Source organism: Oryx dammah, unplaced genomic scaffold (assembly GCF_014754425.2).
Source record: "Oryx dammah isolate SB20612 unplaced genomic scaffold, SCBI_Odam_1.1 HiC_scaffold_2, whole genome shotgun sequence".
Lineage (NCBI taxonomy): Eukaryota > Metazoa > Chordata > Mammalia > Artiodactyla > Bovidae > Oryx > Oryx dammah.
Window position 1 is genome coordinate 121283259 of NW_024070186.1, and position 144179 is coordinate 121427437.

At 38.2% G+C, this 144179-nt stretch overlaps 1 protein-coding gene and 1 long non-coding RNA gene across 4 annotated transcripts; one reads left to right on the top strand and one right to left on the bottom strand.

Moving 5' to 3' along the window:
* Nucleotides 1-40261: 40261 nt before the first annotated feature.
* On the bottom strand, nt 40262-43919 carry LOC120853214. Its single transcript, XR_005718735.1, has 3 exons — nt 43601-43919; nt 43056-43186; nt 40262-40898 (listed from the first exon to the last, which is right to left on the bottom strand). It is a non-coding gene; the product is annotated as an uncharacterized LOC120853214 (long non-coding RNA).
* A 29-nt stretch (nt 43920-43948) lies between these two features.
* VGLL3 (vestigial like family member 3) lies at nt 43949-102533 on the top strand. 3 transcript variants are annotated; one of them, XM_040226951.1, is made up of 4 exons: nt 43949-44529; nt 56730-57015; nt 67453-67986; nt 94436-102533. In XM_040226951.1, the coding sequence occupies exons 1-4, from the start codon at nt 44404-44406 to the stop codon at nt 94477-94479; spliced, it is 990 nt and encodes a 329-aa protein (XP_040082885.1). In that variant the 5' UTR covers nt 43949-44403; the 3' UTR covers nt 94480-102533. The 3 variants fall into 3 exon arrangements, with proteins under 3 accessions (XP_040082885.1, XP_040082892.1, XP_040082900.1); XM_040226958.1 differs by having other exon boundaries at nt 56733-57015; XM_040226966.1 differs by having other exon boundaries at nt 56898-57015.
* Nucleotides 102534-144179: the final 41646 nt, after the last annotated feature.

A 144179-nucleotide genomic window follows, 5' to 3' on the forward strand; every position in this document is an offset into this window, starting at 1 on the left:
ATCTGAAACCTGCTCTGATATCAGCTAGAGTGTTACTCTTCACCAGCGTTGTGAATGGCTCTTCCTTCGTACAGTGCTGCGTGTATACTAGTTCCCTGGAAGAACATTCCGAAGGTCCTCAGGACCATGTTGTTGCTTGTCCACTTGAGAATAAGTACCTGGCATCACAAAATTCAGAGTATCAAATTCTCCATTATTTTTAAAGTGAAAAGTTTGAATTGGGTCTAAAGTTGTTGGCGAACTGCTTGTTGAGAGACTGAATAAACATGAATTAATCCTGAAACCCTATTTAATCAGTAGTTTACTAGAGAAAGTTTTCTGTCAGTGATTTACTCCACACAGACTGATTAAGCAGCTGTCCCACAGCAGACAGATTAGCGGACAGAGGAGAAACACTGATGGCCCCAAACAAAGAGATCCTCTCAATTATTATTATTAATTAAAATATTATATTAACATGTTTTGAAACGAGCCTTGTGAAGAATTTTAGCAAACATGAGGTCTGTAACATCTCTTCTGCTTGAGCAGTCAGATTCCAGACACTTTCCCCATCCCAAAGACATAGTTTATTACTTTTGGGCCAAGAAACCAAGAACAATAAACCTGGCAATAATTTAGAAGTATGGATCTGTTAAAACAATTTATAAGCTTGTCCCTAAAGAAATCCTGGACTAGAATAAACTGAAATCTTTTATTCTTCTTCCCTGCATTTCTCCAGTGTGTGGCTATGCTGTTTTGCTAGTTTATTTACATAAAATAAATATATTTCTTCCCATGATTTGTAAAAGCCCTTTTATAGGACTATTTTCAAGGGAGCTGTTGCGCCACAGCCGGGACTTAGCTCTGTTTTAAAAGGAAATGAGAGTTTGCTGTGTGCAGTAGTAAAACATAGACACCTAGGTGCTGCCACCCTGGCAGATACTCCTGGAATAGCATAAAATGATGAAATAATAACATACAAGTGTGGAATATTTGAGGAGATATTTGTGGCAACAACAAAGGCACACATTGTCTGGTTTCTTAACCTTTCCTCTGATATTTTTAAGCATAGTTTCTCTCATCATTTGGGGTTTAGTAGGGATTTAACCATAGACGCAGGCTTCAGGATTTGTCTTGTGGCCCAGAGTGTTGCCTTTGCTCTGCTATCCTCATTTAACAAGCCAGCAGGGATTTTAAAGGGCTGCTCGTTACTTTTTTGTCTCATCATGGAACTTCAGAGGGAATAGCAACACTCCTGAGCCAAGGAGCCCAGCCTGTACAAAAAGTCAACCTCAACACATCCAGGAGGGGTGTGATGCCCACTGTTTCAGTCTTTATAGTCCACAAGTGAATTGGCCAACACTCTGAAGCAAGGAACAAGTATGGCTGTACGCTGAAGCTTTTTCCATTGTGTGATCTTGTCAAATAATTCCCTAGTCTCTCCTTTTAAGAGGGTAGAGAGAGAGTAAGAGAGACTCTCTGTGTCATTGTGTGGTAAGTGTTCGGTGAAGCATTTGGGGAGCATTTAGTAAAGTGCTAAGAGTATGACTAAAGAAATGACATCTGGAGAGTACATGTCTTCATACAACTTAAGCAAAATGAATTCTGTCAGTCCTTATATTTTCATTGAAATCATTTGAATGAATGTATCTTAAGTGAATTAATCTGAAAAATCAAGATAATTTACCATCTCTGTGGACTGATAGAATACTGAATAGAATGAATGGCTTTTAATGAATGCTGTATAAGGATTTTCTTTCTGTTAGTCCAGGATCTTGGGCTATAGCAGTTTATCACCATTAGGAAATTTGATCAAAACATTTTTTAAAAGAATCAAATTACAAAATATTAGGTGAGTTTAAAGGTAAAAATAGGTAGGGTATCATTAAATAAAAATGTTAGAAATATTGATAATTATTGTTAATTAACTGAAGTTTCAGTTTTAAGTTTAATATTGATAATTATACTTTATATGACAATATATTATATAAATTCTTTACCTAATCATTGACCCATTTTATTTATTAAATTTTTATCCAATCATTGGCCCAATAAATATTAAACAAGTCCCTTCTGTGTAAAGCAGGGTGGGCACTGGAACTGCAGAAAGAACAAAACAGCAAAATGCTTTCATGGAACTTGTAGTTCTAGAATTAAATGTCACATCCATTTTTCTCTCATGGTGAATGTATGAGGAGATAATTATCAGTGCCCACATTTGTAAACAAGGAACTGGAAATTTCAAAAGATAAGTAATTCTCTGAGGATACCCAGCTGTTTAGCTGACTAGCAGGAGTTTGAACTGTTTGTTGAATGACAACACTATTCTTAGGATCTCAGGGCTCCTTAAGTAGTCTGTGAAAAACCAGTGTGCCTCAGATTTAAGATGAAAATAAGATTGCTTTATCACTGGTTAACATGAACAAAAGTGGAAATATGAAGTGTTTTGAAGTATTGACAATCAGGAAATAATAGTAATTTCATTCTCTGACTATGAAGAGTCTTGTCACAAAAAGCAAGTTTTACAGTAAATGATAAGAGAGGACATGACTGACAGATAAAATACTAAAGAATTTTCTTCTTGAAGAAAAAAAAATGCATTTTCAAATAAAATGTAAACTGCAAGTTAATTTGATGTCATAAATTTCATGCATAAAATTGAAAGATATCAGCCATCTTTTGATTGTCAGTCTATTCAATGACTGGTCTCTAAAATTAGAAACATATGGATGCCTGAATATTTAAAATATTTATTTGGATTATTTTGACATTGGTCTAAATTTCTGGTGAAAGCTTTAAAGTTGGAAAAATATATCTGAAAAAATTTTCTAATATCAAAAAAACATTACCATATAACTTATGAAACTGTGAGAATGTATCATAGCAGAAATGGGAAAAAAAATGGCCATTTTCATGGAAAGAGGAATGACTTGGAAAATAATATATACAAACACTGCATTTTTAGTAAAATTAAGTCCATGTGCAATGCTGTTTTCCAAAATATAGAAACTAAACCATCTTTTCTGAATATAAATTAAATGCAGAAGAAGAAAATAGTTCCCATTCTATCCCACTTCTCTTTATGGTTTGTATAAAACCAATTTTGAAGTCTTTTTATTTTATTGTAGTTGCTTACTGACATTAAATACAAGCACATTTTAATGCTTCAAGTGTTGCTGATAGTTTTAAAATAATCTTTATACAGTACATATTAACATAATAGAATTTTTGAAACCAGAACTTTTATGGCCTGACATTAGACTTGTAATCAAAGTTTGTATATTTTCTTAAATGAGCTAGAATCGTGAAAGATAAGGGTTGAACTCAGTCAGGAAAGGGTATGCTATACTGTGGTTGTTGTTTTTGCTAACAGCTCCCAAATCTAAGAGACAGCAACAGTTTTTCACTCATGCTATCTGTCCAACAGAGGCCATCATGGTGCATGGTTCCATTTCAACTTCCAGTCATTACAAGTGAAGAAGAGAGAAGTACAAATCATGCATTGCAGTATCTTAAATTGGCAAGGAGCATATGTCTCTTCCTGAAGAAGGGAAAGGCAACCCACTCCAACATTCTTGCCTGGAGAATCCCATGGACAGAGGAGCCTGGTGGGCTACAACCACGGGGTTGCAGAGTGGGACACTACAGATAGACTAACACATACTTAAACACATATGTCTTTTCCACTAAAGTCAGTTGATCATGCCGCTTCAGCCTGAAATGGGCCGGCTAAGGGGGAGAGGTTATAACAGACCTAATGACTATAATGAAAGCTCTATAGAGAGAATATTTGAGATCATCTAGTTTTTACCCATTTTACAGATACAGAAAGTTATTTCTAGCAAAAGAAAGATAGCTCAAAACCACAAACTAATTAATTCAGATACTGGTTATAAGCAAGGGCTTGTTTTATTCTTCTAAAGACATATTTAAAGATACATTTAAAGATACATCTTGTACAGAAACATTTCATGCAAAAATTGGGCACAATAAAGGACAGAAACAGCAAGGACCTAACAGAAGCTGAAGAGATTAACAGCTGGTAAGAATACACAGAACTATACAAAAAAGGTCTTAACGGACCTTGGATAGCCATGATGGTCACGCAGCTAGAACCAGATACCCTGGAGTGAGAAGTCAAGTGGGCCTTAGGAAGCATTACTGCAAACAAAGCTAGTGGAAGTGATGGAATTCCAGTTGAGCTATTTCAGAACCTAAAAGATGATGCTGTTAAAGTGCTGCATTCAGTATGCCAGCAAATTTGGGAAAGTCAGCAATGGCCACAGAACTGGAAAAGGTCAGTCTTCAGTCCAGTTCTAAAGAAGGGCAATGCCAAAGAATGTTCAAACTACTGTACAACTATGCCCATTTCACATGCTGGCAAGGTAATGCTCAAAATCCTTCAAGCTAGGCTTCAACATACATGAATTGAGAACTTCCAGATGTACAAGCTGTATTTGGAAAAGGCAGGGAAACTAGCGATCAAATTGCCAACATCCGCTGGATCATAGAAAAAGCAAGAGGATGTCAGTAAAACATCTATTTCCATTTCACTGACTACACTAAAGTCTTTGACTTTGTGAATCACAACAAACTGTGGAAAATTCTTAAAGAGATAGGCATACCATCACTTTAAGAATTACTTGTCTCCTGAGAAACTATACAGCTCAAGAAGCAACAATTAGAACTGGACATGGAACAACAGACTGGTTCAAAATTGGGAAAGGAGTCAGAGTATATCATGCGAAATTCTGGGCTTCATGAAGCTCAAGCTGGAATCAAGATTGCCGGGGGAAATATCAGCAACCTCAGATATGCAGACAATACCACTCCAATGGCAAAAAGTGAAGAGGAATTAAAGAGGCTTTGGATGTGGGTGAAAGAGAAGAGTGAAAAAGCTAGCTTAAAACTCAGCTTTCAGAAAACTAAGGTCATGGTATCTGATCCCATCACTTCATGGCAAACAGATGGGCAAAAAGTAGAAACAGTGACAGATTTTATTCTCTTGAGCTCTGAAATCACTGCAGAAGGTGACTGCAGCCATGAAATTAAAAGACACTTGCTACTTGGAAGGAAAGCTATGACAAACTTAAAGAGCATATTAAAAAGCACAGACACTCTGCTGACAATGGTCCACATAGTCAAAGCTCTGTGTTTTCCTGTAGCCATGTATGGATGTGAGAGTTGGACCATAAATAAAGCTGAGTACTGAGGAGTAGATGCTTTGAAATTATGGTCCTAGAGAAAATCAACCCTGAATATTCATTGGAAAGAATGATGCTGAAGCTCCAATTCTTTGGCTACCTGATGTGAAGAACTGACTCATTGGAAAAGACCCTGATGCTGGGAAAGACTGAGGATAGGAGGAGAAGGGGATGACAGAGCATGAGATTGTTGTATGGCATCACTGACTCAACGGACATGAGTTTGAGCAAACCCTTGGAGGTAGTGAAGGATAGGGAAGCCTGGCGTACTGCAGATCATGGGTCACAAAGAGTCGGACATGACTTAACAACTGGACGACAATAGCAACAAAGATATGTATGTACTGAATAGCTTCTTTGTGCCAGTTTTGGGTTAGGTAGGATCTTGAAATTAAAAGAAATAAAGATAAGTTATTGAAATAATTTTCACAAGAGAGGGATTTCAGAGTAACATCTTAGATTAAAAGTAAAGATTCATAAAAACAGGAGAGAAAAAAAAACCTTTAGGTGGACAGAAGAGAATTAGAAGAGAGGCATGAAATATTAATATGATAGCACTGTGTTTTCATTGAGCCACAAATAAGTTAGTTTGGCTAGGTAATAAGGTACAAATGAGGGTGTGGTCAACCACAAATTAAAAAGGGAGCTGATACGAGGGAAATATAAAGGAGTTTGAATGTTTTCCATGATCTACTATAAGGGAGGGGATCTTCTGACTTCCAATCCAACATTATTTCAAAACTCTGTTTTATTGCAAAATATAGCATATGAATTCATTACTCAGTTCTTTCCAAGGGAGAGGAGATTTCAGGGGCTGTATTCAGGGGTCATTTGCATGTGTTTGAGACAAGTGTGGCTGAATCCCCATCTTTTATGACTAGATTTTCTGGTGTTTCACAGCCTGGGAGAACTAATAAGTGATTCAGAAGGTCAACAAGGATAGGTTCCAGATTCCCAGTCTCCAGACAGGATTCAGCAGAAAGAGAGTGGATACCCCTGAGATTATCCTACTGCCCTTGCAGGCTCTGCTGTATCCCAGAGCCAGAGGGACCAGACATGCACTTTTATGTGCTTACGAGGCTTCTCTCTCCCAACAGTCAGTGGTTGATGACAAAAGGGGAGTTGGGCTTTCAATTTCCTCAGCAGGGTCTGAGCTCTGCTGGGTTAAAGACTCTCCTCATTCCACCTTGTATTCCACCCAACCCCATGCCTGGGAAGATATCGTCGATTTTCTTGACAAATGTGGGAAATAACTACACAGAAAAATGTTAAAATTCAGAGAAATAAGAAACTTGTTTCAAGGACAGTGTTAGTGAATCTGAGTCTCTACACAGATCAATATTCAAAAAAGTGTGGCTCTTTTCTTTCTTTTTTACAGACTTGTGTTAACTTTCCTTATGGTAGGCAATTCTATGTATGTGATGAAAAACCATGAATAAGCATGGCTGAAAATGTAAAACAAAACAGACAAACAAAAAACAAGTCCAAAATGAAACACTTCTTCAGCAACCAAAATGCTTAGACTACAACAAACTTTAACTCTGACCACATGCAAAGCACGTTGCTTAGAAACCCAGAGCAGTGGGTTTGCCCAGCAACTTCAGATCCCACCAGTTGCTCCTGGGAAGAAACTGACATGGTGACAACAGCATTAAAGAAATACAGAAATGCAAGTCATCTGTGAAGGACGAGGAAAGGGACGTAAGTGGACCTAAACATTTTAGTTGCTATTTGATGTTTAAGAAACTGTGCAAAAGATGAAGCCCTGACTCTCATTGTTTGGGTCAAAGATTCATATTGTTTATGAGGGTTATATCCCATGTGTTATGTCCTCCACCCTCTCTGGGCAAAAACTGTTCAAACATGATGTTAGCTTTTAGTAGTCAAAATGGTATTAGGCTTAAATATGCTCTATTGGCCTATATGTTTTATTGATCTCACAACCCTATATGTATTAAACTTCCCTTTGATTTCTCATTAGGAATAACTAGAAGTGAAGTGAAGTCGTTCAGTCATGTCCAACTCTTTGCGACCCCATAGACTGTAGCCTATCAGGCTCCTCCATCCATGGGATTTTCCAGGCAAGAGTGCTGGAGTGGATTGCCATTTCCTCCTCCAGGGAATCTTCCCGACCCAGGAATCGAACCCGGGTCTCCCGCATTGCAGGCAGACGCTTTAATAAACAGGTGTAATAATTCCAGATTATAGAATGGATAGAGTGAGATCACCTCTTAGCTGGGTTATTGCCATCTTGTACATCTGTTTCAGTGTGGTCTGTCCAATCCTCAGATTATAGTTTATACTAATAGACAAAAACTTTCTAAAAAGTAGATCTGGTCTTGTCACTCTGCTACTTAAATGTCCTGATGGTTCACCCCTAAAATCATATTAAAATCTAAATTAGTATGGTATCCAAAGTGCCACTATTGCTTTCCAGTAATTTGTTATATTTCCTCTGTATTCTGAACATGCAAAGCCCTTTTAAACTTCCACGAGTTTGTTCCAGCTCTTCCACAGCCCTGGAATAGTCATTCATCTCCTCTCAATCTGATAAGCATCCATGCTGTGCTGTGTTGTGCTTAGTTGCTCAGTTGTGTCCAACTCTTTGCATCACCATGGACTGTAGACCACCAGACTTCTCTGTCCATGGGGGTTCTGTAGGCAAGAATACTGAAGTGGGTTGCAGTGTACTCCTCCATGGGATCTTCCCCACCCAGTGATCCAACCCAGTTCTCCTGCATTGCAGGAAGATTCTTTACCAGCTGAGCTACCAGGAAGCCTGATAAGCATCTACTCACACTTAAAAATCCAGCAATAATATTTGAGGAAAGCCCTCCTGATTTCTTCCAAACTAAAGTAACTACTCTATTACAAATGCAATGTTCTAGATCTGGCCAAAGGAGGAGTTTAATAAATTTTGTTAACTTAATGAACTAGAGTCCTTTTCCAGGACATACTTGAATCTCTGATATAAGTAATCTTCTGGTTATAATTTTAACTTCATTACATGTGAGTTATAGTCCTAAAGTTCAGTTCAGTTCAGTTCAGTTCAGTCGCTCTGTCGTGTCCGACTCTTTGCGACCCCATGAATTGCAGCACACCAGGCCTCCCTGTCCATCACCAACTCCCGGAGTTCATTTAAACTCACGTCCATCGAGTTGGTGATGCCATCCAGCCATCTCATCTTCTGTCATCCCCTTCTCCTCCTGCCCCCAATCCCTCCCAGCATCAGAGTCTTTTCTAATGATTCAACTCTTCGCATGAGGTGGCCAAAGTACTGGAGTTTCAGCTTTACCATCATTCCTTCCAAAGAACACCGAGGGCTGATCTCCTTTAGAATGGACTGGTTGGATCTCCTTGCAGTCCAAGGGACTCTCAAGAGTCTTCTCCAACACCAGTTCAAAAGCATCAATTCTTTGGTGCTCAGCTTCCTTCACAGTCCAACTCTCACATCCATACATGACTACTGGAAAAACCTTGACTAGACAGACTTTTGTTGGCAAAGTAATGTCTCTACTTTTCAATATGCTATCTAGGTTGGTCATAACTTTCCTTCCAAGGAGTAAGCGTCTTTTAATTTCATGGCTGCAGTCACCATCTGCAGTGATTTTGGAGCCCCCAAAAATAAAGTCTGACACTGTTTCTAATGTTTCCCCATCTATTTCCCACGAAGTGATGGGAACCAGATGTCATGATCTTAGTTTTCTGAATGTTGAGCTTTAAGCTAACTTCTTCACTCTCCTCTTTCACTTTCATCAAGAGGCTTTTCAGTTCCTCTTCACTTTCTGCCATAAGGGTGGTGTCATCTGCATATCTGAGGTTATTGATATTTCTCCCGGCAGTCTTGATTCCACAGTCCTAAATTACGGGTAGTCAAAGAAATTTGCCATTTTATCATTATATGAAATCATATCTATTTGTTAACTTACATTTAAGTTTTGGAACCGTCTTCTTCTTAAAGAATTTATGTCCTATCCCCAAACTGTTTCATGAAAACAGATTTCAGAATACAAATTTTTCCTTTAATGAGGATTCTGGTTTAATCCAGGTATAATAGAGAAAACCCAATTTTTCATAATTACATTAATATATGGATAGGTTATTTTAATAAACAACATATGAGGAATCCATTTTAGTTAAAAAGAATAACAGACCATGTGATTATCTGGCCATTTTTATTTTATTTGTATTCTAGGTCTTCATATTTCTCTGATTCACTCCCATTCCCCATCCATTCTAATAGACACTGTTTTGAGTCAACTAAGACTTCTTCCTTGAATTGTACAAATGGAGATTAGTTATTAACTTGTGTGTCTTCTTTAGAATGCAAACTACATGAAAGTAGGGACCTAGATATGGCAACTTGCCTAAAACTCTATCTCAGGGCTTTCCTCAAAGTTTGAAATGTAGTAATCTCTTTTAAAAATATTCATTTAAGAAACAAATGCAAATATTGAATGTGCAATAAACATATTGGGCTTCCCTGGTGTCTTAGCAGTAAAGAATCTGCCTTCAAGGCAGGAAACAGAGGAGACACAGGTTCAATAACTTGGTGGGGAAGATCCCTTGGAGAAAGGCATGGCATCCCACTCCAGTATTCTTGCCAGCAAAATCCCATGGACAGAAGAGCCTGGCAGACTATAGTCCATGAGGTCGCAAAGAGTCAGATACAACTGAAGGGACTGAGCAGGCACACAATATACATATTAATTTTTCCATTTAAAAAAATAGTCAACACAAAATTTTTCCATAATGGGTTTGTGGAGACTTAATTTAATAAAAACACATAAAAGTAACCAGTGTTAACCTCTCAAACATTCTTTTAAATTTTCCTACAGAAGGATGTATTGAGTACTTATTATTTGTTAAGAACAATGTTTATAGTAAAGACTGGGCCAAACTGTAGATATTTCTGCAATCAACATAAGCAGATACTTGTGGATCTATAATCAGTTTTGCAGAACATGAAGATTTCCAAAGTTTATTTTGTGGCAAAATATCTGCTACTCCAAGTACTGACACAGTTTTTAAAATGCAGACACATGAAACTCTACCTAATGAGTATGCAAATGTGGGTGCTTACAAATCTCCTTTGTGTAGGACACATGGATATCTGGCATAAAATAAGATAAAACATTTATACCCACAACATTGCCAGGAAGGGAAGATTAGGTTCTTGTGTGCTAAGAGAAGGGTTTTTTTTTTTTTTTTTTTTTTGTAGACAATGAGGTCTGAAGACAGAGAGAGAACCAGAAAAGAGAGAAAGAAGGAGAGAGACAGAAAGAAACTGTTTTGATCTCAGTAATTAATTATCTCCTAGATCAATGGAATTTCTATTGAAATATTGGTGAATAGGCAATATTCCCATCAGGTTAAAAAAAAAGATGGTAGGATGGTGAAGTGGCATTCAACACGAAGAAAGAGCATTATATTTGTCATTGAAGAGCACTGAGGTTCTACTCACTTTTCAAAACCCAGTGATAATGCTTTTAACAAAATAAGAAATACCTGCTTCAATTCTGTCACCTAAATCAGGGAAGAATTTTATTCTGGAAAAGCAAACTTTTGATAATGTCTGCAAATGAATTTTTTTTTTTTCTGTTTGGAGGCTGTGTTCAAGTGCAAACCTAGTCTAGTGATTGATAAACAAGTACTGATGTGGGGAATGAGTTTCTTTTTTTTTTTTAAGTCGCTAAGACAAGTTTGACTATTTGTGACCCCATGCACTGTAGCCCATCCAGGGAACAGCTAAGAGCAAGAAAAAACAGAGCAACAGAGCAACAGCAATATATGTTGCTCTGTTGTTTTTCACTGATATTATCAAACCTCATAGCTTTTCTCTGGTGCATTTTGAAATCTAAAAAAAGTACCTACATTAGAGGCAGCTTATTAATAGGAAATTGAGTGGGGAGGTTAGGGTGTAGTTCAACAAGAGAGTGAAAATGGTGACTATTTTTTCCTTGTTTACAAAGGCATGCTGTTCACATTTTTCTGATATGAAATAATAATGATGACAGTTGGTTAACATTTTGACTGCTTACTCTCTACGTATGACCCTTTTGCATTATCTGTTTAATATTCATAGTAACCCTAAGAAGTTGGTTATATTATACTTGTGATTTTTTGAGTGAAAACATTGAGGGAGAGAATGGTTAAATACTCAATCTCTGGTCACACAGCTAATAAACAGTCCTCAGATTTGAACTCTAGTCCGACTGACTCAAGAGCCTCTGTTGTTGGCTTTGTTATTGCCACCACATCAGAGAAGGAGGGTAGCTTATCCCTGGGTGTGCTGAGTGACAAGATCTCAGGGAAGTGGTGTGAAGAGGGTGAGAAAGAGTTGAGGGAGCTAAGCAAAGTGACCCAGGGAGAGATGTGTATGGGCTCAGCGTGAGATCTAAAACCTATTATTTGGTGAAAGTATTCTAATGATGAAGAAGCAGAGTTTACTTACATGAAATCTTGAGTCCCATTTTCCTAAAAGAAGGTTATAAAGGGATAATTGAATGCACCATACATGAAGGTCCAGCCTACTTGACATGTGATACACCTGAACATTTCTTCCTTAACATCTTTGAAGCTGATATTTAAACTCTGCACTAAAATCACTTAATCCATCACTGTATCCTATCCATGCTACATTATGGATGGAACTCAGAAATTATTTTATGTCACTTAACAATTCAACTTAAAGAGAGAGAAATTAAAATTAACACTTACAAAAGAGATTCAAAAGTAATAACATACTCCTCTCCAAATGGACCTATTTACATTGTATTCACACAAATATAGTGGAAGTCCTGGGTAGTTTCTTAATATTTAAAGTGACCACTGAAATTAAAGCATAAATTTAGTGCAAGTCTTTATAAATTTTTAAAGAAAATTTAGTCTTGGAGAAATTTTTGTTACCAGTGGAGGCATCCATTACATTAATCTAAAGACATGAAAACTATATCTAGATTTTTCTCTATGTCATGAAAAGTTATTAGTTAACTCATGGGAATTCTCTGGCAGTCCAGTGGTTAGGATTCTGTGCTTTCACTACTGAGGACCTGGGTTCCATCACTGGTTGGGGAAACTAAGTTTCCACATGCCACAGTGTGACCAAAATAATAATAATAGTAATAACAAAATAGTTAACTCGTGTAATAGAAGTAGACCCAAGATTATAACTTAAACACATGGTGATACTGTAGCAAATTTATGTAAATTCAGAATCCATGAAATTCCTTAGGAGTTATCGGAAATTAATTTGCTGTTTCACAGATCTGATGCATTAGGATTTCAGATTTACCACATGTTGTCTCTGTAGTTGTCTGGTATACGTTCAATAGCTTGAAAGGGAAAGTGAAGTCGCTCAGTCGTGTCTGACTCTTTGTGACCCCATAGGCTGTATCCCGCCAGGCTCCTCTGTCCATGGAATTCTCCAGGCAAGAATACTGGAGTGTATTTCCTTCTCCACGGGATCCTCCCGACCTAGGGATCGAACCCGGGTCTCCCGCATTGCAGGCACCAGGAAAGCCCTGATTCAATAGCTTAGATAGTGTTAGATGAGGTGGTATATTATGGTGGCTGGAAGTGAAGACTCTGAGTTCTTACATACGTTGAAACACACATGACTTACTTCTTGTTAGCTATGTGACTCTGAGAAAGTTCTTTATTCTGTACCACAGTTCCTCCGTATGTTCAAAGTGAATGGTTATAGGACCCAATTATTTGGTTGTAATGATAAAATGAAATAATCAGCAGTCACACTTGATGCTGAATGTAACTAACTGCATTGAACTTGAGCAATAATCATCATTCAAGGAGTATCATGGCTAACATTGCCAGAATAAGCAAATAAAAATAAAGGATCCAATTTCAAATAAAAAATATGCAGATAAATTTAGTGTAATTCTGCCCTATGTGATATTGGAAACATAACACTAAAATGTTATTTATGGTTGAAACTTTTATCTGGCAATCCTAATCATAATGCTAATGATTTAATTCAAACAGTTTTGTTTGAATATATAAATAAAATTATTGATTGGAAATTTTAAAGTGACTAATATTCATGCATTTAAATACATTAATTTTGCTACATAGGCTAACCTTCAATCTACGTAAGAGTGTGCTAAGTTGCTTCAGTTGTGTCTGACTCTTTGAGACCCTATAGACTGTAGCCCACCAGGCTCCTCTCTCCATAGGGATTCTTCAGATGAGAATATTGGAATGGGTTGTCATGCCTTCCTCCAGGGGATCTTCCTGACACAGGGATCAAACCTGCATCTCTTATGTATCCTGCACTGGCAAGAGGGTTCTTTACCACTATCACCACCTGGGAAGCCCAACCTTTAGTTTAAATGTATTCTTATTAACAGTAGCTAGAGATCATTTATTCAACAGCTAGTATAGAAGCCACTAGGTTACTTCCATTTGTTGGTAAATGAGACATTAAACAAGAAGAAATGACTGCACAGAGTGATAGTGATCCAAATTCAAATCAGAAAAGGCTTTTACTCAGTATGGTACGGATACAGAGAGACCATTGGCTAGAGGTCTTTGAGAAACATCCTGCAAATAATGTTCCAGATATTATTGCTCCATGGGTAGGATAAGTCCACAATGTTGAAAACCAGACAGAAAGATGATGTGATAATAACACAGATAAATATAAAATTTCAACTGTGGTAAGTATGCTAAAGGAGGTATTGATATGTGGTGCTGTAAAAGAACAAATGAAGAAGTTTGGATGTGCCCAGAAAAGTCAGGGAAGGCTTCTCTGGGAAGCAATAATAGAATTGAGATCTAAAGGATAAGAAGGAGTTAAGTAGGAAAGAGAGATACAAGAATATTATTTTAGGTAAAGAGAATAGCAAGCACAAAGATCCCAAAGGGGGAAAGAGCATGATGTTCAAAGAAACAAAAAGAGGACCACTGCGGTCAGAATGTTAGAGAGGAATGTCAAGAGTATGAAAGGTAAATAGGGGCCAACCCATTGGATGGCATCACAGACTCAATGGACATGAGTTTGAGTAAACTCTGGGAGTTGGTGATGGACAGGGAGGCCTGGCATGCTGGAGTCCATGGGGTTGCAGAGTCCTACATGACTGAGCAACTGAACTGAAATTTGGGCTTCAAGTTGTTAGTATTTATCCTAAGTGCCAGTGAAATAATTTGAGTAGAGTGAAGGGATGATGAATATGTGTTTTTAAAGTATGTTCAGGCCGCTTTGTGGAGAGTGGCTTGCAGGAGACAATGGGAACTCTGAATGGAATCAGTAGAAAGTTTTTCCTAAAAAAAATATAATTTAAGATAAGTCTTAGAGGATTTAGAATGAAGACAAAAAATAAGGTGCAAAGGAAAAAGAAATATCTGCTTCAAATTCTGGATCCAGGAGTACACTTGTGTGATTGGAAGAGGGTCCATTCAGTGATGGAAGAGAGTGTCCATTTAATGGAACATGTTTGTTCCATTAAATATTTGTATTGGTGGAAGTGGAGTAGGAGGAAATTCAAAAGCCAGTAGAAGTACCTTGTGAATAAAGGTAAATTGTTTATAGTAACCCTATAAGTAGTGAGTAGTTACTGAAACTTTTTAGTAGAAACATAATTATGAGGAGTGCATTGATTTTTTTTAAGTTCATACCGTATCAGGAATACATAATTTAGGCTAGGAAATATAAGTTGGAAACTGTGGGACTAGTTGGGCTTCCCTGATGACTCAGATGGTAAAGAATCTGCCTGCAATGCGGGAGACCTGGGTTCAATCTCTGGGTTGGGAAGATCCCCTGGAGAAGGGCTTGGCAACCCACTCCAGTATTCTTGCCTGGAGAAACCCCAAGAGTAGAGGACCCTGGTGGGCTACAGTCCATGGGGTCTCAAAGAGTTGGACGTGGCTGAGCGACTGAGCTTTTAGTTACACATCTGCTGCTGATGCTGCTGTTTTCTCGCTAAGCTGGGTTGACTCTTTGTGACCCCATGGACTGTAGCCCACCAGGCTCTACTGTCCATGAGATTTCCCAGGCAAGAGTACTAGAGTGGATTGCCATTTCCTTCTCCAGGGGATCTTCCTGACCCAGGGACTGAACTCATGTCTCCTGCATTGGCAGGTGGGTTCTCTACTGCTGGGCCACCTGGGAAGCCCCTACACATCTACAGTAGTGCGATTACTGGGAAGAGGAATCAAGTGTGATTTAAAGACTTGGTTTGGAGAGAATGGAAGCAGAAAGATAAAAATAATGATGAAGAAGCAAAGAAGAGGTTGGGAATTAAATGCAGTCATTTATCAAGCCCAAGGGAGTAAAGAAAGAAATTCAAGGAAGTGAATTTCAAATGTAACCTGAATTTAAGTAGTTTCCAAGGTTTCTCAATTGGTTTTGCTATTATCATTTATGCTGAGGTCACAAACTCAAAGCCTTCATTGTATACAACAGCACATGTTCATTTCTTAGGCTATATGCAGACTGTGGAGTGACTGTGACTGTGTGCCAGGCATCTTCTTCCCTAGATTCTGGCAGAAGGAGCAGCCCTATTAAGGACATCTGGTTCTCCTGGTAGAGGAGAAAGTGTGAGGAAGTCATGAATTGTTCCTTAGAGCTTCTACTCAGAAGCTTCACAGGTGCTTTTATTGACTAAAGAAGTCATACAGAGAATCCTGATATCAAAGGGCAAAGAGTATCATCTACTTATAGGGAGGGGCCATAAAAAATGTTTAAATGAAATTAAACAGTCATTAGCATTCTGACTCAGCAATCCACTTCTAGTTACTTACCCAAGGGAAATGCAGACATAAAGCCACACAAATCTGTATGCTAATGTTTGTAGAGGCTTTATTCCTGATCATCAAGAATGGAAACAATCCTAATAGTTATCGGCTAGTGAATGGAGAAATATATGGTGCATCCATACAACAGAGTAATATTCAGCAATAAAAAATCAGCAAACTACTAATGATACATGTAACACCATGGATGGATGTCAAAGACATTATGCTAAGTGAAAGAAGCCAGATTTAAATGGTTACATACCATATCTCTTCATGTATATGACACTCTGAAAAGGATAAAACTGTGGGAAAAGAAAACAGAGCAGTGGTTGGAAGAGACTGGTAGGGGTGGGGGGGAGGCCACTGACTACAAGTGGAAACAAGGACATTTTTGGAAGGATGATGGGAGTATTCTATATTTTAACTGTGATGGCAGTTAGATGACTGTATGTTCATCAGAACTCATAAAACTATACTCCTAAAGGGAGAAATTTTATTGTATGCAAATTATGCCTCTATACTGAGTAACATGTATTTGTTAGTAGGAAATCACTTTTACTTCCATGAGTTTCTTCATACATAATTAAAAAATGAATAGATGCCTAAAAATAAGTAATTGATTAACAGAGACAAAGCAAACAAATGAGTATGCAAATGCTCTTTTATCTACAGATTTTTTAGAGGGGGACAGTAATTCACAAATTTTGATATAGTTTCCTAAATTGCAACTTAATCACTAAATTTTACAATTAAGAAATTTCCCTTTTAAGGAAATAACCCTCAGCATGTAATGTATATCATGGAGTTTATGGCCTGTGAGTTTTACAAGAGAAGTGGGCCTCAGTAAATAATTATAAAATGCTTTTGAGTCATTTCAATTCCCAAAGAAATACTGCTTAATCTAAATAAGGAATGCTGCATTTTAATGGACATAATATTTTAATTTGGTAGTTACACAAAACTGTGTTCTGGCAGTTTATAAATTGTATGAACATGTGCAAATTCAACTGACATGCATTATTCAAGAATGAATAATTGTCCAGGAAGATGAGCAGAGAGAGAAGAATGAAATATAATTTGTTTGCCTCTCTCTCACTCTCACTCTCTTTCTCATTTCAAGATAGCACAGCAAATAAAGAAAAAGAGGGAAGGATTACTTGGTTACTTTTACTAGTGATCCAGTAGACAGTAAAAAATAAACTATAATAGTATTGGAGAAAAATAGTTCAAATCATTGTTTCTGTCCAAAATAGTCTTATATAATTTAAGTAATTCAGTCAAATAACTGGTGAACTAAGATAAATATCAGATTAATTTTTCAACTAAGTGTTTCAAAACAAAACAAAATCAAATCACGTTGATTGCTTATGGATATTTTCAGGGAGGGAAGAGGGAGGTTAAATTTATCAGTACTGATGTATTAGACACTTGTACTACAATGTACTGAACACTTCCACGTGGTCAGATCGTGCAAGATCATTTTACAAAAAGAGATTATTGCTGATTACAATTCATGAACTCTTTTTGTGAACCCCAAGATAGCAAAGTAATGCTACAGTTCAGCATCTTTTGATCGATATGGACCAGAGACAATCAGAGGGTATGCTTTCATTTCTATCTTGATTCTAGAATCCTGTGTAGAATTTTGATGGGAAGAGTGTTTTTTCTGCTTGAAATTAAAATCTAAATTAGGTTCCCTGTTGGGGCAGCATTATGACCCATCCTGTCTAACCATTCAACATTCCCTAGGCATCTTTAATAAGGAGCACTACCGACTATTGCATGCCTAATGGTGTGTGCATTACAAAGGCACTGTTGCTTTTTGTTCCCCTCACTGTTACTTCTTTAATCACAAACCCTTTGAGAACCAAAGTGGTTGATTAGGAAGATATTTACAGTAATCAAAAATCTACTTTTATCCAAGTATTCAGCTATCCTCTCAGAAAAATTGATAACAAAACACAAGATCAATTGTTTATATTCTTTTTCATATTCTTTCCAATTATAGCTTATTATAAGATTGGTGACTCAGATGGTAAAGCGTCTGATTGCAATGTGGGAGACCCAGGTTCAATCCCTGGGTCAGGAAGATCCCCTGGAGAAGAAAATGGCAACCCATTCCAGAACTGTTGCCTGGAAAAGTTGAATGGACAGAGGAGCCTGGTGGACTACAGTCCATGGGGTTGCAAAGAGTCGGACATGGCTGAGCGACTTCACTTTCACTTTTTCAGAAGATATTGAGTATAGTTCTCTGTGCTATACAGTTTTTTATTTGTTTTCTATACGATAGTTTATTTATGTTAATCCCAAACTGCTAATTTACCCCCCTCTCCCTCTGCTATTTATTTTGGTAACTATAAATTTGCTTTCTGTATTTCTGAGTCTTTCTATTTTGTAAATATAAGTTCATTTGTATCATTTTAAAATTTTGCATATAAGTGATATCATATGATATTTATCTTTCTCTGATTTACTTCACTTAGTATGGTAATCTCTAGGTCCATCTATATTCTGCAAATGGAGTTACTTCATTCGTTTTTATGGCTGAGTAATATTCCGTTCTATAGATGCATTATATACCACATCTTCATTTTCTATTTGTCTGTTCATGGACACTTAGTTGTGTGCATGTGTGCTAAGTTGCTTCAGTCATGTCCAACTCTTTGTCACCCTATGGACAGCAGCCCAGGAGGCTCCTCTGTCCATGGGATTCTCCTGGTGAGAATGCTGGAGTGGGTTGCCATGCCTTCCTCCAGGGGATTTTCCTGACCCGGGGATTGAACCCATATCACTTATGCCTGCTCATTGGTGGGTGGGTTCTCAGCTTATGCCACCTGGGAAGGCTTTAGTTGCTTCTATGTCTTGGCTATTCTACATAATGCTGCTGTGAACACTGCAGTGCCTTTAAGAAAGATCACATTTAACAAAAAGCGGGCAGAGTTATATATTTAGATATCTCCACTCCTGTTTAGCATATCTTGTATATATATGTTTCATCCTGCTCCCAATGATAGAGTCACAATTCTTCCCAATAATAAGTGATTTGATATCCATCAGTAGGCAAATATTCGGGGTATTGTGGGCAATCAACGTCATGGAGCAACCAGAAAATGTTCCCTGGGAAGGTTAGAATGATGTGTGCAGGTCATTACTTCCAGTCTCCCCAAAGTCAGCAGCAGATAAGGAAGAGATTTCCATTATGTAAAGACTAGGCAATTGGCTGAAATTGAGTTTCTTACCCAGCACAGCTCCTGGGCATTAGAATTGTGGTTCTCATAAGATCTTTGTTCCCACATTCTTGCCCTAAGAGTTTCTAAAAGCAGATGCACAGTAAGACCATGTTTAGAGACATTTGGCTTTTGGCTTCTTCAGGGCTCTAACTTTTCCCAACTTCCCCAAGAATTTTTACCCACACCCTTTCGTTCTCTCATAAATAAATACAATTTTTTTTTTTTTGCCTTCTTTTCCCTTATAATAGGACTATCAGACTCTTGGAGAGGAGCACAGTCATCTGTTAGAACAGACCCTTAAATCCATTAGCAATTTAAAAAATTATTTAGCCTTCCTTAAGGAGAGAAAGAACTTTGTTTTAAGAAACACAGTGTTCTAGCCTAGCTCAAATTACAACAGGGAAAAGAAGAGGCTTCATTTTGTCCTGGGAAGGAAGACCCCTAAGGAAGAAATTGAATGGCTTCTTCTAGTGTAATGCAAAGGAAACTTGGATTTTCATATCAAAAACATGAGTTGAATGTATATATATATTTTAAAATAAAAGAAGAAAATCTTAATTCACTCAATTTCCTTTAAAATTGTTGTTTCATTCTCCTATTTTCTTTTTTTCCTGTTCCACATTTATATAAAGTTTGCTCCATAAAGCAGTTCAGAAAAATTATTAGGATCCTAGGTCAAAGAGAAAAAAATGAAATTAAAGAAAGCATCTACTGATTTCCTCTTTCCTCCAGAAAGATGAAAGACTTTTAGTTTTTCAAAGGCTGCTATAAAATATCCAAATACTCACCAAGGCACAAAGGCAGTAAACTATAGCTGAAAGAATATCTGAATGGAAATACACTATTTTAATGACTTGGTCAAGTTTTTCAACTTTTTTTAAAATTTCTCAGCTTCTTTATCTGGAAATGAACGAACTCTGCTAGATCCTATAATTATAGAAGTCTATGAATCTTCCCCATCCCCAGCTTTTTATTACCCTTAAGCATTAAAACAGTTTGATAATGGGATATATACAATCACTCCTATTTACTGACTTCAGACAACTAAAATGTTCTACTAATGAGATTCAAATCTGCCCCCTTTACCCAGTTATCTACACATATGCTTGCACTTGGACAGAATTCTTTAATGTCAGATAATCTCATACCAGGTATTTCACAATAATAATAAAACAATGAATAATACACACACACACACACACACACACACGGTACAGTGGTTGCCACTGGCCTCCTTTCCTCTCTTTCCTCTATCAAATCTGCTCTTTGCTTAGTTGTTCCTATCAAGATGTATATGATTATAGATCAAGATGTATGATGTTAAGTATTTCAGTGGTATGTGCATTTTAAAAGAGAACAAAGATGGAACTCTAACCTCAATATTTCAGTTACGGATGAAGGAGAGGGCAGGAGCATCACTCTTTGGCACCCCTGAAATCATTCAGTGATGATTCTGCTGGCAAAAAATTCAGTGTGTTAAATGAGATTTTTGGACACAACAAGAAGAAAATGTGTCCAAAAGTGGCACAAGACCTTGGGAAATATAAACTGAAAGAATTTTTGTATGAAATATAGAGGAAAAACCAATCTGTCAAGATGTTCATTATGGGGTTATTTGCCAAATAACCAAGTCATGAAAACAACAATATAACAACCATAGAAGGTAATTTAAATCATAAGTTATTCAGGTAAGAGAATTCATAGTTCTTAAAAATGATGGTTTATAAAAACCAGAGAGTAACATAAGAAATGTTTACATATTGCTTGGGGCTGGTGCACTGGGATGACCCCGAGAGATGGTATGGGGAGGGAGGTGGAAGGGGGTTCAGGATTGGGAACTCATGTACACCTGTGGCGGATTCGTGTTGATGTATGGCAAAACCAGTACAGTATTGCAAAGTAAAATAAAGTAAAATATTTTTTTAAAAAGTAATTTTAAAAATTTGATATATACCACCCAAAAAGGTACAGCAGGAATATTTATCTACTTCATTTTGTGTAACCCTATATCCCAGACTCTATGAATCACTCCATGAAGGACTCACAAGACCTTCTAGAACTAACATGAGAAAAACATGTTCTTTTCCTCATAGGGGAGGACTGGAATGCAAAAGTAGGAAGTCAAGAGAAACCTGGAGTAACAGACAAGTTTGGCCTTGGAGTACAAGATGAAGCAAGGCAAAGGCTAATAGAGTTTTGCCGAGAACTGAATGGTCATAGCATACAACAACAACAGAAGAGACAACTCCAACAATACAAGAGACAACTCTACACATGGACATCATTAGATGGTCAATACTGAAATCACTGATTATATTCTTTGCAGCCAAAGAGAGAAGCTCTATACAGTTGGCAAAAACAAGACTGTGAGCTGACAGTGGCTCAGATCATGAACTTCTTACTGCAAAATTCAGACTTAAATCGAAGGAAGTAGGAAAAACCACTAGACTGTTCAGGTATGACCTAAATCCAATTCCTTATGATTATACAGTGGAAGTGACAAACAGATTCAAGGGATTAGATCTGATAGACAGAGTGCCTGAAGAACTATGGACAGAGATTTGTAACACTGTACAGTAGGCCATAATCAAAACCATCCACAAGAAAAAGAAATGCAAAAAGGCTAAATGGTTGTATGAGGAGGGCTTAGAAATAGCTGAAAAGAAGAGAAGTGAAAGGCAAGGAGAAAAGGAAAGATATAACCATTTGAATGCAGAGTTCCAAAAAATAGCAAGGAAAGATAAGAAAGCCCTCCTCAGTGATCACACAAAGAAATAGAGGAGAACAACAGAATGGGAAAGACTAGAGATCTCTTCAAGAAAATCAGAGATACAAGGGAATATTTTATGCAAAGATGGGCACAATAAAGGACAGAAATCATATGGACCTAACAGAAGCAAAAGGTATTAAGAAGTGGTGGCAAGAATACACCAGAAGAACTATACAAAAAAGATCTTCATGGCTCAGATAACCACAATGGTGTGATTCCTCACTTAGAGTCAGACATCCTGGAGTGAGAAGTCAGTGGACCTTAGGAAGCATCACTATGAACAAAGCTAGTGGAGGTGATAGAATTCCAGTTGAGCTATTTCAAACTGTAAAAGATGATGCTGAGAAAGTGCTGCACTCAATATGCCAGCAAATTTGGAAAACCTGGCAGTGCCACAGGGCTGGAAAAGGTCAGTTTTCAGTCCAATCCTAAAGAAAGGCAATGCAGAAGAATGTTCAAACTACCACACAATTGCACTCATCTCACACACTAGCAAAGTAATGCTCAAAATTCTCCAAGCTAGGCTTCAACAGTACATGAACTGAGAACTTCCAGATATTCAAGCTGGATTTAGAAAAGACAAAGGAACCAGAGATAACATTGCCAACATCCTTTGGATCATAGAAAAAAAAACAAGAGAATTCCAGAAAAACATCTGCTTCATTGATACACTAAAACCTTTGACTGTGTAGATGACAACAAACTGTGAAAAATTCTCAAGAGATAGGAATACCAGACCACCTGACCTGCCTCCTGAGAAATCTGTATGCAGGTCAAGAAGCAACAGTTAGAATTGGACATGGACTGGTTCCAAATTGGGAAAGGAGTACATCAAGGCTGTATGTCACACTGTTTATTTAGAGTACATCAGGAAAAATTCCTGGCTGGATGAAGCACAAGCTGTAATCAAGACTGCTTAGAGAATTATAAACAACCTCAGATAGGCAGATGACCCCACCCTTATGGCAGAAAGTGAAGAGGAACTAAAGAGCCTCTTGATGAAAGTGAAAGAGGAGAGTAAAAAAGCTGGCTTAAAAGTCAACATTCAAAAAACCAAGATCATGGCATAGGGTCTTATCACATCATGGCATAGGGTCCCATCACTTCATGGCAAATAGATGGGGAAACAATGGAAACAGTGAGAGACTTTATTTTCTTGGGCTCCAAAATAACTGCAGATGGTGACTGCAGCCATGAAATTAAAAGATGCTTGCTCCTTGGAAGAAAAGCTATGACAAACCTAGACAGCATATTAAAAAGCAGAGACATTGCTTTACCAACCAAGGTATGTATAGTCAAAGCTATGGTTTTTCCAGTAGTCGTGTATGGATGTGAGAGTTGGAGTATAAAGAAAGCTGAGCACCAAAGAACTGATGCTTTTGAACTGTGGTGTTGGAGAAGACTCTTGAGAGTCCTTTGGACTGCAAGGAGGTCATATCAGTCAATCATAAAGGAAACTAGTCTTGAATATTCATTGTAAGGGTTGATGCTGAAGCTTCAATACTTTGGCCTTGTGATTCAAAGAACTAGCTCATTGGAAAAGACCCTGATGCTGGGAAGGATTGAAGGCAGATAGAGAAAGGGACAACAGAGGGTGAGATGGTTGGATGGCATCACTGACTCAATGGACATGAGTCTGAGCAAGCTCTGGGATTTGGTGATGGACAGGGATGCCTGGCTTTCTGCAATTCATGGGGTGGCGAAGAGTCAGACATGACTGAGTGACTGAACTGAATTGATATCCTAGGCATCTTAAATAGTATCTGGCACATAGTAGGTGTTCAATAAATATGTGTTGCATGATTTTATTGATGAGTCATTTAAAGTAAATATTGAACGGTAGTATACAAATAAATGCAATGATAGACCTACGTTAGGGTGTGAAATTATGGTACATATTTTTTCCTGATTTTTCCTAATTTCTTCCTTTTTTCTCCCACCTTGGTGTCCACATATATCCTGTTGATATGCAGTTGCGCATATGTTTCAGTCTCCCTCTACCTCAGTACATGTCTGTTTATGTTTGCAATCTGAGCATAAATGATAATTCAATGAAGTGGGAAATTAGGAATTTTTAAAAAGATGATATTTCTTTGAAAAACAAAAATCAAGATATAATGTGATATGTACTTTTTGTAGCTACAGTCCTGTCTACAGCCAGGGACAACTACATAGCACAGAAATGACTTCTCTCTGTTTCAGTCATGAGCTAGTTTTTCCATTGTACATTTATTCCACAGTTAATAAAACAGAGCAATTCTACTTGTTTTTAATGTTCTGCCAATGAACATACTGCTAAGAACAATAAGTATGAAATAAATTCTTGTGTTTTTTTCAGAGAGAATTAGTTTCTTACCATGAAGTTTAGCCAAGTCAGGGAAATTAAACCTAAACAATAGAGCTTCAATTAGACATGTTATAGAGCAGACTTATGCGTAGAGTTTCTGAGCAGATTGTAGTTATGGAAATCAACAGATATGTAACAATACACATTAACCTCTGATTTTAGTTATATTTTAGTAGCATATGAAGTCTGGGACAAACTGCATTATTTTCAAACTCAAAATTGCAACCTATAATTGCATCCACAGCTTGATGCACATCATTGTGGATGGTTCCTTTCTGTTTCAACATTATTTTTCCATCCATGCACTGTTTGCTTCTTCAGGAAATTCACTTGCCAGCTGTATAATCTTAGGTGAGCTGGTGAATAATTTTGGCTTCAGTTTCCTCCTAAAAGGCAGGCAGTGTTTGTCATTGTCTTATACTAGTTGCTGGGGTTGAGTAACACATGCAGCATTTTGAAAGTCCTGGCATATCTCAAAAGTGTTAGCTCCTTTCACTGTGCCCCAGGCACTCTGCTAGGAATTGCAGGTATGGTGATGAAAATGATGGGCTTAGTTGTGGTTCATGGCAGCTTGTATCAAAGTGGGTATCTTCATCAAAAAACAGTTCTCTATGGCCCTCTCGCACAGAGTCGGACACGACTGAAGTGACTTAGCAGCAGCAGCAGCAGCAGCAGCAGCATGGCCCTCTGGAGTTTCTGCATGGCTTATGAGCAGAAGCACTGACAGCCTTTTGTCCTGATTATCTTTTCAGGGATGTTTATATGGAGAACAACCTTGGAAGACAGAGATAGTGTCTTCCCCCAGAAAAGAGAGCTGTTGGCTTGTTTTCCACCATTAAAAAAAAAAAAAAAATGCCTCTCTTTCTGGGACAAAATGTGGGCAGATTTGCTTGAAGCCAGTTCTGAAAGACTGACACTTCCTAAATTTGAGATTCCTTTACTGCAATCCATTTTATGTACACATGTCATCTAGATCCTGTCGTTCCTCTGTGTAATAACTGGGGTCTCAGGCAATCAGGGCAAATGTTAATATTTAGATATAGCCATTAATGTGAATAATCTTTTATTTCTGATCCAGGACCTGTTTGCCTTCTCCTAGCATCCCAGTTAACTTGTTAACTTGCAAGTTGGATAAAATTTCAGATTTTTCACAATTGCTGACAATCATTAGGTAAATTATTAGAAGTATAAAACATGTCTGAATAAACCCAAAAATGTACATACACATACATTTTTGTGAGTGTAGAAATATTAAGGATAGCTAAATGTTATAGGAATGTTGCACAGTAGGATTAAGTTGGTATTGATCTATTAATTTATTGAATTGACACTAAAAACCTTAGAAACATGAGAATTATCCAATCAAAATTACTAGCTAATGTCAGGAGTTTATGCCAGTCTTGCCTACTACTTTTTCTTCAATGCATATTAGAATAACTGGCATATAGTATAGTATATTGAATATATTGTTACTAAATAAATATGTAACTTATGAATATATTTATTAATAAATGTGTTCATTTTACTTCTTTCCAATTTCCATAATAGGATAGGTGCTTTTGCATGGGAAATCCAGTCCTTTGTTGAATGTCATTTTTGGAAGTTCTTCCTTACTGTAATAGTCAAGCTTCCTTACTGTATTACATTGTGATAATATAAAAAGCACAACATAGTATTGAATGGCATTGCATAATAAAAAGTTTATTTCTCTTCTAATACCATCATTCAATATAAATTAGGAAGCTCACCTTCCTAGAGGCTTTCTCTTTCATGAGATAAATCAGAAATTTGGGCTCTTCTGTAATGTTGTTCCAACCAGGGATAAAATGAAAATGACCATGTTGTCTCCAGTGTACTTAATTTGAACTCAACTTTCATTTCTTAAACTTAACTCATTGATTCCAGTTTCTTCCTTGGAACAAAACAGAACAACAACAGCAATGAAAATTTATTCTTTTCACACGATATGACAGATTTTATATTTATTTCCTTTGGTCTCTACTTTTTCTAGCCTCAATTTTTGCAGTTTCCATAATCAGGCCTTACGTGAAATCATTCTCAACTACTTTACCATTTTGATTATTTTCCTATGGCCATCTATTAGGTTGTCCAAAGCATTCAAAGAATATCATTGAGAATGGAATACATCTGAATATATTCAGATTTTGTCAGAGAGATTAGAAAGGCCAGTGCCTCTGGCCTCAGTCTTTTCTATTATCTTATGAGAGTTAGGGGACACCAGGAGGGATAATATTTTTCAGTATTAGCAGGTGCTGGCCTATCTTATTTCATTTTATCTGGTTACCTCTCCTCCCTTTAAGTCACTAGACTTCAGGTGGGCATTGCCTCAAGGAGGAGTGGTAGCTATGGAAACTGGACAACAAATATATCAAATTCTTAACTTCTAAATTTTGATAAGAACCATGCAAGAATACTTGATGATCAAGTTTTTCCTGACTTTGATGAGATAAGAACTCTCCAGGCTAGAAGAAATAGGGAAATGTTGTAGAAGAAGCTAGAACATTAGATACTGGTGAAGGCATAGGAGAGCAGGTTTCAGGCGGCCTGTCCACTCCCCTCCACCCTCATCCTTAAAAGTCAGTTCTAGCAAAGGGAGGAGGAAAAACAGAAGTCAGTCATAAGTGAAATTGGAAAAGACAGAATTTCCCAGGCCTCTGCCCCATCTCTGGCATGCTGAGAGAGGCAGCCTCCTTCAGGTGGCTAGGTGGGGTGTCAGGCTTGAGAACTCCAGGCAACTGTGGGCTCCCGTGCATGGCCTAGGGCCACAGACACATTGCTGTCCTGCCCCTGCCACGCTCTACCTTCAATAGCCTAATATTTCAGGCAGAAGTAGACAGGGACGATCTGAAATGTCTAGTTTAACCTGAAATCATTGAATACATCCAGAAAAAGTTGAAAAATTTCTGAAGCAACTTGAGTTCACTTATACCTAAGCGAACTTATACCTGGGATTAACTTGTCTACCTTTAGGAAGACTCAGTTATAACAGGAAACATGTCATATCTTAGAAGGATAGGCCAACTCTTTTGCATTTCTAAGGACACAACTTAAAATATTTTGACAACCATAGATGGTTTGTTGTGAATGGACAGGTACTGGATTTGGCTTTAGAAGATCTAGGTTGAAGTCACCTTCTCTATGTATTTGGCCCCATGAGAATTTCTCTCTTAGCAACAGTTTATCATAAAAAAAATGTATGTATTATGACTTTTTCATGGGCAGAATGAGAGTATGAAATGAGGTAAGTGCCTAGAATATGATTTTATAGTGTATAAACTGTCATGAGTTTATCACCATTAGCATATTTCTACCAGGTGACTGTGGTCTTAAAATTAGGCTAAATTTGACATATGCGATTTGATGTTACACTTTGATATTGGATATAGAAAAACACTCCAGTTTAGCGCTTCTTGAATTTAACATGCATAGAAACCACCTGGAAGATCTCATCACAGTACAGTTTCAGATTCAGCAAGTTTGGGATGCAGCCTAAGGTTTTCTACTTCTAACAAGCTTTCAGATGATAATGAACCTGTTGAACTATAGACCACACTTGGAGGAGCAATGCTGAAGTTAATGACGAGGTTTTGCATAGTTCTTGAGCTGAAAGTAACAATTAATATTCAATATTGTGTCTCACATTGCCCTAGAACAGCTTTATCTCTCCCATCTGTTCATATCAAGCTCCTCATATTTGTAGCCTATCTGAAGCTGATTATGTCGTGACCTGATTATCAAATGCTCTGAAATTACTTTTAGATTTTTTAAAATATTTATTATCCATAAAGAACATGGTGTACTTCCAGGGAAAGTATAAACAAATAGTTCAGTCCTTGAGAATTTCTGAGTTTTAATCCTACAAAGTTGGCAGCTGATATGCTCTTATTTCAGCTATCCACTTTTAAGAAAGAATAAAATTTATATTTGGATACTATAAGTAAAAAATAAACTGGACCAGTATTAAGGCAGCAGAGGTACTATTTTATTTAGATGGTTTGTGTGCATCCATATCCCCTCAAGATTCCAGGAAGGTGGTATACACAGAGCACAGCTTATCGTTCATTCTTTTGTCCCTCTGGTGAATAATACCACTATTGTCCAGAACACAGAACATCACTGCAGACATCCGAGAAGAAAGTTGTCTGTTCAATCACAAGAAAAAGTTGTAGACTAGAGACTGTGGTTTCCTATGATCGAATGGGTAAATTTATTCAGAACTGCCAAAGTTGCACATCAACTTTCTACAAAACCCTCTTTGAGACAGATTATTTGGGTGATCATTTAATCACATGATATTTGATTTCCTTATCTATTGTGAGGATTAGATGAGTTGTAATAGTAAATGTAAAGCATTTAAGACCTGCCAGACACATAGCAGACACTATGTAAAGGTTAACTATGATTATTATTGGTGTTATTTCTATTACTATTATTATTATTCCTTAATTCCCCTTTCTTGATCAAGTTTCTGTTATGATTAGATAACTTCATGAAGTCCACCCATAACTATACCACCGAGATGGACTTGACTTTGCAATCTCTCTAGACACTAATATATAAAGGATGAGCTACTATAATTTGTAATAACTGGAGATGATATACATCTCCTGAAATCTCAGTGGACTCTATTTTTCAGTTGTAACATAGTTGTACTATACTAAAGAGATTGCTTACATTAAAATCCTTAGAAAATGGGGAAAAAAAGCATTTTCAAAAGTATTACTCATCAATCAAACATTTTGATATTATTTTAAAGAAAATATGAAAATTAGGCTAAAATAATTAAAGGTATATTTTCTGTCTAATATTCATACAAAAAGTTCTTTGCATTTGTGTTCTTCCTGATTGATGCTTAAAGAGACCAAAGCAAGGCCATTTATAGATCAACAACCCACAACATTCACTGATGACAGAGAGTCATTCAATTCAAATTTATCTAAGCAGGGTCACAGTGTACCCACTTTTGGTGCTGTAGGAAGCACCGAAAAAATATCTAACTCTACCTCCTCCCTCATAGAATTTGTCTTTTGAATCTTTTCATGATGGAGGCAATTATGATAACTGAAATGATCAGATCAAAATAAAGAACAATAAAAATAATAACTGTATACAATCAAGTCACCAAATATAAGGTGCAGGCAATATAAATTATAATGGTATAAAGGAAGTTAATTTTCAAATGTTAAGATACACTGCCTAGAAGAAGTGATGCCTATATTGCACGTGGAAGTAGGTGGGATTTTGAATATATTCCAGGCTTCTATAGCCACAAGGATAATAATGTTAAAACATCCTTTCCAGTGTGACCTATTTATACAGTAAGAATAAAGTGGGCAGCTGGGATGCAGCTAAATTACTCTAAGGACTTTAAATGTGTGCATACCTTTGTAGGTATGGAACAAACACAATGCATGAAAATCTGGCAAAGAACTAGCAGCCAAACAGAGGAGTAATTTTTGTTTGTTTGTTTCATAAAAGCTATTGGCCTTCAACAGGGTCTAAAATGTTTTCCTTAAATACAAAGTCTCTTTTGTGCTTATTAAACATAAATTACCTATAAAAATCATGATTTGCCCTCGTGTTCCAGGCTGACACCTCTTGTGTCAGTGAGAGTACAGCCCATAGTGTCTCTTAGTGCCAAGGGGTTGTGGGGAGGCATGAGGCATCATGTTTCCTCTCTGCCTTCTCTCCTCTGAATGACAGCAACATGGGCCTTTGGCTTCATTTATCCTAAAATATTTAAATCAAATTATAAAACTAATGTATTAAAAATGAGAAATAAATTCAAACCAGATTATGCTGGCTGCTGTGATTTATTAGTCCAATTGATCTTTGTCTGTGGCTTGTTAGCCTGGTGGGTTAGAACACAGTGTTAATGATGCCAAGATCAAGGCTTTAGTCCCTCCTGGCCTATTTAGCTTTGTTCCATTCCAAGGACAGAACTGCACCCACACCAGGCCAGATTTCATGTGAATATATTCTACTTGTCACAAGCTGACAGAGAGAATGTAGTTAGATTAGTCCACATCAGCCATTACTACCAGCAAAACTAGCAAAACAACAACCAGCTCAAGGTACACATTGAACTAATGGTCTGTCATTAACTTCTATGAGGACAAATGATCCTTTCATGGTGAAGTACATACTCTTTGCTGACTTGTTAATGTAGGCTAAAAAGTGTCTTGGTATCTGTTCATCTTATCTCACTGTTCCCAACTTGGATTCCTTTATTATTAAATTTCTATTTAAGTATATAAATAAGTAGTACTATAAAATCTTACAATTCCAGCCAAAGTTACTAGAGGAAAAATAATCTCAACAAACTTTACACAGGGAGCCTGCTGACTGTTTCAAAACTGCGTAAACAGAGGTACAGAGTTTCAATGAATCTCCAGTGAGTGAGAAATTGGTGAAGCAGGTGATGATGCCATTTGCTGTATGTCCCTGGTAGATTCACTAGAGATAAAGTCTCATTTTTATTAAACAAACAAAACTAGAAGGACTGAAAATAGACTCATTATTAAATTATAAGTAGATGAAACTTCATCCTTGGAGTCTTTACATGAGAGCTTCAACTTGTAACCAGCACTGTGTGCTCTGACCTAAACACATCATAAGAGAAGTAAATAAGACAGAGAAGTGGCACTTTATTAGATGTTTAAAGTCATCAGGGAAAAAAAATACCATCTTGTATCAGAGTACAAATAATATCTCTGTAAGAAACCCTGCCTACGAAATTCTTGCATGGATGTTTTAAAAACAATCTGCAGAGAGAACAAGCTGACTCTTATAAGCTTAGCCATTAAATCTCACCATGCTGGAGAGAATAGAATAATGCAAAACACAACAGGCATGTGCCATGCACAACTCTTGCATGTCCTGTGCCCTAGATTGCCCATGGATTCACAGGCCTGGCTGGTTGGCTTGTGCATTTTCAGATCAGAACTCTTAAAAGGACCCACAAATTATTTTTTTAAAGTATTTAGTTGTTCTGTAGTTTGTCTGTTTCACAACTTGCTGAGGAAGGTTTGTGACAGGGAAATAAGCTAACATTTTGAAGTTCAGCATGAGTTGATTTCTCCCCTATGAACTTTATATATATTATTTTTTAATCCTCACACAAGTCCTATAAATAACACTATCTCCATTTAGACATAAGAAAACCGAAGTTCAGACTTTTGTCTGGAGCTAAGGCTTGTGCTCTTTTCATTCTTCATGTATCTGAAGGCTCTTTGTGACACTGATTTTACTAGTCACCCTGCAGCACAGCCAGCCCCTGCTCACTTGGTAAGGAGCTCAGCCAGCTGGTGACTTCCCTGATCACTGTCCCCTATAAGACTTGCTGTCCTGTCCACCTGCCTACTCTGGCCACTCTGCTGTATTCCCTGCAAAGTCTCCATTTCCTACAACTAAGGCCACATTTCTGGTAATATCAAAGGTTATTTGATTTTCTTCTCTAGTTTTATTGAAATAAAATTGACATAAATCTCTAAATGTTTTTTTTACTTTATTTTATTTATTTATTTATTTTTTTCTAAATGTTTTTAGAGAAAGGAATCCTTCTACATTGCTGGTGGGAATGTAAATTAGTGCAGCCACCATGGAAAACAGTTACAAAATTTCCTTAAAAGAACAAAAACAGAGTCACCATATGATTCTGAAGTCCCATTCCTGGGTGTATATCCAAAGAAAACTCTAATCTGAAAAGGGACATGTACTCCAATGTTCATCGCAGCATGTTTTGCAATAGCCAATATGTGGAAGCTACCTAAGTATCTATTGACAGATAAACAAATAAAGGAGATGTGGTGCATATGCATAACGGCATATCACTCAGCTGTAAAAAAAAAAAAAACAAGAATGAAATAATGCCATTTGCAGCAACATGAATAGACAGAGATGCTCATACTAAGTGAAGTAAGTCAAACAAAGGCAAATGTCATATGATATCACTCATACATGAAAAATAGGCTCACAGACATAGGACAAATCTTATGGTTACCAAAGGGGAAGTGTCAATTTCTAGGATTGTGTCCGAATTTTTGCAACCCCACGGACTGTAGACTGCCAGGCTCCTCTGTCCATGGGATTCTCCAGGAAAGAGAACTGGAATAGATTGCCAGTTCCTCCTTGAGGGGCTCTTCCTGACCCAGAGCTCAAACACTCATCCCTTATGTCTCCTGCATTGAGAGGCAGGTTCTTTCCCACTGGTGCCACCTGGGAATAACTGGATCACCTTGCTGTACAACTGAAACTAACATAACATTGTAAATGAACGATACTTCAATTTAAACAATATTTAAAAACTGTATAAGTTTAAAGTGTAATATGTAATATGACTTATGTACATCATGAAATGATTACCATGGTAGGTTTAGTGAACACTCATCATCTCATATACATTAAAGAAATTGAAAAGAAAAAGTTTTCCTTGTGATGAGACCTCTTACATTTTACTCTCTTAACAGCTCTCAGAGATAATGTCAATTATTTCTACATTGTTGCACATTACATCGCTAGTACTTACTTATAACTGGAAGTTTATACTTTTTGACTACCTTTATCTAATCCCACCTAGCCCCACCCCGACCTCTGGTAACCACAAATCTGATACTGCTTTTAATAGATTATGAAAAGAACCAAATAGAAGTGAAAAATTTAACATAAAAGGAATTTTCAGGAAACAAACAAACAAACAACTTCTCAATTCTACCCAAGGAGGAAATTTTAAAGCTACTTCTGTAATCCCTAGCGATCAGTTTTTTAAATGCTTTTCAGAACTTTCGGCTCTTCCCTGGTGGCTATGAGGTTAAAGTGTCTGCCTCTAATGGGGGAGATCTGGATTCGATCCCTGGGTCGGGAAGATTCCCTGGAGAAGGAAATGGCAACCCACTCCAGTATTCTTGCCTGGAGAATCTCATGGACGGAGGAGCCTGGTGGGCTACAGTCTATGGGGTCGCAAAGAGTCGGACACGACTGAGCGACTTCACTTTCAGAACTTTTAGGAGCTCCCTACTCACTTCCTTCCAAACCAGTTCTTAAAGCCAGAAACTCAGGTTCAGCAGGAAATTTTAATTAAATTGACCCATTAGACAAATAATTGATGAAGGAAATTTCTGTGAGCCTTATTAATTCTTTTATCTATCTTTTTATCTCTTTCACAACACAAACACATAAAGTTAAATACAAATATAGACCGTTTTGTTAGACTTAGTGCTCATTAATTTTTATATAAAGTATGGGATGATGATAATTTTTTAAAAAACACATGTTTTGAAATGAGACCTGGGGTCAAATCTTGACTAGGCACTCATCAGGTAGGTGATCTTTAAGCTATTTAATTTTTCTGACTTTTAGCTTTTTCATATCTAAAATGGTAACACCATCTAATTCATGGGATTTTTGTGAAAATTAAATGAGTGAGAGAAAAAGAATCTTAGCATAAATGCCTGGTGCTCATAAAATGCAGGTGCTCATAAAATGTGAGTTCCCTTTTTCATCATCTTCCCCATGAAGACTCAAAAATACTGATCCATATAAACCTACTACATTATTCATCTTCTCATGAAGCACATGCTTTAAATCATCTAACAATTCTATAACCTACATTTTGGGTGGTGAAACATCTACTGCTAAACAAAGCCTATCCCTATAACGGTGACAATATTGAACCTCAAACGAAATTATCCTTTCATAAAGCATGCAATCAAGATTTCATTAAGTATGATACAGTAGTGAATATGAATAAAATATGGGCTTCCCAGGTGGTGCTAGTGGTAAAGAACTCTTCTGCCAAGACAACAGAGGTAAGAGAAGTGGGTTCGACCCTTCAGTCGGGAAGATCCCCTGGAGGAGGACATGCCAACCCACTCCAGTTCTCTTGCCTGGAGAATCCCCATGGGCAGAGGAGCCTGGCAGGCTATAGTCCATAGGTTGCACAGAGTCAGACACAACTGAAGTGACTTAGCATGCATGCAAGAATAAAACATATATATTTTATTTCTTCTTGGATCACAGTGAGGAGATAGGAAGAAAAAGAGGGGGTTAAAAAAGCCTATATATCAAAATAGGATAAATACTAGGAAGGAGATGTGAGCAGGCTGTTATTGGAGAGAATAGTGGGGGCAGAATAGGGGTGTATTTAAATTGAAGAATGTCTTTGAGGAAGCATGTTTAAGCTCTAAATGCTAAGTAGGCCAAGTCGGAGGAAATTTTTTCCAAGGAAAGGGTGCATGCAAAGACTTAGGGAGAGGGCTCATTGGACTGAAGCAAGTGGTAGGATGACATGTGCTAGAACAAAATTGCAGAGTGATTAGGAGGAAATGGGTAGAAATGGTACAGGTTAGCTGGCAGAGGCAGAGAGAAAGAAACATAGAGAGAAAGAGAAAGAGGGGAAGAGAGAATTTATGATTTTTAAAAAAAGCATTATATTCACCAATGAGTTAAAACTTAGTAGAGCTAGCTGGATTAAGAGTCAGATGCTGCTGCTGCTGCTGCTGCTGCTGCTAAGTCACTTCAGTCGTGTCCGACTCTGTGATCCCATAGACGGCAGCCTACCAGGCTCCTCCGTCCATGGGATTTTCCAGGCAAGAGTACTGGAGTGGGGTGCCATCACCTTCTCCATGAATCCTTTATTGTTATTCCTTGAGTTGGTCTAAATTACTACTTGGCTTCCCTGATGTCTACGACTGTAAAGAATCTGCCTGCAAAGCAAGAGACCCAGGTTCACTCCTTAGGTCGGGAAATCCCCTGGAGGAGGAAAAGGCAACCCACTCCAGTGTTATTGCCTGGAAAATCCCATGGACAGAGGAGGCTGGCAAGCTACAGTCCATGGGGTAACAAAGAGTGGGAAATGACTGAGCGACTAACACTTTCACTTTCTCTTATATATATATGATATGTATATCATATATATATATATATCTTGTCAATCTGAATATGATATTAGCATTTAAAGATTGGTTTATGCATTTTTTGAAAAGACGTGGTTCCTAAACATGGATCAATTTTTCATCTGGTGGTCAACTGAAGAAGAGGCAAATTTTTCAATGCTGGAGGTTAAATTGTCTGTTGAACTTTCTGAGACACAGTATATGTGATTTTGTTCACTGCGAGGGTTTGAAGAAAGTTTCAGTAACAATTTGGGCCATGCATAGTTTCACTTGCTTTATTTATTGACTTTCAGTTCAGTTCAGTCACTCAGTCATGTCTGACTCTTTGCGACCCCATGGACTGCAGCACGCCAGGCCTCCCTGTCCATCACCAACTCCTGGAGTTTACCCAAACTCATGTCCATTGGGTCAATGATGTTATCTAACCATCTCATTCTCTTTCATCACCTTTTCCTCCCACCTTCAATCTTTCCCAGCCTCAGGGCCTTTTCAAATGAGTCAGTTCTTCTTATCAGAATGCCAAAGTATTGGAGTTTCAGCTTCAACATCAGTCCTTCCAATGAACTTATTTCCTTTAGAATGGACGGGTTGGATCTCCTTGCAATCCAAGGGACTCTCAAGAATCTTCTCCAACAGCATAGTTCAAAAGCATCAATTCTTCTACACACAGCTTTCTTTATAGTCCAACTCTCACATCCATACATGACCACTGGAAAAACCATAGCTTTGACTAGATGGACCTTTGTTGGCAAAGTAATGTCTCAGCTTTTTAATATGCTATCTAGGTTGGTCATAACTTTCCTTCCAAGGAGTAAGTGTCTTTTAATTTCATGGCTGCAATCACCATCTGAGGTGATTTTGGAGCCGAAAAAAATAAAGTCAGCCTCTGTTTCCACTGTTTCCCCATCTATTTGCCATGAAGTGATGGGACCGGATGCCATGATCTTAGTTTTCTGAATGTTGAGCTTTAAGAACCCCATATAAGATATATTTCCAATCCATGAGTCTTGGGCTCTGGGCTAGATGCTAATTTTTTTAAGTAACTTGCATATAGAGGTGATTTGAAGATGGATGAGTTCTCAGGATGAGGGGATAGAGTAAGATGAGGAAAAAAAGCCAAGCAAAAGACTAAAAAACTAGATATTTAGAGTTTAAGTAGAGGGACCTTTGGTGAAGGAGACTGAGAAAGAATAGCCAAAGTATAAGAAGGCAGATTATCAAAGAGGGGCATAACGGTAGGATGTCAAGAGAAGAGGTAAATGTAAGGAGGGATTAATCCACAGTTTCAAAGTTTACAAAGCATCAATTAGGATGAAGTTAAAGACATAAAGTTAGAATTATTAACATGATCATTACTGGTGACATTAATAAAATTTGGTGGGGTGATGAGGCAGAAATATGATTGTATATGGGTGGAAGAGTGAATAGAAAAGGAGAAAGTGGATTTTTGAAGGTTGGTAATGGTGGATAAGATAGGAGACAATAGTTATAAGAAGATGTGGGTCAGCATGCCAGAGGAACACAGTGAAGTTGCTGGGCACTGAAGGAAGGTGAACTTAAATGACAACTGCGTAAGTGGTTTAACTGTTTTACATGTGACTTTTGATCTTCTGTTTTTATGTCTATTCTACTAGTATTATCAGCATCACCTTTTGGTCCAGACAACTAGAGTCTCTCCTTGGCTCCTGAGATTTAGAGAGCCTCTCACTGGTTCCTCTCCTATCGTGCCTCTCCTCAGAGGCAACTGTAGGGCAAAGGGGACATGCCCACCGAAGTCCTCTCTTCTAGCCTCCCTGCCCCCTATTAAACTGGTGATTAGTTTCCTACTGCTGCTGTAACAGATCATCACAAACTTAGTGACTTAAAGCAATGCAAATTTATTGTCTTATAGTTCTGGGGGTCTGAAGTTCAAACTGGTGTGGTTGGCAGGATTGCATTTTTTCTAGAGACTCCAGGGGAGCCTACTTCATGCCTTTTCCAGCTTTTAGAGGTCATGTACTTCTTGGTTCATGTTTCTTTTCCATCTTCCAAGTCAGAGATGGCCTGGAGAGTCTTTCTTGCTTCCTGTCAATAGGACACTGACTCTTCTGCCTCCTGCCTACCCTCTTAAAAAGACCCTTGTGATTACTTACACTGGGCTCAACCAGATAACCTGGGATCATTTTTCTATCTTAAAATCTATTCATTAGTAGCCTAAATTCCACTGCAATCTTAACTCTCTTTTGCTGTATAAGATAAACATATCCATAGGAATTATTCTGTGTGGAACACCTATGTTTTTGTACTCAAGGATTGACAGCTTCCTGAGTAGATGAACCAAGTCTACTTCTTCAGAGCCATACTTCCTAGAGCAGGCTGCATTATCAGTGGGCTCAGCTGAGACCAGAGGGCTAGCCAAGAATCAACTCTTTAAACCTTAGGAAGAATGTTTGGATACACATGCTGAGCCATCCAACACGTGCACTGCAGATCTCATTTGTTTTCTCAAACTAAGACTCTAAGCTAAAGACAAGCCTAGCTGTCATCCTTCTAAAACAAAAGGCAGCCCCCGCTTTGCCCTATCTTATCCCAAGAGATATTGGGGAAATCCACTTCAAGTTACCCTTCCAAATGAAACTGGTTTGCAGAGTTTACCTCATTAAATTCCAGATAGAAAATTTGGAAATATTCTGGGAAATTTGGTGGGTGGTGCCAAAAATATAGTGACTGTAAATCCCTGACTCAGAGAGTTGGAAACATTGAAGGTCTTCTAAGTATTCTATTGGGGGTTTCCCAGGTGGTGCAGTGGTAAAGAACGTGCCTGCCAATGCAGGACATATAAGAGATGAGGGTTCATTCACTGGGTTGGAAGGATCCTCTGGAGTAGGAAATGGCAATCTGCTCCAATATTCTTGCTTGGAAAGTACCATAGACAGAAGAGCCTGCTGGGGCTATGTCCATGGCATTACAAAGAGTCACATACAACTGAGCATACACACATACAAGTATTCTATTAGAATCACAGTGGCTGGGATATAAAACAGTAGGAGGATAAACACCAGGTAGGCTTGAGTTTCATGGCACTCAACCAGAAGAGGAATGGGGCAGACTGGAAGAAGAAAATAAAGATAAATGAGTAATTTTTGAGGAACTTGAACTCAGAAATGCAAATCATCAAATTCCATCCCATTACTATGTTATTCCAAATAGTTGTGACACCTCTGCATGACAGATATGAAAACGAGTACATCATTGGTCAGATTGAAATCTCTGATCTGGATGACTCACTGCTGTTAAATGCAATCAGCCTACATTCCCCCCAACCCACTCCTTTTTCACAACTCTAGGTTCACCAAAAGATGATCTCATCTAAAACCTCTGCTTATATGCACAAATGAATATGCATGAATAGGTACATGTATGCACACCCACGTATATATGTGTACATGTAAATATATACATGTGTGTGTGTGTGCATCTGTTTGTTTACATATATTATTGTGGGTGGTAGAAAACTGAACTAAGAGTCCAGAGACCAGGAGGCTTTGATTTTAGTTTTGCCTCCATTTCCTTTGTTGTTGTTCAGATCAGTCATGTTTGACTCTTTGTGACCCCATGGACGGCAGCACATCAGGCTTCCCTGTCCTTCACCATCTCCCAGAGCTTGCTCAAACTCATGTCTGTTGAGTTGGTGATGCCATCCAGCCATCTCTTCCTCTGTCCCCCTCTTCTATCTGCCTTTAATCTTTCCCAGCATCAGGGTCTTTTCTAATGAGGAGGCTCTTCCCTTCAGGTGGCCAAAAAATTGGAATTTCAGATTAGCATCAGTCCTTCTGATGAATATTCAGGATGGATTTCCTTTAGGATTGACTGGTCTGATCTCTTTGCAGTTCAGGGGACTCTCAATAGTCGTTTCCAACACCACAGTTCAGAAACATCAATTATTCGGCATTCTGCCTTCTTTATGGTCCAACTCTCACATCCATACATGCCTCCTGGAAAAACCATAGCTTTGGCTAGACAGACCTTTGTTGGCAAAGTAATGTCTCTGCTTTTTAATATGCTGTCTAAGTTGGTCATAGCTTTTCTTCCAAGAAGCAAGTGTCTTTTAATTTCATGGCTGCAGTCACCATCTGCAGTGATTTTGGAGCCCAAGAAAATAAAGGCTCTTACTGTTTCCTTGTTTCCTCATCTATTTGTCATGAAGTGAAGTGACTGGATGACAGAATCTTTTTTTGAATGTTGGGTTTTACACCAGCATTTTCACTCTCCTCTTTCACTTTTATCAAGAGACTCTTTAGTTCTTCTTTGCTTTCTGCCATAAGGGTGGGGTCCTCTGCATATTTGAGATTATTGATATTTCTCCCAGCAATCTTGATTCCAGCTTGTGCTTCATCTAGTCCAGCATTTTGCATGATGTACTCTGCATATAAGTTAAATAAGCAAGGTGACAATATACAGTCTTGAAGTACTCCTGTCCCAATTTTGAACCAGTCCGTTGTTCCATGTCTTGTTCTAACTGTTGCTTCTTGCCCTGCATACAGGTTTCTCAAGAAGCAGGTAAGGTGGTCTGGTATTTCCATCTCTTGAAGAATTTTCCACAGTTTGTTGTGATCCACACAAAGGCTTTAGCATAGTCAATGAAGCAGAAGTAGATGCTTTTCTGGAATTTTCTTGCTTTAAATCACTTGTTTGCTTATCTCTGAAAGAAGATGTTGTAGACTAGGTGATCTTTTTTATTCTTTTCTATTCTAAAACCCTAAACTTCTACCTAGGGGAAGTAAGACATATCTTCTCTCCTACAAGAACTCCAACTTAGCTTACCTTAATAGGAATTCTCCTACTTCTCTGTTTGGGCATAATTTATCTTCATTTTATTCTATCAGTGCAGGATAGGGAGGAAGAAAGACACCAAAACATATATATTACATTATAGAAAATTTTGCCAAATACCTCCAGACTTTTGAGTCTATGACATTAGTGTCTGAGAACTACATCTTTGTCATACATTAAATATTTGCAAAATACTAAACAGAGGCTCTATGGGGCATGAGGAAGATGCAGAAATTGGAGCATGAACATGTTCAAGCTAGTTCTGCCTTTATTTTCTAAGTCAACAAATAGAACCTGAAAACGTTCTAAATGGTACATATACAAGATATATTTGATTCAGCAATAGTCTAGTGGAGGAGACATATTGCACACATAACTGTACAAAAATAATCAGTTTTAGACATATTATCTGAAGATAAAGTTAGAAGTGTTAAGTGACTATACTTCTTCCTAGAAAGGGAGGTCTCAATTCAGATGGCTGAATGGACAGTTGCAGGAGATGGTGACATAGGTAAGAGCCAAAATTTGAATGTTAAAGAGTTGGGACTGCAGACTGTCGAGAGCTGCTGGGGAAATTTTTCTAAAAAGAGGGGCAAGCATCATTACTTTGTTGGATTTGCAGTGACTGGAACGGAAGAGAATAGGACAAATGGATTGGAAGAGGTTTAAACTTGGGGCCTGGAAATCAGGTAGGTGGCTCTTTCAGGATTCTGAGTGAGAGATCTCCCAGTGAACTAAGGATCATAGCAGCAGAGATAAAGAGATTAGGGGAGAGACTCAGTAGAAAGGTATAAGTGGGGATGAAATGGACTCCAAGACTGTATGTGGAGACTGTGATGTTGGATGATACCCAGATTTCCAGCTCAGTAACTAGGATGGCAGTTTCAATACCTGAAATGGAGATCAAAAGAGGAAGATCAGATCCGGGCTATGGGGACAATATTAGTGCTATTATGACTGAGGTTCTACAGAACATCTGTGTGGAGCCACCTGGACAGAAGGTGAAAAGATAAAATCTGGAACAGAGAAGATGGGTATGACCAGTGGTTTTCCACTTGAGAAAAAGCAGTAATAAGTATTTTAAATAAGTTTGTGTATGTCTTACTTATTGTTACCCTATTTATTTAACTTATACACAGACCACATCATGAGAAAGGCCTGGCTGGAAGAGTTACAAGCTAGAATCAAGATCGCCAAGAGAAATATTGCCAATAGCCTCAGATATGTGGATGACACCACTCTAATGGCAGAAAGCAAAGAGGAACTAAAGAACCTGTTGATGAGGGTGAAGAAGGAGAGTGAAAAAGCTGTCTTAAAACTAAATATTAAAAAAAAAAAAAAGATCATGGCATCCAGCCCCATCACCTCATGGCAAATTGTTGCTGTTTTTCAGTCATTCAGTCATGTCCAACTCTTTGCGACCCCCATGGACTGCATCCCATCTGGCTTCCATCCTTCACTGTCTCCCAGAGACTGTACAAATTCATGTCATTGAGTCGGTGATGCCATCCAACCAGCTCATCTTCTGTTGTCCCCTTCTTCTCCTTCCTTCAATCTTTCCCAGCATCAGGGTCTTTTCCAGTGAGCTGGCTCTTTGCATCAGGTGGCCGAAGTACTGGAGCTTCAGCTTCAGCATCAGTCCTTCCAGTGAATGTTCAGGATACATTTTCTTTGGGATTGACTGGTTTGATCTCCTTGCAGTCCAAGGAACTCATAAGAGTCTTCTCCAACAACACAGTTCAAAAGGGTTAATTCTTTGGTGTTCAGCCTTCTTTATGATCCAACTCTCACATCCATACAAGACTACTGGAAAGACCATAGTATTGACTATAGGGACCTTATATTTCATGGCAAATAGGAGGAGGAAGGTGGAAGCAGTGACAGATTTCCTCTTCTTGGGCTCTAAAATCACTGCAGATGGTGACAGCAGCCATGATACTAGAAGATGATTGCTTGTTGGTAGGAAAGCTATGACAAACCTAGACAGTATGTTAAAAAGGAAAGACATCACTTTGCCGATCAAGGTCCGTATAGTCAAGACTACGGTCTTTCCAGTAGTCATATATGATTGTGAAAGGTAGACCATAAAGAAGGCAGAGCACCAAAGAATTGGTGCTTTTGAACTGTGGTGCTGGAGAAGACTCTTGAGAGTCCCTTGGACAGCAGGCAGATCAAACCAGACAATCTTAAAGGAAATCAGCCCTGAATATTCATTGGATGGACTGATGCTCAAGCTCTAATGTTTCGGTCACCTGATGGGAACAGCTGATTCATTGGAAAAGACCCTGATGCTGGGAAAGATTGACGACAGAAGATGAAGGGAATAGAGGATGAGATGGTTGGTTGGTATCATCGATGCAATGGACATGAACTTGGGCAAACTCCTGGAGTTGGTGAGGGACAGGGAGACCTGGCGTGCTGCAGTCCATGGGGCTGCAAAGAGTCAGACATGACTAGGCAACTGAAGAACAACAACAACTGATAGGAATATATCCTCTTTTACAGAAAGCACAATGTCTAAATGGTGAAAGCCCTTAATAAATATATTTTTAATTTTCAATTAATCAGAGAATGAGCAAGTGAATAGGAGCTACTATGAGTAGCTAACAGTTCCTATCCAATTACTACAGTTTGTATATTTGAGTGTATGAGGGAGGGCCTGTGTGAGGGTACCTGTGTTTATATATTTGTGTGTCTGGCTAGTAATATAAAACTATACACACATTTATATTTATAATATTATAAAAATTAATAATGTAAACAGTATGTTAGTACTATACATCTGTATTAGTCTGCTAGGGCCTCCATAACAAAATGTCACAGACTGTGTGGCTTAAAGATAGAAATTATTTTGTCAGTTTTGGAGGCTAAAAATTTAAGATCAAAGTACCCTCAAAGTTAGGTGAGGCTTCTCTTCTTGACTTGCTTCTCACTAGGTGTTACAAGCCTGCCAAAGCAGACAGACCTCTGGTATCTCTTCCTCTTCTTATAAACACATCAATCCTAGATTAGGACCTTGTGTTCATGACCTTTATTAACCTTAATTACCTCCTGATAGACTGTGTCTCCAAATACAGTCTCATTGGGCGTTAGGCTTCAGCATGTGAATTTAAGGGGGACACATCTGTCTGGAACATCAGTACAGTTGACATCCAGATTAACTTCTCAAAAGTTAGTTCCTGCAAACAAAAAGAGGTTGTTCTGTGTTACATATCGAGGGAGGGATATACTTGGTCAGAGACTTTGCTTCTTTACAAAGTAAGTATAATTCTTTTCTACTTTACTTGATTATATTGAAATACAATTATATTGGAGAAGACTGTAAACCACTTGCAAACAAATCTTTAAACAACAGCTGGATGTAGCTTTAATCGCGTGTCACTGTTTGTTATTTTATGGAAACCAGGCTGAAAAGGCCAGAAGAGCTTGACATCCCACAGGAGGTCATACCATGAAGGTGTAAACTTAAAGCGGAGACTGTAGAGAACCGGGCTGCATTCTTGGCGTGTGCGCTCTTGCAAGGAAGTTAGCACTTACGGTTATATCTAATGTGGGAGCTAATCCCACTTCATTTTGCGCCTGCTTTGTTTTACCTCTCGGTACACTTGGCCTTCATTTAGCCTCGGCCTCTGCGTTGATGTTCCCTGTAAAATCTCGGTGCTGGGAAGCCCTCACCCCGGAGGCCAGGTGACAGGAGATGGGCTGGGAATCCGCGGAGCTTTTTAAGGGCGTGGAGCCTCTCGCATACCATTCCCTCCCACCATCACCCCACGGCCGGGAGGCGGAGAGGGCTTCCAACTTCGCTCCAATCCGCGGCCGGTCCTCCCCGGGGTCCCCCTGCTGGGCGACCGGCCCGCCACCGGCCGAGTTGGAGGAACTTCGCCGAGCTCCGCGTCAGACCCGGAGAGGAGAGCGCTCCCTCTCCTCCCCGGCCAGCCCCCTCCCAGAGCCCCCGCCTCCTGGTCCTCGCCCAGCCGGGAGCGTCGGTGATAGGACGAGCCCCGGGCGTGCATTGTGTATATGCAAACCAGAGCCCGGCTCCCCAGGTCTGCCCAACCCGGGCCGGCGCTGCGCAGCGGCTGGCGCGGCCGTGGGCGCCAGAACCCCGCACTGTCATGTCCCCGCCGCGCGGCGGGCCATTGCGTCCCCGAGTCGCTATATAAGCGCAGGCCAGGGGACACCCAGAGGGGCTGAAGATGAGGGTGCCCGCGCATGGGCCCCCGCTAACTGCCAACTCCTCCCGAGCCCGCGCGACGCGCGGAGCCCGCGGCCGCCGAGGATCCGCCTTGGCCGCAGTAGCTGCAGCTGGAGCTGCGACAGAGGCGGCGGCGGCGCCCGTCGCTCCAGCGCGTAGAGCCGCGGCCGCAGCCCCGGGGCCGCCGCTGCCCCGGCTGCCATGAGTTGTGCGGAGGTGATGTATCACCCCCAGCCGTATGGAGCGCCCCAGTATCTGCCCAACCCCGTGGCAGCTGCAACCTGCCCCACAGCCTGTTACCACCCGGCGCCCCAACCTGGCCAGCAGGTGAGTCACCGACCGGGCAGCCTGCCGGGGGCGGGGGCGAGGGGCACGGAGAGTATCGGTCTGGGGCTCCCGCGACGACGTCCCTCTGGGGTGGGTGGCGCGGAGGATGCTCTGAGAGTTGCGGGAGCGCCCTTGAACAGAAAGCCATCGGAAGAGCAGAGCAGAGCAGAGTTTCGGGAAGGACGAACAGCCAGGTGGACGACGGGTGGGGATTGCCTGGCTGGGGGCTTCAGTGAGCTGTGGTGATAGCCACCCTAGCTCTTAGGGCTCAGTTCTCTGAAGCTCGCCCAGGGCACCTGTTTTAAGAATATGTGAGTAAACTTCCTTTAAACCAAGTATTTTCTTTCCTTCGAAAAGGTGGAGTGTAGGTTTTCTTGATTAAGAGGGTGAAATGTGTCACTGACACAGGGGAGGCTATCCGGATAGTGAGCTCACGGAATGTCTCTTCTGGGACTTTTCTGGTGGAACATGGGTCTAGTGTGATATTCGTCAAATTATATTAGAAGTTCTCTGTAAAATCTGTCTTCTTCCATACTGTAACTTAGGGGGCAAGTATTGATCCCCAAATCCCTCATCTATTTTTAATTTCATCAAAGCACAGAGGTGCTATGGTTCAGTCTATTGGACAGAATCCTCTCCTTTCCCAGCCAAGAAGTAACCTTGGATCACTGGATGCTGTATCTCCACCATGCCAAGAGTGACTGAATGCTGTTAGATAAGAAGGCTTCAGGAACTAGAGAGATGATAGTATTCCTTTAGAAGGGAGAATAGGGTTCTGAGGAATTTAGCACTTGGTATCCCTGGATGTTCCTTTCTGGATGCCACAGAGTGTCAAGGGTTAGTCAGCCTACATAAAGCACATACCTGAGCACGTGGCCAGGGTGTACCAAAATAGGGGCCTCAGACTCTGGGAGTTAGGGTGGGTTGATTTGGTGAGACTTAAAAAAATGTGATTTATGTACTCTGAGGTGGAGATACCTATCAGGGATCCAGGTGCGTTTCTAATAGTAACATCCACAGTGTTTATTGATTTTTTTTTTTTTTTTTAGTTTCTTAAAAACCCTGTGCTTTATTGTGGTCTTCAGGGTTTGGCTCTTTAATTAATCTGGTCATTTAAAATATTTCCTCTACTTCTGTCTCTTTACTAGATTTATTGTGCTACTCTTTGGAAAGAAATGATAACTTCTGTTTATAATTTAGGGACTGAAATTCAGCTGATTCTGGAAGGGTACATACTCTAGCTTCATCTGCTGAACAGTATGAGCTTAACCAGGACAACTAGGGCAAAAGAGGAAGGAGCCTCACTTGGTGGCTTTTTTTTTTTTTTTTAATATTCATCAGCTTCAGCATTTAAAAGCAAGATTACTTTTAGGGAGGGGAATGAGAAAACTGTAATTTGTGGTCAAGGATAATAGGTTAAAACATTTTGGTTAGGCTGTTTGTTTAGATTCTTTGAATGGAGAAAACCATTTAAATCCAAGTCAGGCAAGTGATGCAAAGAGATATTGGATATCTGTTTTGTGAGTTTTATGAACACTCTGTTCCAGATAAACCACCCTCTTCTTCTTTCCTTTCTTCCATCTCAGACACTGTAGAGGCCTTCAGTTATCAATTGGAACATAGATGAGCAATAAAGTTAAACTTTATTAAGCATTCATAAAGGTATTTTTCCCCGTCAAAAACAACTTTAGCAGACTACTTTTGAGTAACATTTTATTTTCTAGTGTTGTGGAAATAGTTGCATTAAAATATGAATATTTAGTGAGGGTTAGAATTGGAATGATTTTTTGAGCTAGAAAATAAAGTTTGATACCAGAAAAATTGTAAATAACTAATCATGAAATATAGTTTTTAGTAAAAAATGACTCCAATGCTTTATCTAACTTTTGCAGTAGCCCCGGAACTCAGTTCCCAAATTGCATTCTTTTGCTAAGACCATGAGCAAATCAAAAAATGAGTTTTCTTTTTCACTCGAATTGTCTACCCTGATGAGTATCACATATTAGTAAATAGTAATTTCTGCTACCCTTTGGGCTTCTGTAGATATTATTTAAGTAGGTGTTAGGCTGAGTTGAGCTTAAGAACTTTGTTGAGAAGTGTGCTTGAAATTTTCATGTTGCTTTTACTACACTGGCTTGTTTGAGATTTTGTTTTGTGGAGTAAAGAAACTATTTGACTATAACTGGCTAGCAAAATAAAAGACAGTAGTGTAACTACTGTTCTTTTACTGTCAGGAGTTTATTTTGATGACCTATATTTTCTGTTGGAAAAAAGATTAAATCAGGAAATTGTTATCAGGCTGACAACATTTTTAGACTATGTGGTGTGTGTATGGGTGAAGTGGGACTAATATTGACTTGTCCTCAATGTAGTCATCTGAGAATACATATTTTGGTTGTTTTTGCATTCCATAAGTTTTTATCATCATTATCCATGAAGATTGTTTTCTCTGTACATGGGAAGTGACCCCTAGTAGCGTCTTGCCTGAGAGACAAAAATAAGAGCTACAAGCCCTACTACATTTAAAAAATTGATTTGTTGAGGACAGGAAGCAGAAAAAGTGATAGAGTGACAAAGTTTAATCACCATTTAGAAAATGTTAGAAAAGATAGCATTAAAGTTTTTCTGTCACTTCTGTGTATTCAATTATTATATCTTTGAATTGATTTTTTTTCCTCAAAGCCATATAGCTCTGAATTCCTTGTAAATTATTATATTATAATGGTTTATTACACTGGATTTTAAACTTAAGTATATTTTCCTTTTAATGTATGATTATATATCAGAAAATTCTTTTTGAAATAGTAGAACTTCATACTCCAGGCACATGTACTCTTAGCTTTTCCCCTAAAAGCACAGTGTTTTTTTGAAATTTTAAGTTTTATTTTTTTATTTGAACATACTATACATTGTTGGTGGGTAATAGGTTAGCACTTTATGTAAATATACCTGTAGAGTCAATTTTATAGTCCTTGACGTTACTTCCTAGAAACTGCATGGCTGTGCATACATATTGCAGTGTGGTTTCTAGAGCCAGGATTTGTTGAGGGCTGCTAAGCTGTCTGGTCCCCGTGCCCACCATTTCTTCCTAGCTCGAAAGTATCAGCCCCTACTATCTCCTCAGGAGAACCCTTGACCCAGTCTCTTAGCACATGCTCCAAAGGCATGATGACACTGCAGAACATATACAGAAAGGAATGTGCTTGTAACCTAGTAGTGACAGTAGGAAAAATGAAAAAAAAATTTTTTTAAGATATGTGTGAGGAAAAATTGAGGGAAATAATGTGAAATCATAAATTCCCTTCATACTCTGTGGATTCCTCATCTTAAATGTGGGCAATCTGCGGTTGTCTCAAATCTCCCTCCCCCTCCCCCCATACTTTCATCATGTTAACATTAGGGAGATACTTAGAGCTTTCAGAACTGGGGAGTTCATAGACGAGGCAGTGAAAACAGAGGAGAATAACCCTTGTTCACTAATTGTGCATAAGAGTTTTTAACAGTCACACTTTGGGCTTCATATATGAGTATATTTAATCTCCCCTCTTCCAGGGTGACAGCTGGGTGACTATACATGCATGCTTCCACTTAAGAGAATTAAAAGTCTTGGGAGGCAGAACTCCAGTCATGTTTGTAAGGGATTTTTCAAGCTCTTTCTCTGGCCTCTGCCACTTTGGTTAGGTCATAAAAATCTCTCTGAGATTCTGTTTGTTAGGGAAAAAAACCCTGGAAAACACGCACTTCAACCCCTCCTTTTCCAGATGGAGAAATGCATGTTTATAGGGCTGAAATGCCTGACTAAAGATTTCAAAGCTAATGGGTGACAAAATTAGGACCACCGGATCCCCTGCTCCCTAGTATAGCATCTTTCCACCATACCATGTGGTCCCCTAATTTTTTTTTTTTTGCTATTGTGCAATAGGCTTATTTTTGTCTTTAGTGCTCCAAATCAACTTTTTGATAAAGAAGATTAATATGCAGTAGATTCTTTGGCCTTGGGGCTTGAAATTCTTTCCAAGTCCTTGGTAGTGTACGTTTTTAGTTTAGGCATTCCAAAGTATTTTTGCAAGCATTTGTATTATGCTAATGACTTTTGCTAGCCATGTTGCATCCTTTGTTGATGAAGCAGAATATCAGTTAGCAAATGAACATGTATTTATTTGAAAATAATATTCAGGAAGTGGTATTAACAGTCAGCTTTAAGTGCCTTATATATCATTGCTATTCCAACATAAGTTTAGATTCATTAAGAGGAAAGCATACAGTTACATTCTAAATAGTTTCAATACACAGGCCACTTATTTAAGTGGGAGGATCTAATTTTCTTGCAACTGTAAGCAAGGACTTAAGTGGATTTGTAAGAGTTCATACAGGACTTCTTTGAGAAAGAACAGCCTCTCTGATTCCATACAATACAAAATAACTTGACTGTAGACACTGAGAAGTTTCAAGTGCCTCAGAGCTTTATGCTCCCAATAACTTTCCAGCCAGAAAATTCAAAGCCAGAAGGAAAATTAAACTTTAAACTAACTAAACTGAACTGTTGTCTCTGGCAATCAACCAAAATGGAGATTACAATACCGATAGTATGGGCAGGCTGGAAATCCATAAAATCACATGCAGTAAGGCTTCATTCAGCAGAAAACCAAATGCCAGGACAAGGAAGCATTCTGTGGAAATTTAAGTTAAGGATATTTTCTCTCAATGCACGGAAGTCCGCATCTCACAGAGTTGGAGAGGACCGGGAGATGATAAAGTAAATGAGGGTGATCAGGAGGTTGAATGATCCCTCATGGTTCCTCTTTTCACAACTACAGAAGAGATGTGCTGACCCAATTCGGCAATATGTACATTTCTATCTTTTATCTTTCTGTGCAAAGGGGATTTTCAGTAAGACTAAAAATATTATGCTTGGCTATTATACAGAGTGAAGTCAGAAAGAGAAAATCAAATATTGTATATTAAAGCATATATACGGAATCTAGAAAGATGGTACTGATGAACCTGTTTGCACGGCAACACTGGAGATGCAGACATAGAGAACAGACGTGTGGTCACAGAGAGTGGGGAAGGAGAGGGTGGAGTGAATGGAGATAGTACCATGGAAACATGTACACTACCATATGTAAAATAGCCAGTGGGAATCTGCTGTATGACTCCGGGAACTCAGACCCAGGCTCTGTGATGGGGTGGGAGGTGGCAGGGAGGTCCCGGGGGAGGGGACAAATGTATACCTATGGGCTGATTCGCATTGATGTATGGCAGAAACCAACAAAATATTGTAAAGCCATTATCCTTCAATTAAAAATAAATGAATTAAAAAACAAAAACAAAACAAAAAATATTATGCTTGGAATGCTTAAGTCAGATTCTAAAGCGAATTTGAGAAGTTAAGTAAGTTACTGCTGTTCTAAAATCTGGACACTTGAATCTCATTCTCATAGGCCCTATTTCCAGCTGGCTTTAAAAAGAAATCTCAAAACTGATAAATCTAGTAATATATAACAATTTATGGTATTATCTCTAGGAAAGACATTTTCATTCAAGAAACAAAGCTCTCTAATACTAAAGTTTCCCGACTCTGGCAGAGACCAGTGAAGGAAATAATTTTGGTCAAAACTTTGCACTGAATCTTTGAAAAAACACCTCTTTTAGCAGCTGGTTTTCTACTTTAGCTATTCATTTAGGAAGACCCTAAGAATGCCTTGAACCATTAGATACAAACATTTGCTGCTAGAAGTAAGTCACAAATGCCATATTTATAGATATTTCAGCAGATATCAGATTTATGCCAGTAATTTACAAGTATGATCTAAACCAGGGTAACTGAACTATTTTTCACTTGGCTCCTACTTTAGTAAAGAAGAAAAAAAAAAAAAAAAGGAAAGGAAGAAAGGCCTGAAGTGAACAGGTGTCCTTTTCTCTTAAAACTGTATTATTTTAGTGTGCCAAAACACTTGTCCTTCGTGGACAGGGTGAGAGGATTCGAAGGATGCCTCCTTTCTGGTTTCTGTGAAGATAGCTAAAGGAATTACCCAAACTAATTCCTAGGAATTGAGCTAGATGACCTACGTCTGCAAAATAATTAGTCTTCACTGATCTGTAGGTTTTTTTGGCCAGTGTCCTGAAAAATCAGAAGAGGCAGCCAATGTAAGAAACAAAATTAAGTGTGAATTTGTCTAGAGCTCCAGCATGTTGCTTAGTAGGATACAGAATTGTACAAGACCTCTGAGATAATCAAGTCAAAATTCCTCATTTTCAGAAGAGGAAGTTCAGGGCCAGAGGTTTCAGTTCTTTACCCAGATTTATGGACTAGTTTTGGTCAAATCTCCTAAACCATTCCAGTTCTTCTTTCTACTGTGTTCCCTTCCCATCTGGGCATCCTTAGAAGCAAGAAAAGCAATTAGTAATTTACCCAGTGTTACTTATTTTCTCATATAAAAATTTTTGAATATTAGCTACTTGGAGAAATTATACAATTAGCCAGGTAAATAAACCCTCAAGGTTTCTTTATCATTTTCCTTACAACCCTCTCTCAAATGCTGTGACTATCATTCTTGTGGCTCCAAGTCTTTGCACAATAACTGACACAAAGTAGGAGTTAACTGACAATTCCATGAATAATAGATAAATTTTTAAAAGTGAAATCATACCCTAAATCTAGTAATAGGATTATACAAACATACCAGAAATTTATACGTCAGAAATGTTGTTTCATTCAAAGAAGTCTGTTTGAGAGAGAACACATACCCTCATGATGTGATCATTGCTTAAAACATTTTGGGAATGCAAATTTTGAAATTCTCTCTCAGCCTGTGGCACATTTTTTTGAACATCTTTAAAACTGGAAAATATTCATCCTTTAAGGGGTGGGTTTGATTTTTTGATAATAACCAGAATCATTGAGCAGCAAGTGTGTTCATAAAGAGCCAGTGTTATTTTTGGTTTGCTTCTTCTACTGTTAAGAAAAATAAAAACAAACACACAAAGCTAACAAACAAATCTTGAGGTATGAGTGTATGTTGTAAATTGACTCTGCTCATATTTCCAAAATAGTATTTTCAGAAAAACTTTATTTTGTTTCTGACTTGCTAAGGGGACGACACATTTCTAGATATAGAAGGGTAGGTTCCTCTAGGTATACATATATTTTGAAAAACAATGCTTTATTTAATAACCATATTTTGATATGTTTGCATTCCTAATTTTTAAATGTTATAAATAACTTTTGACTTTTCTTAGCATATGATACCATGCTACCTGTGGGCTTCTGTTTGTTTATTCAATTAAATATTATATAGAGGCTCATTTTCTTTAATCTGTTTTCTTAGCAGATGCTTTCTAGTCAGATAGAAATAAGTTCTAATCCCATCCCTGCCATTTACTAGTTAGATGCTGGCCAAATAAATCAGCTTTTGCGTATATAAATTGAGTATAATTGTTTAGACTGAATATTTCTGCACCGGTGAGAGTTAGGGAAACAAAGTACATCAAAGTTCCGTGAACTCTCTTCCTTATCCTGATCCTCACCCTGACCTCCTTCCACCTGATTCCCCCTCCTCCAAATAGTCTAAGGGCCAAAACTTCAAGTCTCTCTGAGACAGATTTTAAAATCTGTTACTCAAGTAAATTCAGAAAAATATGATCAAAGATCAATGCACTGCTTTATGGGATTTATAGTTTTGAAATATTGACTAGATGCTAGTGGTCCTTTCTTATAGGCCCTAACCATATCTGTCAGGATGAAAGAACCACTGCCTTAGAAAAGATAGTAGAATTTTTTTTTAAGTTATTTCCAAATATTCAGTGATTCATTAAAATATTTTTGTTTCCTTAGGAAAAAGTTTCCACATATGCACAGTAATCATTTGGCATTTTGTAGGCTTAAGCCTTGGGGAGTTAGTGGTATTTGGCTCGTGACATGGAAGTCTTTCTCTTGTCAGACAAATCCTTTCTCCGGCACATTCCTGTGCGAGTTTGTTTCTGCTGTGCCTGATGGCAGTCTGTGAGGTGGTTTAGCATGGTTTGCACTGCCTAGCCAGACTTCCTTCACCCTGCTGCTTTCAAGTCTTTCAGAGTGAATTTTAACTTTGTGGCTGTTAGCTCAGTCATTGTTTCATCGAACTGATGGTTATTTTACCTGAAGAAAACTTGCTATTATTCTGCAGTGAGGGGTACATTCAAAAAGCCAACTTGCAGTCTTTGACATTCCTTCTGATGACTTATTTTTGTTAACAATTCTTAAGTGTCTAGTAAGAAAAGCATGAATATTTCTGACAGACTGGGCTATTTTTAGGGAGTGATAGTGCATTTTAAGAAAAATACGAACCACATTGTCTTTCAGCCTTGATTCAGGAAATCTGTCTAGGTTCTGATGATTTGAGATTTATTTTTAACGTTTTGAATTTTGTATATTCTTTTCAAGAACAAAGATCATGCTAGGGAAGTTTCATTCCAAGGAGCATACACCAAGTAAATATAGAATATGGCAACAGCGTACATAAGTAAAATACTTAGATTTTTTTTAGGGGGGGAGGCAAAGGACTAATTTACAGTCACAGAAGAACAGATAACAGAAGGTAGTCAGGGCTTAAGAATCAATGGGGAGGAAGATTAGAAAGGTGTGAATGTCAGCATGTGAACCAATTGCTGTTTTAATTTTGTGTTCCCATTTTCCTCATGCTCACACTTAATGTTCAAGAAATGTGTGTAAGTTCAGTGTTGGCCTTTTAGGAAGCTATCTGGCTAATCAGATACTTTAGAATTCTTGTTTAAACCAGTGATGTTGATGGTGAGGTCAGAAATGTGCTTGTGTTGTAAATGTAAATATTTAATTGGTTCACTAAAAAATTTGTGAAAATTGATGCAACTTTATCTCAAAAAAAAGTGAAAGAAGTGACAGTAAATATGCTTTATGTCTTGTCCATTGGTCGATATACCATAGGCTCCTTTTCTATTTTATTTGTTTAATAGTCTCCAGCAAATTCATTTAATTAGTAGAAGATCTGCCCCAAAAAGCTAGGAAAGAGAAAAAAAAATTATTTTATAATCCTCCCCCAAGTGTATTTAAATAAAGGCATATAATATAGATATTCACATAGTATTGTGTGTATTTGAAAGGAATATTTCAATATATATTTATATAAAACCATATGTATATATATAGATGTATATTATATATAGGAAATATAAAGATTATAGAGAATCAATGCATCCATTGACAGAGAATTGACAGATAAAATGTATTTTGATACAATGGAAGATTTTGCGTATCTTTTCCCATTTCATAGTGAAAACTGTGTAAATTTTAGATTAGTTTATTTGTATCCAATCACTTAACAATTGGGCCAAAAAGAATAACATGAAATTCTATAGCAGTTGAAAAATTGTGTAATCTTTAATAGACTGAAAATGTATAGTTTAAATTTAACTGCCAGCAATATAGAAATTAAGATATTTTATTATCATCATTATTGATCATAATACTATGCTATATTTGCATACAAATGGAAGCTAAGTTTGTATTTGATTTGCAGTTCTCAAGTCTTTCACATATAACTTATTTTATTTAAGTATCAATTGCTAATTGGGATAAAATAAACAATTGCCTTTCTTTGGATAATTATCATAGTCAGGGCTCTTTCATAGCGGACTTTTGGACTCAGAGGGAGAGGGAGAGGGTGTGATGATTTGGGAGAATGGCATTGAAACATGTATAATAACATGTAAGAATCGAAATACCAGTCTATGTCTGATGCAGGATATGACACGCTTGGGGCTGACGCGCGGGGATGACCCAGAGAGATGTTGTGGGGAGGGGGGTGGGAGGGGGGTTCATGTTTGGGAACGCATGTACACCTGTGGTGGATTCATGTCAATCTATGCCAAAACCAATACAGAATTGTAAAGTAAAAATTAAAAATAAATAAATAAATTAAAAAAAAAAATAAAATAGATTGTTGACACTAAAAAAAAAAAAAAAAAAATAAAGAATAAATGTTAAACAAATGAAACAAGTAGATGCAAAGCCTGACTCTCACAAACTGATTCTGTGCTGAATGTTAACGGAAAAGAAGAAATCGATTTAATAGATAATACTGAATACTTGTGGCAGTGAAGCCACTCTGTAGTAGTTTTAATTTTTTTCCCCATATAAAAACAGTGCTTCTTTCTAACATGCCTGAGAATTCAGCAGAGTGTGTGCACTTGCTTAAAACCTTATAACTTCGGTAAATGCACATGTGAATAGAGAAACAGTGCCATCAAGAAATTATACTATTCGTTTAACTTCATAATGGAATTTATAGTCAGGAGTAACTTTAGAGGTCAGTTAGTTCAATACTCTCATTTTATATATAACCTATGTTACTATGGTGTTTTTATTATTGAAGTTAAACATAAACATGTTCAAATCTGTGCAAAACAGATTGTAAGAATTTTGTAACCACTCAGTCATTACCAATTACTTATTCATCAGCAAGGCATGTTCACTCACAGGGAATGAATTTCTATTCATCATGAATCGATAACCTTACTGAAACAAATTTTAAATAAAAAGGAATATATATGTATGTATATGTAGGTACACACACACACACACACGTATATATAATAGCCCTAAATAATAACCAACTGCTTGTAATGTGCCTGAACATTTCAGAGCCTACCTCACATGAGAACAACATATTCATTGCTGGGGAAAAGGGTTAAGTTTTTTGAATGATGTGTTTATAATTTGTGGCTATAGATTTTGAAGCTAGTAGTTACCATTAGAAACATTAAGAGTCTGGCTTAAGTGTTTTGATAACATTTGACAGTCTATGCTTACTGATATTCTGGAATGATTCACTTCTTTTCTACTCACATTCACTTTCCAGCATGGATTTTTCTCTGAAATAAAAACAATGGTATAACAAATGGTCAGGTTTTGTAGGTATACAGATGATAGGATGCTCCTTTTGTCACTAAAATAATGAATTTTATCATTTTTAGCATTATCTTTTTATATATAATTTATAGTAAAATTGTTGATTATAAAAGTGGTATGTGCTCGATGGAAAATATTTGGAAATACTGGAAAGCAGGAATAAGAAAATAACAACTACAAGCCTGTCACCCAGAAAAAGAATACAAAGCATAACATTTTGGTGATTTTTTTCCACACTACATATCCTTCCCTGCCCTCCTCTGACACACATGTACACGCACGTGTACATCTATCTGTATATTTTTCATATTCTTTCTGGGCCCACCACTTGTACATCCTGTGACCTTTTGCAAGTTACTTCAATTCTCTGTGCCTCAGTTTCTTCATCTTTAAAATATGAAGAGTAATAATAACAATGTTTACTATATGATAGTAAAGATTGAATGGGGTAATAAATATGTGTCAGTCATAATATAAACTATTTATATAGCTATGATTATGTATTTTGAAAATATTTTTAAATTATCAAGTGTTTTTCACTTTGATTTGAAATCCATAGTAGCAATTGCTAGTACTTGTATTATTTTCAGTAAGTCATCATAATACCATTTTTCCCTCCTTTTATGATAATGGTGGCAAGTGGAACATCTAAAAAATATGTTCCATGCAAAATGGATCTTCACACAGGCTTATTTTGTCATTTTAGTTTGATTTTTGAGAAATGAGTTCAGCACATCTGCCAAATCCTTTTATAAGATGCTACATTCCTGTTTTTATTTTAGTGTATTTCATTTATGAAAAGCTCTTTTCTTCTCCACCCCTCCCCCAGGCAGTGAGGCCTCCTTCTCTATTCCTCCCCATCCTGAACTATAATGTTGCTGTACATTAAATCTTTAAAATAGAAAATGAGAACAAAAGTGGAAGGGGTCTGTCACTTTCTTTTTTAAAAATTCCTTCTCCTTTTGGTATACCTAGGTTAAGAAAAGAAAAACACAACTGCCTTTCACAGTCTGAGAATATGCCATGGGATAAAGGACATTTTTTTCCCCCAGCAAATATGAAATAACAGTCTTTTTTCAGGGTGGGAAGCAGAAAGCCGCTTTGGGGAAGGGGGTGGGGGAGATGGAGTAAAGCAAATGAAGAAGAATCAGTTTGCGAACATATGTTAATATTTAGAGTCTTTTTTTTTTTTAAGTGAACAGTTAACTAGTTAATGCTTTTTTTTTTTTTAACAAACTGTCTTTGATACTGTGTTTTGTTTATTCTATCCCAGAAGAAGTTAGCGGTATACAGCAAGATGCAGGACTCTCTGGAAGTCACCCTTCCCAGCAAACAAGAGGAGGAGGAGGAGGAGGAGGAGGATGAGGAGGAGGAGGAGAAAGACCAGCCTGCCGAGATGGAGTACCTTAACTCTCGCTGTGTCCTTTTCACTTATTTCCAGGGAGACATTGGGTCAGTAGTGGATGAACACTTCTCAAGAGCTTTGGGCCAAGCCAGCACCCTTCATCAAGAATCTGCCATTTCAAAAAGCAAGATGGGGCTAACCCCCTTATGGCGAGGTAAGAATTCCAGAGCAGATGCTCTCCAGGCCACTGGCTGTGTTTCGCAACCGTCTGTACCAGGTTCCAGCTGGAGACCTGCCCCTGGAGGACGGATATCCACTCGCTTTTTAATTTTTAAGGACAGCAAGGAATTTCTTTCAGACAAACAGCTGGATCAGTTTTGTCACATGTGGAATGCAGGGTTGGAAAGGATGCAGTCACACCCCTTAAATTCCTCATGGAAAGTAGTGATGCAACTGGCCTGAGTTTATAGTGGCAGGATTGAGCTGCGAAGCACCATTCCTTAAGCCCCGATGGCCCAGTTTGGATCTCTAAATAATGGGCGTGCCTGGATCAGCGTTTAAAAATTAGCTCTTGCTCATTCCACTAGGTGCTATGTGGTAACATAGCAGAGATCTGAGTCTGCCCCAGGAATACAGACTTTGAAAGCCTTCTGTGTTTGCTTGATGGCTTACTCTGTCCTACTCTGTTGTGATGTTAACACTTTGTAGTGTACAAAACAGATATCAGTGACTGTATCTACCTGATTTCTGCCTTTTTTTTTTTTTTTTTAACCTCAGTAAAGCAAAGCAATAGATTGGGCTTCTTCTCCTTTATTTCCCTCTCCATAGAGGTCACAGAAGTGTGTTCAAATCTTATTTCTGACTCACAGAAAATGATCAGATGACAACTTAATTGAGATAATTACAACATCAGAGAAAAAACAATCCATCATTCCAATGATCGTTTTAGAGAAATGCATTATGAACTTGTCTTCTGAACTCACCGGGTTCCAAGAAGAATCTAGTGAAATTGTTCTCAAAGTGTGGTTTCCAGGACTGGGAACATGAGCATCGCAAGGGAACTTATTAGATATGCATGCAAATTCTTGGGCTAAGCCCCAGACCCACTAAATCAGAAACTCAGAGGTAGAGTAACCTATGTTCTAACCAGCCCTCCCAGGGATTCATGAGCAGGCTCAGGTTTGATAGTTGTAGATCTAGTGCTGTGAAAATCACAGACTGCCGCCTCCTAACTCAGACCTTTGAATCAGACAGAGGGGCCAGAAGGAGGCTCTGGGAGTTACTGTAACAAGTGCCTCAGGCGATCCTGTGATGAGGAAAGGCTGGACACCTCTGTCAGGGGCGGGTGAGAGGTGATGAGTGGCTGCTTCCTTCTCAGCATCAGTAGAAAGGTTTGTACTTGCCTGCCTGTCTGTCTGCTTTTCCTTCCCTTTCTTCCTTTCCCCCCCATTCTATCCTTTCACCATCCCTCTCTTCTTTTCTCCTTCCTTCTAGTAAATATGAGAATGTTAATATACACAGAGACTGTAAAGAGGAAGGTGGAATCCATACTCAAGTGACCTAGACCTCGACATAGGTGAATTGGGAAGCATACTGCTTACCTGATTAGTAATTATGGACTTACCAAAGAAACTTAGTCCTTCCAACACTAAGATGCTAATAGAACAGAACCAATGATGTCCTATTAAATAGCATATTGTGAATACTTTTAAAACCATGGAGGGTGAAATTAGGAAAAGTTCAGTGACCTAGCTGACTTTAATAATAGGATTTATCAATAATAAATCCTATCATGACAGCCAGTCCTGGGATAGTGAGTGAAATTGTCAGTCACTCAGTTGTGTCTGACCCTATGCAACCCCGTGGACTATAGTCTGCCAGTTTCCTCTGTCCATGGAATTCTCCAGGCAAGAATACTGGAATGGGATGCCATTCCCTTCTCCAGGGGAAAATGCAATGCCTAATTCTTTTAGCATACTGACATATGCAGCCCAGTGACCACTGAACTTGGAATATAGGAATGAAAGTTCCAAATTACAAATAGTTTTAAGTGAAGTGTTGCGTAAATGTAACAACTCTACAATTCATTGTTTTCCTATTATCTGCATGACTTAATGGAGAGGACCTTTAGAAAGATGTCAAGTTTTAGCATCGAAAGGGTGGATAATGGTAGTGTTTTAGTATTATTAGAAGTTTCTTAGCATTATCTTGAATTTGGCCTACAAATCTGTCTCCTGTTTCATTCATTGAGATTGACTTATGCAGCAGATATTTATTAAGTTCCTGCTATGTTCTAGGTAGTGGGAATATATCAGTGGACAGGAGAGTCTAAGCTTGTACACTCATGAAGCTTTCTAGTAAAAGACAGACAGTAAATATATCAATATATTGAGATGCAAGGTATTGTTTTACCATGTTTTATTTAGAGTGACAATAGATGGTCTAAGATTTTTATTTCAGTACATACCCAAAGGAAATAACAGTGATTCTCATCACACACATATCTAGAGGAAGATTACTGCTGCTGCGTTGCTTCAGTCGTGTCCAACTCTGTGCGACCCCATAGATGGCAGCCCACCAGGCTCCCCCGTCCCTGGGATTCTCCAGGCAAGAGTACTGTAGTGGGGTGCCATTTCCTTCTCCAATGCATAAAAGTGAAAAGTGAAAGTGAAGTCACTCAGTCGTGTCCAACTCTTAGCGACCCCATGGACTACAGCCTACCAGGCTCCTCTGTCCATGGGATTTTCCAGGCAAGAGTACTGGAGTGGGGTGCCATTGCCTTCTGGACAGATGAAACAACCAGTGCAAAGGACCTGAAAAAGGATTGAACTTGAATGTTCAATGAGAAGCCAAAATACTGGTGTAAGTGGAGTGAAAGGAAAAGGTATAGGTAGAGACCAGAATTTTTAGAGCTTTGTAAGTTAGTTTATCAGAGTATCGCAGGTTGCTCTTCAATCTTCACTTATCCCTCTTCAGCTAAGACTATATGTGTCCTGTTTAGTTATTTCACATCATTTCTCCAATACTCAGGATAATGCATTTCTATATGAAAAATATGGAATATAAATTGAATGATCAAGTGATTAAATTAAATGAACCAAATTCAACACCAATTTGCATAATGCTGTCTTTGGTTGGATTATGTTTGTTTGGGGTTCAAAATTGGACCTTATTATTGCCTGGTGGCAATGTTATTCTCAATGCTCAAATTATCTCTGAGAGTAGCTTCAACTATAATATGTGTTTATTATTACTCATCTCCTATTGTTGTTGTAAAGATTTTTTGATGATATATATGAATAATTTAGCATAGGGCTTGATGCAAGGCATTAACTGAAGGTCAAATGACTTTTCTCTCTTAAGTAAGTTTTCACTCATTTGGCACACAGAAAACCAACCTTGTATCTTTATTCAGAAACATTGTTTTCTGGAAGTTTGTATTCTTGACAAAAAGCACAGTGTCTTGAACATACTAGATACTGAAGGCTATTGACAATTTTGATGGCCATAGCAGTAATACTTTATGAGGAACTGTTGACCAGCTGTATTAAATTAAAGGGTCTAATTTATGGCATGAGGGTTTTTTTACAGTGCTGCACAAGTGCTGCAGTGCTTCAAAGGAATTTAAAATTGAATTATGTTTGACTGCCGAATATATTTCCACAGTAAATCTTCAAGCAAATGATAGAGTGTCAGCTAATGATGGAGTCGTGGTCATACTTTGAGCTTGTACCTTGATGGACTTAGGAAAGTCCTCTTTAGATGTTTTGTGACTTTTCCTGTCAAAAAACTGACAGGAAATATTTCGTCCTTTATTAGGCACAACATCACATGAACTACCTCTTCTCCCAGTATATCTTCTAATGGATTATATAGGGCTTCTCAGCTAAGAAAACCTAATGAATCTGATTGTCTCATCCCATCCAAATAGAAACATCAGCTTCAAATGTTTCTATTCACTGATTTCAGTGCTTAAGTTTTATTACAGAAAGTGTGTATGTGTGTGTTTGTGTGTGTAGGAAAAGGGAGTAGTTAAGTCAAGACATAGCCAAATAGATCACTAACTTAAAAACTATGCTGAATGGTAAACTTGATATTTTTTTTTCTTTTTATGGTTGCAAAGTAAATATATTCTGCATAATTGATCTACACAGTGTCTTCTTGGAGCAACATTCTCATAAGAAAGATCTCTCAAAATGAGCATTAAACTTAGACAGCAAAAAGGAAGAAGGGGAAGGAGGGCCTGTCTCTTGGGTCAGCTGACCCAGGGAAGAAGAGAGTTGAGCAGTCTCTCCAGGAGGCCATTGGAAGTGATCACTGTGGGGAAGTTTAAAATAAACACTTTGGAGAAAATTTGAGGCCTGGTTTATCTCAGTTACCTGCCTTCAAGGATTATGGGCATCTGATAGTGCCCTCTGAAATTCTCATTTTAGAGTCAAAAGGACTATTTTGAGCAACTCTAGAACAAAACAAGTGGAGCGCAATCTTTGTACATAATGGTAACGATAAATTACTGAGTGACAAGTAACACTGGAACACATATCAGTTCACCTCTGACCCCAAACTTTATTTTTATAGAAAGTAGAATAAGAGGAAGAAAATTGTAGACTGAGAATGGAGGAACATTGCTTTTCACTAAGGTTAATTAAAAAGATAAATATTATCTTTTAGCATGGATATTTTCAGTCAGTATTAATTCTATGTTTTCTGGAAATTTTTAAGATCTTCAATTCAGTTCAGTCGCTCAGTCATGTCCAACTCTTTGTGGCCCCATGAATTGCAGCACGCCAGGCCTCCCTGTCCATCACCAACTACCCAAGTTTACTCAAACTCTTGTCCATCGGCTCGGTGATGCCATCCAGCCATCTCATCCTCTGTCGTCCCCTTCTCCTCCTGCCCCCAATCCCTCCCAGCATTAGAGTCTTTTCCAATCAGTCAACTCTTCGCATTAGGTGGCCAAAGTATTGGAGGTTCAGCTTCAGCATCAGTCCTTCCAAAGAACACCCAGGAATGATCTTCTTTAGAATGGACTGGTTGGACCTCCTTGAAGTCCAAGGGACTCTCGAGAGTCTTCTCCAACACCACAGTTCAGAGCATCAGTTCTTTGGCGCTCAGCTTTCTTCACAGTCCAACTCTCATATCCATACATGACTACCAGAAAAACGATAGCCTTGACTAGATGGACCTTTGTTGGCAAAGTAATGTCTCTGCTTTTTAATATGCTATCTAGGTTGGTCATAACTTTCCTTCCAAGGAGTAAGCCTCTTTTAATTTCATGGCTGCAATCACCATCTGCAGTGATTTTGGAGCCCCCCAAAATAAAGTCTGCCACTGTTTCCACTGTTTCCCCGTCTATTTGCCGTGACGTGATGGGACCAGATGCCATGATCTTTGTTTTCTGAATGTTGAGCTTTAAACCAACTTTTTCACTCTCCTCTTTTACTTTCCTCAAGAGGCTTTTTAGTTCCTTTTCACTTTCTGCCATAAGGGTGGTGTCATCTGCATATCTGAGGTTATTGATATTTCTCCTGGCAATCTTGATTCCAGCTTGTGCTTCCTCCAGCCCAGCGTCCAGCGTTTCTCATGATGTACTCTGCTTATAAGTTAAATAAGCAGGGTGACAATACACAGGCTTGACATACTCCTTTTCCTATTTGGAACCAGTCTGTTGTTCCATGTCCAGTTCTAACTGTTGCTTCCTGAACTTTTAAGATCTTAGGAACCCATTTTTCATTTTACTATAGTCTTCATTTTTGGTGGCTCAGACAATAAGGAATCTGTCTATAATGCAAGAGCCCTGGATTCGATCCCTCAGTTGTGTAGATCCCCTGGAGAAGGGAATGGCTACTCACTCCAGTAATCTTGCATGGAGAATTCTATGGACAGAGGATTCTGGCGGTCCCCAGTCCATGGGGTCACAAAGAGTCGGACATTAATGAGAGGCTAATACATTTACTTTCTTTTTTTAAAAAAATTAATAAAATATTTTTAAAATTATATGTTTAATTTTCTCTTGCATAAAATGTTTCTTTAGATTTTTTTTCAGAGAAATTGAATGTTAATATAAAACATAGCCCAGCTACTGTGAAATTGAAAAGAACCTCTTGATGTACCATGTTAAGCTCTTTTATGTCTCTAAGACATATTTCTGTTAAAAATCACACCAATGAGATTACTGGGTATGCATTGGATTGGTTGTATTAGACAATTTATTTTTTTTTTCCTTTTTGTTGTTAGAAATAGGGTATGTATATTTGTGTGTAATATTTTTTAATCCCCAATGCAAACGGAACCAAAGTATATCTAGACATTTTGTGCGTGTTAGACTCAGTGTGAACGTTATCCAAATGTTGTGTCATTGAGCCCAAAGTCACCATCGAGTGTTAATATCACATAGTTCTGAATTGCTGAAAAGTAATATCACATGGAAATACTGTGTGCAGTTTTTCATAAGCTTTTTCATCCAAAAAATGTGGCTGTGATTAAATACTTGTAAGCAAAGAGTCATGTAATGAAAAAAATTTACATACATATGAAATAAGCATACTGATTCCCAGGCATGAAACAAAGACTATCATCTGTTTCTTTGTATCAAGAATTTCTTTTTTAACAATCAAGATACCAGATAGTGATTTTGAAATGTAGACTTGCGCATAAACATATTTTCTATTCAATATCTTTTCATTTATTTGTAGAATGCAATGTTATTTTTTCAAAACACTGCATTGATCTCTGCAAACTTTATGTTAATCTCAGGAGACACACTGACTGGGAAAATACTAAGTTGCTTCTAATTTGATTTTTCCCTGGCACATTTTAAAGATTTGTTCAGCCTTTATGGGGTGTGTTTTTTAGAACAGACTTCTACTTTCCATGATAACATGTTCACTAATCACAATACAATATGTAATAAATAGGATAATATTTTTGTAAGGAATTTTTTCATTATTTATATTTCTTCATGCATATCCAAAATGTGTAAACATCTGTACAATAAAATTAGGTCCATGGACATGAATGAAAGAAACAAAAGGAAAGCATCCAGGAAAATGACATATACTCTCTGTATTTTTGGCATTTTAACGGGTGATATTAATAAGGAGAACTCTATCTCTGGCACACACCTGTGGGTTGAGTTCAGCTGTTATAATGGGATTCTGGTCCCACAAGAGATAAAACTTATGAGCAGAATGAAGGGTTTGGTACCAAAGATTGGATCTCTGAGAGCAAAGGATCCCGTTGGTGGTGGCAAAGCTACACTACGTAATATAAAAAGCCTCTATAAATCTTTTATGAGTTTTAAACTTTAAATGTTGACAGCTTTCACTGTGAGTATGATAGAAATACTCTACAAATGTCCATCATTTATAGGCTTCCTGGGTGGCACTAGTAGTAGAGAACCTGCCTGACAATGCAAGAGACACAAACGACATGGGTTCAATCCCTGGGTCAGGAAGATCCCCTGGAGAAGGGCATGGCAACCCACTCTGGGTATTCTTGCCTGGAGAATCCCGTGGATAGAGGAGCCTGGCAGGCTACAGTCCATGGGGTCGCAAACAGTTGGAAATGACTGAAGCGACTTAGCACTGCCATCATCTAAGGCAAATTGAATTTTCTTCCTACACCTTATACAATTTTCTTTCTTGTCATTAGCAGCCAGGTTTCATATGTCAGAGGAGGACAATGCTTAAATAGATCACATTTGCCCAATGCCAGTAGGCTTGACTTTAAGTGCTATTTTCTAATAATTGTGATTGTGAAAAAACTAAGTCATTCAAGTAAAACTTTGCCACGTCTGCTGGAAGTTTTAAAGAATAGTTTGCTTTTCATCCTTTGCCTCTATAAGATCATCATTTACGTTTCCTCAAGGGTTTGAGATCCAAGGAGATTCTGGGCAGGGGCTAGGGGGAGACTTGAATTGAGACAGTGAAAAGTTGTCTATCTATGGATGGGGTGGATGATAGGTCTGCCGTGAGGCTGACGGGGAGAGAGAGGAAGAGCTTACAGTGTAGTGACTTAGCCTTTAGTGAATCTAAAGAAAGAAAATATTTAAAACAACCCAGGGATATCCTAATTATGTTCATCAAAGTACATATATGGGGGCTGAGTCAAGTTACTTAAGATTTCCCTGAGGTTAAAGAGAAAAAAAAAAACTGTCCTGGAAGTTTATGAAGTTATGAAGTTTATGTCTGACATGTCCACATTCTTACTTCATAAACTTTTATTTCACATAAACTTTTTCATATAAACTTTTATTTCACAATACTTCTTGGGATAACCTTCATTTCATGGAGATATCTAGCAAGGTTCTTTTATGTGGAACCCAGTATAAAAATACTGTTGTACCGTGCATGCATAACTAATGTACTAACCACCTTATCTTTATAGATAGAAATAATCCATAGGACATTTCACAGAATGGTTAGAAGCATGGGGCCAGAAGATATTTGGAATTAAATGAGCTCAAATGCCTTATATTTGATTGGAAGATACTAAGCCACAGATAAGCCAAAGGATCACTTGGGGTCCTACAATAAGAGAGGATGATTGCTAGATACCAGCTCTCAACCTGGGCTCTCCAGACTCCCAGGCCAGGGCTTGCTCAGATACCTGTGCCAGAGGCAACAGGCCATGGCTGGAGTAGCTATCTCTCTAAACACAGATCTGACCATAACCCTTCCTAGGAATTATACTCCATAAAAATTAATTTAAAAAGTAAAAACAAAACTCTTTTTAAGCTCACTTCCTCAGGGTAGTACCCACATTTAGTGCATGGCTTGTAAGGCTATGAAAAGCCAACCTAGATAGCATATGAAAAAGCAGACACATTACTTTGCCAACAAAGGTCCATCTAGTCAAAGCTATGGTTTTTCCAGTAGTCATGTATGGATTTGAGAGTTGGACTATAAAGGAAGCTGAGTGCTGAAGAACTGATGCTTTTGAACTGTGCTGTTGGAGAAGACTCTTGAGAGTCACTTGGACTGCAAGGAGATCCAACCAGTCCATCCCAAAGGAAATCAGTCCTGAATGTTCATTGGAAGGACTGATGCTGAAGCTGAGGCTCTAATACTTTGGCCATCTGATGCAAAGAACTGACTCATTTGAAAAGACCCTGATGCTGGGAAAGATTGAAGGCAGAAGAAGAAGAGGAGGACAGAGAATAAGATGGCTGGATGGCATCACCAACTCAATGGACATGAATTTGAGTAAACTCTGGGAGTTGGTGATGGACAAGGAGGCCTGGCATGCTGCAGTCCATGGGGTCACAAAGAGTCAGACACGACTGAGCGACTGGACTGAACTGAACTGAACTGTAAGGCCATACCCATGTGGGTCCTTCTTGGACCGTAGTATGTTTGCCACCATCTGCCCACTGAGTCCTTTTTTGATTCCTCAAATGCTGCTTTGTGCCAGTATGTGTCCTTCTGGCCTTTCTCCACACACTTTTTCACGAGCCTAAAACACTCTTCCCTAACTCTTCACATGGCTAGCCCTCCTGACCCTTTTGATTTTGCTGTTACTTTCTAAGCCAGCTTCAATGCCCTGTCTGTGCATTTCCCCTCCTGAGAGCACAATCTAAGTTACATTGCTCGTGTCTGTTTACTTCTCTGTTCCCTGCCAGATGTGACTGAAGATGGCATCTGTCCAATCATCCTTAGTCACCCCATGTTTCACACGTAGTAGGACATCTATAAATATGTCATGAACATTGAGTGGAGAAATTGAAGCAAAGCTGAGAGTTGTTCTCTCTCTTGCTTATTTAACTCCAAGTGCTATTCTTTGATATCATTCCCCCCTTCTCAATATCTCCTCCAATCCATAACCCACCTGAATCTCCTCTAGTCATGATTTCCACAGAATTTTCACCAAATTCTAGGTGTTCAGGTTATAGTTACAAGTGTGCTGACTTGTGGCACAGTTGTGATGAGTGACAGCCATAACTTGCCTCAGCTTCTACATCTCTAAAATGCGGATAATAACAGTAACTACCTCATAAGTTTGGAGTGTGGACCCAATTAGACCAATCCATGAAAGCTCCTAGCCTTGTATCTGGTACTACTGGGTCACTGATATTAAATGTAAACTATTATTATTTTCAGTCCAGAAAGTCCCAGACCTCTACAGAAAAACTAAACTGGGAATACATCCTTCTTGATGTAAAGTGAGTGCTGGCAAGTATCCTTAAGTATGATCTTACTTCCCTTTGTTTGGGGATTAAAATGGTTAGTTTGAGTGAAAATTGTATATGCCTTTAAAAGAAGTTGGTAAACATCATTTGCAATCTACCTGAATCATGTCTATGGCATAACCTTTTTTTTTTTTAACCTGTGACGTATGTACCCGTGACCTCTGCTCAGACCTAAGGGCATTAAGACACACAGGAGAAAGTGAAGTTTTCCAGTCCTAGGCTTGTCCACCTCAGCCTGGACAGTGACCCCCTAAACTAAGCCAGCAACGCTGGGGACTCATTCGCCATCTGGGCCCCTGCACGTTGGCTTGGTGTGAAACCTGTGTCTGGTATCATTCACCTCTGTGTGGGGAGAAAAAGAGTGCATGCTCATTAGCTTCCTTGAAAATACTGGACAAGTAGAGGCAAGTCTATCCCAGAACTGAATCTTATGTAAATAATGTTATTTTTCTGTCTTCTCAGACAGCTCAGCTCTCTCAAGCCAGCGGACTGGTTTCCCGACTTCCTTTTGGACCAGCTCTTACCAGCCCCCACCCGCACCCTGTCTGGGGGGCGTTCATCCTGACTTCCAGGTCACTGCACCCCCGGGCAACTTTACTGCCGCCGACCCCAGCCCCTGGCCGGGACACGGGCTGCATCAGACTGGCTCCGCGCCTCCACCTCCAGTGTCGGAGTCCTGGCACTACCCGCTGGCATCTCAGGTGAGCCCGTCCTACGGGCACGTGCATGACGTGTACATGCGGCACCACCCCCCGCACGTGCATCACCGCCACCACCACCACCACCGCCACCATCACCACCACCCTCCTGCGGGCTCCGCCCTGGATCCACCTTACGGGCCCCTGCTGATGCCCTCCATGCGCGCGGCCAGGATTGCCGCGCCCCCGTGTGACATCCCAAAGACAGATCCAACGACAGTCACCACCGCTACCTCAGCGTGGGCCGGAGCCTTTCACGGAACCGTGGACTTGGTGCCAAGTGTGGGCTTTGACGCAGGTGAGCCCGGCGATTTCCTTCTTTCTATAGAAAGAAGAAAAATGCCTGAAATGAATCACTGAAAATGGAGGGTGTTTGAAACATTTTGAAGTATTTTTTTTCTCTTACATGGGAAGTTAATCTTTGTCCATATGGTTTTCAATTCACCGTTTTGCAACAATTCCTGCATTCCTGCAGAAACTGGTGTGACTACCTGAGAGAGGTCTCAGAGCTTTTCTCCCATTTCTTAAGCTAGTGATCTGTTTATTTGAAGTGGAATCTCTGGTACCTTATGTTTACAAAGATTTAAGCACATTGGTTAAATCGCTCATGTCTCTGTACTCTCTAAGGGTGATATGTAATGCCTGACAATTCAGACCTAGTATGTTTCAGTAATTTTTCCTTCTCTCTTTTTGTCAGATCTCATTTATGATGTATAAACCAAACTACTTCCTGAAATGCAATTCATGGAATATAATCATGGTGTTTGAAAAGAATTAGGAAATGAATTTTAAAGGAATGGAGTTCTCTTTTCCTACCCCTTTTGTTCCTCTTCATTTGTCTTTTGTTATTTCCCTCCTTCCTTCCCTCTTTTCCTTCCTCCTCCTCCTCTTTCCTTCCTCTCTCTCTCTTATTTTAAAGCATCAAACTTAAGAGGCTACTCTAAAATTTATATTCAACAGATTTGGGAAAAAAAATAACAGTAAGGGAAATCTTTCTTCAAAGGACATTCAGCTCCTCTCTGGAATTCACTAGTTGTGAAAGCCATGGTGTTAAATGCTTGAGCTTGGTTTTTTGACCAAACTACTCATATTCATAGTGTTATTTGTTCCAAGTTCACCAAAATCGCAAACATCAGAGGCTAAAAAACAAATCAAGTCAGTGATTATATACCCAGAAACTACATTTTAAAGTCCGCCACCACCACCTCCAATCCAAGGTTCTTTTCTGAGAATCCTTGTGAAAAATTAGGACTTTCTTTGCAGAGGTTTAAGGAAACACACTTTTTAATTTTTTATAAATTTTAATTATTTCCTTATTTTCCCCTTGCGATGAGAAAACTCACCCTTTTCATAGTGTTCCTTAGTTTTCTTCTTTGTATTGTTGCTGTTCAGTCACTGAGTCATGTCCGACTCTTTGTGACACTGTGGACTGCAGCATGCTAAGTTCCTCTGTCCTCCACTACCTCCCTGAGTTTGCTCAAATTCTTGTCCATTGAGTCAGTTATGCTAACCATCTCATCTTCTGCCACCCTCTACTCCTTTTGCCTTCAATCTTCCCACTATTAGGGTCTTTTCCAGTGAGTCAGCTCTTCCCACCAAGTGGCCAAAGTATTGGAACTTCTGCTTCTTACTCTTCCTTATTCTTCATGTGTATTACTCCTTATTCTTCATGTGTTGTTCAGTCGCTCAGTCATGTCCAACTCTTTGTGACCCCATGAAAGCACGCCAAGCTTTCCTGTCCTTTCCTATCTCCCAGAGTTTGCCCAAACTCATATCCATTGAGTCAGTGATGCTATCTAACCATCTCAGCCTCTGCTGCCTCCTTCTCCTCTTGTGTTCCATCTTTCAGATCATCAGAGTCTTTTCCAATGGGTCGGCTCTTTGCATCAGGTGGCAAAAGTATTAGAACTTCAGCTTCAGCATTGGTCCTTCCAATGAGTATTCAGGGTTGATTTCCTTTAGGTTTGACTGGTTTGAACTCCTTGCAGTCCAAGGGACTCTCAAGTCTTCTCCAGCACAATAATCTGAAAGGATCAATTCTTTGGCACTCAGTCTTCTTTGTGGTCTGGGCTTCCCAGGTAGCGCTAGTTATAAAGAACCTGCCTGCCAATGCTGGAGACATAAAAGACAGGTTTGATCCCTGGATTGTGAAGATACCCTGGAGGAGGAAATGGCAATTCACTCCAGTATTCTTGCCTAGAGAATTCTATGGACAGAGGAGCCCGGCAGGCTATAGTCCATAGGGTCACAAAGAGTCAAACAAGACTGAAGTGACTTAGCACACAGCACACACTTCTTTATGGTTCAACACTCATATCTAATCTGAACATGACTACTGGAAAAACCGTAACTTTGGTATATGGACCTTTGCTGGCAAAGTGATGTCTCTGTGTAGATTTTTAATATGTTTAGATTTGTCATAGCTGTTCTTAAAAGGAGCAAGTGTTTTTGAATTTCATCACTGCAGTCACTCTCCACAGTGATTTTGGAGCCCAAGAAAAATAGTCTGTCACTGTTTCCATAGATGTTTCCCCATCTATTTGCCATGAAGTGATGGGACCAGATGCCAAGATTATAGTTTTTCGAATGTTGAGTTTTAAACCAGCTTTTTCACTCTCCTCTTTTACATTCATCAAGAGACTATTTAGCTCCTCTTTGCTTTCTGCCATTAGAGTGGGATCATCTGCACATCTGAGGTGGTTGATATTTCTCAGCAATCTTGATTCCAGCTTGTGATTTATCCAGTCAGGCATTTCACGTAATATACCCTGCATAATATACTCTGCATATAATGTACAGCCTTGATGTACTTGTTTCCCAATTTTGAACCAATTCATTGTTCCATGTCTGCTTCTATTACTTCTTGTCCTGTGTACAGGTTTCTCAAGAGGCGGGTAAGGTGAGCTGATACTCCTGTCTCTTTAAGTGTATTCTTAGTGTACAGGATTTTAAATCTGAATGCCAATCACAGCAGAGAACTCCACAGAGTAACAAATGCTCAGCATCCATTTATGTCCATCATATACCTAGGTAGAGCATCCTTATCTTGATTAACTGGTTCTCCGCTACGCTTTTCAATGTTTGTCATTGCCTAATGTCTCCATTTCTGCTTCCTGTTTAGTCTTTGGGTTCAAGCTGCTTTTCTAAACTGTCAGGCAAGAACTTGGTTCTTCCTCTCTGTAAGAAGAGAATGTGATGAAACTAAGCACCACAGGTTTGCCTCCATCCTTTGCCACACACTAGTAGTATGAACTACTAGTTTGAGTCATTTGATGCCTTGGGCCAGATCAAATGAGAGTCCCAGTGAGTTAGCTTCCATCATTGGCAGCCAGTCTCTGGAAGCTCTCAATTTCCCAGTACTTATGTGACCAGGATTAATAATGCTTTTAGAAGCAAAGGGAACATTCTCTTCTTTCTTAGTTTGGGCTGCTTTAGCAGAATACTGTATACTGGGTGTGAAGTGAAGTGAAGTGAAGTTGCTCAGTCGCGTCCGACTCTTTGCGACCCCTTGGACTGCAGCCTACCAGGCTCCTCCGTCCATGGGATTTTCCAGGCAAGAGTGCTGGAGTGGATTGCCAGGGGATCTTCCCGACCCAGGACTCGAACCCGGGTCTCCCACATTGCAGGCAGACACTTTACCGTCTGAGCCACCAGGGAAGCTACTATATACTGGGTGTGGTAAACAACAAATATTTAGTTCTCACAGTTAGTTCTCTGGGAAATCCAAGACCAAGGTGCCAACATATTCAGTGTCTGGTGAGGGCCGACTTCCTGATTCATAGAGACTTTCTTTGCAATGTGTCCTCATTTGAGGTGGAAGGGACAAAACCAGATCTCTGCACTCTCATTTCCAAGGGCATTAATCATATTTGTGAAGACTCCACCCTCATGACTTATTCTCCTTCTGAGGGCCTCATCTCTAAATACCATTATACTGAGGGATAAGATTTAACATGTGAACTTTTCAGGGATATAAGCATTCCAGAAGTGGATGTGATTGCTCTCTGTTTCTGTCACTGATTACCTACTTTTGTATTTAATTTTGATGTGAGCTTGATTCACTGATTCATTGTTCAGAATTTTGGCTTGAAATAATCTCTTTGGAATGAAAAGTCATCCTCCTACCCTCAGGAAGTAGAAGATTTTCATTCTCTATGAAGAACCTAGAGAGAACGCACGTGGATGTATTATATAATAGTTCTTAATGCTGAGCTATGAATTAATATGTATTGAGTACCCACTATATAAGATACTGCCAGAGATATTATATATTTATATTATAATAAATATATTATATTAATTTATATATTATAATAAATATATATTATATTAATTTATATATTATAATAAATATAAATATACAAATAATACATTTTATTATTATATACTATATAATAATATGTATTAAAATTATATATATATATCATTGCTTTTAATTTTTAAACTAAATCTGAGATGGATCTTCTCTAGTTCAGTTACTAATAAGGAAATGGTTCGGTTTTCCTATTTGAAAACATCTTCCTAAATCTCAAATACTCAAGCTATATTTGACCCCAAATCTGCCCCAAACTAAAGCATTGTTGGGGTAGCATCTGCTTTTATATGTAGGTGAATGAAACTATTGATTAAAACTGTTATATTAGACTGTAAATGATTAATATTAAGGAATGAAGATTTACCTATAGGACATATGTAGTGCTCCTCTTTGTCATTGTGGATTTAGGATGATGATCATGATTCATTCCTGTCCATAAGTTTAACCCAGCTGAACAAACAAAGACAAGGGAATCAAGAAGATAAAGGTAAAATCATAACATAATTATCACCTGTGTGTGTTTAGTCACACAGTTGTGTCCGACTCTTTGTGACCCCATGGACTGTAGCTCGCCTGGCTCCTCTGTCCACGAGATTTTCCAGGCGAGAATATTTCCGTGGGTTGCCATTTCCTCCTTCGGAGGATCTGCTGAGCCATTGCATCAGTACAAATTTTTAGGCCAAATTAGTGATCTTAAATTAGGCTTACTATCACAATTGAGCTTCCTAGAATCTTCATCTAAATTTAGATTCTGGTAGATCTAATCCTACTGAAATATTCTCTTCAGAGAAGCTTCCCATAGACGTCTTCCTTGTTGCACAATTTAGAGCCTTGTTTCTGTGAAAAGAAATAATGATTGGTCAGCTCTGCCACAGAAAAGTATAAACTGAGGCTTGCCTTACCTTACACGGGTAGCAGAAGGAGCATGCATCTCCCTGCATGAGGTCTGACCCCAAAAAGAGAGGATGGAAGGGATGAAGCTTCAGGATTCATTTTCCTCTCCTAAACTCAGGCATCATATCAAATATCAAATCTCTCTTCTTTTAGGAAGGGTTAGGAGTGTTTTCAGTGAGTTTCCTCAAGAAACAGACTCTAAGACACAATTTTGCTTGTAGAAAATTTGTGTAGTAGTGTTCTCAGGACAACATCTTTGTACAATAAGAGAGGAATTAACCAGGAGAAGTCTCACAATGAATAAGTTCAACTGAAACTTAATGGATTCTACAGGGAGTTCTGGAGCTGGGATGGCCTTTTAAAATTATCCTGCCTTAAGTCAAGGTGGATGGGCCTTTATGTCCTCATTTTGATCAGTTACTGTGTGTATTTTCACTTCGAAAAATAGTCATTACATTAGGCAAGGTGGCCTTGTTCAGCAGAAGGCAATTGCCAGAGAGAGACAACTGAAGGCTCTGTGCTGCGAACCTCAGGAAAATGAGTATCTCAACACAGAATACAGAGAGATCTGACAGTCCTCAGGGTCCGCAAAGAGGGACAACAGAAGAACTACCACAGCAAGAGTAGCTGTAACAGTAGCTACTCTTCCACTTATCTAACCAATTGTTAAAGAATAGAAGTTTCTATATCATAAGCCCAAGCTGGAAAGGTAAGATGGTTGAAAAGAATGAGAGTCCCTGTATATAATTTGTGCAATGTTGACCTAACCCTGCCACCCAAAACAGCTCAGAACTCAACATCTATGTTAGGTGGCTATTGAGCAGCTGTGAAAAGAGCCTGCATTCAGGTTATATAGGCATGAAACTTTCCAAAGTCTAGGTTCTTAGGCCACCAAAGTGTAGGTCATTATCACATTAAGAGGCAAATAAACTAATCCAACCATTTTGAAAGGTATTTGGTAAAGGATACACTTATTTCCTCAGGAGGGAAGAGGTTTAATAATTATTAGGTACCTTTTTATTTTGCAGTCATTTAATGAAATTAAGAAGTCTAGGAGGTTAAATATTATGTAATGCTTAGTGACCTAAGAAAGTTTTAGAGTACCTTGTATGGTATAATCCAAGGGTCAGTAAAATTCTTCTGTAAATGGCCTGATAAAAATATTTAATGCATTGTGAGGATCACAGTTTTTGTTGCCACTTCTCAACTCTGCTTTCATAATATAGAAGCTACCACAGACAAAAAAAATGAGTAAATGATGTACTTATGCCCAATTAAACTTTGATGGACACAGAAATTTGAATTTTGTATGCTTTTTGTGTGTCAATGAAAATGATACTTATTTTTTTCATTCCTTCTTTCTCAACCATTTAAAAATATAAAATCCAGTCTTCCATTCTTAGCTCATGGATTACCTATAAACAGATGGTGGGCCTGATTTGGTCTATGGGCTATAGTTTGCTGACCTCTAGTATATATAGTCCCATACAAATACTTTTTAATCTATCATATACATACATATGCATGTATGTGCCTGAATGTATATACTCCAGCTTATAAAGGTCATTGCTGCTAGTAATTTGTGTGCACATGAGCTTTGAAGTTAAACTGCCTGGTTTTATAAGCCTAGCTCTGTTCCTTGCTAGCTACAGAATTTGGGGCAAATTTTTAAATTGCTTGGTGCCTTTAATTCTTTATCTTTAAAATATATCTCACTGGATGGTGTTGAGGATTAAGTAAGTTAATGAAGTTAAACATTTAAAGATGTGCCCTGCACATAATAGATACAATATAAATTCTAGCTACATAAGAGAAAGTGATCAGACCCTCACTCATTTTAGCTTTAAAAAATTTATTATCGAACAATATTTCACCTATCATATACTTCAGCATGTTAAAGCCTACAATTCAGTGGGTTTTAGTATGTTGATGTTCTGCAAGTATCTCTATATCTAATTATAAAGCATGTCTAGTACCTCCACAAGAAACCCATAACTGTAAGGAATCAGTCCCAATTTCCTCCTTTCACTATCCCCTGGCAATCACTAATCTATTTTCTGCTCCTATGGGTTTTCTTTCTGTGGAAATTTCATATATAGAGAGTCATACAGTATGTGGTCGTTTCTGTCTGCCTTCTTTCCCTTGGCCTGGGTTTTCAGGATTCATCCATGTAGCATGTATCTGAACATCGTTCCTTTTTGGGGTGGACGTTAGTCCATTGTATGGATATACCACATGTATTGGGCTTCCAAGGTAGTGCTAACAGTGAAGAACCCACCTGCCAACGCAGGAGACATAAGAGAGGTGGGTTTGATCCTTTCCTTGGTTGGGAACATCTCCTGGAGGAAGGCATGGCAGCATACTCCAGTATTTTTGCCTGGAGAATCTCATGGACAGAGGAGCTTGGTGGGCTATTATCCATAGGGTCACAAAGAGTCAAACATGACTGAAATGACTTAGCATGCACGTATGCCCCATATCTTGTGAATTCATTTATCAATTTTTTTTCCTACTTTTTGGCTAATAAGGATAATGCTATAATGGATACTCATGTACAAGTTTGTGGGTGAACATATATTTTTTATTTTCTTGGGTATGTACATACATAGTAGAACTATGGGGTTGAGAGTACCTCACTTTATTTTGAAACCTGTTTCTTAAAGATATAAAGAGAATATACTTTAACTGTAATTAATTTTTTAATTAATTAAAATTAATTTTTAAAAGATTTATTACAGAATATTGTAATATAGTAATAAAATAGAGTTCTGCAGTTTGGTAGACAAAAAATTCTCTAAGAATAAGGAGAGATAGTCCGTCTTTTCTGAAGGGCCCAAGGTAAGGTGAGGAGAGTGAGGTGCCTCAACACAGAATATAAAAAGATATTCACTTTCTGGGGCATGCAAGTACATAAATCCTTAAATTTTGCCTCACCCTGCCCTGGCCCTACTTTCGCTATCACTTATTGCTCCCTCTGTTGCATGGATATTACATATAGATCTCTTGGAATGATCAGTGTGTTGATATAATCATAGAGCATCTCTGTCTTCCCTCCTTGTGCAAAATATCCTTCTTTACCAAAAGGCTGTTATCAAAATCTCACATAAAACTCTCCTCTTTTCTTTAGCAGTCACAGAACTGGGTTCTGTTCCTTTAGAACAGTAGTTCCTAAATGTGATGAGAGGCTTAATTGAAAAATAGAAAGATTTTTGGTGAAATGAATTTGTTAACATTGCCTTCTCTGTATATCCAATTGAGATCTGAACTCAGTTTAGTATATATAAGGCTATTATGCATTCTTTAGTAAAGAAACATCTTAAATTTTGTTTAATAGGAGATTTTTCCACCTGACTTTCTTTTGGGCACATTTTGTTTTTAGTATACTTATTAATTTCTCATGGAATGCTCTTTGGGAAATGCTATTACTGTTTTTTCATCATAAAAGCCATGTGGTTTTTAAATTCTATTAGTAACTTTCACCTAACATGTAGTTACTGTGAAGAGGTATAGTTTAGAAAGGGTAGATGGGTCTGAAGAAAATACCTAGAAGGGTAAACTGAAGAAGAGAGGACTCAGGATATGGAGGATTAAATTCAGTAATCTGAGTGTTGTATGGTACCCTTTGTATGTCCGTAAGAAGAGAGTTAAATGTAGAAATATTTGTGATTTTGATACAATGTATTATTAGATATGTATATGTGAATGCAAGAATATCATGCTCAGATTTTTTAATGATGACATTAGGTAAATTCTGACTTACAATTCATCTTTTAGTGGCCATAACCAAACAATGCATCTTATGGAAATGCTTTCATATTTTCTGTTATTAACAACAGTTTCTCTGATGTAGGACATAAAGTGTTGCATATTCCAGCCAGTTTGAATTAATTTGTCAAGTAAGATTTGTTAATGAGGTCTTTTTTTTTTTTACTGAAATACAAAGTTGACTTTATTTGTAAGTTCCATTTCATCCACTGTATTTAAATTTACAGAAAGGAAAAAGAGTCATGCTTTGTGACTTTTTTTCTGTAAACACAAGCTGCGCAGGGCTTGAGATGGTTTTCATCTCTAGATTCACAGATTTATTTTTCTTAGCATCCCTCATGTGATTTTAGCTCCAATTTTGTTATAATTTTTTTTTTACTTTGAGAAATGTCACAATAATTCTATATAAAATATATATAAACAGCTTAGAGTTGAGGTATACATGTTCTTTTTGCTAATGTATATTTAGGTAGCTTAAAATTTAATAAACCAAACAATAGTCAATAATATTCTGTAGTATATCACAAGTTCAAGAAATCTGGAGCTAAAAGAGAATCAACATATTTATGTACTTTCTGGTTTCTCAAATATTTTGTCATATAAGCAATAACTGTGTGTGTAGCTCTTCTCAGGTGGCACTAGTGGTAAAGAACCCACCTGCCAATGTAGGAGGCACAAATGTGACATGCGTTCAATCCTTGGGTCAGGAAGATCCCCTGGAGGAGGGATGGCAACCCACTCCAGTATTCCTGCCTTGAGAATCCCATGGACAGAGGAGCCTGGAGGGTTATGGTCCAGGGGGTCACAAGGAGTCAGACACAACTGCAGCGACTTAGCATGATGTGTGTGTGTGTCTGGGCATGTGCATGCAGTTGTCTCTGGCTCTTTGTGACCCAATGGACTATAGACTGCCAGGCTCCTTTGTCCTTTGAATTTTCCAGAATTTTCCAGACATTGATGAATATACCTTCAGGTATTGAAATCAAGATTATTCATCACAGGATGGAACAGAGTTCCGCCTAGACAGAGAAAAACTGTAACTACAATAGTTGATAGATATGAAAATTTCTTGCTAAATGGAGGTTATGAAATTTTCCAGGAAAACTCAGGAAACTACTTTTCTAGTATTCTTACAAATTTTGAGGCATGTAGCAAATTATTTCTGAAGAGGGTTTTATACTGATGGGCTTAACTTGGGTATAGATATAGTCTGTTAAAAAACCTGAAAAAAATATTTTTGAACTCCTAAATTGTGATAGTGGATAGGGCACACTGGGCAACAATAGGGAAGTAGAAAGTTCACAAATGACCTTATCTTTTTTTTATTCTTCATAGACACTTTGTGTCTGAAAATATTACGAGTAAAATCACCTTAAATAGTTTCCTGAAATTTTTATGGTATTCAGTTCAGTTCAGTTCAGTTGCTCAGTCGTGTCTGACTCTTTGCGACCCCATGAATCACAGCACACCAGGCCTCCCTGTCCATCACCAACTCCTGGAGTTCACTCAGACTCACGTCCATCGAGTCAGTGATGCCATCCAGCCATCTCATCCTCTGTCATCCCCTTCTCCTCCTGCCCCCAGTCCCTCCCAGATCAGTCTTTTCCAATGAGTCAACTCTTTGCTTGAGGTGGCCAAACTACAAATATATGTATGTATAACTATAACTTGATAGTTATACATATATTTATATGTATACATATGTATCGGAGAAGGCAATGGCACGCCACTGCAGTACTCTTCCCTGGAAAATCCCATGGATGGAGGAGCCCGGTAGGCTGTAGTCCATGGGGTCACCAAGAGTCAGACACGACTGAGCGACTTCACTTTCTCTTTTCACCTTCATGCACTGGAGAAGGAAATGGCAACCCACTCTTGTGTTCTTGCCTGGAGAATCCCAGGGACGGGGGAGCCTGGTGGGCTGCCGTCTATGGCGACGCACAGAGTCGGACATGACTGAAGCAACTTAGCAGCAGTAGCAGCAGCATACATATGTATATATATTTATATGTATAAATATATACATATATGCATATGTATATGCATATACATATATGCAGTGCTGTGCTTAGTCACTCAGTCATGTCCAACTCTTGCAACCCCATGGACTGTAGCCCACCATGCTCTTCTGTCCGTGAGAATTTTCCAGGCAGGAATACCAGAATTGGTTGCTATGCCCTGCTCCAGGCAATCTTCCCAACCCAGTGATCAAGCCCAGATCTCCCGCATTGCAGGCAGATGCTTTACTGTCTGAGACACCAGGGAAGCCCATATATATCAAGTTTAATCTGAATCTTCTTATCTGAATATTTTGTGAAAAAAACATCTTTCGTAAATGACAAAATGTATTTTAATGCAATCTAAAGTGTAATTATTGCTCACAATTATTATATAATGTTCCCTTAGAAATAGGCTAATTAAATTACTTTTTTGCTTAGGATCATGGTGGTCAATCTTGCTTAATACTATAAGGATGCTTTACATTGAAATCCATTAGAAATATAAATATCTTTGTTTTATCAGATGCAGGAAATAAAAGACCAGGTTAAAAATAGTTCACTTACTAGAACAGCAAATGGACAAGCAGTTTCTGTCTATGAAAGAGAAATGGTTATCAAGTTACCACTTGCTCTTTCATCCAGCCTGTAAGTTACCATCTCTCTAGATCACATCTCAAAACCATGCTTTCTTGAAGGTGGTCTGGTGCTGACAAGCCTGGGCAAAACTTAGGCATGAAAGTTCTCAAAATAACCTTGCTGAGCTATTTTAACATCTCACTTTAAAATGTCACAAATTTTGGTATTTGGATCACTAAGGATATCAAAATCATGGAGTTTTGCATAAAATAACCTTTTTGAATTTCTCTCTATAGATATATACATTTATGAAAAAAGACTAAAGGAAACCTAGAGTTACCAACCTAAGACATTTGAATATTTACCTGATAACATAATGTTCCAACTCCAGGTTTTACAGTGAAAGAGAGATGTAGTAAATTTGGAGAGAAATCATCTCAGTTCAGTTCAGTTTAGTTCAGTCACTCAGTCATGTCCAACTCTTTGCGACCCCATGAACCACAGCACGCCAGGCCTCCCTGTCCATCACCAACTCCTGGAGTCCACCCAAACCCACGTCCATTGAGTCAGTGATGCCATCCAACCATCTCATCCTCTGTCATCCCCTTCTTCTCCTGCCCTCAATCTTTCCCAGCATCAGGGGCTTTTCAAATGAGTCAGCTCTTCATATTAGGTAGCCAAAGTATTGGAGGTTCAGCTTCAACATCAGTCCTTCCAAAGAACACACAGGACTGATCTCCTTTAGGATTTGGATCTCCTTGCAGTCCAAGGGACTCTCAAGCATCTTCTCCAACCCCACAGTTCAAAAGCATCAATTCTTCGGTGCTCAGATTTCTTTATAGTCCAACTCTCACATCCATACATGACCACTGGCAAAACCATAGCCTTGACTAGACAGACCTTTGTTGACAGAGTAATGTTTCTGCTTTTTAATATGCTGTCTAGGTTTGTCATAACTTTCCATGCAAGGAGTAAGTGCCTTTTAATTTCGTGGCTGCAGTCACCATCTGCAGTGACCTGGGAGCCCAGAAAAACAAAAGCCAGCCACTGTGTCCACTGTCTCCCCGTCTATTTGCCGTGAAGTGATGGGAATCATTTAGACCCACAGTAATCGTTAACAGGATAGTATTAATTATATAAAAATATTAAAGCACTAACACATTTTTCAGTATAAAGAAAAGAGTGCATTAAAGTACCATATATGATAAAGGCTCAACTAAAAGCCTACTTTACCACTTCTTTGGAGCATAGTTATTACTCATTTAATATGTTTATGAAGGTTGTGGGGTTGGTGATTTATTATAATCTTTCCTAACATTATTAATGATTTTTACAAATAAGGAAATTAATGAATTTTATTTAATAGTGTCATAAAGTAGAATAGACAGAGAAGCTTATTTCTAATCATTTGATTTCAGCAGGGAGACACATTAAATGGCTTTTTAATATAGAAGCCAGCCCTAGAACTATGTGATTTTTCAGTGACAGCCTGTGCTGGTCTATAGAGATTTACAGATTTCTGGATACTTACCTTGAAGGCATTATCTTAATTAGGATAACTAAAATGTCACAAAGAAATAGTTGTGGATTAAAGAAAATATTAGGAAGAATATTTGTAAACTGATACTTCTGTGGACTTTTACTATTTTTTTTTGATAGTTTATTATGACTTGATAACATAAAGACTCTAGTAATTAACAGGCGATTGTGCCACTCTTTCTGCAAACCTTTGTTTTCCTTTTGGCCTGTGGCATAAGCCTATTTTCCACTGAAAGGAAAAAAAAAACCAAAAGTATGTTACAGTATTTACACACTCTTGAATGGTGTTAGTTGTATAAGGCACATGTCCAGAATGACAGTTCCGTGACCAGAAGGGTAATGGAAACCATCTTTGAGATGCATGTAGAATGCCAGTAGATCCCAGCCAGAGAGTGAGATCTGCATTAAAAGTAGCAGGATGGTGAATCAGAGGGAGAAATACATTCCAGAGCACTGCTGTCAGTTTCCAGCATCCAGGGCTAGATTCTGCAGGACCGTAATGAAACTCTGCTGCTGTCCCAGAGTGCTATAGATCTTCCCCATTCTCCATCCTGGCCCTTCATCCAGAGGGGTGTGTGCATACGTGTGTGTGTGTGTGCATGTGTGTGTGTGTGTGCATGCGTGTGTGTGTGTGCACTTAGTCCTGTCCTACTCTCTGCGACCCCATGGAGTCTCCTCTGTCTATAGGATCTCCTAGGCAAGAATATTGGAGTAGCATTGCCATTTCCTACTCCAGGGGATCTCCCAGACCCAGGGATCAAACCCATGTCTCTTGAATTTCCTGCACTGGCAGGTTGATTGTTTACCATGGAGCCACTTGGGAAGCCCATCCTTAGGATGGTGCCATAATGTTACAATGCCCAAAGCATGGAGGTTTCTTCTCAGAGATTCTCTTTCAATCTTACAGGACAAATACAGACACTTTCTGAGAGAATTCTGAATGTTTTAAGGTGCATTTGTATAATACAAATAAATGCCTGTGTGTGTGTGTGTGTGTGTGTATGTAAATCCTTGTAAAGGACATCTTGGTTAAGGGAAAATGCTATTTTCATATACTGTTGTTACAAAATTAGAGAAGTGTAAGCTTTTTTTTTAAGTAAACTGAAATATGTACTACAGTTAAAAATTCTCCTAAATTTTGACCCAGCATTCTTCTCTTGTGAATCTGTACCACAAAAATACAAGCAGCAGCATGTGAGGACAGGTACAAAAATGTTTATTGTGACAATGTTCATAATATCTCAGAGGTGGAATTAAGTGATTGCCATTAAGAGGGGATCTATGAGTGAAGTATGTTTTGTGTGATGTTGCTGACTTAAAAAAAAAAAAAGATGAAGAAGCACATTTAGATGCCCTTTTCTTAAAAAGACTTTTTGATATGGACAGTTTTTAAAGTCTTTATTGAATTTGTTACAATACTGCTTCTGTTTTACATTTTGTTTTTTTGGCCCCAAGGAATGTTGGGATCAGGGACCCAACCTGCAAACCCTTCATTGAGAGGCAAAGTCTTAACCACTGGACCACCAGGGAAGACCCTATATGCCTTTTTTTTTTTTTTTGGAAAAAACAGATGGCAAGAAATCCTGTATGTGTATTTATGCATTTCAATGAAAGCAGAGAAGACTAGCTTGTCAATTTGTGTTTCCTTTTGGGACTGAAAGTATTGTTGTCACTAATGTGGTTTAAGGAGGAGAGGAGGAGGAATTTATAAGAGAAAAATATGTTTGAGTGTGTGTGCATATGTGTATTCCTGTGTATATATGAGAAAGAGACAATGAAAAAGAGGAGAAATATTGATTTTTATCAATAATTTACTCTTCCTCCCAAACTTAGGGAGCTAAGATGAAGAATTGATGATAAAATGATGATAAATATATAGGGAACATTAATCTTTGCTATGTTTATGGAAAAAGTAGAGCACCAAAAAATAGATTCCTGAACCTGTATTTTATTTTAGCTATATTGTGCTGAGCAAATCTCAAAATCTCTCCACTCTTCTTTCTTTCCACTCTTTCAAAATAGAGATGATACTTCCTACTTTGACACAACCAGGAGATTCCAATGAACTAACGCACATGGCTGTGTTTTCTAGATTGTGACACATAGTGCCGAACTAAAGTTCTCATTCTCCTTCATATGTATGGTACTTTTCAAACAGGAAAACAAAGTCACATTGGAGATATGAGGCATCATGCATGATAGAGATGCAAACTTTAAATCTTCCATCACTTCCTGTTTCTAGTTTAATTTATTTCTGTTCTTAAAGAATAGCTGTAATATATGTCAGAGCCAAATTTCCCAGTAGTGGTGTCAGCTTGTGTTGGCCATACAATGAAAACCGGGTACTTTTATATTATTGGGCAGATTATGAGAAAAGGGAAGATAAAGAATCAAAAAGATAAGGATTTGAAGGGTCATCAGAATATTTTCACATTTTAAAATATAGTTTTCTCCATCTGGAACTCTCTACCATGTGGTTCTGTTCAGTTCAATTCAGTCGCTCAGTAATGTCTGACTCTTTGCGACCCCACAGACTGCAGCACGCCAGGCCTCCCTGTCTATCACCAACTCCCGGAGTTTACTCAAACTCATGTCCATTGAGTCAGTGATGCCATCTAACCATCTCATCCTCTGTCTTCCCCTTCTCCTGCGTTCACTCTTTCCCAGCATCAGGGTCTTTTCAAATGAGTCAGCTCTTCGCATCAGGTGGCCAAAGTATTGAAGTTTGAGTTTCAGTGAATATCCCAATGAATATTCAGGACTGATCTCCTTTAGGATGAACTGGTTGGATCTCCTTGCAGTCCAAGGGACTTTCAAGCGTCTTCTCCAACACCACAGTTCAAAAGCATCAATTCTTCAGCGATCAGCTTTCTTAATATTCCAACTCTCACATCCATACGTGACTACTGGAAAAACCATAGCCTTGACTACACAGACCTTTGTTGGCAAAGTAATGTCTCTGCTTTTTAAAATGCTGTCTAGGTTGGTCATAACTTTCCTTCCAAGGAGTAAGCATCTTTTAATTTCATGGCTGCAAGTCACCATCTGATTTTGGAACCCCCCAAAATAAAGTCTGCCACTGTTTCCACTGTTTCCCCCTCTATTTGCTATGAAGTGATGGGACTGGATGCCATGATGTTAGTTTTCTGAATATTGAGCTTTAAACCAACTTTTTCACTCTCCCCTTTCACTTTCATCAAGAGGCTCTTTAGTTCTTCACTTTCTGCAATAAGGGTGATGTCATCAGAGATTACTAAAAAATATATCCTACCTCACTATGATTATGGATTGTTGGGATGTTCTTGTCACTCATAGATTGAAAGGAAATTTTATGTGCAGAACAAGGAAGTTAGACTATGCATGTAGTTAAATTCACCAAAACTCCGTTAATAAAATATTTGCTATCTCCAAAAGTTGTGAGCTAAAATGTGTTCTTTTTCCATTCTAGTATTAGTTTTATGAACAAGTTTCTATGGGTAGCTATATAAATTGGATGGCATCTCTTGCTTTCTGAAATGTTTTCTTAAAAATTGCAAGCAAATGTGGGCTGCACAATTTTCTTTTGTTTTCTTGAAGGAGTTGTCATCAACTCCCTGTCATTGGGATTGGCGATTTTGTCAAAGTATACAGTGTCTTTACGAGAGAAGCTTATTTTCTTGCCTAGGAGGGGAGCTATAGAGATTGAAAAACTGTTTAATTATCACATGATTCCAAATAAATAACCACTCTAAGCATTAAAAGGCTTGTTTCAGGGGTCAGTATATTTCATATCAGCAAATTATCTTTTCGGTACTGCTTTCCTATTTACTGTATCACATATAGCAGTGCATCGAAAAGAAACAGCTCCTATGACAAAATCTGTTTCATAACTTGTATCCAGGCAATTTTACATTAACTTTGAAAAGAGCCTACAAAGATTCTATACAAAATTTTACGTGGCCGGTGGAATTGACAGGTTCTTTTTATTCACTTTCTGGCTAACTCTTCTCTTATTCTATTTATCAACAATATAATGTTTCACAAACAGTTGTCTGTGGCCAACATGTTCTGAATTCCTTGGCAAAAAGATGACCAGAAAAATTCTTGCAAGAAACTGATGAGAGGCCAAAATATGCCATTTTTTGTTTGTTTGTTTGTTTGGTTACAGCCTGATATACTAAGGATTTAATTTTTGTCGACCACAAGCATGTGTTATAATGCTTATTTTCATAGCTGCCTTGTTTGAGCACTATCAGATGACACTTAGCATCTTCACAGTCATTGAAACCCTATTTATGTTTGCTTGGATTGGACAGAAGTTTCTGGAATATGTCAGAGAGCACGCTTGTGTTCATGTCACAGAGAAGTGAGATGAAAAATTACTGATGTCAGTGAAGAATTGATCTATATGCAACATGTGTCATTCTTACTGAATATTTTCCAATATGGTTTGATTTAATGGGGAGAATGATTACTTAAACTAAGTAGGCATAAAAGATACATTGTACTTCTGCAGTTAAAATGTGAGAGTCCTTAACTAACTCGTAGTTTCAGGTGGAACACTTGTTGTGCTGATGTTGTGTCCTTAATTAAGGTTTTATGGATAAGCAGTGGATCCAGATTACCTCTACCTCTGGTTGGATTATCTATTTTCTGGATCATAAAGCTGTCACTGCATAACCTAGAAACCTTTTTAAAGATGCATGTTTGGCTGCATTTGTTATCCAGCAGATGTCTGGATACTTAGAATCTCTTGAGAGTATTATAACTTGTGGTTTCAGTTACAATAAATGATCCAGGCGTTTCTTTTCTTTTTTTTTTTCTTTCTTTTTTGGTCTTGTTCCTCTCCAGTTCTGGGGGAAAGTCTGTAGAAGAAATTACAGAAGGTATTTTATTTCACTCTTTCCCATTCCTTTTTTTCTTTATTCTTTGTCTCTATTTTCAAAGTTACTTTTTATCTGCTTTTGAAATTGAGGTCACTGACTTGGTGAGCAGTGTCCACATACCATATTGCACCTCCTGGGCCCCAGCTTCTCTCAGCCAAGAGGTTATCACACTGACATTCATGTTTTGAGCATGGTAAATTGCTGCTATGATCAAAAACTTTACTCAGTGCTCTGTGGTGACCTAAATGGGAAGGAAATTCAAAAAAGAGTGGATAATGTATATTATACCTTATTCACTTGCTGAACAGCAGAAGCTAATACAACATGGTAAAACAACTATCAGTTCAGTTCAGTCACTCAGTCGTGTCCAACTCTTTGAGACCCCATGAATCGCAGCATGCCAGGCCTCCCTGTCCATCACCAACTCCCGGAGTTCACTAAGATTCACGTTCATCGAGTCAGTGATGCCATCCAGCCATCTCATCGTCTGTCGTCCCCTTCTCCTCCTGACCCCAATCCCTCCCAGCATCAAAGTCTTTTCCAATGAGTCAACTCTTTGCATGAGGTGGCCAAAGTATTGGAGTTTCAGCTTTAGCATCATTCCTGCCAAAGAAATCCCAGGACTGATCTCCTTTAGAATGAACTGGTTGGATCTCCTTGCAGTCCATGGGACTCTCAAGAGTCTTCTCTAACACCACAGTTCAAAAGCATCAATTCTTCGGTGCTCAGCTTTCTTCACAGTCCAACTCTCACATCCATACATGACTACCGGAAAAACCATAGCCTTGACTAGACGTACCTTAGTCGGCAAAGTAATGTCTCTGCTTTTGAATATACTATCTAGGTTGGTCATAACTTTTCTTCCAAGGAGTAAGCGTCTTTTAATTTCATGGCTGCAGTCACCATCTGCAGTGATTTTGGAGCCCCCCAAAATAAAGTCTGACACTGTTTCCACTGTTTCCTCATCTATTTCCCATGAAGTGATGGGACTGGATGCCATGATCTTCGTTTTCTGAATGTTGAGCTTTAAGCCAACTTTTTCACTCTCCTCTTTTACTTTCATCAAGAGGCTTTTTAGTTCCTCTTCATTTTCTGCCATAAGGGTGGTGTCATCTGCTTATCTGAGGTTATTGCTATTTCTCCTGGCAATCTTGATTCCAGCTTGTGTTTCTTCCAGTCCAGCATTTATCATGATGTCCTCTGCATAGAAGTTAAATAAGCAGGGTGACAATACTCAACTTAGACTTACTCCTTTCCCGATTTGGAACCAGTCTGTTGTTCCATGTCCAGTTCTAACTGTTGCTTCCTGACCTGCATACAGATTTCTCAAGAGGCAGGTCAGGTGGTCTGGTATTCCCATCTCTCTCAGAATTTTCCACAATTTACTGTGATCCACACAGTCAAAGGCTTTGGCATAGTCAAGAAAGCAGAAATAGATGTTTTTCTGGAACTCTCTTGCTTTTTCCATGATCCAACGGACTATACTCCAATAAAAATTAAAAAGAAAAAAACAAGGAACAACAATAACAAAAGAACTATCAACTCTATAGTTGTATTTTATATTTGTCCAAAAGGTCAGTTGTAGAATGACTAGTTCAGATTTGTAATTACATATCCTGATGCTTAAAGTACTTGCCAGTTCCCTCCTAGCTGAGCATTGTAAAGTGCAGGAATCAGGAAATGGATATCGGTAAGGGCAAAAGCTGGAGAAGCTGGAGAGTTTGTGGTTTTGGAGGGAGGAGGGTTCTGAGAGAGCAGACAGACTAAATGTGCTTGCGGCTTGGGCCAGGAGCAGAGGGACATCTGGTCACTGAACTGCTAGTCACCTGCAATCTTGGCCTCAGGTGTATGGGTCCCATGCTTCTTCCAATAATGTAGTAAATTATGGTCTACCAGTAACATCAAGTTCAATGGGCTTTAAATTTCTCCCTCTCTTTTGAATCTGTATTAAAGATATTTTGACAGGTTTAGACAGCTTTCACCTAATTGTTTCTGACCAGACTACAACATGGACATTTTAAGACAATTCTAAATGTACCCAGGAAAATAATTCTACACACTGAGAATGCTCCCTCTGCTAATAAATGATTATGCATTCATAGATAGGTATCTTTTGTCATTGTTTTAGTATGTAAGAGTTGTAATGATACATGGATAATTGCAGTTCAGTTTAACAATAAATTTAATCTTTGGTCTGGTTCAAGAATACATTCTTGTTTGTGATGACTTTTAAAATAATTATTGTCCAAAGCTTAGGTATTAAGTATGGAGGTATTTAGTGCTCATTAAATTGGCCAAAAATGTGTGTGATACATGAAAAAAAAATACTAATATACCTAATATACAAAAGGCATTTAGAAATCAATGAGAAAATTATTTTGTTATTTATCAATGCATAGAAAGTCAGCCAAAAGATAAAACACAGGAAGAAATACTAAATCACATAATGTTCAGCTTCACAAGAACTGAAGGAAATGCAAATTGAAACAATTAGATACATTGAATCTATAATAATGATAAAATAAGAATATTGATGCAAACTACCTGAAACATTTACCACTCACTATGAACTATGTAAGTGTAAATGTATTTATACACTTGGGTTCAGCAATTATACACATGTATTTTCAGGAAGCTATCTCACCTGCCAAAATATTCACATAAGTAACAAATATATTTTTATACACATACACACAGTGTGTGTATATATTCAAATGATGCATATCTATATAGAATTGAGTAATTTATGGTATAGGGAAGAATGAATATTGTGCATATTGAAGAATTAATATTCTTCAAAAGAGTTGATCGACAGATACTGACATGAAATGGTTTTGCAAGTCAATATTGCTGGTGAAATAAGCATTGTTGTCACAAGATAAACAGTGGTGTATGTATGTACATCTGAAGTATACTCAGCAAGTTGTGTGATGACCGGGTACATTATATAGAACTTTTACTTTCTAAATACTTCATAACTTGAACTTTAAACAACAAATCTATGATATTTTGAGGGTGTTTTTTTTTACACCCATGGTGGATTCATGTCAATGTATGGGAAAACCAATACAGAATTGTAAAGTTAAAAAAAAAAAAATGAAGAATAAAATTGTAAGGAAAAAAAAAAAAAAAACAAATGAAAGGAATTCTTCCTGATGCTTAAACATGATCTATCTTGATATTTACCTGCAATGAAATCAGTTCCCAAATTGAATAGCCTTCCACTCTTATTTTTACCCCTTCATTAGTGTTAAGGTACTACTCCCATTTAGATCTTATTTAAACATTCTTCATTAGCATTTAAACTGATTGCTCAGGTGCTCAAACAAATGCAGTTGTATGATAATTATCAGTGATAATTTTATAAAGTAGAAGAAGATAATGTGACTGTCTCTCACATTACGTAGTTTATCATTTGGCAGTGTGTCAGTGTTAGATGTTAAGCTGTTGGTGAAGGTTGGGTATTTTGATATAGCATCCAATACAGCATTGTGTATATTTACATTTGTGATAATTATGGCTTTTCTCTATTAAAGCAAGGATGAAGCAGGTATTCATGTTTTAAATGTAGAAATAAACCACCAGCGTCTTTTAATATAGTATTAAGCATTCTGATCCACAGGGGTTTTTAGACTCTTAATATCTATGAAACTAAGTATTTCATTTAAGTATTTTCTTTACTTTTCAGTCATTAAATATTCCACCTGCACATCCAGATTTTATGTTCCTATTTTTTTTTCTCTTTTTATCAACAGCATATTCACCAGTGCATGGTTACCACATTACTTCTTTTATCTCCAGCAATAAAATTAATTGGAATCATATGAAAGTTACTTAAGAGTGATAGTGATGTTGTCAAGGGATTATTCTTCTTTAGGAGTAGGATATGCTTTTCTAGTGGATATGACTGATGATCACATGGTCCTAAAACTCAGATGTGCTGGAGTATAACATTTTCAGTAAGGCAGTTTATTATTTACTTCTACCCAATAGCAGAAAATTTAGCTTTTCAATTCATTTTCTCTAAATTTATTTTATTCTAGTATAGTTGGTTTACAGTGTTATTAATTTCTGCTATATAGCAAAGTGACTAAGTTGTATATACATTCTTTTTCATATTCATTTCCATTATGGTTTATCAGAGGATATTGATTATAGTTCCCTGTGCTATAATTACTTCACCAATTCTGAGTATTTGTAGTCCAGCCCAATGGTTTCTTCATTGCTCAGTTTAAAACACTGTCCCACTTCTAGTTGAACCCTCTTCTCAGATGCTTCCCTCATTCTCTCCCTAGGGATTGCCTCTGTTTTCCCAGTTAGTCATATCCTGAACACTGTTGATTAAGTGGTTGCTGTCTGCTTCTTAGCTTTGTCATTTCATTCCTATCTTGCTTTTGTTTGCAAACATATCCCCTCCCCCACCATTGCTCTGTGCATTCCCTACACAGTGCTCCACTGATGACTACTTCATTCGGCTTCCTAAAGTTTGTGATGCCTCTGAGGTGCTCAGCTAGGGTGGCTCAGATCACTTTTTCTGCCATGGGGTACCCATATCACAGCTATGGGATAAAGAGACAGGCCTGCCAGAAATCTCTCTGAAGCAACTTCTGTATCCTTGTTTGAGGAGCCCATGAGAAATTTAAGATCTTTTCATCAGACACCTAGGACTTGAAGGAAACAAGGGAGGGGGAAGTTTCTAGGCTTTTTCTGCTTAGGCACACCCTGCTGCCATCTCCACTTTTTTATTCCTAGAAGTTTATTGCAAGAGAAGAAATCTGTAGGCTCCCAAAAATTTCCGCTATAAAATGAGTTACAATGCCTTGTTACATAGTCAGATTCTTCAAATTTTGAAGGGAAATCCTAATCTGATCTCTTTTAACCAAAACTTCTTTCTTACTCCTAAGTATTCAGTGTATCTTTCCTATGTTTGTACTTCTGTTGTTCTATTCCTGGATTTGGATTTTCTTTTTTCTTTTGATGGTCAGGTGGTGGTGGTATTGGAACTGAAGCGAGGAACTGGGTCTGTGGGCTTGTGTTTCCTTTCAGGTTTTTCTCCTGACTTGATCTCAGACTCTCAAACTCTGAAGCGAACAGTGTGATGTCTTTGTTCTTTGGGCCCATTTCTGACAAACACCTCATGAGTCAGATGGCCACCCTACGTCTTCAGTTTTCATACTGTGGCAGTTTATTTGGGTGGGGGCAGGGAGGAGTGGTTACACATCTATCCATAAAACATGTCCTATTACACGATCTGAAGTATAATAAACTACTGTGCAATCATCTTCTGTGACTTAGAAACACTTTGCAAATGCATAGTTTGAAAAAAAACACACAGAGTTATTTTATTAACACTGATATCAGTTCTGGTAAATCAGGGTGTTTCTAAATAGTGCAGAAATCAATATTTAAAATGTATTGACTTTTCTTTGAATTGATTTAATGAAAGGATTTTGACTCCAGGAATTCCAAGAATAGAGGGTGTCACAGCCTACAGACAATATAATCCACAAAAGGGGATCCATACACCCATGGTGGATTCATGTTGATGTGTGGCAAAACCAATACAGTATTGTAAAGTAAAATAAAATAAAATAAAATCTGAAAAAAAATAAGGGAGCCATATACATTGTGGTTAAAACTATTGACTCTGATATCAAACCACCAACATTCAGTCCTGATTCTACCACATAATAGTTGGCATAATCTCGCTTACTCTCAGTTTTCTCATTTGTAAAATAAATATATATATATATGCATAATATATATATCACATGATCGAAAAGATTAAATGAGATATTTCACATAAAATAGCACAATATCTAGTGTGTTCAGCCCTAAGAAAGTGTTTGCTATCATTATCATTATAATGTTTATTTTACTTTCACTGAAAATATCACAGAGTAAATAATAAACCTAAAACTGAGTTACTAATATCAAGCGATAAACCGGAGTGATTTCAACAAGCCAGTAAGTAGATTTTAAAATGTGTTATAAACTAATTTCATATAAGTTTGAGTTTGAGGAGTGAGAAGCAAAAAAAAAAAAAAGCCTCAATAGTAGCAAAATAATAGCAGAGTGGATTTTATGATCTTGTAAGAAATGTGGGGAATCCCCAAGTATCTGTAGCTCATGTAAGGATCATGGATTAAAGATATATGCATCCAGTCCCATCACTTCATGGCAAATGGAAGGGGGAAAAGTAGACAGGTTTTCCTTTCTTGGGCTCTAAAATCACTGTGGGGGCTTCCCTGGTGGCTCAGTAGTAAGAATCCACCTGCATTGCAGGAGACACAGAAGACTTGAGTTTGATCCCTGGGTTGGGAATATCCCCTGGAGGAGGGCATGACAACTCCCTCCAGAATTCTTGCCTGGAGAATCCCATGGACGGAGGAGCCTGGCAGCCGATAGCTCATAACATTGCAAAGAGTTGGACATGACTAAAGCAACTGGAGCACAAAATCACTGTGGACAGTGACTGCAGCCATGAAATCAAAAGACCGTTGCTCCTTGGAAGGAAAGCTATGAAAAAACCTAGACAGCATATTAAAAAGAAAATACATCACTTTGCCAACAAAGATCTGTACAGTCAAAAGTATGGTTTTTACAGAAGTCATGTATGAATGTGAAAGCTGGACTACAAAGAAGGCTGAGCACTGAAGAATTGATACTTTCGAACTGTGGTGTTGGAGGTGACTCTTGAGAGTCCCTTGGACTGCAAAGAGATCCAACCAGTCAATCCTAAGGGAAATCTGCTCTGAAAATTGGTTGGAAGGATTGGTGCTAAAGCTAAAACTCCAATAGTTTGGCCACCTGATGTGAAGAGCTGACTCATTGGAATAGACTTTGGTGTTGGGAAAGATTGAAGGCAAAGGAGAAGCAGAGTGGCAGAGGATGATATGGTTAGATAGCATCACTGACTCAATGGACATGAATTTGAACAAACTCCAGGAGATTGTGGAGGACAGAGGATTCTGGCATGCTACAGTTCATGGGGTTAAAAAGAGTGGGACATGTCTTAGTGACTGAACAACAAGACCACATTAAGAATCATGGGTTAATGATTTTGTCTCCTTTCACCACTGGGAAAACTAAGTGCACTGACAGATTCTTAAATATTTTAATCTTCCTTCAACAAGTGTTTAACAAGAAAAATCGCATCCCTGTTACAACTTACTAGTAGTAGAGTCTTTTGTCTGTGGTTGTTCCTTTTCTTTATACTGGCTTTGAAATTTACAGGTATGGACACCTGGTAATCAAAGGAAAAGTTGTATTTATGTCCCATCACTGAGAAGAAATTAAGCCCAAAGGACAACTTTAGCCGTTTAATATGTTGTAGGCCATAGGTGAATTGATTTTTTTAAGGTTTGCTTTGGAGTCATGCAGACTTGGAAACACAGTTGAAGAGCAAGAATTATTCCAACCATTAACTCTGATTAGAATATTTAGGACTGTGTTAAGTAACATAATCCTTGTCCACAGAAAAAGGCTAACATGATTTTGGTGGAGTCATCTCTCTTTGCAAACTAGGAATTGCTTTTATTTAAGAAGAAAAAAAGACACTCAAACTACTTGATGATTCCAACACTATTCATGACTTGCAGTGCTGACATTCTATAGATTGATGGGGTCTTCAAGTGTGGAAAATACTGAGTCATACAGAAGATGAGACGTTTTAATAATGAAAAAAATACTTATGCAGTCAGCAGATTGTCGGTTAAGGTGGTTTAGATTATAAAAGTCACCCAGTGGAGACTTTGTCAGGTTGCAAATTATTCTGACCACAAAATTATTTGAAAATGAATAAAGCAAACTTAGAGTGAGTTGATATGCCCCAGATCCTTTTTATTTTTATTTTTTTTCTTCCTCCTCCTCTTCTTTTGAAATGGGAAAGGGAAACTGTGGTCTCTCTGTCTAAACATAATGCCAGTACATGAGATAAAACATAAGATGGCACTAATCATTTGGCATTCAGAAAGCGTTGCTTTTTCCCAGTATACAAATGCTATGAAACCAAAGATCGTGCCTTGTGGTTCTATGAGCTGCTTCTTTGACTCCTTTTTGTTCTTTTTCCTTTTATGTAATTTGTTTAGTATAGTGTCTTAATGACTCCCATAATGACTGACTAATTGTATCTGTTTTGTAATGACAAGAGATAAAATCACTACAGATGCTTTAGCGGGGCTTCTCTGGCGACTCAAATGGTACAGAATCTGCTCACAATGTGAGAGACCTGGGTTCGATCCCTGGGTTGGAAAGACCCCCTGGAGAAGGGAAAGGCTACCCACTCCAGTATTCTTGCCTGGAGAATTCCATGGACAGAGGAGGCTAGCGGACTACAGTCGATGGGGTCACAAAGAGTTGGACACGACTGAACGCACACACACAAATATTTTCTGAAAGAGGAGACAATAAAAATAAGTAAATTTAGTTCACTGCCTTAGTCCAAAAGTATCATCTGATGTTTGCTGAAAAGTGGTAACTGAAACTCTGCCTAAATACGCCCTAGAGATCAGTTGTATCATTTTTTCCCCATGTCAGTTCCTTTTGAGATTAGAAATAAGAAAGCTTCATTTATATTATTTATTAGTCATACCTACTCTAGTAAGATAAAAGCCACAGTAAAGAATGTGTACTGTGCTAATAGCACTGCTCCAGTCTACAATTTTTGGTTGGCTTTTTGAAACTTGTGAGCTCAGTTGTCACTTTGGTTTCTGTATCTAGTGCATTGTAGAAAATGCCCATTCTCAAGTGCGACACATATTGATACTTTTCTATTTCTCACACCTTTTCTAGGTCTACAGCATCAAGACAAGGGCAAGGAATCACCGTGGTACTGAAACACACAGTATTATCAAGTTAAATTGGAGCATGAATCCATGGTCCCACTGGGAAAAGATGCTGCCAGGGACTGTCACTCTGCAGTGGGACATATTAGATGTGGAAGGAAAAGAGGAAGTGCTCTCCAGCTGACTTTGGTTTGGAGCCTTTTCTTGGGAAAGCAGAATGAGTCCTAGACATTGAAGAAAAGCATTTTTGTTTATTTCTTTCCCTCATCTGAGCCTTTGCCAACTGTGCAACTCTCTCTCTTTTTCTTTTTGTCTTGCTTTTATCAATACATGGTTTAATTTTTGGTTTGACTTTTTTTTTTTTTTCCTTCTTTTTGAACAAGCTACCTTGTCAGGAAAAGATGAACCACAAAGAAAATGTTCATTCTTTCAGGAACACAATTTTGTATTTCTATGTTCTATTTTTGTAAAAATACAGGAAGTTTGATTTAGCATTGATGGGCTATTTTTGAGGGATTTTTTTTTAATATTGTAAAAATTGTTAAGTTCTGTTTAAAGAACTTGCTCTCAGAGAAGCACTGGCTAAAGTGTTTAAAATGCTTGTCTCTAAGATGTCTGTGATATGTTCTGTGCTCTAAGTTACCTCAAATGTTTGATACTTTCTCCTTTTTGCAAAAGTAGCACCATAGCCAAGCCAATATAGTATTGTTTTACATTAAGTCTCAGTGAAGAGTTAGTTCCATGATAGCTTATTTAGCTCTGAGTTACATGTGTAGCTTGAAAAGGAAGTTTTTTAATGATCACGCTAAAGAAAAGCTATTCATTACTTTGATTTCTCCCAAAGATTTCTTGGAGGTTGACCAAGAAAGTTTTCATAAACTTTGAATCAGATGGAGAGTTTGCCTGAAGTATATAATTATCTTTGTAGTCCATCCAACTTTGATAAAATGGAACCAGAATTTACAACTAACTACTGGAAAAAAAAAATTAACCATGCTATCTTTGAGTGCCAGTGACTTATTTTTCTTGTTTGTAATTATTCATTTATGACAATTTTAGTCATATTTTAAGTGAGTTTTTCCTGAAGGTAGTTTGAAAGGATTCTATTTGGGAAAGTACTAGACACATGACAAACCCTTTCACTCAGTGGCTATTTCTGAGAGTTTATCCATCATTATAAGTTGAAGGATAATGTATTGCATGTGTATCGTTTTAAACAGGTTTTGGTGAGTCTTATTTGTTTAATTCTGGTTTTAATTGATCTGATTCTTTTTAAGAAAAAAATTGGGGTAAGATAAATTTTTATACTATAATTACTGAAATTAATTTAATAAATTAGCAATTTATTGTTTGAAATTTATTGCTGGGGACTCAGGATTCAACTTGACATGTCCCTCAGGATCTAAATAAGAAAAAGTTGGGATAATCATTAAAATACAATTAGGAAAACATTAAGGTTATCAAATAGTAGTTATTGATATTTTAAGAACTTTCAATATAAAGTCCATTCTTTCAGATGCTTCCAGAGTTGGGTCATGTTAAAAAATTAGTGTTACATAGATGTTTTAGTTTGTTAACAATGTTTCTCAAATTTTTCCCATCCCTGTCCTCGTCCATGTGAAATTAAATGTTTAGTGAAATGTCATTTTCCATCTTAAATAGAATAACTTATATCTATGAACATGTTCGCTATAAGAATAACACAGTCTGCATAGCTAGGCAAAATTCTCACAGGTCATTTTCAAATATTTCCCTATTGTGCCATAGTCTTCTTTCCTGGTGGGTGCATCTTATTAGTTATAAATTTATGCCCTCTCTTGTATTTTCATCCTATATTTCTTCTTAACCAGACTCCGTTTAACAGGGTATACACGTTTACCTAATGTGAGGTCCAAACTTAAGGAATCGTCCACTTACTAATGATTTACTAATGATATGAACTTACATTTCTAGGGAGTGGCTCGATTAAATTATCGACATTTTGATCTGCAGTTTAATTTGATATAGTTATTTGTACTCTGCCTTTATCTGTGCAGCACAAGGTTTAATGCATCTTTAAAACTGGTTTTATTTTGTATCCTCCTGAATTCTCAAAGGCCAGTGTTCAGCAGCTCCCATGGGATGGCTCAGTGGGGATGATTTATTTTTCTCTTCTTCCCTTGGAACCTGGTAACTGTGCAGTTTCTCTTAGAATTGTGTGGTATTCCAGTTTATTCAGATCACTCAATTGGATTTTCCCAATTTTGAGAAGAAATATATCAACTCTCTGCTTCTTTCTTTACTCTCTAGTGAATTGAGTTGAAGGAGAGAGAGCTGACAGATAGCTTCACCCTAAATTTAGGGTGACACTGTGCCCTGTGTCACTCCTGGTAGCTATCTTGTAAAATATTCCTCGGCTCTGAGGACCCAAGAAAAGTTAGGGGCCTAAATTCTGCTGTACACAGGAGAGATTTGTGAATAAGATTCCGCATTGAAAACAGGCCCAGGTGGTGTTGGCACTTTGCAAAGACTGGATCCTTGCATATACAAGAAGTGGATCAAAATCTAAGTCAAAGAAAAATGGGTGTGTCTCTGTGATTGGCATGCCTTTGCTACCATTATAGTACCATAACCACGGAATGTCATACAAGGGATGAGTTATAATTTAGTATGATAGTCTGAGTTTAAGCTTAAAATGCTATCATTCGTTGGATGGATTTTCTCCCACCAAAAAGATACAGTAATCTTGGAGGTTTCCGGACTGTGTTATTGAGGGCTACCATTTCCCTCTTCAGTTTCATTTGGAAACACTCCCCTTTTGGTTATTTTACAAATTAGTCTTTATTCAGGCTTTCTAAAGATCTGTGAGCTAGACCCTAGGAAATTATCTCATTGATTTTCCATCTAATCTATGCTTCGACCACTAAACTATCATTATCTGAGGAACAATAAAATAGTGACTAGTTAGATCCTAACAGGTTATTTGGTTCCTCACTGTTTAATTGAAAAGCATCTCTAAATGTTTAAAAATCAATGTTTCATCTTAATAAGGTTAACAGTCCCTTCTTAACTTTCCCCTTTAATTTTTGTCCCCTCTCTTTCCTCTTAAAGTTATGTGCATTACTATTTTAAGCAAAAAATAATGGGGATTGCTCTACATTTTGCCATGAAAACAAGTGGATTGCAAGTAACTGAGGAATTAATTTCTTTCATGTTGTAACAACCTTTAAAAAAAAAAAACACAATTCCAGGCACTGGCATAAAATGTGCCCTTATGAAGCTCCTTATTTATTATGCAAATAGCAATCAGATACTATATTTTAAGAAACTGCATTCTGTCCCTTACTGAGTAGCCGTTGGTTACATAATATATGCCAAATTAAGAAGATGAGTCAGTGACACTAAGCAGTAGAAAAGGACAGTATTTATGTTACAATTCTGACTGGAGGATGAATAGAGAAGCAATAAATCAGGGAACAAAAATTGACTTGGACATTAGGTCATTTTCTGAATTCTGGCTTAGCCACAATTAGATGTGTGTTTTGGGGCTTCATTTATTTATCTCATGAGTAAAGTAGGATAATAATACCTAACTGGCAGGCTAGGAAGTTTGGAAATTATATTACACACATACACACACACACATATATATACACTCAATAATATGGCTCATAGTAGACATTCAGTTAATGACAGATTCCTCAAGTATCTGTCAGTTGAGTAAGTAAATGATCAAATTGAGCTCCCAAGTGTCCCTTTTCTTTACACACCCATATCTATAGCAAATTGATATACAGCTGTGCTTTAATGTAAGAAATTGTTGCAAGAGAATCTTTGTCTTCTACTAGATGTTGACAATAAAATGTAAGTTTCTTAATTATTTCTGATACTTTAATGTGCTGTTTATGAAAGAAAATAAATTAACTTCTTAGTGGTATGTAGGTGCAACTCTTGAGTTTTCTTAATTTCAGACTTATATTCATCCAGAACCCTGTGATTATTGTCTCCAAAATGAAAGTGACATTTTCATGAAATTACCAAAGTTTTTTTTTTTTTATTATATTTTGGGCTTTCTTAGCACCTAGATTAAAAACATCTCCTTTGAAGTTATCCGTTTTTCTAACTTGGAGGAAAAATTGCAAAATATGGTGGAAAAAAATTTTTCCGCATGAAAAGAGGAGGAAAAAAAAAAAACAACCTCTTTACAGTCTCAGTCAGCAGATTTATTTGACTTGAGAAAAAAGAAACAACTTCATTGGAAGCAGATGTTGACACTGTGTCAGTTGTTGAAGATGGAAAGCGTTCACTTGAGTGAGCCCTTGTGGTTACAAGGGAGGTATCGATGGCCATTAGAATTCTTGTGATTGAGCATCTTCACAGCAGATAGGACAGTGGAAAAGCTAAAACTATGATACCAAGACTGAAATCAGCCTGCCAATTTTAATTTACTGGATCTTAAAGACTCAGTTGTTTTATTTTTTCCTCCTCCAGAATAAAAGTCATATCTTTCAAAAGATTTAAGGTGGATTTTGAGAGAGAAATTAAAATATATTCTCTAAAAACATGGCCCAAGAACCCTTTGTTATTGAAGATTAAAACTAATATTCAAGTCATATTAGAAGAATCAGGGTAAAAATTTGGTTTACTGGTATATGTTGAAGAAATAGTCTCAAAGACATAGAGAGCAGACTTCTGGTTGTCAATGGGGAGGTGAGGTGAGGGAAGGAAGGATTAGGAGCTTGGGATTAGTAGATGGAAACTAGTATATTTAGGACTGATAAACAACAAGGTCCTACTGTGTAGCACAGGGAACTGTATTCAATATCCTGTGATAAATCATAATGGAAAAGAACATGAAAAGGGTATATACATATATATGTGTGTGTGTGTATATGTATATATGAAGTGAGTCACTTTGCTGTACCACTGTATTGAAAAAATTAACACAACACTGTAAATCAAATATACTTCAATATAATTAGAAAAATAATGTATATTGAATAAGAATATGTAAACTGTGCACAAATGGAAGGCTCTAGAAAGTGGGGAAAAGGTGAGGTCCACAAAAGAACCTCACATCCTAATAGTCCCTCAATGTTAATTAATTGGTGACTTGATCTTAGAGATTGGGCACAGAACAGACTTTCAGAATTTTTTAGTAGGTTTTTCTCTTTTTAGTGCTCTCTGGGAATTTCCCTCTGTACACTTTTCCAAAGTATAGAAATAGTCATAATTAAAATATCTTAATTCTGTCATTTCTTTTATTGTCCATTGTATGTGCTTGTTTGAAAAATATTTTTATGGTTTCAAATAATTGATCAAACTAGTGTTCTCTGGAAACTGCAAATTGATTTGATCCAATTCAATTATCCAAATCTTCTTTTAAAATTTTAAGAAATGGTAAGTAAAATGTACCAATTCTCTTGTGTAAATAAACAGTCACACCTTCTAGAAAATGACAGGTCATCATCAGTTAGCTTCCTTGTTAACAATTTCTGGACTACTAAATTTTGACCTAAGAATAATTCTTTTAGAATACAATATTCTTTAATTAGTTGTTTGGTATATGTATAAGATGTGAACTCTTCTGTGATATCTTTTTATATTGATAGAGCTGTACATTTTTTTCTTTGCTATAACTAGGGCAAAAATTAATGATTATTTACACACTTGATTTAATTTTTTAGACTGTTTATAATCTTAGATACGATATCTGATTTAAAATCACTATTCCATACATGTTTTTGGATACACAATTTAGGGAAGGGTTTTCATGTGAATTCTTTGTATCACTTTAAAGTTCATATATTGAAAAGGAAAACATAGACTGTTTTTATCACATAAATTTAGATCAGGTGAAAGCGTTTGTAAAAATACATAGTACAATGAGCTTTATATTTGTCACTTGATTAAGTGAACTGAAAACATAATAGAAATGTTATCTTAGAATCCTTAAATTAAAAAAAATTCCAGATTTATTAGTTTGATGAGCAATTTTATGCTATCTTCATTTTACATGCCCAGAAAGAGAAATTAATCTTAGCTCTATTGTTATTCTTAATTTAGAAAGTATATGTAACTCATAAGATTTTAGCTTCACAAGCTAACTATAAAATCATATATATATATACACATATATATATATGTCTGTTGTTTTTCATCAGGATGGAGGAAGAGACATTTTTGTATTTCTATTCACTCTTCAAATAGGTCTCATAACTATGTGTTGATGATATAAAATAATGGAGGACTTTGTAGTTAAAACAAGTGTCACCTTCAGTTCAATAAATAATGTGAACTCAATTCTTATATTTTAATGTAGCAATTTGGTTTTGTCCACATTTTTGACAATTAACTAAAGCCCTCTGTTTTTTTCTTATTCAGTTAAGCAACTTACCAGTATCTTTAGAAATTAAAACACCTTTAGGTGGTGTTTTTTTTTTTTAATGGGTTAATTTTATAGTCAAGGGATTTATGTGTTGTAGTGAGAATTGTATGGTTACAAAACAAGGGTTATAATAGAACAGGAAGTGAAATGGGCTATATCAATTACAGAATAACAGGCTTGGGAACTTTTTAATACAATGCTTCTGAAGTTATCAATTAACTCTTTAGCAGAGGTGTACTTTGTTGTTTTGCTTTTGCATTTGTTAATGTGGAACTTGCTGTAAGTCCTGTGGAAAACTCTCCTGACAATTCATTGACATTGAAGAAATACTCCTGGAAAGGAGAAGTCTAAGACTTTATATTTTTAAAGGAAGCTAGAGGTTCCCTTGGAGAAGGAAATGGCAACCCACTCCAGTGTTCTTGCCTGGAGAGTCCCAGGGACGGGGAGCCTGATAGGCTGCCATCTATGGGGTCGCATAGAGTCGGACACGACTGAAGCGACTTAGCAGCAGTAGCAGAGGTTCCCTACATGGGCCCTCTATTTTTTTGTTAAATAAATTTCTGATGTGTAAATGCAAAGCTTGGAGATCAGTATTTCAATTAGTAGACATTCATCATCACTAGTGAAAATAATGTGACACAGTCTTCTTAACTGTCTGCCATATTCAGACTAGACAAGGGTAAAGGGTTTTCTGTGGTTACTGTAAAAAGTTACCACAATCTTAATGGCTAAAGCAACACAGATTTATCTGGTGGCTCTAAGTCCAATATCCAGTACTGGCCTCAGTGGGCTAGAAGCAAGATGTCAGCTGTGTTCTTTTGGGGAGAACTATTTCTTTGATGTTTCCAGAGTCCTTAGCTCATGGCCTCTTTCTTCCATCTTCAATGCCAAGAACCACTAGTCAAGTCCTTGTCATATGGTATCACTCTGACCCTCTCTTTTGCTTCCCTTTTACAAATTTAAGGACCTTTGTAATTGCATTGGCCCTGCCTGGATAATCTAGAATAATCTCTCCATCTCAAGTTCTTCATTTTAACAAAAGTCCTTAGATGTGAGGTAACATATTCACAGGTTCTAGGGGTTAGGAAGTGAACATTTTGAGGGTGTTATTCAACCTACCACAGTTACTATTGGATTTCAGTTAATGGTTATCAGCCTTTTCATCTAAGAGGGTTTAATGTATCACTGTAAATAGCAAGGCGTGTTTCATGTTTACAGTGGTCATCTGTGTCAGGATTCATCTACATTCACTTAAATAATTGCATATAAAGGAAATTCTTGTTATTTCAAATATTTATGTGGTTCTTATAGTGCCTTGGAATCCAAAGGGTTATATTGTGTTTATGTCAGAGAGGCACTCAGGGGGGTGGAGACCAGGACATCTGGTGCAGATTCTTCCTAGCTGAAGTGTGTTTTCTCTGGGGACAATCATCTACCATTTAATTGTTTTGCTTCCTTTTTTGGGAATCTATGCCCATCCTGTGATGTCCTAAGTCTCCAAGCATCTTATTTGACCTGTTTATACTCATTTGACTAACTATCCATATATGACTACATTGACGTGGTAAAGCTTTTACATTCCTGTCCAGATTGAATCCTTCCATCTGTTATCAGTTAAGCAGTGGAAAAACTGTTATGGAAAGCAAATATGTTTTGATACATTTAATGTGTAAAGTGGGAACCTAGATTCTGGAATGCTGTTGATCAATAAATGAACTAGAATCTCTTCAAAACAACACTTAAGCCCCACTGTTTTACTTTCCATACCAAGTTTGGCTGTGGCTGAATGAAGAACACCAGCATTGATCTTTGCTTTGCACTTGTACAAGAGACTATTTGTAGGGAGCCAAATATAGCCACAGAGGATTTAATATCTTGCCAAAAAATACAAAATCTGTTCCCTTTTAAGCACGACACTCTATCCTTTTCTTGTGGATCTTGCTAAAAAGAAAATACAACTTTCAACTAGCCCATTCCTCTGCTAGAAGTTCCCTAATCTTTTTCAAATGGGCTATGTGTGGTTTTCAGGAGATTTATGGTTCAAAAGAAAAGAAAGGCGGCTATATGAGAAATCCGTTCAGTGTTATCATTTTTCTTACAAAACACAATCCCTAAATCAAGAATGAGAGTAAACAGTAAGGAGGAAAATCACACTTTCTTGGTTTCAGGACTAACCAAGGATCACTGGGTGATCTTTGTGTTTCATTTTGTATTGAAACAAAAGTAATAATAAAAAATTGGCTTCAACCAACCAGGTGCTTTCTCTGCTTTAGAACACGGATGTTTCACACTGAATGTTATCTGATGGGTAAATGAACAAATTGAACTTTCTCTATAATGTGGGTAATGACAATGCCTGTTTGGTTTCTTATGTTGTATATACATAAATTTGAAAGCAGTTTTGAAAATATCACCAAGGAAATAAGTTTTGCACAGTGACAGCTTTACCAGACATCTCTGTGTGGGATTTTAAAACAAACACAAGGCTGTTTGGAAATACTTTGTATATGTAAATATGCAAAATATACTGATGAGTGCCTACAGCTGTATGGTGTACTCCCTTATCCTTGAGCAGAATATTTTGGTGGCAGTAGTTATTTTTTTCCATCTTTACTTGCCATATCCCCCTTTTGTCTTCACCCACTCACTCATCCACTACCTCCTCTTAAAACACACTTAACACCCTTCCCCCATCCCTGCACACTGCTTCCAAGAGAGTTATTTCAGTAGATTCCCACTGGAAAAGGCGGGTGGTGCCTTGAAGGAATGTGTGACTTGTACTATGTTGTAAAGGTTGAGTTTCAGAGAACTTGCTTGCACTTGCTCTGACATCAGCCCCACACACAGCCCAGGCACTCTGCAGGCCAGATTCCATTAAGGCTCATCATTGCCCAGGGAGGGAAAGTCCTGTTGAGAGTGGCCTTCCTGCCGTGAAGATTCCAAAGATCAGTGTAATCACTTAAGTGTGCATTATCAAGTTCTACAATATCAAGGCGCTCATCCATTTGTGAAAATAAGCATATGCCTTTCAGTCCAAAGCCTTAACAGGGAGGGAGGGAGGGCTCAACAGAAGTTAAAAATGAAAGTCACTTCTTACAGGATTTTGACAGGTTTGGAGAGGAGAAAAGGTGACAGATGTAAAAGGAGAAACCCTGGATTCCTAGGACCAGTTCCATGAGAAATGTGTTGATACTACTGAGTCCCAAATTTCCAGTTTTGCTGTCCGTTGAAGATCAAATGAAATGAAATATGCAAACTGCTTTGAGAAAACTAAAAGTAGATACAAACAGACAGGAAGTGATATTTACTAAAAGCCCTCTATGTACATTGACCATTACGTGAATTTATCTCAAAGATTTTTCACAAATAGCAACATGTAGACAGCATTATTTGTGAGGCTGTTAGCAATATTTTTTAAATGGGGATTTGAGTTTTAGTGATGCTGGTTAGGAGCTATATATCCTTGAACAATTTCCTCAGCCTTTTTAAGAAAGTCTCTCTGTTCACCTGTAAGATGAAGATATTTAAAGTAACTACTTCATACAGTCATGAAAATAAAGTATGTAAATAGTTTAATACCAGGTAAACACTATGGATTTCTTATAATCTTATTTTTCTCTAATCTGAGTACTTGAGCCTAAGGGCACTTGGCCACAAGTAAAAGTCAGGATTCAATTCCCTCAAATAGAATCTTAGAACAACACACTGCCCCAATGTTTTTGCTATTGTCACATCTAAATGTATTTGTTGTGAACATATTTTAATCATCTCTTAGCCAACTGGAATAAAAGAGACAGTAGGAGGAACTAAAATTGTCCAGAAATAGCTAAGTTCTTTAAAAGAGTGAGAGTAATGTGGCTTTCAGGAGCCAAATAGAGTTCCAGCAGATGTTGCAATTGTGGAGCACTATTTGTAATTTGGGAATACAGAATCAATTCACTCAACATATTCTTCTGGTCTGAAGGACACTGATTATTTTTCTACTTAGGTCAACCTCAAGTCTCAGTAAAATAGTGACTAATGGGTTAGAAGAATTATAACTTTTTTCTGCTGACATCTTGTCATAGTTTTCATCTGAAGATGTCAACTCCCTAATCTCTTTAGGGATGAGCTCTCATTCACTGTGCTGAAGGAATCAGTGTTACATTTTAATCCTGATTGTTTAAAATAATTCAGGTTATGTTTATGCTGTATTCTCATTTCTCATAACCTGAGTGTGTGTTGGGTCAGAAGTAATGGTGGTAAAATAAATCATTTAAAAATACACAGTATCTTAACTTGCAGATTCTCTGTTAGAAAGCTAAGAAAGTACAAGATTTGGTTTTGATCTTTTTTACTCTCTAATTGTTAGTTGTTTGAAATGTGGAAAGTACTCTTCCTCATTAGTTTAAAAAAATATTAACCCCTACTTTGTAAAGTAGACATGTGGGTTAAATGAGATAATGTATAAATGCCTAATACAGACTTCTCAGAGGGGTATGATTTCCTGTATCAGTTACAAATGGAAGTAATTTACTAGGCACTTGTAACAAGGACATTTACAACAGTCACCCCACTGAATTCTCACACAACTTCCCAAGGTGGGTTTTTAGTTCCCACATTACAGAGGAAAAAGCTGAGTTGTAGAGATTTTAGATCACTTTCCAAAGCAAAATTAGGATTGTATCCTCTGTCTGTATACTTACAAAACTTACATCTTTCCCACTGAACTGGTTTGCTTCTCAATCCACCAAAAGATTAAAATTGGGTGCCTGCTGTTTGCTCTTGTTCACATGCAAAATATAAGAATGAGTATAAACACGCTACTCTGGGTGATGGGATGCTTGGCTTCTAAACAGCTTATATTGCAAACTAGCTGTGCTCCCTGAACTAAATTACTGCACAGCTAATTTCATGACTGAGACACTATGATGAATAATCGAAAGTCTAGTCAAATTTCGCATCAGAAATCAGATTATCATAAACTTGTGCAAGAGGGAATTAATTCCTGTTTTCGCCCTCCTCCAAATCCCATAAAAACAGAACAGAAGAAATATCCCTCTCCCAGAACCCAAGAACTTGAGTATGTATATGTGTACAGCATATTTTTCAACTATATATACTAAAAATACTAATACGAGTAAAACAAAGTACTGATTTCAATCCCTAGGGGCTGTGGTCTTGAAGTACGTGTGTGTTAAATATTTTCCCTTTGACAATTGTCAGTGAACATAGCGTGTGTACTGACTTTGAAATAAGCCAAACTACTCTCCTATTAGGCAGTGCACATTCATAAAAACAAGTCTTAGAAATGTCAGCTCTTTCATGGAAATGTTCTTTGGTGCAACCACTGCTCATTACTCTCTGCAGTACACCTGGGCCTGTGAAACTTCTGAACCTCTGTTTCCTGGCACCATGATGATGCCCTTAGACTTGTCAACAGTCTCTGATGTTGATCTTTTTATTGCACTTCTCAGAAGAGGCTTTTGCCTGTTTTGATTTCTTTGGTTGCTCATAATAGCTCTTTCCTGCCTCCACCTTGCTCAGTTCTGGCTCCTGGAATGAGCCAGGATCAGGCTGTGCTGAAACCCAGAAGAATTATCTTGGAAAATTATTCACCTAAGGACTGATTTATAATCTGTGGGGCCTGAAACATAAAAGTGGGGGGTTAGAGGGGCTCCTTAAAGAAAATACAAAATGATGCTAAATTACGTATGAAAGTGAATATTTAGAATGAGAAAATACAACTAATAGATTTTGAAAAACTGATAAATACCATAAACACAAAACTTAGAAAGATGGTGAAAATTTTTATTAATAACTGCTTAAGACTCAAGTGGCTTCCCTGGTAGCTCAGACAGTAAAGAGTCTGCCTGCAATGCAAGAGACCTGGGCTGGATCTTTTACTTTCACTTAAGACACAAGCATGGTATAGCATGCTACTCTTCAAACAGCTAGCCAATTGCTACATTTCAAAAATGTTCCTTTTCCAGTGCCTTCTTGTACTTGGTAGTAGAAACTTCATAGGCCCTGTTCATAGAGTGATAAGCTCTCAGCACCTAGAAACAGCACAGTGAGAGGCTGAAGTATTCCTAGGAACCACTGATACATTCTCTCTATCTCTCTTTAGTCGCTGAGTCATGTCTGACTCTTGTGACCCCATGAACTGTAGCCTGCCCCCATAGACAGCTCTTCTGTCCATGGCATTATCCAGGCAAGAATACTGATGCATTAGGGCATGGTTATTTATCTTTCCCTTGAAGTGTTTGAGAATACTACCAATATATACTATTCAGTTTAAATCCAAACTGTGTATATCTACCAACTCAATTTTCACTTAGCTTAATTCCCACTACCCCATTCAGGGAAAGTGTAATAGGGACATTGAGTTTAGAAAAAAGAAAGCATTCTGAAAAAATTGTGGTTAAAATAGCTCATTTTTGGAAAAATTGCAAAAACATGTCAACATAAATGCTGGGATCCATCCGAAGTCATTGGAGTGGCCCCTGAAGCTTTAGCTTCTTTAGCTTCAAGGCACATCTGTCTGTACATGCCACTTCAACAAGTCCCCCACATGTCATCCTCAAAAGACTATTGGTGTGTGGCTTTGCATTCTTTTCAGTTATTGTGATCTCCTTCATTACTTATCATGCATCACGACTTCCTTTGTGTATCATTAAATAATTCATGGCTTCCTTTTCAAAGACTTTTCTTTCCATTCCCATCACAAGATGCTAACCCATCCTCAACTGCTGTCTTTGACTTATTCTGAGGTAAGCTGTGATGGAAACACCTTCGTGCCTTGGACAGGATGTTCTCCTCACTTGTGGACAGGTGTTCACACCATGGCTCGTCTCTCAGAGACCAGATACTAGACTCGAGGACAAACTGTAGCTTCAAGTAGAATTCTGAGGGGGCCCTTTACACCACTCTGAAGCCACCATATGGTTCTTTCCATGGCTGCAGCATGTGTTCCAGGCAACATAGCACCGCCAATTCCAGGATGAGCTCTGACACTGGGAATTGGCCCAGTGGCGCCTGAGGTTCTGGATGCTTCCTTCCCCAACCTTCACACTACACAGAGGACTCAGGTGTGCTGTGTGGGGCATCTCAAGCTCAGTGCTACTGAGAATGAGCCTGCAGGAGCAGCAGTAGCAACAACACCACACTTGTTAAAGATGACATTTCATGGGCCCTGCCCATGATTCTGCAAACTTACAGAATCATAACTTCTTAGAGGGAGGCCCTGATCCTCAAGAGATTTTCATACACTTTAAAGCAGCTTCAGAAGAAATGCTGTTACGTGGTTCCCATTAGTTTCCCGCTAGGATCACAGGTTTGAGAAATACCATCACTTGTGCCCTCCCCGCTCAGAGTCTGTTGATTGATCTGGGTGGAAGCATCAATGCTATTTTAATTACATGATTAATTAAATCACATAATTTAATTATGTGATTTAGAGTGATTCTAGACTGTGAGGCCAGGGTTAAGCATGGAGGCTACTGGGTAGATCTGTGAGTTGCATCCAGCCTTTGGTCCAAGTTGGGGGTGACAGTATCTGCTCTGCATGCATTTGGAAGGGACAGGTCAGTGCAGCCCACATACTTCATGTTGGAGCTGAAATGTTAGGTGTCTGTGGGAGGGGAGAGGATGTGCAAACAGGAAAGAAAGCAAATCACAGTTTGGTTTTCCTGTAGGAGCTCCTTGTTCCTGAATTTCGTCTGAGACAAAAAGCTGGAAAAACTGGCATCTTCAGCATTTCAGGGTCCTCCCATTTCTGGATGCGGTGGGAGCAGGTGAAGGCATTGTGCTGATGCTTTTGAAGGTATGTTCTCAAGACGTAGATGTGACTCCTCAACACAGCCTTGCCTGAGACCACAATCCATGGAGGGGGAGATGCCGGGGTAAATGGGAGGCTCACAGGTAAATGCCCTGTCCCGGGTCAGAGGCTGTCTGCTTTTCCTCCTGAAATGCCATTGACTGAGGATCGGCAAACATTTAATTCTCTGCCTCTCCTGTTCCTGACTAGCAAGGTGGTTTTCAATTACTTTTTTTAAAAACTGAAGTATAGTTGATGTAAAATACTATGTTCAGATGTAGAATATTGTGATATACAGTTTTAAAGGTTATATTTCATTTATAGCTTTTATAAAATATTGGCTATATTCCCCATGTTGTATAATATATCCTTGTAGTTTATTTTATACATAATCATTTTTACTTCTTAATCCCCTACTTAATAGCCCTATCCACTTCTCCACACTGGTAGCCACTAGTTTGTTCTCTATGACTCTTTTCCTTTTTGTTATGTTTACTAATTTTTTTTTGATTCCACATATAAGTGATACCATATAATATTTTTCTATGTCTGACTAATTTCATTTAGCATAATACCCTACAAGTCCATCCTTATTGTTGCAGAGAGCAACACTTCATTCTTTTCTTTTTTATGACTGTAGTACTGTATGTATTTGCCACATATTCTTTAACCAGTCATCTGTTAATGGGCACTTTCGTTTCTTCCACAAATTAACAATCGTATATAATGTTGCTATGTTCAGATATATACCCAGGAGTGGAACTGCTGGGTCAAATGATACTTGCCTTTTTAGTTTTTGAGAATCATCCATTCTATTTTCCACAGTGTCTGTACTAACTTACATTCCTACCAGCAGTGTACAAGGGTTCCTTTTCTCCACATCCTCGCTAACGTTTACTTGGCATTTGATGACAGCCATTCTGACAGGTGTGAGGTGATATCCCATTGTGATTTTGATTTGCGTTTCCTTGATGATTAAGAATATTGAGCCTTTTCATGTGCCTGTTGGCCATCTGCAATTCCTCTTTGGAAAGTGTTTATTTGGGTATTCTGCCCATTTTGAAATTGTATTTTTTGGAGTTTTGATGTTGAGCTCTATGACCTGCTTACATATGTTGGATATTAACCACTTATTAGTCATATCATTTGCAAATAGTTTCTCCCCATTCAATAGATTGTCTTTTTCTTTCATTGTTGGTTTCCTTTGCTGTGTAAAAGCTTTTAAGTTTAATTAGGCCCAATTTGTTTATTTGTGCTTTTATTTCCCTTGCTTTAGGAGACAGATCCAAAAAAAAATATTGCTACAATTTGTGTCAAAAAGTGTTCTGCATAAGTTTTTCTCTAGGAGTTTTATGGTTTCTGGTCTTACATTTAGATACTTTATCCATTTTGAGTTTATTTTTATATATGGTATTAGAGAATGTTCTAATTTTATTTTACCTGTGGTTGTCCAGTTTTCCCAATACCAATTATTGAAGAGACTGTCTTTTCTTCATTGTATTAATTGACCATATATACCTGGGTTTATTTCTGGGCTGTTTTGGATTTGTGTTTTTAACAGTTCCAGTTCCTATTTGTTGTATTACACTAAACTATAAAGTAAAAAGATGATAAGAGAGTTCCATCTTGAATAGCCAAGATTAAAAAAGGCTTCAGTTTGAGAGAAGGAGGCAGAAGCAAAAGCTAAAAATTTTTGGAAGAAATTCAGCATAGGCAAACAAGGAGAAAACTGTTTATAAGATGACTCTGAACTGAAGAAATTTGTGTGCAAATAACCTGAAGCTGATGGCAGTAAGGAATGAGTTATCCCCTGGACAAGCCAGTTTGGGTTACCTTTAAAAATAGAAAATAAGTGTTTGTGATGTTTGTACTGACTCATAATTATGAAGAAGAACTATATCACATGCTCCACCATCTCCAGTGAAGTCTTACTATCAGTTCAGTTCAGTTCAGTCACTCAGACATATTTGACTCTTTGCGAACCCATGGACTTCAGCACACTAGGCTTCCTTGTCCATTACCAACTCCCAAAGCTTACTCAAACTCATGTCCATCAAGTCAGTGGTACCATCCAACCACCTCATCCTCTGTCGTTTCCTTCTCCTCCCACCTTCAATCTTTCCCAGCATCAGGATCTTTTCTAAGTGAGTCAGTTCTTTACATCAGGTGGAGTATTGGAGTTTTAACTTCAGCATCAGTCCTTCCAATGAATATTCAGGACTGATTTCCTTTAGGATGGACTGGTTGGATCTCCTTGCGGTCCAAGGGATTCTCAAGAGTCTTCTCCAACACCACAGTTCAAAAACATCAATTCTTCGGCGATCAGCTTTCTTTACAGTCCAATTCTTACATTCATATGTGATGACTGGAAAAGCCATAGTTTTGACTAGATGGACCTTTGTTGGCAAAGTAATGTCTCTGCTTTTTAATATGCTGTCTAGGTTGGTCATAGCTTTTCTTCCAAGGAGCAAGTGTCTTTTAATTTCATGGCTGCATTCACCATCTGCAGTGATTTTGGAGCCCCAAAAGTAAAGTCTGTCACTGTTTCCATTGCTTCCCCATCTATTTGCCATGAAGTTATGGGACCAGATGCTATGATCTTCGTTTTCTGAATGTTGAGCTTTAAGCCAACTTTTTCACTCTCCTCTTTCAATTTCATTAAGAGGCTCTTTAGTTCTTCTTCACTTTCTGCCATAAGGGTGCTGTCATCTGCATATCTGAGGTTATTGATATTTCTCTTGGCAATCTTGGTTCCAGCTTATGTTTTATCCAACCCGATATTTCTCATGATGTACTCTGCTTATAAGTAAAATAAGCAGGGTGACAATATACAACATTGACATACTCCTTTCCCGATTTGGAACCAGTCTGTTGTTCCATGTCCAGTTCCAACTGTTGCTTCTTGACCTGCCTACAGATTTCTCAGAAGACAGGTCAGGTGGTTTGGTATTCCCATCTCTTGAAGAACTTTCCACAGTTTGTTGTGATTCACACAGTCAAAGGCTTTGGCATAGTCAACAAATGAAACATTAGTGAAAGAATGCTTTCTTAGATTATCTGGAAAAAAATGGATTCCCATCCTGGCTCTGTCACTAATAATTTATGTACTTCTGGAAAAATTGATAAATATCCTTGCAGTATTTCTCATCAGTGAAATAGGGTAAACAAAACTAGGTGACCTCTAAGATTTCTGGGTTTCCCTGGTGGCTCAGATGGTAAAGCATCTGCCTGAATGTTGGAAACCTGGGTTCGATCCCTGGGTCAGGAAGATCCCTTGGAAAAGGAAATGGCAACCCACTCCAGTACTCTTGTCTGGAAAATTCCATGGATGAAGGAGCCTGGTAGGCTATAGTCCATAAGATCACAAAGAGTTGGACACAACTGAGCAACTTCACTGGTTCACTAAGGCTCCTTCTATCTCTAAATGTTCTCTGTTTCTATAGGCATTAAAAAAATAAGAAATATAAAGCTATAATGCTAACCTCGTTAGACATCACCATTAATGTTTTCCTGGAGTCAAAAAGTTTTGAAAACAATAATCTAATTGGAAAAGTTTGTCAACTTCTTCAGAAGTTAATGGAAGGCTGAACTATAAAAATTCAATAATGACAATGCGTACACAGCAACACAAAGAAAAATTCCAGTCTCTTTGCAACAAAATGCCATTGGTGTTTATGTAATCTTAAGAGAATAAAGCAAGAGAGACAAAATTCTCTTAGGAATTTTACATTCTGGAATTCATATTTCTATCACAGCTTGTCCTTCAAGGAGCCAATGTTCAAACCTGTGTACAATTAGAATTTTTGCTCATCCCATGCATTCAGTGTGCTGGATTGATTTACTCAATGATTGGAAACTAGGAATGTAGAGTCAAAAAAAAATTTGCAGTGTTCCTGTAAGTGATTATGTACAACACAATAAATAACATTATATATATAAATCACTAAAGATGATTTGTCCCTCTTTATTTAGTTCTATTGAGTTTTAAAAACAAGATCTTTGTGGTGTGTCAGCCTAATTTTAACAATCCATGTTGGCACCTGTGACTTCCACTGGAAAATTAATAATATAATTTCAGTAAACACTTTCTTAGATTTTTATTTTATATTGGTTTATAGTTGATTTACAATGATGTGTTAGTTTCAGGTGTACAGAAAAGTGATTCAGTTATAAATATACATATGTCCATTCTTTTTATATATGCTATTACAGAGTATTGAGTAAAGTTCTGTGTGCTGTATAGTAGGTCCTTGTTAGTTATCTATTTTATTAATAGAGGTGTGTATATGTTAACTGCCAAACTCCTAATTTATCCCTATGCACCCTTTCCCTTTGGTAACCATAAGCTTGTTTTCTGTGCATTTGGGTTTATTTCTGTTTTGTAAATAAATTCATTTCTATCTTTTTTCAAGATCTCACATATAAGTAATATATATTTGTTTTCCTCTGTCTGATTTACTTGACTTAGTATGATAATCTCCAGGTCCATCCATTCTGCAAATGGCATTATTTAACTCTTCTTGATGGCTGAGTAATATTCCATTGTATATATGTACCACATCTTCTTTATCCATTCATCTGTTGATAGAGATTTACATTGCTTCCATATTTTAGCTACTATAAACAGTACTGCAGTGAACATCGGGGTGCATGCATCCTTTCAAACCAAGTGTTGTTCCAGGTATATGCCTAAGAGTGAGATTGCTGGATCATAGAGCAACTCTATTTTTAGTTTCTTAAGGAATTTTCTCACTATTTTCCAAAATAGCTGCACTAATTTACATTTCCACCAGTGGTATAGAATGGTTTCCTTTTCTCCACACCCTCTCTAGCATTTATTGGTTGTAGGCTTCTTGATGATAGCCATTCTCACTGGTGTGAAGTGATGTTTCATTGCAGTTTTGATTTGCATTTCTCTAATTAGCAATGCTGAGCGTCTTTTCATGTGCCTCTTGGTCATCTGTAAGCTTTCTTTGTAGCAATGTCTATTTAGGTCTTATGCTCATTTTTTGATTGGGTTTTTTTTTGTTTGAGCATTGAGCTGAATAAAAGTAAAAGTGTTATTTGCTTAGTCATACATATCTAGCTCTTTACAACCCCATGGTATGTAGCCTGCCAGGCTCCTCTGTCCATGGAATTCTCCAGGCAAGAATACAAGAGGGAGTTGCCGTTCCCTTCTCCAGAGGATCTTCCCAACCCAAGGATCGAACCCAGCATTTCCTGCATTGCAGGTAGATTCTTTACTGTCTGAGCTACCAGGTATAAGCTGTTTATAAATTTGGAGATGAATCCCTTGTCAGTAGCATTGTTTGCAAATATTTTCTCCCATTCTGTAGGTTGTCCTTTCATTTTTTTTATGGTTTCCTATACAGTGCAAAAGCTTTAAAGTCTCATTTGTTTATTTTTGGTTTTCTTTTCATTACTTTCAGAAATGGATCCAAAAAGATATTGCTGGGATTTATGTCAAAGAGTGTTCTGCATATGTTTTCTCCTAAGAGTTGTAAAATACCTGGTCTTACATTTAGTCCTTTATGATATTTCAAGTTTATTTTTATGTATGGTTTGTACAGTGTTCTAATTTCAATTTTTTATACATAACTGTCCAGTTTTCCCAACACCACTTATTGAAGAGACTATATTTTATCCATTGTATATTCTTGCTTCCTTTGTCATATATTTATTAACTGTAGGTGTGTGGGTTTATTTCTGGGCTTTATATGTTACTCCGATGATCTGTAAGTCTCTCTTTGTGCTAGTACCATACTGCTTTGACTACTGAAGCTTTAGAGTACTGTGTGAAGTCAGGGAGTGTGATTGGCCCAGCTGTTTCTCTTTCTCAGAATTAGTTTGACTGTTCAGGGTCTTTTGTGTTCCCATACAAACTTTAAGATTGTCTTTTGTTTTAAATGTGCAAAAAAAAAATTCATTGGTGATTTGATAGGAATTGTGTGGAATCTATAGATTACCTTGGGTCATACAGTCATTTTGACAATATTGATTCTTCCAATCCAATAACATGGTATGTCTTTCTATCTGTTTGTGTCAGCTACAATTTCTTTCAGTAGTGTCTTATAGTTCACAAAATACAAATCTTTTGCCTTGTTAGGTAGGCTTATTCCAAGGTATTCTATTCTTTTTGATGTGATGGTCAATGGGATTGTTTCCTTAATTTCTCTTTCTGATCTTTAGTTGTTAGTGTATAGAAACGTAACAGATTTCTCTGTGTTAGTTTTATATCCTGTAAATTTACTGAATTCATTTACTGCTTCTTTTCCAATCGGGATTCCTTTTTCTTTTTTTCTTCTCTCACTGCTATAGCTAGGACTTCCAAAACTATTTTGAATGAAAGTGGCAAAAGTGGCCATCTTAGTCTTGTTCCTGATCTTAGAGGAAATGCTTTAAGGTTTTCCTCTTTGAGTACAATGTTAGCTGTGGGTTTGTCATATACGGCCTTTATTTTATTGAAGTAGTTTCCCTCTATGTCCACTTTCTGGAAAGTTTTAATTAAAAATGGGTGTTGAATTATTTTAATCAAATTTTTTTTTGCATCTATTGAAATGGTCATAATGGTTTTTACTCTTCAGTTTGTGATGTGGAGAATTACACTGATTGATTTGTGAATATTGAAAAATCCTTGCATCTCTGTGATAAATCCCACTTGATCATGGTGTATGATTCTTTTAAAGTATTGTTGAATTCAGATCACTAGTATTTTGTTAAGGATTTTGAGGTCTATGTTCATCAGTGATATTGGCATGTAATATGCTTTTTGTGCTATCTTCAGTTTTGGTATCAGGGTGGTGGTGGCCTCACACTATGAGCTTGGGAATGTTTCTTCCTCTGCAATTTTTGGAATAGTTTGAGAAGGATAGGTGTTAGCCTTTCTCTAAATGTTTTATAGAATTTACCTGTGAAGACATCTGGTCCTGGACTTGTATTTGTTGGGAGTTTTTTAATCATAGTTTCACTTATGTTTTCTATTTCTTGCTGGTTCAGGTTTGGGAGATTGTACCTTTCTAAGAACTGGTCCATTTTTCTAGGTTTTCCATTTTATTGACATATAGTTGTTTGTATCATTCCCTGGTGAACTCAGATGGTAAAGAATCTGCCTGCAATGCTGGAAACCTGGGTTCACAGTCCCTGGGTCAAGAAGATCCCCTGGAGAAGGGAATGAGAATCCTCTCCAATATTCTTGCCTGTAGAATCCCATGGATACAGGAACCTGGCAGGCTACAGTCCATGACATCACAGAGTTGGACACAACTGAGTGACTAACACTTTCACTTTCATTTTTGATCTGATGATCCATTATATTTCCTTTTTCATTTGTAATTTTGATTTGAGCCCTCTCCCTTTTTTTCCCTTGATGAGTCTAGCAAATGGTTTGCAAATTTTATTTATCTTTTCAAAGAACCAGCTTTTAGTTTCACTGATCTTTGATATTGTTTTCTTTGCCCCCTCAGTGAGCCACAGTTGCCCTCTCCACCTTCCCAGGAGACTCTCTAGGTCCAGCAGGTACATGTGGCCCAGTCTCCTATGAAGTCACTGTTTTTCCCCCTGTGCATACAGGACATTGCACCCTCCCGGAGTGGAATTTCTGTTCCCCCAGTCCTGTGGTGTTCCTGTGATTAAGCCCTGTTGGTCTTCAAAGCCAAATGTTCTTGGGGCTCCTCCTTCTGATGCCAGAGTTCCATCCTGGAGAGCCTGACGTGCAGCTTGGAACTCCTATAGGAGAACCTTTGTGATATAATTATTTTCCATTTGTGGGTCATCCACTCATTGGATATGGGATTTGATTGTATTGTGAATGTGCTTCTCCTACTATCTTTTCCAGTAGTCTCGTTTCTTTTTTTGTGCAGTTGTTGTTCAGCCGTTTGTTGTGATTTTGGTGTTTATGTTGGAGAAGGTGAGCTCACATCCTCTACTACACTATCTTGCCCTCAGACCCCAGACTCAATTAATATTTGCTAACCATTTAATTTCTTGTGTTCAAATTTCATGTAATTATCTATAGTCTTTTGCCATTTCATCAGGAAGAACCTAAAATCTACCACCTACTCACAGTGCCAGCTCTCATGAGGGATAGACCAAATTAAATGGATCCAAATCCTTTGTCCTAAAAACATCCTCATCCACCTTGGCCTATCTCAACTGTGTTTCTGAGTTTCTATAACACTGTCTTTATCACTAATTTGACCAAATCTTCTTTCCTTCACTTTTCAAAGTTAAATGCTTCAGTTAGTTCAGTTCAGTCACACAGTTGTGTGCGAATCTTTGCAACCCAATGGACTGCAGGACACCAGGCCTCCCTGTCCACCATCAACTCCCGGAGCTTGCTCAAACTCATGTCCACTGAGTAGGTGATGCCATCCAACCACCTCATCCTCTGTCGTCCCCTTTTCCTCCCACCTCCAATCTTTCCCAGGATCAGGGTCATTTCAAATGAGTCAGTTCTTCACATCAGGTGGCCAAAGTATTGGAGTTTTGGCTTCAGCATCAGTCCTCCCAATGAATAGTCAGGACTAATCACCTTTAGGATGGACTGTTTGGATCTCCTTTCAGTCCAAGGGAATCTCAAGAGTCTTTTCCAACACCACAGTTCAAAAGCATTGACTCATCCGCACTCAGCTTTCTTTATAGTCCAACTCTCACATCCACACGTGACTACTTGAGAAAACATAGCCTTGAGTAGACAGACCTTTGTTGGCAAAGTAATGTTTTTCCCTTTTAATATGCTGCCTAGATTGTTCATAACTTTTCTTCTAAGGAGTAAGCATCTTTTAATTCATGCCTGCAGTTACCATCTGCAGTGATTTTGGAGCCCCCCAAAATAAAGTCTGTCACTGTTTCCACTGTTTCCCATCTATTTGCCATGACGTGGTGGTACCAGATGCTATGATCTTAGTTTTCTGAAAGGTGAGTTTTAATACAAATTTTTACTCTCCTCTTTCACTTTCATCAAGAGGCTCTTTAGTTCTTCTTTGCTTTCTGCCGTCAGGCTGGAGTCATCTGCATACCTGAGGTTATTGATATTTCTCCCAGCAATCTTGATTCCAGCTTTTGCTTCATCCAGCCCAGCATTTCTCAAGATGTGCTCTGCATATAAGTTAAATAAGCAGGGTGACAATACTCAACTTTGACTTACTTCTTTCCCGATTTGGAACCAGTCTGTTGTTCATGTCCAGTTCTAAATGTTGCTTCCTGACTTTCATACAGATTTCATAAGAGGCAGGTCAGGTGGTCTGGTATTCCCATCTCTTTCAGAATTTTCCACAGTTTGTGGTGATCCACATAGTCAAAGTCTATGGCGCAGTCAATAAAGCAAAAGTGGATGTATTTCTGGAATTCTCTTGCTTTTTCAATGATCCAACACATGTTGGCAATTTGACCTCTGGTTCCTCTGCCTTTTCAAAAATCAGCTTGAACATCTGGAAGGTCATGGTTGACGTACTGTTGAAGCCTGGATTGGAGAATTTTGAGCATTACTTTGCTAGCGTGTGAGATGAATGCAGTTGTGCAGTAGTTTGAGCATTCTTTGACATTGCCGTTTTTTGAGATTGGAATGAAAACTGACCTTTTCCAGTCCTGTGGCCACTGCTCAGTTTTCCAAATTTGCAGGCGTATGGAATGTAGCACTTTCACAGCATCATCTTTTAGGATTTGAAATAGCTCAACTGGAATTCTATCACCTCCACTAGCTGTGTTCATAGTGATGCTTCCTAAGGTCCACTTGACTTCACATTTCAGGATGTCTGGCTCTAGGTGAGTGATCATACCACCATGATTATCTGGGTCATGAATCTGTTTTGTATAGTTCTTCTATGTATTCTTGCCACCTCTTCTTAATATCTTCTGGTTTTGTTAGGTCCATACCATTTCTGTCCTTTATTGTGCCTATCTTTGCATGAAATGTTCACTTGATATCTCTAATTTTTTTTTAAGAGATCTCTAGTCTTTCTCATTCTATTGTTTTCCTCTATTTCTTTGCATTGATCATTGAGGAAGGCTTTCTTGTCTCTCCTTGCTATTCTTTGGAACTCTGCATTCAAATGAGTATATATCTTTCCTTTTCTCCTTTCCTTTTCACTTCTCTTCTTTTCACAACTATTTGTAAGGCCTCCTTGGACAGCCATTTTGTCTTTTTGCATTTATTTTTCTTGGGGATGGTCTTGATCCCTGTATCCTGTACAGTGTCATGAACATCCATCCTTAGGTCTTCAGGAACTCTATCAGATCTAATCCCTTGAATCTATTTCTCACTTCCACTGTATAAGTGATCTGACTTAGGTCATACTTGAATGGTCTAATGGTTTTCCCCATTTTCTTCAATTTAAGTCTGAATTTGGCAATAAGGAGTTCATGATCTGAGCAGTCAGCTCCCAGTCTTGTTTTTGCTGACTGTATAGAGCTTCTCTATCTTTGACTGCAAAGAACATAATCAGTCTGATTCTGGTATTGAGCATCTGGTGATGTCCACGTGTAGAGTCTTCTCTTGTGTTGTTGGAAGAGGGTGTTTGTTATGTCCCGTGCACTCTCATGGCAAAACTCTATTATCCTTTGCCCTGCTTCATTCTGTACACCAAGGCCAAATTTGCCTGTTACTCTGGTGTTTCTTGACTTCATACTTTGCATTCTAGTCTCTTATAATAAAGAAAAGGACATCTGTTTTGGGTGTTAGTTCTCAAATGCTTGTTTACCCTCCATTTCTTACTCCTGGTAAACATCCTAATGCATACTTAGTTGGTTTTCTTTCTCTTTCCTTCTTTCTAATTCTAAGTAGATTATCTGCAGGAGGTTGCTGCCCTTTTCACTATGCAGTGATAATTGCTCAGTGTAACCAGAGCAGTTCACTCCAAGGTGGAGAGGGAAATATTTTCTCCTCCTAAGTGAACTGCTCTGTTCTAGAAAAGACAACAGCGTTTGTTTATTTGTAGAGATTGTTTGCTCTCAGATCTCTTTCTAAACTCTCCAGTATTTCACTCAGTATCGTAGGAGGAGTGACCCCCAACAATGCCAGGAGAATGAGGAATGAAACCAGGAGTTTGGGAGAAGTTGGGATATTTCTCCATTTCCTGCTCTACTTTGAATAAGATCTCTGGCAGCAGCTATGTCTCCAGAGATGAGTATGGCTTCTCTGTGGCCTCCATTCCTGCCATACTTCCAGGTAATGCTGGGTACCCTTGCCTCAGGCTCCCTTAATACTGATCCAGGAAAGTGGCTTCCTATTGTTACTAACTTCTGGTTTGTTTCACAATATCCTTAGCTCTTCCATCATCATGAAACCAATATCTTGCATTGAATTTGCTTTGAGGACCCAGAGTGATTTCTGTTTACCTGGTTGAAATGTGGCAGAGACAATTTTACCTATAAGGAATAGTCCTGAGAAACAAGCCCTCAAGAAAGAATGGGGCTTAGAGTTGTTCACGTGTTAGAGACGTGTTAGAGCGTAAATGTTAGAATGACATTTTTGCAGGCAAAAAAGGGGAATTTTGGTAATCTATGGTACACAATAGCATCAAAACTATTTGAAGTATCAGGGCTCTAAGAACTAAATAAACTGCTGAACTTGTCCACCATGGCAATAATGGTTATAAATACTGTAATTGAAATTGTATTGTATTGTATTTGAAACAGCATTGAAGGCCTTACCAAAAAAAAAAAAAAAAGGTAAACTCAAAATTTTGAACTGTTAGCTCAAAATTCTGATAAAAACCAGAGAACATCATAACAGTAGTAAATGGATTTTTAAATTTGCAGATATGGTTGAAAATCAGGTTTAAAGTCTTATGGTACGTTTGGAGGAATTTAAAGCAAGTTGGACAGGAAACTTTACCAGTTTTATTAATGAGGAAGGAATGATTTCCTCAGACATAGACAAATATTTGTGTGTTCTCAGAGAAAGCTGGAAACCCTGGGCCTCCAAAATTTAATAAATCCCATAATTGAGCCCCCAAATTCATTTGCCAGTTGAAACAACTCCCTTCCTCTTTTGGAGGAAATTAGCTTTCTTTCATAAAATACCCACATCATACGTCTAAAACTAGAGTCACTTATTGGGTTTCCAATAAAACCCAGGGGGAGAATCATAATTATTTTGGGAGAAGGAGGCTTACAGAGCACACAGAATAAAAGGAATTGCTTATATTTACCATGTGAAAGCTAAGAATCATGTACACGAATGGATGTTGAGCATGATGGACTAAGAGGTAGAATAGAAAATTAAATAGGCTGTATCTATCAGGTGCAGGATTTAATGGACTAACTCAGCTGTAAATGACGAACCATTTGCTTGGTTGACTGACTAAAGCATGGATTCCACAAAGGGCTATGTTTTATGAGGTCAAGATGCCAGAGTTTCCCTGTAATCATTTAGAGGAAGGAATCCAACAGGCTTAATCTAGTGCTGTTACTATAAAATTATCATATGCAATTTGCTTTCTCTCCTTTTGACAGTGTTACCTGAAAGTTACAGAAAACACTCCCATCCCTGGGGCATTAGGAAATGCATTATGAGGGGAGAAGCAGAATCCTTTCAAACTTGGTGTTAGCTGCCATGAATAGACTGGGTATGATGGTAGAATCTGCCACTAAATTAATCTACATGATTTTAATGGGAATGGTAAAATCCCAGAGTGACAGAAGCCAGCTGACAGTACTTAACCATCAAAGATAAGAGCAACTGCCATTCAAAGTGTTTTAATGTTTAGGGATCTGGGGCATGGCTGATTGATTACAGGGTCCTAGGAAAAAATATAATAAAATACAAATATGGGGAACAAAATCTTTCATCATTGCCATAAGAAGTTCTTCCACCCAATTCCTCTATACTAGCTCATCTATAAACCAGAACCCCTTGACTGAAGAGGCGACCAGGCCTTCTTAAGGAGGGTCTTGAAACAGTTATGTGTACAGACTGTAAGGCGTCTTCTAAACACCAGCTGATAGGGTAAATAGTCATTTTGTCTGTGACTCTGTGCCGGAGAAAGAGAAAAACCCCAGACACTGACTATGATGCTAAAGCTGAAACTCCAGTACTTTGGCCACCTCATGTGAAGAGTTGACTCATTGGAAAAGACTCTGATGCTGGGAGGGATTGGGGGAAGGAGGAGAAGGGGACGACAGAGAATGAGATGGCTGGATGGCATCACTGACTCGATGGACGTGAGTCTGGGTGAACTCCGGGAGTTGGTGATGGACAGGGAGGCCTGGCGTGCTGTGATTCATTGGGTCGCAAAGAGTCGGACACGACTGAGCGACTGAACTGAACTGAACTGAACTGAATTGACTATGAGTTGACTTTAATCCCTGTGGACCTGAAATGCCACAATGATCCACTGAAGCTTATGGTGACCAGTAAATAGAGGTTTGGCCCAAGTCTATTTCAAAGTAAGTCTATTGAATCCATCCTTTGGTTATATTCCCAGTTCCTGAAAACTACATAGTTTGGTAAAGTAGATGAAGAGAATAACAGACTTCAGTTCAGTTCAGTTCAGTCACTCAGTTGTGTCAAACTCTTTGTGACCCCATGGCCTGCAGCATGCCAGGCCTCCCTGTCCATCCAAAATGACAAATTTGGAAGACCTTGAACTAACCTGTCCCATGGACACACTGAATCTATACCTATATACAGGGTAATTCATCCTGAAGACCTGAGGGTTGGTTGAATATCTTCCGCACATTCAATTATAGACCACATAAAGAAGGAAAGACCAGTCACAGACACATTATCTATGGGAATTGCACCCCCGGTGGGGCAACATTCAGTAGGGAGGGTTATCACTGAGGGACCTGTGTGCAGACTTGCAAGGCCTGGGGCACAGCATAAAACCCAAAATTTGTTTTCATAAAAATAGATACATATTTCATAAGTGGATTTGTCTTAGCGTCCACATTGGTTCCTCCTCCAGCACCATCATCTGTACAATTTCAGAGCATCTTCCTCTCAATCATACATGCTGCACCGCATTACTTCTAACTGAGAAACCTATTTCAGTGTGAGAGAAGAGAGTAATCCACATCCACCAAATGTACTTAACTCATGTACTGGCTGATCCAGCCAAATAGTGGAATGACCAAAGAGTCAATGTGGGGGCCACCTGGGCGATAACACCTCTGAGGTTGCTTGTGCTATTTTACAGACTTTGCTGAACTTGCTCTGAAATAGTGACATGGTGCTATTGTTCTCATAGAGTTCACTGGTCTGGGAACTAAGAGAAGCTGGAGAGACCTTTCATATTATACTCGATAAGATAAGAATAAACATGATAAATTCAGTAAGAGTCAAGTCTAAATTTTCTCTTCCCCTGAAAAAAGGGGGAGAGAAATTTGACTCCTAGTGCTAAGAGCCAACAGAGAGACAAGAAGGCCTTTAACTTATATGCACATTTCTGGCATGCAAGACTTTCCCCAGGGCACTGAGTGCCCTGATTTTTATGCATCCCCTATGACATTCTAATTGAGCCCAGAGGTATCCTGACATATGTTTTGTTTCTTAGTGAAACTAGACTTTTCCTATCTTTTATAAGGCTCACCTGTGAATCTGTAATACAGTTTGGTGTTGGGTTTGTTTGCCGTCTTGGAATGCTCTCCCAGTCACTCTTCCATCCTCCTCGTCCTGCAGGCCCTCCTTGGTTGAACAGTGAGCAGCATGCATTCAGACCATCTCCATCCTGCCTAAGTTCTGAAATAATGATAGTTCAGGAGACAGTGTGCACTGTGCTACTTCTCCTTTGTGAGTTATTCTCCAACAAATGCTATGTATACTTCTCTAGTAAATACTACATGTATACTATAAGTACATGGGTTCCTCATGGTATGTGTTTTGATTCCCTTGCAACAAACAACATATTTGTAAGGTTTTGCTTTTCCTTCATGTAAACTTGTGGATGTTGTTTTTCTAGTTATCTTAGTTCCTAATAAAGGAATATTTTGATCCAAGGGATATAATTATTTGCTTATACTGGAAGTAGAGACTAACACCTGGCTATTTTGAGCTCCTCATTCTGCTGAAACATCAGAAATAAAGAAGGATGGTTACAAAACCTAGGGGAAAATTGACTGCTAATAATTTGTCACAAGAAGAAATATGTATGGAATCAAGGGGATTCCTAGGGTGCATGCTGTTACTTCTGTATTTTGTAGTAAAGATCAACAGAAGATAACATAAAACCTATAAAAGGCAGGGCTCAGGAAATCAGATCTTTCAGAAAAGTAGGTTTGATAACTCCAGTAAGTAATGAACCTGAACATCCAAGTTATAGGCTGAGGGCAAGAGTAATACAATTATAAGAGTTAAATAACATAGCTCTCTAGTCGTAGTACTCTGAAGACATGGTGCCATTAATGCAAGTTATATTCAGAGTGTTTGGAGATACAGCTACTCCAGTTGTTTTCTTGATCCTTGAACTTCAGTCAGTTCAGTCGCTCAGTCATGTCCAACTCTTTGCAACTCCATGAATTGCAGCAGGCCAGGCCTCCCTGTCCGTCACCAACTCCCGGAGTTCACTCTGACTCATGTCCATCGAGTCAGTGATGCCATCCAGCCATCTTATCGTCTGTCGTCCCCTTCTTCTCCTGCCCCTAATCCCTCCCAGCATCAAAGTCTTTTCCAATGAGTCAACTCTTCGCATGAGGTGACCAAAGTACTGAAGTTTCAGCTTTAGCATCATTCCTTCCAAAGAAATCCCAGGGTTGATCTCCTTCAGAATGGACTGGTTGGATCTTCTTGCAGTCCAAGGAACTCTCAAGAGTCTTCTCCAAAACTACAGTTCAAAAGCATCAATTCTTCGGTGCTCAGCCTTCTTCACAGTCCAACAATCTCATCCATACATGACTACTGGAAAAACCATAGCCTTGACTAGATGGACCTTAGTCGGCAAAGTAATATCTCTGCTTTTCAATATGCTATCTAGGTTGGTCATAACTTTTCTTCCAAGGAGTAAGCGTCTTTTAATTTCATGGCTGCAGTCACCATCTGCAGTGATTTTGGAGCCCCCCAAAGTAAAGTCTGACACTCTTTCCATTGTTTCTCCATCTATTTCCCATGGAGTGATGGGACTGGATGCCATGATCTTCATTTTCTGAATATTGAGCTTTAAGCCAACTTTTTCACTCTCCTCTTTCACTTTCCTCAAGAGGCTTTTTAGTTCCTCTTCACTTTCTGCCATAAGGGTGGTGTCATCTGCATATCTGAGGTTATCGAGATTTCTCCCAGCAATCTTGATTCCAGCTTGTGCTTCCTCCAGTCCAGCGTTTCTCATGATGTACTCTGCATATAAGTTAAATAAGCAGGGTGACAATATACAGCCTTGACCTACTCCTTTTCCTATTTGGAACCAGTCTGTTGTTCCATGTCCAATACTAACTGTTGCCTCCTGGCCTGCATATCGATTTCTCAAGAGGCAGGTCAGGTGGTCTGTTCTTCCCATCACTTTCAGAATTTTCCACAGTTTATTGTGATCCACACAGTCAAAGGCTTTGGCATAGTCAAGAAAGCAGAAATAGATGTTTTTCTGGAACTCTCTTGCTTTTTCCATGATCCAGTGGATGTTGGCAGTTTGATCTCTGGTTCCTCTGCCTTTTCTAAAACCAGCTTGAACATCCGGAAGTTCATGGTTCACATATTGCTGAAGCCTAGCTTGGAGAATTTTGAGCATTACTTTACTAGCGTGTGAGATGAGTGCAATTGTGTGGTAGTTTGAGCATTCTTTGGCATTGCCTTTCTTTGGGATTGGAATGAAACCTGACCTTTTCCAGTCCTGTGGCCATTGCTGAGTTTTCCAAATTCACTGGCATATTGAGTGCAGCACTTTCACAGCATCATCTTTCAGGATTTGAAATAGCTCAACTGGAATTCCATCACCTCCACTAGCATTGTTTATAGTGATGCTTTCTAAGGCCCACTTGACTTCACATTCCAGGATGTCTGGTTCTAGACGAGTGAACACACCATCGTGATTATCCAGGTCATGAAGATCCTTTTTGTACAGTTCTTCTGTGTATTCTTGCCACCACTTCTTCATATCTTCTGCTTCTGTTAGGTCCATACCATTTCTGTCCTTTATCAAGCCCATCTTTGCATGAAACGTTCCCTTGATATCTCTAATCTTCTTGAAGAGATCCCTAGTCTTTCCCATTCTCTTCTTTTCCTCTATTTCTTTGCATTGATCACTGAAGAAGGCTTTCTTATCTCTTCTTGCTATTCTTTGGAACTCTGCATTCAGATGCTTATATCTTTCCTTTTCTCCTTTGCTTTTCACCTCTCTTCTTTTCACAGCTATTTGTAAGTCTTCCCCAGACAGCCATTTTGCTTTTTTGCATTTATTTTCCATGGGGATGGTCTTGATCCCTGTCTCCTGTACAATGTCACAAACCTCATTCCATAGTTCATCAGGTACTCTATCTATCAGATCTAGGCCCTTAAATCTATTTCTCACTTCCACTGTATAATCATAAGGGATTTGATTTAGGTCATACCTGAATGGTCTAGCGTTTTTCCCTGCTTTCTTCAATTTAAGTCTGAATTTGGTAATAAGGTGTTCATGATCTGAGCCACAGTCAGCTCCTGGTCTTGTTTTTGTTGACTGGGTAGAGCGTCTCCATCTTTTGCTGCATAGAATATAATCATTCTGATTTCAGTGTTGACCATCTGGTGATGTCCATGTGTAGAGTCTTCTCTTGTGTTGTTGGAAGAGGGTGTTTGCTATGACCAGTGCATTATCTTGGCAAAAGTCTATTAGTCTTTGCCCTGCTTCATTCCGTATTCCAAGGCCAAATTTGCCTGTTACTCCAGGTGTTTCTTGACTTCCTACTTTTGCATTCCAGTCCCCTAGAATGAAAAGGACATCTTTTTTGGGTGTTAGTTCTACAAGGTCTTGTAGGTCTTCATAGAACCATTCAACTTCAGCTTCTTCAGAGTTACTGGTTGGGGCATAGACTTGGATTACTGTGATATTGAATGGTTTGCCTTGGAAACGAACAGAGATCATTCTGTCATTTTTGCCTCATGGGCAGGACTTGGACATGAATGAAATTCTCATTTTATTCCCTCTAATAATTTCATATTTCTTTTAAAGCAATAGTTAAGTTCTAATATCAGTTCTTCAGTTTATAAGTATACAGCTTAAAGTAGTTACATTCTTATTGTCATATATAATTAATCTTAATATTTTATAATTAGCTATTAAGAATCTGTCTGCAGTGTAGGAGATCTAGGTTCAATCATTGGGTGGAGAAGATCCCCTGGAGGAGGGAATGACTACTGACTCCAGTATTTTTGACTGGAGAATTTCATGGACAGAGGAGCAAGGTGGGCTACAGTCCATGGGGTCACCAAGAGTTGGGCACAATTGAATGACTAATGCTTTTACTCTCACTATTTTATGTGCTGAGCCATATATAATTGCATTATAGAATCTTTATAAAAATTCACTTTTATGACTTAGTGGCTGTGCATATTAATATATTTCTCCTGATTAATAAGTAATTCATAGCCCATATTTTGGAGAACATAAAATGCTATTCACATATAAAATATTACTGTTTCTGCAGGTAGTATCTTTAAATTGTCACTGAATTAATAAACGCACCCTACTTAGAGCTAACCATACACAATGCCTGTGCAAGTCATCCTGCTTTTGATTTTTGTCTTTAAAATTTGACTTTTTGCAAGTTTCTTCCCAATGTGTTGAGTCTAACTTGTCAGATATTTCATTAATGGAACTACTTTATAGGTCTTATTTTGAAGATAATTTTGGCATTGTTTATCTCAAAATATTTTTTTTTCATATTAGTTTTTGTAACTTTACTTTCTCTATTACCTTTGTAGAGTGAGTTGAGATTATATGAAAAAACTTATGAAAAGAATATTTCATCTTTTTAACCGAACATTTTTTGACTGTAAATGATGTTTTAGGTCCCCATTTCCAGTGTTGTTATTAATGTAGGTAACTTTTGTTGAAAATAACTAGCTGTGACTAACTAGATTATTGCAAACCAAAGTAAGTTCCTTGAAATTCATTTTTAAACTAACATTTAGAATGACTATTGTCAGAAATAGAGTTCAACATTATAATCTCAAGAAAGTATAGGGAGTTAATATATTTCTGAATATTTTTCCTTAGGTCTAAATATACTCTCCTCTAAACTTTAAAGGAAATTTACTTTGGGGAATTTAAATATGATTTATCCTTTCAATGAGAAAATATGTGACTGACTTAGTTCATGATATTAAATACGATAAAGCTTATTGACAATGGTCTAGCATTCCAATGTGTTCCAGTCACAGTTCTATGTATCACTAGTATTATAATTATGTAAGTTGTTTTACTGGTACTTGAACTATTCTTCTAAGTATCATCAGAGATATTGAAACTGATTTTCAAAAACCTTATTCTATTATCATTTCATTATCTAAACATTCTGATAATTGAAGAATAATGCTCTTCAAATACTGACAAAATCCCAATGTGCAGTCACATTTGAGTGACAGTGGAAATGGTATTACAACTTTCTGAACCTAAATTTATACATTTGTTCAGATAAAAGGATTTATCTTGAATATTAAAATGTGCTCTCTAACTGAAAATGCCAAGCCCTTTTAATACATGTTAGTCTCCCTAAAAATAATTAAACCTACTGTAAAGAGTTTTAAAATAAATTTTATCTATAGTAAAAAGTATATAAATTCCCTGAAAGTCAAACTTTAAAAGCAAATGTACAAACAAAATGTTAAGAAAATACTATTTTCAATATGATTCATCTTATTATTTTGTCTTAGTACAAGTTGTGTAGATCATTCAACATATTTTACTTAATGGTTTTTTGGAATCTGGTTTTTGGGAATGTCGCTGATTATTCTTACTGTAGAGTAAGCTTGGTACATAGTTCTTTTAAACCGAATAGGATATTGAGGCTAAGATCATCCAACCTTAGAAACTTCATCCAAGAAACATTTATTTCACACTAACTGTAGATATTGACAAGGGATCTCTAGTCCACTTAGCTGCTCTAGAACCCAGCTTACTCCTTGGAAGGAAAGTTATGACCAACCTAGATAACATATTAAAAAGCAGATATTATTTTTCCAACAAAGGTCCTTCTAGTCAAGGCTATGGTTTTTCCTGTGGTCATGTATGGATGTGAGAGTTGGACTGTGAAGAAAGCTGAGTGCCAAAGAATTGATGCTTTTGAACTGTGGTGTTGGAGAAGACTCTTGAGAGTCCCTTGGACTGCAAGGAGATCCAACTAGTCCATTCTAAAGGAGATCAGTCCTGGGTGTTCATTGGAAGGACTGTTGCTGAAGCTGAAACTCCAATACTTTGGCCACCCCATGCAAAGAGTAGGCTCATTGGAAAAAACTCTGATGCTGGGAGGGATTGGGGGCAGGAGGAGAAGGGGACAACAAAGGATGAGATGGCTGGATGACATCACTGACTAGATGGACAGGAGTTTGAGTGAACTCCAGGTGTTGATGATGGACAGGGAGGCCTGGCATGCTGTGATTCGTGGGGTCGCAAAGAGTTGGACATGACTGAGCGACTGAACTGAACTGAACTGTTTACATCTTGAAGTTGCGACATCTGGAACATCTAGTCTTCAACTTCTTCCTTTTTCTTGGTGGTTCATTTTGGAAATTAAACATGTTCCTCCTTCTTATATCTAATTGGCTCAAACTATTCACATGGTTCTATCAAGCTGCAAGAATGTGGAGAAATGTGGGAAGAAATTTTTGGTGAACATGTTCTCTGCCACAGCCGTGAACAATAATGAACATTTATTGTTTACCTTGACTTATGTTAATCACTGAGCAAATAGCTGAACACATATTAAGATATTAATTCTCACTTGACCCCATGAAGCATATAAACCAAAGAATTATTTCTTCAGTAATACAATCATCGAATTGAAATGATACAACAACTTTTCCAAAGGATTCCAAGAATCTCTTCACATTTGGAAGAAAGAAAATATCCAGTAAAAATTAACTGAAAGACTGTATTTTCCTGTGGATAGGAACATAGCTGCTTATTTTTATTATTATATGGAATGTTAAAGTCAATTGCACTTTTAAGTTGATGAGCCTGTGATACAGAGAGCTAGTCAATTGCACTTTTAAATTGATGAGCCTGTGATACAGAGAGCTTATGTGCCTTATTTAACACATGCAACCAATAAATAATGAGACGAGGTTTAATTCATTTCTGAGTCTACAGCCCAGACAACTTGCCTTTATGGGATTCGGTAGCTTTCTCTCTACAAAAGAATATTCCAAGCACCACAGTTCAAGATAATAATCATATGGTCACAGTGACAGTGATAGTTCTCTATTGATCTCCACATCACTTCTGTGCTTTCTGTCAAAGTTTTGAGATGAATCTTACTTTGAACAGTCAATTTTTATGATACTTTATTAGATTTGTAAAATGATGTGAGTTGTGGTTTACCAGAGAAACAAAAGCAATACAATTTGTATGTGTATGTGTTTGTATTTTATTCACTGTACATGTCTGAAGTCAGCAGAATAGGCTGGCAGGTGGGAGACCTTATGTTGCAGGGAAGCCCTAACGTGGTTAGGGAAGAGCTAATGTTGGAGATTAAAGGTAGAATTTTCTCTTCTTTGGGGGATGTCATTCTTTTTTCACTTAGGACCATTGCAGTCATTCAACACTGGTAGGTTAATGTAAGAACCGTTTATTTCAACTGACTGTATGAGGCTATATTATGAGGCTATTCTTGCTTTATTTATAGGCTCCTGATTTGAATATTAAACTTACCTAGAAATTAACTTCACAGTAATATCAGACTAGTTTTTGACCAAATATATTTGAGCATCATGTCCTACCCAGGTTGATGCATAAAATCACTGTTACAGATGAGAAAACCCCTGATAAAATACTTGGAAAATTATTGTGCTATGTGCTAAGTCACTTTAGCATGTCCAACTTTTTGTGACCCTATGGACTGTAACCCTCTAGGCTCCTCCGATCCATAGATTTCTCCAGGCAAGAATATTGCAGTGGGTTGCCATGCCTTTCTCCAGGAGATCTTTCCAACCCAGGGATCGAACCTATGTCTCTTGTGTCTCCTGCATTGACAGGCGGGTTCTTAACTGGTAGTGCCAACTGTGAAGCTCCCTAGAAAGTTATTAAAGGTAGAAATTTTTCTTGTGTATTAATGTAATATGTACTTTTAACATAAAGTTTTTAGAATAATTGCATACCACCCAAATGTCTTTCCAGACTCATTTGACATTTAAGTATTTTAAAAAATATCCACAATTATGTCCAAGTCTGCAGAATATTTACTGACAATGTTGACTTACTTTTTCCCAGAGAAGAAACTGCTATCCAAGTGAAAACACTCAATGCAACTCAACAAATATTCACAGAGCATCTCTTGAAAGTGAAGGACAAGACCTATTGTTTTCTATATCTGTTATGCCATTCATTTTCCCTCATATGTAGCCTTACAGTCTTAATTATAGCTTTACTTCCTTAGACCTTGATTTCCTAAGATAATTTCCCTCCAAAATGATATGCTTCTTGACATAAGGGACCATGTCTTTTCTTAGTCCACTATAGCTCTACAACACTGTTCACAAAGCCAGTACCATAAAATATGGCTTCAATATGTTAAAAATAAAATTCCTTCTATTTTAGAGATTTTTGTTTGGAGAGTAATGAGTTAAAACAAAACTGACAGTTAATTTTTATTTTTATTGAAGTATAGTTGATTTACAGTGTTATGCCAATCTCTGTTAGAGCAAAATGACACAAACACATCTATACATTCTTTTTTATGTTCTTTTCCATTATAGTTTATCACAGGATATTGAAAATAGTTTTAAGACTCTGTTGTTTATTCATTTTAATGTAATGGTTTCCATCTACCAACCCCGAACTCCCAGTCCAATCCTCTCCCTCTCCCCTCTCCCTTGGCAACCACAAGTCTTTCTATGAATCAGTTTCTGTTTCGTAGGTAAATTCATTTGTGCCATATTTTTATTCCATGTAAGAGTGATATCATATGGTATTTGTTTTTCTGACTTAACTTAGTATGATAATCTCTAGTTGCATCCACGTTGCTGCAAATGGAATTATTTTGTTCTGTATATGGCTGAGTAGTATTCCTTTGTATATATGAACCACATCTTTATCAATTCTTCTGAAAAAAACGGACTTATTTTAAAAGCATGACTTACGTGTGACTTATTTGTCAAAAATACATCTCAGGAGCAATTTGGTGGAAGAAGTACAAAACTGAGTACAAGGAGAGCTGGTATCTCCTTCTAGCTCAGTGGCAAACCAAAAGAATGACTCAGGGCATGTCAACCCTTCCTGCACCTGAGTTCCCCTCTTGGCAAAGGAGAAGCTTATATCAGAGAACTTTAAGACTGTAGAGGTTCTATAATTCTTTGAAATAGTCTAGGAATTTATTTACATTTTTATTTCTCCTAAATTATCTTGGTTATATTATACAGACTTAAAGATAATTTCCTTAAAATATAGTAAATATTAAAATAATACCTTTAAATTGTTTTGCAATTTTTAGGAGAAAAATCTTGTAGAAAGAATTCTATAATTAACAAAGAAAATCCAGATGGCACATTATAAACAGAAACATTCTGGTGTTGCATCGTCCTGTTGCAGTTGAAAGATATTTTGAAAAAGAAAAATAAAAGCAATGCTAATAGCTTTGAAAGGACTGGACTTCCTTCAACATTCTGGCTGACATTTTTGATTATTTTCTACATTGTTCTGATTGACAGTTTGAATAAATCGACATGAAATATTAGCAATCTATCCCCAAACAGTGTCAGAAACTCCATGCTCAGAATGAGTGTCAAACTCCCAACATAATCCACAATTACAAGGCTCCTGCAAATCACAGTCTTGTCATTTTTTTTAAAAGAGAAATCTACAAGCATAATAATTGCTTCTTGGTAGGATACTTTTTTTCCCCCTGAGGGGTCAAATTTAAACCATCTGCAAACAGATGGAAAGGAAAGTGGAATTAGGACCGCTACCAAACTCTTCTGCAGCTGTCAGGATGTATTTGAGGCAGCCCCAGTGGTCCTAACAGGCAGTATTACATCCTGGGAGAAAGAAGCAGGGCCTCGGGGGAGAGGGACATACTTCTCCTGGCTGATTGTTTGGGCAGACATGAGTAAGTGATGGCTGGATTCATCTTTGCAGAATCCTGTTTCTCTGTGCCTGGCCTGTAGGTTTTACTCAGTCTTTGGTGTACTCTCAGGTCATCTGGACACACTGTGGTTTCCAGTCCTTCAAGGGAGAACCAACTCAAGCCTGGCCCTAATTTCTCACACCTCCCACACCCATATTTTTCTTGTGATCATAGCCTGATCTCTCTTGTTTGTTTTAATCTTCGAAGAGAGCAAGAAAAAGAATAAGAAGTCTAGGATACTACTGAGCGTAGCCATTTCATGAAATAAAATGAAGCTGCTGCCACTGCTGCTAAGTCGCTTCAGTCGTGTCCGACTCTGTGTGACCCCATAGACAGCAGCCCACCAGGCTCCCCCATCCCTGAGATTCTCCAGGCAAGAACACTGGAGTGGGTTGCCATTTCCTTCCTCAATGCATGAAAGTGAAAAGTGAAAGTGAAGTCACTCAGTCGTGTCCAACTCTCAGCGACCCCATGGACTGCAGCCCACCAGGATCCTCCGTCCATGGGATTTTCCAGGCAAGAGTACTGGAGCGGGGTGTTATTGCCTTCTCCGACCTGTGCAACAAAGTAAGGGTCTTGTGGAAACACCCACACTCATTACATGTTGGGTTCACCACCCAGGCCCTTCTCAGTTTCTGGATTCTTCAGGTGACAATCATTCTAGCTTGCTGTATTTTTTTTTTTTAATTTCCTATTTATTTGTTTCATGTAAGCAAATTAAACATGTTCCTGCTTGGTGCCTCACATAACTTGCCAAAGTCAAATGGATTCTTGGAACACTAGTTCTCCATTAAAAAGAAAGGGTAAATGAGAAAAGCATACAAAAGAAATACTAGTTTACGACAAGAAGACTGTTTTCCTAATAGCCATCATCCATACTGTGTTTTTGTTGATATTTGGGTTCTTTTTCCTCTTCTTTTATGAACTCTGTGATTTTTACTAGATGGAAAAGTGATTCCACAGTAAAATTTCTCACATTCTACTATTATTTCTTAGACATGTCACATGCCTTCTAGATTTTGTAGTGTGTGCTCCCTACATACCTCCTTATGAGGATGCTCTGATACCTCACTTTCCTTGTCTCAGTCTTACTCATCATTTAAGATTCTTCAAAGACATTCTTCATTCTGCATGAGGCACTTATTTCCTGCTACAGTTATAAGCCACACAGTAAATTTTACCTGGGTCTGTGATCTCTCAGCACTTGTATTAATACTATTTTCCTGAATAGACTCTTAATCTCTCTGTGGCCAAGACCCTGTGACACACTTCTCAGTGTTAATATCTTCGAAGCACCTTACTCAGTAGGAATTCATGAAAAAGATGATGATGGTAATAACTTGAGGTCCCATTTGGGATGGTACATTTAGGATGGAAAAACAGTTGAAAAACACTCATGGAGATAAATCCATCATATACTATTGTCAAGATGTCAGAGTAAAATTATGTTGAAAGGTAAAAATTCTCTGGGCTTAAGTTTTACCATTTATCATAACTCAGTAGTATTCAAGTTTGCCTTTTCAGTAAGAGCAGAGCTGTTTTCCAGAAAAAATGGTGGAATGCAATGCAATTCTCAGCACAAGAATGAGAAAGTAGCTTAACACTTTGAAAATTAAAACAAAGGCCATTACTGGAAATGTAGGCAGAAAGAAAATTGGAACCCAAAGATGAATGAGATTGGGGGAAGAAAAGATGTGGTTGGCCTCAAATATACTGATAGTCCAGAACAACTTTTGTACTAAAGAAGCTATAGCAGAAAGGGCTAAGTATGGTCAGACTTTCTCCATGGGGTCCTTACAGGATGAGTTTGCAATGTTGTTGTCTGTTCAATATCATGGAAGTGCTTCAAGTATCAGTCAGCCTTATGATTACTAAAATTTTTAAAAAGTAATTATTAATGTGAGAGTCATATCAATATATTAATTCACTGATCTATTAGCCCATCATTTTTCCCTGGAAGGAAAGGAAACAGGAAACGGCAGATAATCAAATTTGCATTCTTTTAGTGCCTTTTGCCTTGATGCTGTTTTGAGGGCTTTGTGTATATTGACCATCTTAATTATTACAAAAGCTTTAAGAGGTGTTTGCTGTTATTATCCTGATTGTTCAGAGGGAAAAAGAGAGGCACAGAGAGATTAAATAATAGGTTCAAGCTCACACATGGCTGGTGAGTGGAAGAAATGGAATTCAAAAAAGTTCAAACGGGAAGGTCCATAACCATTACACTGCTGCTGCTGCTGCTAAGTCGCTTCAGTCGTGTCTGACTCTGTGCGACCCTAGAGACGGCAGGCCACCAGGCTCCTCCATCCCTGGGATTCTCCAGGCAAGAGTACTGGAGTGGGTTGCCATTTCCTTCTCCATAACCATTGCACTAAACCACCTCAAATGTCATTGTATATTTCAAGTAGTTTTATGACAAGAATTGGGCAAGAATGGAACAGATTCCAAGTTTATAGTTGGTAATCCAAATAGAAAATTGGAATTTGAAAGCAGTTAATGAAGGCAGGCAACTAGTACATTTATTATTCAATGGTTGCTTTCTGGTTCTGAATGAGGGTACCTCTGCAAGAATATTGGAGAAGGCAATGGCACCCCACTCCAGTACTCTTGCTTGGAAAATCCCATGGATGGAGGAGCCTGGTGGGCTGCAGTCCATGGGGTCGCTAAGAGTCGGACAGGACTGAGCGACTTCACTTTCACTTTTCACTTTCATGCATTGGAGAAGGAAATGGCAACCCACTCCAGTGTTCTTGCCTGGAGAATCCCAGGGACTGGGGAGTCTGGTGGGCTGCTGTCTATGGGGTCGCACAGAGTCGGACACAACTGAAGTGACTTAGCAGTAGCAGCTGCAAGAATATATTTTAATGCCTTGGTAGAGTTCTTGCTTGGTAATATGTCAGGTCGCTGGCCATCAGCAGGCTGGGTGCTAGTAGGGATGCTAGTCCAAGAACACTCCAGGAAGCCATGGCTTCCTCCATGCCTCTGGCTTTAGCACAGTTGTGATTCTGATGCTGATAGAAGGTCCTATTTTGTTGTGGCTTCCCTCTGCAAATCAGAATTACTATACATTGTCAGTAAAGATCTCCTGGAGGAGGGTATGGCAATCCACTCCAGTATTCTTTTGGGGAGAATCCCCATGGACAGAAGAGCCTGACGGCTACAGTCTATGGGGTCACAAAGAGTTGGACATGACTGAAAGGACTGAGCATGCATGTCAGTAAAGCTGCCCTGGAGTTTACTGCAGTTAGTGCTGTTTGATGTAACAGAGCACTGAGTGCAGGTCGAGTCACACCCCCATCTAACAAATTTCATTCCTACATCGCTTGTAGAGACACCACAGTTATGCTTATCAGATGGTGAAAATGACCACTATATTCATGCATCGCATCCCAGTATTTAACACAGAACCTGAACCGTTATATAACTCAAGCCAATATACTTGGATTAAAATTTGTATCCTTAAATGTTTTTCAACGTTTGAAAATACTAAAAGCAAAAATAGTGATCATTGAATCTCCCACGTAAACTCATGTTCTAAATTTATCCCCTCATTCAGGAGTTAGATTAAAAGAGTCTCTATTGTTTAATGTATGGTCAGGCCACTCAAGATGTTTGCTCTCTTATTCTCTGGATATCCACTCTGGGACCAGTGCCTGCCTCACCTTTATCCTACTCGCAAGACTGACCTTCCTGTATATTTGCCCTGGGTCCCAGTTAGTGATTGTACTTAGGAAAGGGGCAGTGAAGGGCACATCCTTTTGGTTTCCTGGTTACTTCAGTCAGGTTCAGCTGTTTGCAGCCCAAAAGGACTGTAGCCAGCTTGTCTTCTCTGACTGTGTTTTTCTCCAGGCAAGAATACTGCAGTGGGTTGCCATGCCCTCCTCCAGGGGATCTTCCCAGCCCAGGGATGGAATCCAAGCCTCCTGCGTCTTCTGACCCAAGGATCGAACCCTTGTCTCTGGCGTCTCCTGCATTGGCAGCTGAGTTCTTTACCACTAATACCTGCTCGGAAGCCTCCACATAATGTCAATTTTCCTTTAACTAGAAACCTCTCCTTCCTCACTGGGAGAAAAGATTGCTCCCACAACCTACCGGCCTTGTACCACACATGCTGGACTGTTGCTCGCAGACTTGGCTCCGGAAGTGTAAGCTCCCTGATCCGTTAAACCATTGATGTCACTGTTGCTGACTCCGGGCTCTTTCTTTGGTCTTGAAGCTAGGCAAACACAGGCCTTGCAGCCCAACACTTAATGTGTTCAGTTCAGTTCAGTTCAGTTCAGTCGCTCAGTCGTGTCCGACTCTTTGTGACCCCGTGAATGGCAGCTCGCCAGTCCTCCCTGTCCATCACCAACTCCTGGAGTTCACTCAGACTCACATCCATCGAGTCAGTGATGCCATCCAGCCATCTCATCCTCGGTTGTCCCCTTCTCCTCCTGCCCCCAATCCCTCCCAGCATCAGAGTCTTTTCCAATAAGTCAACTCTTAGCATGAGGTGGCCAAAGTACTGGAGTTTCAGCTTCAGCATCATTCCCTCCAAAGAAATCCCAGGGCTGATCTCCTTCAGAATGGACTGGTTGGATCTCCTTGCAGTCCAAGGGACCCTCAAGAGTCTTCTCCAACACCACAGTTCAAACGCATCAATTCTTCGGCGCTCAGCCTTCTTCACAGTCCAACTCTCACATCCATACATGACCACAGGAAAAACCATAGCCTTGACTAGATGGACCTTTGTTGGCAAAGTAATGTCTCTGCTTTGGAATATGCTATTTAGGTTGGTCATAACTTTTCTTCCAAGGAGTAAGCATCTTTTAATTTCATGGCTGCAGTCACCATCTGCAGTGATTTTGGAGCCCCCAAAATAAAGTCTGACACTGTTTCCCCATCTATTTCCCATGAACTGATGGGACCAGATGCCATGATCTTCGTTTTCTGAATGTTGAGCTTTAAGCCAACTTTTTCACTCTTCTCTTTCACTTTCATCAAGAGGCTTTTTAGTTCCTCTTCACTTTCTGCCATAAGGGTGGTGTCACCTGTTATTGATATTTTTCCCAGCAATCTTGATTCTAGCTTGTGTTTCCTCCAGCCCAGCGTTTCTCATGATGTACTCTGCATATAATTTAAATAAGCAGGGTGACAATATACAGCCTTGACGTACTCCTTTTCCTATTTGGAACCAGTCTGGAGGTCAGCTTAACTTTCACCTGAAGTGTAATTATTTTCTTGCAAATATTTCAGATTTCAGTACATTGACTACTAGGATGCCTCTCTCACAGCTTTTTGTTGCTGCTGCATTTTGTTGACTATTCCTGCCACTCATCTGCCTTTCCAGTTGCCACTGTTTCTTTTCCTAGAGATGAAATGCTTTTCTTTAGGTTTTCTTATCATTTCCACATCCATCACAGAAGATCTTATACTTTTTGTAAAGCAATGTTAAACTAAAATCCAGGCTTATAGAATTTCCAGTTCAAGTTAAAGCAAAGAACACATGTATTTGTTTCACTTCCTTCCTGAAAATTCAGTGAAACAACAATACAAATGACAAAAAAGGAGCTGAGTAAAGTGAAGCTATCATCAGAACAAATATTTAGTTAATTCCTAAATAATGAAATTCAGATGGAATTATTTGAAAGATAAATCAGATGGAGGGCACTCAAGTTTAAAGCTGAGAAAGAAAAAAAAAATCATAACAAAATAAAAATAAACTTCTATGTGTATTAAAAAAAATCACCAACACAAAATGTTAAAAATAGACTTGAAGAAAAAAAAATCCATGAAATTACTGGAATATACACACAAAAAGAAAGGAATGAAAAAGTAACAGATCAGTGTGAGAGATATAGACAGTCATTCTGGGAAGGACAACATTTATGAAATAGGAATTCCAAAAATGCAGAATGAAGAAAATGGAGGGTGTGGTAGATAAAATAGTAGTTCCAAAAATGTCTATGTCTTAATTCCCAGAACTGTGAATATGTTTCCTTATAAAGCTAAAGGGAATTTGCAAACATGATTAAATTGAAGATCTTAAAATGGGATGAGTCACCTGAATTATTCAGGTGGGCCCAATGTAGTCACAAGGGTCTTTATAAGAGGATGATGGAGACGTCAGAGTCAGAGAAAGTGATGATGGTAGCAGGAGTTTGATTTGAGGAAGGAGCCCTGAGCCAAGGAAGGCATGCAGCCTCTGGAAGCTGGGGGAAAAAAAAAAAAGGAAATGGGTTCGGTTTTAGAGCATTCAGAACAAACACAGCTCTGTTGACACCCTGATTTTAGAACGTCTGATCTCCAGAACTACAGATAATAACTGTGCGTTGTTTCAAGCCACTAAGTTTGTGGTAATTTGTTACAAAATTAGTGGGAAATTAATAGAGAGTTAAATGATCAAAGGGAAAATAGAGTGAAATTTCCTAAAGGGAAAAAAAAAAAAACAACAGTGCATTCAAAATTGAAAGAATCTCTCTAGTACAAAATAACATTCAATGAAAATAAAAAACACAGCTAGATATATCACAAAATTTAGAACAAGAGAAGCTCTTAAAAGTTATTGTCAGGAGGATTTAAAAGTTAAAGCTATGCTAAACAGCCACATGTTTTTGTTGCATAGTTGCTAAGTTGTGCCAAACTCTTTTGAGACCCCCTGGACTGTGGGCCGCCAAGCTCCTTTGTCCATGGGACTTCCCAGGCAAAAATACTGAAAGGGTTGCCATTTTTTTCTCTAGGGGATCTTCCCAACCCAGGATCAAACCAACATCTCCTGCATTGGCAGGCAGATTCTTTACTGCTGACCCACCAGAGAAGCCCAAACAGTGACATACAAAAGATTTATTTAAAGATGGATATCATATTTCTTGCAAGCATCATTGGACAGAAGACAATGGAACATCCTTTTGAATGGATGTTTAGAGCAAATGGTTTTAAAAATTAATATCTATCCACAGGAAAACCATTAATCAGGGAGAAACAAAGGTTTTTTGAAAATGTAAAACTCAAAAGTGTTAATCACTCAGTCATCTCCGACTCTTTGCAACCCCATGGACTGTAGCCTACCAGACTCCTCTTTCCATGGAATTCTTCAGATAAGAATACTGGAGTGGATAGCTATTCCCTTCTCCAGGGGATCTTCCCCACCCAGGAATTGAACCTGGCTCTCCTCCATAGCAGGCAGATTCTTGACCATCTCAGCCACCAGGGAAGCCCTTACTAGCTGTAAATCCTTCCTTAAAGAAATCCATAAAAGTGTGCTCTGGCAAAGTAAAGCCTGAATCCGAGAGAAAGGAAAATAAGGAACTTAAGAACACAGGTACTAGATTTAGGAAAATAAAGGATAGAAATTTTTGGATAACAGGTAAGTACCAGTATAGAAACCAAGCAAATAAATGGGAAGTCAATGAGTTCTGAGAAAAACTTGTTCAAGAAGAAAATGAATATCCTGGGACAAAGGTTGTATTGAGGAAGCTGGATGGTCTTGGAGACAACATAAATGCATATTAAAATATAAAATCCTGTAAAAAGTACACTGCTGCTGCTGCTAAGTCGCATATCCTCACAATTATACCAGTTTTCAATATTTCTTTGTTGATTGAAGCTAAATTATATATTTGAAGAGTTCATAAAAATACATGTTTGGTCACATCAGGAAGTATAGATTACTTTAAAAATCTTTTTAAGGCAGAGATGGCTTTGAACAAAGGCTCTGATTTTTAGTGAATATTGAATCTGCTGCTCTCCTTACTGAAATTTTTTTTATCACATCAAAGCTGGACAATACATTTCAATTCATACATAAATTAAAAATTACTTTAAATAAGATACCATGTAAAAGGCTCTGTCATAATGTAGGCATTTATCATATATTTTTTGCCTTCTTATTCTACCCTTGGAAGCATAAATTTGAACTCTCTTACTATTCACTATCCTGCATAAGATCTTAGATCCTCACAATTTATAAGAAAGAAAGAAAAAAATAAAGTGAAGTCACTCAGTTGTGTCTGACTCTTTGAGACCCCATGGACTGTAGACTACCAGGTTCTACCATCCATGGGATTTTCTAGGTAAGAATACTGGAGTGGGTTGCCATTTCCTTCTCCAGGAGATCTTCCTGACCCAGGGATTGAACTTGGGTCTCCCGCATTATAGGCAGATGCTTTACCGTCTGAGCCACTAGGAAAGATTCTCACAATTTATAAGAACATCCTCACTTTAAATTAGTGCTGAGATTCTTTTTAGAATCTCTTTAGAAGTAATTCCTTTTCTAGGTGTCTACTTAAAGCCAAAGTCTAAATATCAAAAGCAAGCACTGATGCAAAGATTCTTCACATTTTCAAGTAACAATATTTATTTTCATTATTGTAGTTCAACAAATGCTTGTTTAGGGAATAGGGAGGAGAATCTTAAATTGTTTCACAAGCATGTTCCTTTTTTACACCTACTCTTACTACTCATTGCTCAGAGAGTTTGAAAGAACATCCTGGGATGCCTGACAGTGTAGTTGCAAAATCTGTAGTGGTTGAAACAGTCCAACCATTTTTATAAGCATTTCATTTTCAGTTGAGACTTTTAATTTTGACATTATTTGCAAATCCAGGAATTATTTTTAAGGACAAAAAGAAAGAACCTGAATTCCCACTAAACAATAATTCTTCAGTTTATTCTGGTTTTGCTATTTGTAGCCTCCCATTATCTGACTCCCTAAAAAATATACACCTTCTTTTGGCATTTTCTTCATATTCAGTTCAATTCAGTTCAGTCACTCAGTCATGTCCAAAGCTTTGCAACCCCATGGACTGCAGCACACCAGGCATCCCTGTCCATCACCAACTTCTGGACTTTACCCAACCTCATTTTCATTGAGTCAGTGATACCATCCAACCATCTCATCCTCTGTTGTCCCCTTCTCCTGTTGCCTTCTATCTTTCCTAGCATCAGGGTCTTTTCAAATGTGTCAGCTTTTCGCATCAGGTGGCCAAAGTATTGGAGTTTCAGCTTCAACATCAGTCCTTCCAATGACATTGGAAGCCAATGACAATGACTAGTTGGATCTCCTTGCAGTCCAAGGGACTCTCAAGAGTCTTCTCAAACACCACAGTTCCAAAACATCAATTCACTGGCGCTTAGCATTCTTTATAGTCCAACTCTCACATCCATACATGACCACTGAAAAAACCATAGCCTTGACTAGATGGACATTTGTTGGCAAAGTAATGTCTCTGCTTTTTAATATGCTATCTAGGTTGGTCATAACTTTCCTTCCAAGGAGTAAGCGTCTTTTAATTTCATGGCTGTAATCACCATCTGCAGTGATTTTGGAGCCCCCAAAAATAAAGGCTGACACTGTTTCCCCATCTATTTCCCATGAAGTGATGGGACCAGATGCCATGATCTTCGTTTTCTGAATGTTGAGCTTTAAGCCAACTTTTTTACTCTCCTCTTTCACTTTCATCAAGAGGCTATTTAGTTCCTCTTCACTTTCTGCCATAAGGGTGGTGTCATCTGCATATCTGAGGTTATTGATATTTCCCCCAGCAATCTTGATTCCAGCTTGTGCTTCCTCCAGCCCAGCATTTCTCATGATGTACTTTGCATATAAGTTAAATAAGCAGGGTGACAATATACAGGCTTGACATACTCCTTTTCCTATTTGGAACCAGTCTGTTGTTCCATGTCCAGTTCTAACTGTTGCTTCCTGACCTGCATACAGGTTTCTCAAGAGGCAGGTCAGGTGGTCTGGTATTCTCATCTCTTTCAGAATGTCCCACAGTTTTTGTGATCCACACAGTCAAAGGCTTTGGCATTGTCACTAAAGCAGAAAAAGATGTTTTTCTGGTACTCTCTAGCTTTTCTGATGATCCAGCAGATATTGGCAATTTGATCTCTGGTTTCTCCATATTAAATGCCCTATATAGATTTTTGCAGTATATTTAAACCATAGATAGTATATTTAAAGTGGTTTGAGTCATAACCATAACAAAGAGATTTTTTGCGATCATATTTTATCAGCTGTAATTAGTCTATGTATTTAAAATGGACATTTCTTTCCAAACAAATGCTGGGATATCTTGTTCTCTACCCTCAGCACTTTAATTTGGCGTTAAGTCTGTAGAAGCTTCTGAGTGGCCAATGTGGACAGCATGGGGCTGCTGCATGTCTCTACTGCATGTCTCTAGGGCTATTGCCTTGGGGTTTCTTTCTCCTTATGTTCATCGATGGCCAGAGATCTGCAGCAAGGGGAGGGATTCCAAATCCTAGCAAGAGGGATCCCTTGCTAGAATACATTCAGATTACCTTCTCATTTTGAAGAGCTCAAATAATGCTTCTCAGTTGTGATGCTTTTTGTTCTCCCATCCACAAACATGTGTGCACAAAAATAACGACTCCTCTCTCTTTGAGGCCTGCTAGCACGCTGCAAAGGTCATGGGTGGACTTCTGGTTTCCAGTTCTGCATGGAAGAAGATTGGAAGTCAATATGCAGTCTAGAGCTTCCCAGGGGGTGCTAGGGTAAAACATCTGCCTGACAATGCAGGAGGTGCAGGGGGCTTGGTTTCCATCCCTGCTTTAGGAGGATCCCCTAGAGGAGGGCGTGGCAATCCATTCCAGTATTCTTGCCTTCAAAATCCCATGGAGGAGGAGTTTGGTGGGCTACAGTCCGTAGGGTTGCAAAGAGTTGGACATGACTGAGTGACTAAGTGCCACCAGAATTCAGTCTCAGGACTAACATCAAGGGAAAAAGCTGAACTGACTGAAAAATCAACAGCTCGAGAGAGAAAAGTCCACAGGGCAAACTGCTGCCTCCCAAACTGGAGAGAGAGTAAGGTAGACATAGGAAGTCTTGGTTTATAGGAGCAGAGACTTACAAGCAGAAACCTCTGCAGGAACTACTGCTGGGGCAGAAAAGCCTAAACTGTAGTTGGTACATTTCTGAAGGCTTTGTGTGGACAATACTGAGAATTAAAAATTCTAGGGGCCTCAGTCATGGGGTGTCCTTACAATGTTGTGAGATTTACTTCTAGAAGCTTGACTAGATTCTTACAATAAATGCCTGAGAAAAATCCTCTCAGACTTCCCACAATAGGAGGTGGAAAAGAACCGCTAAGAAATGCACAAGAGTACAGGATTCCCTCACATTTTCCAAGTAGGGAGTTCATGAAACCTTTCATAAACTGAAATGGTGTAAATTGGAGATGCCATTACCTTAGAATACATTTTGACAATGGATGCACAAGGCGGAGTGAGATAAAGCGTAGATGCTCTGAGACACAGTTCAAAGCCTTAGTGGTAGATGCTTGAATGCAGTTTCTGGGGAAGAAGTTTGGTGGGGCCACCCTCACTACTCTGAGTACACATGGCCTCTGTGACTCTCACTGCAAAACAAACACTGAATGTTAATTTTGTTTTTTTTTTTTATCT

Coding starts and splice junctions, on each gene's coding strand:
- VGLL3 (XM_040226951.1), top strand. CDS start 44,404: ATGAGTTGTGCGGAGGTGATGTATCACCCCCAGCCGTATGGAGCGCCC. Junction 44,530..56,729: donor CGCCCCAACCTGGCCAGCAG/GTGAGTCACCGA, acceptor ATTCTATCCCAG/AAGAAGTTAGCGGTATACAG. Junction 57,016..67,452: donor GCTAACCCCCTTATGGCGAG/GTAAGAATTCCA, acceptor CTGTCTTCTCAG/ACAGCTCAGCTCTCTCAAGC.